Source organism: Phyllobates terribilis, unplaced genomic scaffold, assembly GCF_046119375.1.
Source record: "Phyllobates terribilis strain yellow unplaced genomic scaffold, ASM4611937v1 Scaffold_11__3_contigs__length_659146591, whole genome shotgun sequence".
Classification (NCBI taxonomy): domain Eukaryota; kingdom Metazoa; phylum Chordata; class Amphibia; order Anura; family Dendrobatidae; genus Phyllobates; species Phyllobates terribilis.
The window spans coordinates 485,816,964-485,950,092 of NW_027362771.1; positions in this window are offsets into that span (position 1 = coordinate 485,816,964).

Here is a 133,129-nt window from a genome sequence, read left to right on the forward strand (position 1 = left end):
AGCCAGGCCCGTTATTTCAGGCACGTTCCCTTTTTATTGACTCTGCAAACCAGGGCTGCCCTTAAAATTGTTTTGTCTGCCGCGGCGCCACCAAATTCACCGATGGCCGTCTTTTAATTCCTTGAAAGGTGGCAACTTTCTGAGGACATCAAAACCCGGTCATTAGACCCCCCAAGAAGGGCACTCAGCAGACCCACCACCAACTACAGTGGCACCATCACGGCAGCCACCTCCAGTGCCAGTATCTTGGCAGCCACCTCCATTACCAGCATCACGGCAGCCAACAAACCCCTCACCAGCATGTCTCTTGCCCCAATCACCCTTGTCTTGTTGGCATGATGGCCAAAACACAGAAGACAAGGCCAGACAAAGATCTGAGATACAGGATTTGTGTGCTGAGATGCCGCCACAGTCACTGAAAGGTGTTACATAGATGCGTATTATATGGACGCTATATAGATGGCATAAGCATGGTCCTTTTGCTGTGAGGTTTTTTTCTCGCACACATTGACTTGCATTGGCAAGCCTCGTCTGATATATGCAGCCACTTGCAGCATGCTGTGATTTTTTTTTCTCAGTTCGATCCGAGCTGGGGAAAAAAAAATCACAGATGAACACATGATCATTCAATAACAAGAGTCAGAGTGCAATCCAATTTTTTTTTATCAGATTGCACTCGTGTGATTTAAACGCAGATGAGTATGAGCCCTTAGACTCAGCCAAAAGATTGTAGACATAGAGTATATCTTATTGCTCTAATAGGCATCTAGTCATTCAACAGAGGCCATTAACTATATATTCTACATGCAGGGCTTGTGAATTGTCCATTATTAAAATAAACAGTATATAAAAAGCTGTGCAGGAGACGGCAGTGAAGGACATGACAAATATTAATAACAATATGTAAAATAATCACAGGCTGCAATTACCCTCCATGTTTTTTCTTAAACAATGAAATCAACTTTTTCTTGCAGTTGTAAATTTGAAATGACAGTGATAGCTATGATGACATCACAAGGCACGTGACATCATAGACATCACAATTGGAATAGAATGTATAACGTTCTACACTGCTGCCATCTTGTGTCACTATAACCTGACAGCTGGAAGAGGACGAGTCCAGGTAAGTAGCTCTTTACTTTTAAGCTTTGGTATACTTATAGTGTATCCACCGGATTTATCATGGATTGCCGGGAACACTCTGTAATAAGACATTTTCAGGACAACCTCTTGTCTAAATGAGAAATTGCTGACGATCAGTTGATATTAGCTGGGTGGCGGAGGTCAAGTTGGGACATCTTTATGGGGCTCCATTTTTGGGTAGTTTTGCCATTTATGTGGACAAGTTATTTTATTATCATTCTCTGTTCTCAGATCTTTGGTTACTATTGAATTAGGGGCTGACATTGGAGTTGTAGTTTAACCCCTTTAAAGCTCAAGACGTACTAATACGTATCTGCGCCCTGGGACTTAAGAGCCTGATACGTATTATTACGTCTTTGCGATCGCGCCCGCACACAGGCTGTGCAGGCGCGATCGCCGCCGGGTGTCAGCCGATTGTCGCAGCTGAGTCGATCGCAGCATTGCGGGGGCAAGGGGAGGTGATCGGGATACTCACCTCTCCTGCTGGCGTCCAGCGATGTCTGCCGCGGCTTCTCGGATGTTACCATGACGACCCGATGACGTCATGACAACATCTGGGTCACCAGACAGCTGGAAGATATTTTGGCAAGCGCAGTGCATGACCAAAGTATCTTCTGCATTTGCAGCGCTGACAGCCTGTATAGCACAGGGCTGGTGCTCCATCCCTATGCTATACAGGCGATCAGAATAAAAAAGTGAATGTCTCATAGTGGGACAAAGAATAAAAGTAAAAAAAGTGTCAGAAAGTGAAGAAAATAAAAAAAAAATTAAAAAAATAATCCACCAAAAATAAAAATATAATGTACCCATCAATAAATATTATTATGAAAAAAAAAACAATAAAAGTACACATATTTGGTATCGCCGCGTCCAGAATGACCTGACCTATAAAACTGTCCCACTAGTTAGCCCCTTCAGTGAACATGATAAAAAAAAAAAATGATGCAAAAAACAATGCTTTATCATCATACCGCCAAACAAAAAATGGAATAACACGCGATCAAAATGACGAATATAAATAATAATGATACCACTGAAAACGTCATCTTGTCCCGCAAAAAACAAGCCGCCATACAGCTCCATCAGGCGAAAAATAAAAAATTTATAGCTCTCAGAATAAAGCGATGCAAAAAATTTTTTTCTCTATAAAATAGCTTTTATTGTGTAAAAGCGTCAAAACATAGAAAAACAATATAAATGTGGTACCACTGTAAATGTACTGACCCGAAGAATAAAGCTACCTTATCAATTTTACCACACGCGTAACAGCATAAAAAAATAAAATAAAAAATTCCTGAATTGTTGTTTTTTGTTTATTCTGCCTCTCACAAATCGGAATAGAGAGCGATCAAAAAATGTCACGTGCCTGAAAATGGCACCAATAAAAACGTCAACTCATCCCGCAAAAAACAAGACATCACATGACTCTGTCGGCCAAAATATGGAAAAATTATAGCTCTCAAAATATGACGATGCAAAAACTAGATTTTACAAAAAAATGCGTCTTTTAGTGTGTGACAGCTGTCAATCATAAAAACCCGATATGATTCTGGTATCGCTGTAATCTCACTGACCCAAAGAATAAAGTCGTCTAAGCGCTTATATCGCACGAGGAATGGCGTAAAATATAAACTCTAGGGTTAGGGTTAGGGTTGGGGTTAGGGTTAGGGCTAGGGTTAGGGTTGGGCTAGGGTTAGGGTTAGGGTTAGGCTTAAGGTTGGGCTAGGGTTGGGGTTAGGGTTGGGCTAGGGTTAGGGTTGGGCTAGAGTTGGGGTTAGGGTTGGGCTAGGGTTGGGGTTAGGGTTAGGGTTGGGCTAGGGTTGGGGTTACGGTTGGGCTAGGGTAGGGTTAGGGTTGGGATATTTTTCAAAAGAAAAAAAAAAAGATGATATGGCGACTAGTGTTGAGCGCAAGTGCTCGCTACTTGAGTTTGCATCGGGTATGCACTGAGTATCACGAGTGATCGAGTGACATGCTCGAGTCTCCGCCCCATATGCTTCGCGGCCAAAAAAAACTTGCGGGGATTGCCTGCCATGCATGAGCGATCCCCGCATGATTTTTTTTGGGTGTCTAATAGCCGTGAAACATGTGGGCGGGGACTCGAGCATGTCTGTCGAGCACTCGCGATACATGGTGCATACCTGAGTACCCGATGCAAACTCAAGTAGCGAGCACTTGCGCTCAAGACTAATGACAACTTATTCAATATGATGACCTAATGTTATCAAATTCTGTGTCGTACCTCTGGGTTCAAAATATTCACTATACCCCTTGATAAAATCCTTGAGGGGTGTAGTTTCCAAAGTGGGGTCACTTGTGGGGGATTTCCACTATTTAGTCACATCAGGGGCTCTCCAAACACGACATGACGTCTGCTCTCGATTCCAGCCAATTTTGCATTCAAAAAGTCACACGGTGCTCCTTCCCTTCTGAACTCTGCCGTGCGCCCAAACACTGTATTTTCCCCACATATGGGGTATTGGCGTACTCAGGAGAAATTGCACAAAAGTTTTTGGGATCCATTTTCTCCTCTTACCCTTGTGAAAATAAAACAATTGGGGCTAAAACATCATTCTTGTGGAAAAAGGTCCACTTTTGGGCCACCAAGATACATATATCCACCTATGCTTGGTACTAGGGAGTTCTTATGTGAGCTTCTACGATGCCGGACAGTACGAATAGGGGATTAAGGTTCTGTACCAGAGGTTATCTGGCGGTGATCCTTTGTATGTCTTGGGATGTTTTTGTTTTTTTTCTGTTTATGACTGTATTCGGATGTATTGTCTTTGCCCTTTGATAAATAAAAAATTAAAAAACAAACAAACATCGTATCTACCCTAAAATGGGATCAATAAAAACGTTAGCTTTGCGTGCAAAAAAATAAACTCTCCCCAAACACCAGACGCTACGAGTCTCGGAAAATTGAGCCATTTTTTCTTCACAAACTTTGGATTTTTTTCACCACTTAAATAAAAAATAACCTATCCATATTTGGTATCTAAGAACTCAGAATGACCTGGGAATCATAATGGCAGGTGAGTTTCAGCAATTAATGACTATGGTAAAAAAAACAAAAAAACAATTATGGAATTGCACTTTTTTTTGCAATTTCACCGCATTTGAATTTTTTTTCCTGTTTTCCAGTGCAAAATATGGTAAAAGCAATGGTGTAGTTCAAAAGTACAACTCATCACGCAAAAAACAAGGCCTCACATGGACATATTGATGGAAAAATAAAAAAACTTTTGGCTCTGGGAAGAAGGGGAAAAAAAACAAATGCAAAAATGGAAAAACCCCTAGTCCTTAAAAGGTTAATGCGGTCAGAATGGCAGTAAGGAGTCATGTGTTTTCTTTTAGTACATAGAGCAGTAGGTAATATACATAAAATAAAAGGGCATCTTTAAATGTGTGTATTATAATTATAAAAGGAGGTAGGGTGTTTTGTCTTTTTATTAAATTAATTTCTTGTTGATCTTGAAATATGAATCCATAAAAAACAGTGACAGTAATGCTGACATCTTACGGCACGTGACATCATCGATGTGAAGAAACGGTACCAGGGGGCCCCCGCAGAATTCCGCTGACGCCGCTTCTTCCGGTGGATCCACACCCCGCCACCCGCCTGCACAAACATAGACTGCACATCACAGGGCGGGGGAAGGGCGGAATATTTAAATTAAGTAGCTAGGCAGGGATTTCTTGGCGTCCCCAAAAAAGCATGTCCCAGCTTTTCACAAAATGGATTTTCTAGCTCAGGGGAAGATAGCGAGCGCCAGACTGCATCCTAGCCCACTCTAGCGTGTAGGGACGAGGAGATACACGTCCCAGCCTTTTTAAAGCTTCTACAACTGCTGTGTTTGGTACCCACACGTAGCAGGGGCCTGGCCGGGTCGGTTGACACCAGAACCGGTTCCCTGGGACCATCCAGTAAGGAGGTATGGGCCACGTTAGTTCTGGGAGTCTCTTAGCCAGGAAGGAACAGGGGATGGAGACTTAGGCGTAACAGGGGGCAGGTAGTGGGAGTTCCCAGAGAGTTGTAAGGTCTGTGTAGCAAAAGCCTATTGTCTTTTCCTTGGGGAAGCTCGTGACATGCAGATGTGAGGGACAAGTCCAGCAACCAAGAAGGGCACACATTCTTCCCCATGTGGTCGCCCAACCCCCGAGCCAGGCTAGGGAAGGCCGGAGCCAGAGCGAGAGCAGGCCGGAGCCAGGACGAGGGCGGGCCGGAGCCTGGGCGAGAGCAAGCCGGAGCCAAGGCGAGGATAGGCCAGAGCGAGAGCAAGCCGGAGCCAGAGCGAGGGCAGGCCAGAGCCAGAGCGAGAGCAGGCCGGAGCCAAGGCGAGGGCAGGCCAGAGCGAGAGCAGGCCGGAGCCAAAGCGAGGGCAGGCCAGAGCCATAGCAAGAGCAGGCCAGAGCCAGAGTGAGAGCAGGCCGGAGCCAGGGCAATGGCAGGCCAGAGCCAGAGCGAGAGTAGGCCAGAGCCAAGGCAAGGGCAGGCCAGAGCCAGAGTGAGAGCAGGCCGGAGCCAGGGCAAGAGCAGGCCGGAGCCAAGGCGAGAGCAGGCCGGATCCAGAGAGAGAGCAGACCGGAGCAAGGGCAGGCCAGAGCCAGAGCGAAGGCAGGCCGGAGCCAGGGCGGGGGCAGGCCGGAGCCAGAGCAAGAGCAGGCCTGAGCCAGGGCAAGAGCAGGCCAGAGCCAAAGTGAGAGCAGGCCGGAGCCAGAGCGAGAGCAGGCCTGAGCCAGAGCGAGAGTCGGACGGAGCCTGGGCGAGGGCAGGCCAGAGCGAGAGCAGGCCGGAGCCAAGGCGAGGGCTGGCCAGAGCCAGACCTAGAGCAGGCCAGAGCCAGGGCGAGAGCAGGGGAGCCCGTGCGAGGGCAGGTCGGAGCCATAGCGAGAGCAGGCCGGAGCCAGGGCGAGGGAAGGCCAGAGCGAGAGCAGTAAGGAGCCAAGGCAAGGGCAGGCCAGAGCCAGAGAGAGGAGAGCAGGTCAGAGCCAAGGCAAGGGCAGGCCAGAGCGAGAGGAGTCCAGAGCCAAGGCGAGGGCAGGCCAGAGCCAGTGCGAGAGCAGGCCGAGGCCAGAGCGAGAGCAGGCCGGAGCCAAGGCGAGGGCAGGCCAGAGCAAGAGTAGGCCAGAGCCAAGGCGAGGGCAGGCCAGAGCCAGTGCGAGAGCAGGCCGAGGCCAGAGCGAGAGCAGGCCGGAGCCAAGGCGAGGGCAGGCCAGAGCGAGAGCAGCCCGGAGCCAAGGGTAGGGCAGGTCAGAGCGAGAGCAGGCCGGAGCCAAGGCTTGGGCAGGCCGGAGCCAGAGCGAGAGCAGGCCGGAGCCAAGGCAAGGGCAGGCCAGTGCCAGAGCGAGAGCAGGCCAAAGCCAGGTCGAGAGCAGGCCAGAGCGAGAGCAGGTCGGAGCTAGGGTGAGAGCAGGCCGGAGCCAGGGCGAGTGCAGGCCAGAGCGAGAGCACGCCACCCGCCTGCACAAACATAGACTGCACATCACAGCGCGGGGGAAGGGCGGAATATTTAAATTAAGTAGCTAGGCAGGGATTTCTTGGCGTCCCCTGGACGCCAAGCATAGGAATTTTATAAAAATATATTTCAAAGTAAGCAGACCTCTAATATGGGCCATACAAGTATAGATTTACATTTCTATCACCTTTATGCCCATATTAGAGGTCTGATAAGTCCTTAGGGGGTGACAGATTCCCTTTAAAGCTTGTGTCGTGGTTGGCCTCTAGCCCCGTGTCTCATGTGTTGGGTTTGCCCACTCCGGGTCCTCCTGAAGGAGGAAGTAGGATTTCTCTTTTTATTTTGTGCTTTTGGCTTCTTGCCCAGTGATAGGAGCGGATTTCATACTCTCAGGTGTTTCCAAGGTTTCTGGAAAATCATATTATCAAGTTATTATCATTTTTTTTGCATAAAAGAAAAAAACATTTCCATATTGATGGTAGAAATAGAGACATGGACCAGGCTGAAAATTGGTCTGTCCGATTTTTTCTTGGACGCAAAAAAGCAAACCTGGATGTCTGAATGAGGCCTAAGAGACATTTTCTTAGAAATGTATTTCTGTAAAGGGATCACTCTGCAAAGGCATGTGATGTAATGGAATGTCGATTGTGAAGAATATTCTAGAATAATCACATGTGCCCTGGTTGTCAGGTCTCCAGGCATAGTGTAATCTGACTCTCTTGAATTCCTTTGCAGCCAGCAAAGCGGGGTGAGAAATCCCCCTCCCCTGGCAGCTGTGAGCTGAGCTGATAGGCAGGCTCCCTGCCGAGATCCTCTGTTTGTTCTCAACATGTGCTATGTTGTGTAAGGTACTATACTTCGATATCGAGCTGTGGAAGAACTACATGTCCCAGATTTTCACAAAATGGATTTTCTAGCTCAGGGGAAGATAGCGAGCGCCAGACTGCATCGTAGCCCACTCTAGCGTGTAGGGACGAGGAGATACACGTCCCAGCCTTTTGAAAGCTTCTACAACTGCTGTGTTTGGTACCCACACGTAGCAGGGGCCTGGCCGGGTCGGTTGACACCATAACTGGTTCCCTGGGACCATCCAGTAAGGAGGTATGGGCCACGTTAGTTCTGGGAGTCTCTTAGCCAGGAAGGAACAGGGGATGGAGACTTGGGCGTAACAGGGGGCAGGTAGTGGGAGTTCCCAGAGAGTTGTAAGGTCTGTGTAGCAAAAGCCTATTGTCTTTTCCCTGGGGAAGCTCGTGACATGCAGATGTGAGGGACAAGTCCAGCAACCAAGAAGGGCACACATTCTTCCCCATGTGGTCGCCCAACCCCCGAGCCAGGCTAGGGAAGGCCGGAACCAGAGCGAGAGCAGGCCGGTGCCAGAGCGAGAGCAGGCCGGAGCCAGGATGAGGGCAGGCCGGAGCCTGGGCGAGAGCAGGCCGGAGCCAAGGCGAGGATAGGCCAGAGCGAGAGCAGGCCGGAGCCAAGGCGAGGATAGGCCAGAGCGAGAGCAGGCCGGAGCCAGAGCGAGGGCAGGCCAGAGCGAGAGCAGGCTGGAGCCAAGGCGAGGGCAGGCCAGAGCGAGAGCAGGCCGGAGCCAAAGCGAGGGCAGGCCAGAGCGAGAGCAGGCCAGAGCCAGAGTGAGAGCAGGCCGGAGCCAGGGCAATGGCAGGCCAGAGCCAGAGCGAGAGTAGGCCAGAGCCAAGGCAAGGGCAGGCCAGAGCCAGAGTGAGAGCAGGCCGGAGCCAAGGCAAGGGCAGGCCGGAACCAGGGCGAGAGCAGGCCGGAGCCAGGGCAAGAGCAGGCCGTAGCCAAGGCGTGAGCAGGCCGGATCCAGAGAGAGAGCAGACCGGAGCAAGGGCAGGCCAGAGCGAAGGCAGGCCGGAGCCAGGGCTTGGGCAGGCTGGAGCCAGAGCAAGAGCAGGCCTGAGCCAGGGCAAGAGCAGGCCAGAGCCAAAGTGAGAGGAGGCCGGAGCCAGAGCGAGAGCAGGCCTGAGCCAGAGCGAGAGTCGGACGGAGCCTGGGCGAGGGCAGGCCAGAGCGAGAGCAGGCCGGAGCCAGGGCGAGGGCTGGCCAGAGCCAAACCTAGAGCAGGCCAGAGCCAGGGCGAGAGCAGGGGGAGCCCGTGCGAGGGCAGGTCGGAGCCATAGCGAGAGCAGGCCGGAGCCAGGGCGAGGGAAGGCCAGAGCGAGAGCAGTAAGGAGCCAAGGCAAGGGCAGGCCAGAGCCAGAGAGAGGAGAGCAGGTCAGTGCTAAAGCAAGGGCAGGCCAGAGCGAGAGGAGTCCAGAGCCAGGCTGAGGGCAGGCTGGAACCAGGGCGAGGGCAGGCCCGAACGAGAGCAGGCTGGAGAGAGGGCGAGGGCAGGCCAGAGCAAGAGTAGGCCAGAGCCAGTGCGAGAGCAGGCCGAGGCCAGAGCGAGAGCAGGCCGGAGCCAAGGCGAGGGCAGGCCAGAGCCAGAGCGAGAGCAGGCCGGAGCCAAGGGTAGGGCAGGTCAGAGCGAGAGCAGGCCGGAGCCAAGGCTTGGGCAGGCCGGAGCCAGAGGGAGAGCAGGCCGGAGCCAAGGCAAGGGCAGGCCAGTGCCAGAGCGAGAGCAGGCCAAAGCCAGGTCGAGAGCAGGCCAGAGCCAGAGCGAGAGCAGGTCGGAGCTAGGGTGAGAGCAGGCCGGAGCCAGGGCGAGTGCAGGCCAGAGCGAGAGCACGCTGCTGCCAAGGCGAGAGCAGGCCAGAGCGAGGGCAGGCCGGAGCCAGGGCGATGGCAGGCCGGAGCCAGGGCGAGGGCAGGCCGGAGCTAGAGCGAGAGCAGGCCGGAGCCAGAGCGAGAGCATGCTGGAGCCAGGGAGAGGGCAGGCTGTAGTCAGAGTGAGGGCAGGCCATAGCCAGTACCAGGGCAAGCCGTAGTGAGGGCAAGAGCAGGCCGGAGCCAAGGTGAAGGCAGGCCAGAGTCAGAGCGAGAGCAGGCCGGAGCTCTAGCCTGCTCTCGCTCTGGCCTGCCCTTGCCTTGGCTCCGGCCTGCTCTCGCCCTGGCTCCGGCCTGCTCTCGCTTTGGCTCCGGCCTGCTCTCGCCTTGGCTCTGGCCTGCTCTCGCACTGTCTCTGGCCTGCCCTCGCCCTGGCTACGACCTGCTCTCGCCTTAGCTCCTGCCTGCTCTCGCGCTGGCTCTGGCCTGCTCTCTCTCTCTAGCTGTGGCCTGCCCTGGACTTTGCTCTGGCCTGATTTAGCTCTGGTCTGGCCTGCCTTCGCCTTGGTTCCGGCCTGCCCTAGACTTGGTTCTGGCCTGCCCTTGCCCTGGCACCGGCCTGCTCTCGCCCTTGCTCCGGCCTGCCCTCGCCCTGGCTCCTTCTTGCTCTCGCACTGGTTTTCTGGCCTGCCCTCGCCTTGGCTCCGGCCTGCTCTCGCCTTGGCTCCTGCCTGCTATCGCTCTGGCTCTGGCCTGCTTTCTCTCTGGTCTGGCCTGCCTTTGCCTTGGCTACGGCCTACCCTCGCTCTGGATCTGGCCTGCCTTTGCAGTGGCTCCGGCCTGCTGTCGCTCTGGCTTCGGCTTGCCCTCGCCCTTGCTCCGGCCAGCCCTCGCTCTTGCTCAGGCCTGCCCTCGCCCTGGCTCCGGCTTGCTCTCGCTCTGGTTTTCTGGCCTGCCCTCGCTTTGGCCCCGGCCTGCTCTCGCTCTGGCCTGCTCTCGCCTTGGCTCCTGCCTGCTATCGCTCTGGCCTGCTTTCTCTCTGGTCTGGCCTGCCTTTGCCTTGGCTACGGCCTACACTCGCTCTGGATCTGGCCTGCCTTTGCAGTGGCTCCGGCCTGCTCTCGCTCTGGCTTCGGCTTGCCCTCGCCCTGGCTCCAGCCAGCCCTCGCTCTTGCTCCGGCCTGCCCTCGCCCTGGCTCCGGCCTGCTCTCGCTTTGGCCTGCCCTCGCCCTGGATCCGGCCTTCTCTCGCTCTGGCTCTGGCCTGCCCTCGCCCTGGCACCGGCCTGCTCTCGCCCTGGCTCCGGCCTGCTCTCGGTCTGGTTTTCTGGCCTGCCCTCGCCTTGGCTCCGGCCTGCTCTAGCTCTGGCCTGCCCTCGCCTTGGCTCCCGCCTGCCCTTGCCCTGGCTCCGGTCTGCCCTCGCCCTGGCTCCGGCCTGCTCTCACCCTGGCTCCGGCCTGCTCTCGCTCTGGCTCTGGCCTGCCCTCGCCTTGTCTCCTGCCTAGTCTTGCCCGGCCTGCCCTCGTCCTGGCTCCGGCCTGCTCTCGCTCTGGCTCTGGTCTGCTCTCACTCTGGATCCAGCCTCCCCTCGCCTTGGCTCTGGCCTGCTCTCGCTCTGGCTTTCGCCTGCCCTCGCCCTTGCGCTGGCCTGCTCTAGCCCTGGCTCTGGCCTGCCCTCGCCCTGGCTCCGGACTGCTCTCGCCTTGGCTCCGGCTCCCTCTCGCTCTGGCCTGTTCTCTTTCTGGCTGTGGCCTGCCCTCGCCTTGGCTCCGGCCTTTCTTCAGCTCTGGTCTGGCCTGCCTCTGCCTTGGCTCTGGCCTGCACTCGCTCTGGTTCTGGCCTGCCTTCACTGTGGCTCAGGCCTGCTCTCGCCCTCGCTACAGCTTGCCCTCGCCCTGGCTCTGGCCTGCCCTCGCCTTGTCTCCAGCCTAGTCTTGCCCGGCCTGCCCTCGTCCTGGCTCCGGCCTGCTCTCGCTCTGACTCTGGCTTGCTCTCACTCTGGATCCAGCCTCCCCTCGCCTTGGCTCTGGCCTGCTCTCGCTCTGGCTCTCGCCTGCCCTCGCCCTTGCGCTGGTCTGCTCTAACCCTGGCTCTGGCCTGCCCTCGCCCTGGCTCCGGACTGCTCTCGCCTTGGCTCCAGCTTCCTCTCGCTCTGGCTCTGGCCTGTTCTCTTTCTGGCTCTGGCCTGCCCTCGCCTTAGCTCCGGCCTTTCTTCAGCTCTGGTCTGGCCTGCCTCTGCCTTGGCTCTAGCCTGCACTTGCTCTGGTTCTGGCCTGCCTTCACTGTGGCTCAGGCCTGCTCTCGCCCTGGCTACAGCTTGCCCTCGCCCTGGCTCCGGCCTGCCCTCGCTTTGGCTCCGGCCTGCCTTCGCGCTGGCTCCGGCCTGCTCTTGCTCAGGCCTGTCCTCGCCCTGGCTCCGGCCTGCTCTCTCTCTGGCTCCGGCCTGCTCTCGCCCTGGCACCGGCCTGCTCTCGCCCTGGCTCCGGCCTGCCCTCGCCCTGGCTCCGGCCTGCTCTCGCTATGGCCTGCCCTCACCCTGGCTCCGGCCTGGCCTCGCACTGGCTCCGGCCTGCTCTCGCCCTGGCTCCGGCCTGCTCTCGCCCTGGCTCCGGCCTGCCCTCGCCTTGGCTCCGGCCTGCTCTCGCTCTGGCCTGCCCTCGCCCTGGCTCCGGCCTGCTCTCGCTCTGGCCTGCCCTCGCCTTGGCTCCGGCCTGCCCTCGCCCTGGCTCCGGCCTGCCCTCGCCCGGGCTCCGGCCTGTTCCTGCCCTGGCTCCGTACTGCGCTCGCCCTGGCTCCAGCCTGCTCTCACTCTGGCTCTGGCCTCCCCTCGCCCTGTCTCCGGCCTGCTCTCGCTCTGGCCTGCCCTTGCCCTGGCTCCGGCCTGCTCTGGCTCTTGCCTGCCCTCTCCTTGGCTCCGGCCTGCTCTCGGTCTGGCTCTTGCCTGCCCTCGCCTTGGCTCCGGCTTGCTCTCACCCTGGCTCCAGCCTGCCCTTGACCTCGCTCCGGCCTGCTCTCGCTCCGGCCTGTCCTTGCACTGGCTCCGGCCTGCTCTCGCCCTGGCTCCGGCCTGCTCTAGCCCTGGTTCCGGCCTGCACTTGCCTTGGCTCTGGCCTTCTCTCGCTCTGGCTCTGGCCTGCCCTTGCCTTGGCTCCGGCCTTCTCTCTCTCTGGCTCTTGCCTGCCCTCGTCCTGGCTCCGGCCTGCTCTCGCTCTGGCCTGCTCTCTCTTTGGCTCTTGCCTGCTCTCGCCTTTGCTTCGGCCTGCTATCGTTTTGGCTCCTCTGGCTCTGGCCTGCCCTTGCCCTGGCTCCGGCCTGCTCTCGCTCTGGCTCTGGCCTGCCCTCGCCTTGGCTGTGGCCTGCTCTCGCCCTGGCTCCGGCCTGCCCTCGCCCTGGCTCCGGCCTGCTCTCGCTCTGGCTCTGGCCTGCCCTCGCCTTGGCTCCAGCCTGCTCTCGCCCTGGCTCCGGCCTGCTCTCGCTCTGGCCTGCCCTCGAGGGCCCTGGCTCCTAGCTCCGGCCTTCTCTCTCTCTGGCTCCTGCCTGCTCATGCCTTCGCTCCGGCCTGCTCTCTCTCTCTCTAGTTCTGGTCTGCCCTCGCCTTTGCTCCGCCCTGCTTTCGCTCTGGCCTGTCCTCGCCTTGGCTACCGCCTAATCTTGCTCTGGCTCTGGCCTGTCTTTCCTTGCTCTGGCTTCGGCCTGCTCTAGCTATGGCTCTGGCCTGCCCTCGCCTTTGCTCCGGCCTGCTTTTGCTCTGGCTTTGGCCTGTCCTCGCCTTGGCTACCGCCTAATCTCGCTCTGGCTCTGGCCTGTCTTCCCTCGCTCTGGCTTCTGCCTGCTCTAGCTCTGGCTCTGGCCTGCCCTCACCAAGGCTCCGTCCTGCTCTAGCTTTGGCTCCCTGGCTCCGGCCTGCTCTCGCTCAGGATCCGGACTACCCTCGCCCTTGCTCTGGCCTGCTCTCGCCCTGGCTCTGGCTTGCCTTCGCCCTGGCTCCTGACTGCTCTCGCCTTGGCTCCGGCCTGCTCTCCCTCTGGCTCTGGCTCGCCTTGGCTCCGGCCTGCTTGAGCTCTGGTCTGGCCTGCCTTCTCCTTGGCTCCAGCCTGCTCTCGCTCTGGTTCTGGCCTGCGCCTTGGCTCCGGCCAGGAAGGAACAGGGGATGGAGACTTGGGCGAAACAGGGGGCAGATAGTGGGAGTTCCCAGAGAGTTGTAAGGTCTGTGTAGCAAAAGCCTATTGTCTTTTCCTTGGGGAAGCTAGTGACCAGCAACCAAAAAGGGCACACATTCTTCCCCATGTGGTAGCCCAACCCCCGAGCCAGGCTAGGGCAGGCCAGAGCGAGAGCAGGCCGGAGCCAGGGCGAGGGCAGGTCAGAGCGAGAGTCAGAGCAGGCCGGAGCCATAGCGAGGGCAGGCCAGAGCCAGAGCGATAGTAGGCCGGAGCCAAGGCGAGGGCAGGCCAGAGCCAGAGCGAGAGCAGGCCGGAGCCAAGGCTAGGGCAGGCCAGAGCAGATTAAGAGCAGGCCGGAACCAGGGCAACGGCAGGCCGGAGCCAGAGCGAGAGTAGGCCAGAGCTAATGCAAGGGCAGGCCAGAGTCAGAGCGAGAGAAGGCCGGAGCCAAGTCAAGGGTAGGCCGGACCCCAGGGCGAGAGCAGGCCGGAGCCAGGACAAGAGCAGGCCGGAGCAAAGGCGAGAACTAGGCCGGATCCAGAGCTAGAGCAGTCCGGAGCCAGGGCGAGGGCAGGCCAGAGCGAGGGCAGGCCGGCGCCAGAGCGGGGGCAGGCCGGAGCCAGAGCGAGAGCAGGCCAGAGCCAGGGCAAGAGCAGGCCGGAGCCAAGGTGAGAGCAGGCCGGAGCCAGAGCGACAGCTGGCCTGAGCCAGAGCGAGAGCCGGACAGAGCCTGGGCGAGGGCAGGCCAGAGCGAGAGCAGGCTGGAAGGGCGAAGGCAGGCCGGAGCCAAGGCAAGGGCAGGCCAGAGCCAGACCTAGGGCATGCCAGAGGCCAGGGCGAGGGCAGGCCAGAGCCTGTGCGAGGGCAGGCCGGGGCCATAGCGAGAGCAGGCCGGAGCCAAGGCAAGGGCATGCCAGAGCGAGAGGAGACCGGAGCCAAGGCGAGGGCAGGCCAGAGCGAGAGCAGGCCAGAGCCAGAGCGAGAGCAGGCCATAGCCACCAGAGCGAGAGCAGGCCGGAGCCATTGCGAGGGCAGGCCAGAGCGAGAGTAGGCCAGAGCCAAGCTTGGAAGGGCAGGCCAGAGCCAGTGCGAGAGAAGGGCCGGAGCCAAGGCAAGGGCAGGCCAGAACAAGGACGAGAGCAGGCCGAGGCCAGAGCGAGAGCAGGCCGGAGCCATGGCGAGGGCAGGCCAGAGCCAGAGCAGGCCGGAGCCAAGGGTTGGGTAGACCAGAGCGAGAGCAGGCCGGAGCCAAGGCTTGGGCAGGCCAGAGCGAGAGCTGGCCGGAGCCAAGGCAAGGGCAGGCCAGAGCGAGAGCTGGTCGGGGCCAGGGCGAGGGCAGGCCTGAACCAGGGCATGGCTGGCCGGAGCCAGAACGAGAGCAGGCTGGAGCCAGGGCGAGGGCAGGCCGGTGCCAGAGCGAGAGCAGGCCGGAGTGGTGCCAGAGAGAGAGCAGGCCGGAGCTGCGATGAAGGCAGGCCATAGCCAGAGCGAGAGCAGGCCGGATCCGCTGCGAAGGCAGGCCGGAGCCAGAGCAAGAGCAGGCCGTAGCCGAGGCGAAGGCTGGCTAGAGCCAGTGCGAGAGCAGGCCGGAGCCAAGGCGAGTGCAGGCCAGAGCCAGTGTAAGAGCAGGCCAGAGCCAAGGCGAGGGCAGGCCAGAGCCAGAGCGAGAGCAGGCCGGAGCCAAGGCAAGGGCAGGCCAGAGCCAGAGCGAGAGCAGGCCATAGCCAGAGCGAGAGCAGGCCGAAGCGAAATAAGTCCGGAGCCAACGCAAGGACAGGCAGAGCCAGAGTGCGAGCTGGCCAGAGTCAGAGCGAGAGGAGGCCGGAGCCAGGGCGAAGGCAGGCCAGAACCAGAGCGAGAGCAGGCCGGAACCAAGGCTAGGGCAGGCCAGAGCCAGAGCGAGAGCAGGCTGGAGCCAAGGCAAGGGCAGGCCAGAGCCAGAGAGAGGAGAGCAGGTTAAAGCCTGAGTGAGAAGAGCAGGCTGGAGCCAAGGCGAAGGCTGGCCAGAACCAGAGCGAGAGCAGGCCGGAACCAAGGCTAGGGCAGGCTAGAGCCAGAGCGAGAGCAGGCCGTAACCAGGGCGAGGGCAGGCCAGAGCAAGAGCAGGCTGGAGCCAGGTTGAGGGCAGGCCGGAGCCAAGGCGAGAGCAGGCCGGAGCCGAGGCGAAGGCTGACCGGAGCCAGAGCGAGAGCAGTCCGGAGCCAAGGCAACTTGCAGGCCAAAGCAAGAGCGATAGCAGGCCATAGCCAGAGCGAGAGCAGGCCGGAGCCAAGGCAAGGGCAGGCCAGAGCGAGAACAGGCCATAGCCAGAGCGAGAGCAGGCTGGAGCGAGAGCAGTCCGGAGCCAAGGCAAGGGCAGGCCAGATCCATTGCGAGAGCAGGCCGGAGCCAGGCCGAGGCCAGAGCGAGAGCGGGCCAGAGCCAAGGCTTGGGCAGGCCATAGCCAGAGCGAGAGCAGGACAGAACCAGGGCGAGGGCAGGCCGGAGCCAGAGCGAGAGCAGGCCGGAGCCAGAGCGAGAACAGGCTGGAGTCAAGGCAAGGGTAGGCCAGAGCGAGAGCAGGGCAGAGCGAGAGCAGTCCGGAGCCTAGGCAAGGGCAGGCCAGATCCAGAGTGAGAGCAGGCCAGAGTCAGAGCGAGGGCAAGCCGGAGCCAGTGCGAGGGCTGGCCGGAGCTAGAGCGAGAGCAGGCTGGAGCCAAGGCGAGGGAAGGTCGAAGCCAGAGCGAGAGCAGGACAGAACCAGGGCGAGGGCAGGCCGGAGCCAAGCCGAGGGCAGGCTAGAGCCAGAGCGAGAGCAGGCTGGAGGCAGGGCGAGCGGGCAGGCCGTAGCCAGAGCGAGGAAGGCCGGAGCCAGAGCGAGAGCAGGCCGGAGCCAGGGCGAGGGTAGGCCGGAGCCAGAGCAAGAGCCGGCCGGAGCCAAGGCGAGGGAAGGTCGGAGCCAGAGCGAGAGCATGACAGAACCAGGGCGAGGGCAGGCTGGAGCCAAGCCGAGAGCAGGCTAGAGCCAGAGCGAGAGCAGGCTGGAGGCAGGGCGAGCGGGCAGGGCTAGCGGGCAGGCCGGAGCCACGGTGAGGGCAGGCCGAAGCCAGAGCGAGAGCAGGCCGGAGCCAGGGCGACGGCAGGCCGAAGCCAGAGCGAGAGCAGGCCGGAGCCAAGGCGAGGCCGGCCGGAGCGAGAGCGAGAGCAGGCCGGAGCCAAGGCGAGGCTGGCTAGAGGGAGAGCGAGAGCAGGCCGAAGCCAAGGCGAGAGCAGTCCGAAGCCAAGGCGAGGGCAGGCTAGAGCCTGGGCGAGAGCAGGCGAGCGCCAGGGCGAGGGCAGGCGAGAGCCAGAGCAAGATCAGGCCGGAGCCAAGGCGAAGGCAGGCCAGAACCAGAGCGAGAGGAGGCCGGAACCAAGGCTAGGGCAGGCCAGAGCGAGAGCAGGCCGGAGCCAAGGCAAGGGCAGGCCAGAGCCAGAGAGAGGAGAGCAGGTCTGAGCCAATGCAAGGGCAGGCCAGAGCGAGAGCAGTCCAGAGCCAGGCCCAGGGCAGGCTGGAACCAGGGCGAGGGCAGGCCAGAGCGAGAGCAGGCCGGAGCCAGGGCGAGGGCAGGCTGGAGCCAGAGCGAGAGCAGGCTGGAGCCAGAGCGAGAGCAGGCCGGAGCCGAGGCGAAGGCTGGCCGGAGCCAGAGCGAGAGCAGGCCGGAGCCGAGGCGAAGGCAGGCCAGAGCGAGAGCAGGCCGGAGCCAATGCAAGGGCAGGCCAGAGCCAAAGCGAGAGCAGTCCATAGCCAGAGCAAAAGCAGGCCGAAGCCAGGGCGAGGGCAGGCCAGAGTCAGTGCGAGAGAAGGCCGGAGCCAAGGCAAGGGCAGGCCGGAACCAGGACGAGAGCAGGCCGGAGCTAGGCCGAGGCCAGAGCGAGAGCAGGCCGGAGCCAAGGCTTGCGCAGGCCAGAGCCAGAACGAGAGCAGGCCGGAGCCAAGGCAAGGGCAGGCCAGAGCGAGAGCAGGCCAGAGCCAGGGTGAGGACAGGCCGGAACCAGGGCGAGGGCATGCCGGAGCCAGAGCGAGAGCAGGCCGGTGCCAAGGCGAGGGAGGGCAGGCCAGAGCCAGAGCGAGAGCAGGCCGGAGCCAAGGCAAGGGCAGGCCAGAGCCAGAGTGAGAGCAGGCCGGAGCCAGAGCAAGAGCAGGCCGTAGCCGAGGCGAAGGCTGGCTAGAGCCAGTGCGAGAGCAGGCCGGAGCCAAGGCGAGTGCAGGCCAGAGCCAGTGTAAGAGCAGGCCAGAGCCAAGGCGAGGGCAGGCCAGAGCCAGAGCGAGAGCAGGCCGGAGCCAAGGCAAGGGCAGGCCAGAGCCAGAGCGAGAGCAGGCCATAGCCAGAGCGAGAGCAGGCCGAAGCGAAATAAGTCCGGAGCCAACGCAAGGACAGGCAGAACCAGAGTGAGAGCTGGCCAGAGTCAGAGCGAGAGGAGGCCGGAGCCAGGGCGAAGGCAGGCCAGAACCAGAGCGAGAGCAGGCCGGAACCAAGGCTAGGGCAGGCCAGAGCCAGAGCGAGAGCAGGCTGGAGCCAAGGCAAGGGCAGGCCAGAGCCAGAGAGAGGAGAGCAGGTTAAAGCCTGAGTGAGAAGAGCAGGCCAGAGTCAGAGCGAGAGCAGGCTGGAGCCAAGGCGAAGGCTGGCCAGAACCAGAGCGAGAGCAGGCCGGAACCAAGGCTAGGGCAGGCTAGAGCCAGAGCGAGAGCAGGCCGTAACCAGGGCGAGGGCAGGCCAGAGCAAGAGCAGGCTGGAGCCAGGTTGAGGGCAGGCCGGAGCCAAGGCGAGAGCAGGCCGGAGCCGAGGCGAAGGCTGACCGGAGCCAGAGCGAGAGCAGTCCGGAGCCAAGGCAACTTGCAGGCCAAAGCAAGAGCGATAGCAGGCCATAGCCAGAGCAAGAGCAGGCCGGAGCCAAGGCAAGGGCAGGCCAGAGCGAGAACAGGCCATAGCCAGAGCGAGAGCAGGCTGGAGCGAGAGCAGTCCGGAGCCAAGGCAAGGGCAGGCCAGATCCATTGCGAGAGCAGGCCGGAGCCAGGCCGAGGCCAGAGCGAGAGCGGGCCAGAGCCAAGGCTTGGGCAGGCCATAGCCAGAGCGAGAGCAGGACAGAACCAGGGCGAGGGCAGGCCGGAGCCAGAGCGAGAGCAGGCCGGAGCCAGAGCAAGAACAGGCTGGAGTCAAGGCAAGGGCAGGCCAGAGCGAGAGCAGGGCAGAGCGAGAGCAGTCCGGAGCCTAGGCAAGGGCAGGCCAGATCCAGAGTGAGAGCCGGCCAGAGTCAGAGCGAGGGCAAGCCGGAGCCAGTGCGAGGGCTGGCCGGAGCTAGAGCGAGAGCAGGCTGGAGCCAAGGCGAGGGAAGGTCGAAGCCAGAGCGAGAGCAGGACAGAACCAGGGCGAGGGCAGGCCGGAGCCAAGCCGAGGGCAGGCTAGAGCCAGAGCGAGAGCAGGCTGGAGGCAGGGCGAGCGGGCAGGCCGTAGCCAGAGCGAGGAAGGCCAGAGCGAGAGCAGGCCGGAGCCAGGGCGAGGGTAGGCCGGAGCCAGAGCGAGAGCCGGCCGGAGCCAAGGCGAGGGAAGGTCGGAGCCAGAGCGAGAGCATGACAGAACCAGGGCGAGGGCAGGCTGGAGCCAAGCCGAGAGCAGGCTAGAGCCAGAGCGAGAGCAGGCTAGAGCCAGAGCGAGAGCAGGGCGAGCGGGCAGGGCTAGCGGGCAGGCCGGAGCCACGGTGAGGGCAGGCCGAAGCCAGAGCGAGAGCAGGCCGGAGCCAGGGCGACGGCAGGCCGAAGCCAGAGCGAGAGCAGGCCGGAGCCAAGGCGAGGCCGGCCGGAGCGAGAGCGAGAGCAGGCCGGAGCCAAGGCGAGGCTGGCTAGAGGGAGAGTGAGAGCAGGCCGAAGCCAAGGCGAGAGCAGTCCGAAGCCAAGGCGAGGGCAGGCTAGAGCCTGGGCGAGAGCAGGCGAGCGCCAGGGCGAGGGCAGGCGAGAGCCAGAGCAAGATCAGGCCGGAGCCAAGGCGAAGGCAGGCCAGAACCAGAGCGAGAGGAGGCCGGAACCAAGGCTAGGGCAGGCCAGAGCGAGAGCAGGCCGGAGCCAAGGCAAGGGCAGGCCAGAGCCAGAGAGAGGAGAGCAGGTCTGAGCCAATGCAAGGGCAGGCCAGTGCGAGAGCAGTCCAGAGCCAGGCCCAGGGCAGGCTGGAACCAGGGCGAGGGCAGGCCAGAGCGAGAGCAGGCCGGAGCCAGGGCGAGGGCAGGCTGGAGCCAGAGCGAGAGCAGGCTGGAGCCAGAGCGAGAGCAGGCCGGAGCCGAGGCGAAGGCTGGCCGGAGCCAGAGCGAGAGCAGGCCGGAGCCGAGGCGAAGGCAGGCCAGAGCGAGAGCAGGCCGGAGCCAATGCAAGGGCAGGCCAGAGCCAAAGCGAGAGCAGTCCATAGCCAGAGCAAAAGCAGGCCAAAGCCAGGGCGAGGGCAGGCCAGAGTCAGTGCGAGAGAAGGCCGGAGCCAAGGCAAGGGCAGGCCGGAACCAGGACGAGAGCAGGCCGGAGCTAGGCCGAGGCCAGAGCGAGAGCAGGCCGGAGCCAAGGCTTGCGCAGGCCAGAGCCAGAGCGAGAGCAGGCCGGAGCCAAGGCAAGGGCAGGCCAGAGCGAGAGCAGGCCAGAGCCAGGGTGAGGACAGGCCGGAACCAGGGCGAGGGCATGCCGGAGCCAGAGCGAGAGCAGGCCGGTGCCAAGGCGAGGGAGGGCAGGCCAGAGCCAGAGCGAGAGCAGGCCAGAGCCAAGGCAAGGGCAGGCCAGAGCCAGAGTGAGAGCAGGCCAGAGTCAGAGCGAGAGCCGGCTGGAGCCAAGGCGAAGGCAGGCCAGAACCTGTGCGAGAGCAGGCCAGAACCAAGGCTAGGGCAGGCTAGAGCAAGAGCGAGAGCAGGCCGGAGCCAAGGCAAGGGCAGGCCAGAGTGAGAGCAGGCCGGAGCCAAGGCAAGGCCAGAGCGAGAGCAGGCCGAGGGCAGGCTGTAACCAGGGCGAGGGCAGGCCGGAGCCAGGGCGAGGGCAGGCCGGAGCCAGAGCGAAAGCAGGACGGAGCCGAGGCAAAGGCTGGCCAGAGCCAGAGCGAGAGCAGGCCGGAGCCAATGCAAGGGCAGGCCAGAGCCAAAGCGAGAGCAGTCCATAGCCAGAGCAAAAGCAGACCGAAGCCAGGGCGAGGGCAGGCCAGAGTCAGTGCGAGAGAAGGCCGGAGCCAAGACAAGGGCAGGCCGGAACCAGGACGAGAGCAGGCCGGAGCTAGGCCGAGGCCAGAGCGAGAGCAGGCCGGAGCCAAGGCTTGCGCAGGCCAGAGCCAGAGCGAGAGCAGGCCGGAGCCAAGGCAAGGGCAGGCCAGAGCGAGAGCAGGCCAGAGCCAGGGTGAGGACAGGCCGGAACCAGGGCGAGGGCATGCCGGAGCCAGAGCGAGAGCAGGCCGGTGCCAAGGCGAGGGAGGGCAGGCCAGAGCGAGAGCAGGCCGGAGCCAAGGCAAGGGCAGGCCAGAGCCAGAGTGAGAGCAGGCCAGAGTCAGAGCAAGAGCCGGCTGGAGCCAAGGCGAAGGCAGGCCAGAACCTGTGCGAGAGCAGGCCAGAACCAAGGCTAGGGCAGGCTAGAGCAAGAATGAGAGCAGGCCGGAGCCAAGGCAAGGGCAGGCCAGAGCGAGAGCAGGCCAGAGCCAAGGCAAGGCCAGAGCGAGAGCAGGCCGAGGGCAGGCTGTAACCAGGGCGAGGGCAGGCCGGAGCCAGGGCGAGGGCAGGCCGGAGCCAGAGCGAAAGCAGGACGGAGCCGAGGCAAAGGCTGGCCAGAGCCAGAGCGAGAGCAGGCCGGAGCCGAGGGGCGAAGGCAGGCCAGAGCGAGAGCAGGCCGGAGCCAAGGCAAGGCCAGAGCGAGAGCAGGCCAGAGCCAGACCGATGGCTGGCCGTAACCAGGGCGAGGGCAGGCCAGAGCGAGAGCAGGCTGGAGCCAGGGCGAGGGCAGGCCGGAGCCAGGGCGAGAGCAGGCCGAAGCCGAGGCGAAGGCTGGCCGGAGCCAGAGCGAGAGCAGGCCGGAGCCAAGGCGAAGGCAGGCCATAGCAATAGCGAGAGCAGTCCGGAGCCATGGCAAGGTCAGGCCAGATCCAGAGTGAGAGCAGGCCAGAGTCAGAGCGAGAGCAGGCCGGAGCCAAGCCGAGTGCAGGCTAGAGCCAGATGTTTACATCTGACCTCTGTCAGAGTTTCAAATAACTGAGTAGTGGAGGTGCCACGTGCCGGACCCCCACAAATCTGATATTAATGAGCTAACCAGGGGATAGGCCATCAATATGTTTGTCCTGGAAATTCCCTTTAAGGCCCACCTGCACATACTATGTATGTAATATATATATATGGCAAAGAGTGGGAAGGGGTTAATCACAGGCTCTTAAAACGGACAAACAACACAAATATTGGTTCTATCTTTTACACATTTGGGGTAGCGAGAGCAGGCTGGAGGCTGGACGAGTGGGCAGGCCGGAGCCAGAGCGAGAGCAGGCCGGAGCCAAGGCGAGGTAGGCCGGAGCGATAGCGAGAGCAGGCCGGAGCCAAGGCGAGAGCAGTCCGGAGCCAAAGCGAGGGCAGGCCTGAGCCAGGGCGAGAGCAGGACAGCGCCAGGGCGAGGGCAGGCGAGAGCCAAGCCGAGGGCAGGCTAGAGCAAGAGCAGGCCTGCCCTCGCCCACTCTTTGGCCTGCTCTCGCTTTGGCCTACCCTCGCCCTGGCTCTTGCCTGCTCTCGCTCTGGCTCCGGCCTGCCCTCGCCCTGGCACCGGCCTGCTCTCTCCCTGGCTCCGGCCTGCCCTCGCCCTGGTTCCGGCCTGCTGTCGCTCTGGTTTTCTGGCCTGCCCTCGCCCTGGCTCCTGACTGCTCTCGCCTTGCCTCCGGCCTGCTCTCTCTCTGGCTCTGGCCTGCTCTCTCTCTGGCTCTGGCTCGCCTTGGCTCCGGCCTGCTTTAGCTCTGTTCTGGCCTGCTCTCGCCCTGGCTCCGGCCTGCTCTCTCCCTGGCTCCGGCCTGCCCTCGCCCTGGCACCGGCCTGCTCTCGCCCTGGCTCCGGCCTGCTCTCGCCCTGGCTCCGGCCTGCCCTCGCCCTGGCTCTGGCCTGCTCTCGCCCTGGCTCTGGCCTGCTCTCGCTCTGGCTCTGGCCTGCCCTCGCCCTGGCTCTGGCCTGCTCTTGCTCTGGCTCCGGCCTGCCTCGCCCTGGCTCCGGCCTGCTCTTGCTCTGCCCTGCCCTCGCCCTTCCTCCGGCCTGCTCTCGCTCTGGCTCTGGCCTGCCCTCGCCTTGGCTGCGGCCTGCTCTCGCCTTGGCTCCGGCCTGCTCTCGCTCTGGCTCTGGCCTGCCCTCGCCCTGGCTCCGGCCTGCTCTCGTTCTGGCTCTGGCCTGCCCTCGCCTTGGCTGCGGCCTGCTCTCGCCCCGGCTCCGGCCTTCTCTCTCTCTGGCTCTTGCCTGCCCATGCCTTGCCTCCGGCGTGCTCTCTCTCGCTCTGGCTCTGGCCTGCCCTCGCCTTGGCTCTGGCCTGCTTTCGCTCTGGTTCTGGCCTTGGCTCTGGCCTGCTCTCGCTCTCACTTCTCACCTTTGGCCTGCCCTCGCCCTGGCTCCGTCCTGCTCTCGCTCTGGCTCCGGCCTGCTCTCGTACTGGCTCTGGCCTGCCCTCGTCTTGGCTCCGCCGTGCGCTCGCTCTTGCTCCTGCCTGCCCTTGCCCTGGCTCTGTCCTGCTCTCGCTCTGTCTGGCCTCCCCTCGCCTTGGCTCTGGCCTGCTCTCGCTCTGGCTCTGGCTTACCTCGCCCTGGCTCCTGCCTGCTCTCTCTCTGGCTCTGTCCTGTCCTCGTCTTGGCTCCCACCTAATCTCGCTCTGGCTCTGGCCTGTCTTCCCTTGCTCTGGCTTCGGCCTGCTCTTGCTCTGGCCTGCCCGACTCGCCAAGGCTCCGGCCCGCTCTTGCTCTGGCTCCCTGGCTTCGGCCTGCTCTCGCTCTGGATCCGGCCTCCCCTCGCCTTGGCTCAGGCCTGCTCTCGCTCTGACTGTCGCCTCCCCTCGCCCTGGCTTTGGCCTGCTCTCACCCTTGCTCTGGCCTGCCTTCGCCCTGGCTCCTGACTGCTCTCTCTCGCCTTGGCTCCGGCCTGCTCTCTCTGGCTCTGGCCTGCTCTCTCTCTGGCTCTGGCTCGCTTTGGCTCCAGCCTGCTTTAGCCCTGTTCTGGCCTGCCTTCGCCTTGGCTCCGGTCTGCTCTCGCCCTGGCTACATAGCTTGCCCTCGCCCTGTCTCCAGCCTGCCTCGCTCTGATTCCGGCCTGCCCTCGCCCTGGCTCCAGCCTGCTCTTGCTCTGGCCTGCCCTCGCCCTTGCACCGTCCTGCTCTCGCCCTGTCTCCAGCCTGCCCTCGCCCTGGCTCCGTCGCTCTGGTTTTGGCCTGCCCTCGCCTTGGCTCTGGCCTGCTCTCTCGCTCTGGCCTGCCCTCACCCTGGCTCCGGCCTGCTCTCGCCCTGGCTCTGGCCTGCTCTCGCCCTGGCTCTGGCCTGCTCTAGCTCTGGCCTGCCCTTGCCCTGGCTCTGGCCTGCACTCGCTCAGGCTCCGGCCTGCCTCGCCTTGGCTCTGGCCTACCCTCGCCTTGGTTCCGGCCTGCCCTCACCCTGGCTCCGGTCTGCTCTGGTTCTGGCCTGCCCTCGCTCTGGCTTCGGCCTGCTCTCGCCCTGTCTCCGGCCTGCTCTCGCCCTGGCTCCGGACTGCTATCGCTCCGGCCTGCCCTCGCCCTTGCTCCGGCTTGCTCTCGCTCTAGCTCTTGCCTGCCCTCGCACTGGCTCCGGCCTGCTCTCGCCCTGGTTACGGCCTGCCCTCGCCCTGGCTCCAGCCTGCTCTCGCTCTGGCTCTGGCCTTACCTCGCCTTGGCTCCGACGTGCTCTCGCTCCCGGAGCCTGCCCTCACCCTGGCTCCAGCCTGCCCATGCCTTGGCTACGGCCTGCACTTGCTCTGGTTCCGGCCTGCTCTCGCTCTAGCTCTGGCCTGCCCTCTCCCTGGCTCCGTCCTGCCCTCGCCTTGGCTCCGGCCTGCTCTCGCCCTAGCTCCGGCCTTCTCTCGCTCTGGCTCTGTTCTGCCCTCTCCCTGGCTCAGGCCTGCTCTTGCTCTGCCTCCGGCCTGCCCTCGCCTTGGCTCTGGCCTGCTCTCACTCTGGCTCCGGCTTGCCCTCGCCCTGGCTCCGGCCTGCTCTCGGTCCGGTGTGCCCACGCCTTGGCTCCGGCCTGCCCTCGCTCTGGCTCCGGCCTGCTCTCTCCCTGGGTCTGGCCTGCTCTCGCTCTAGCCTGCCCTCGCCTTGGCTCCGCCGTGCTCTTGCAGAGCGTGCTCTCACCCTGGCTCCGGCCTGCTCTCGCCCTGTCTCCAGCCTGCCTTGGCTCCGACCTGCTCTCGCTCTGGCTCTGGCCTGCCTTCGCCTTGACTCCGGCATGCTCTCGCCTTGTCTCCGGCCTGTCCTCGCCCTGGCTCCTGCCTGCTCTCTCTCTGGCCTGCCCCCGCCCGGGCTCCGGCTTGCTCTTTCTCTGGTCTGGCCTTACCTCGCCTTGGCTCCAGCCTGCCCTCGCCCTGGCTCTGGCCTTCTGTCTCCCTGGCTCCGGCCTGCCCTCGCCCTGGCTCCGGTCTGCTCTCGCTTTGGATCTGGCCTGCCCTCGCCTTGGTTCCGGCATGCTCTCACCCTCGCTACGTCTTGCCCTCGCCCTGGCTCCGGCCTGCCCTCGCTCTGGCTCCGGCCTGCCCACGCCCGGGTTCCAGCCTGATCTGGCTCTGGCCTGCCCTCGCTCTGGCTCCGGCCTGCCCTCGCCCTGGCTCCGGCCTGCTCTCGCCCTGGCTCCGGCCTGCTCTCGCCCTGGCTCCGGCCGGCTCTCTCCCTGGCTCCAGCTTGCCCTCGCCCTGGCTCCGGCCTACTGTCGCTCTGGCTATGGCCTGCCCTCGCTCTGGCCTGCCCTCCCTCGACTTGGCTGCAGCGTGCTCTCGCTCTGGCCTGCCCTCGTCCTGGCTCCGGCCTGCTCTCGCTCTGTCTCTTGCCTTGCCTCGCCTTGGCTCCGGCCTGCTCTCGCTCTGGCTCCGGCCTGCCCTCGCCTTGGCTCCACCCTGCTCTCGCTCTGGCTCCGACCTGCCCTCTCCCTGGCTCCGGCCTGCTCTTGCTGTGGCCTACTCTCACTCTGGCTCTGGCTTTCCCTCGCCCTGGCTACGTCCTGCTCTCGCTCTGCCTCTGGCCTGCCCTCGCCTTGACTCAGGCCTGTTCTCGCTCTGGCTCTTGCCTGCCCTCGCCTTAGCTCTGGCCTACTCTCGCCTTGGCACAGGCCTGTTCTCCCTCTGGCTCTGTCCTGCCCTCGCCCTAGCTCCGGCCTGCTCTGGCTCTGGCTCCGGCCTGCCCTCGCCTTGGCTCTGGCCTGCCCTCGCTCTGGGTCCGGCCTGCTCTGGCTCTTGTCTGCCCTCGCTCTGGCTCCAGCCTGCTCTCTGGCTCTGGCCTGCCCTTGCCTTGGCTCTGGCCTGCTCTTGCTCTGTCTCCGGCCTGCCCTCGCCCTGGCTCCGGCCTGCCCTCGCCCTGGCTCCGGCCTGCCCTCGCCTTGGCTCTGGCCTGCTCTCGCTCTGGCTCCGGCCTGCCCTCACCTTAGCTCCGGCCTCCTCTCGCTCTGGCTCCGGCCTGCCCTCGCCTTGGCTCTGGCCTGCTCTCGCTCTGGCTCCGACCTGCCCTCTCCCTGGCTCCGGCCTGCTCTTGCTGTGGCTTACTCTCACTCTGGCTTTGGCTTTCCCTCGCCCTGGCTACGTCCTACTCTCGCTCTGCCTCTGGCCTGCCCTCGCCTTGACTCAGGCCTGTTCTCGCTCTGGCTCTGGCCTGCCCTTGCCTTAGCTCTGGCCTACCCTCGCCTTGGCTCAGGCCTGTTCTCCCTCTGGCTCTGTCCTGCCCTCGCCCTAGCTCCGGCCTGCCCTCGCTCTGGCTCCGGCCTGCTCTCGCTCTGGCTCTTGTCTGCCCTCGCTCTGGCTCCAGCCTGCTCTCTGGCTCTGGCCTGCCCTTGCCTTGGCTCTGGCCTGCTCTTGCTCTGTCTCCGGCCTGCCCTCGCCCTGGCTCCGGCCTGCCCTCGCCTTGGCTCTGGCCTGCTCTCGCTCTGGCTCCGGCCTGCCCTCACCTTAGCTCCGGCCTGCTCTCGCTCTGGCTCCGGCCTGCCCTTGCCCTGGCTCCGGCCTGCTCTCGCTCTGGTCCGGCCTGCCCTCGCCCTGGCTCTGGCCTCCTCTCGCTCTGGCTCCGGCCTGCCCTCGCTCTGGCTCCGGCCTGCCCTTTCCCTGGCTCCGGCCTGCTCTCGATCTGGTCTGGCCTGCCCTCGCCCTGGCTTCGGCCTCTTCTCGCTCTGGCTCCGGCCTGCCCTCGCCCTGGCTCCGGCCTGCTCTCGCTCTGACTCTGGCCTGCCCTCACTCTGGCTCCGGCTTGCCCTTGCCCTGGCTCCAGCCTGCTCTCGCTCTAGCTCCAGTCTGCTCTGGCTCTGGCCTACCCTCGCCTTGGCTCCGGCATGCTCTCGCTCTGGCCTGCCCTCGCCCTGGCTCCGTCCTACTCTCGCCCTGGCTCCGGCCTGCTCTCGCTCTGGCCTGCCCTCGCCTTGGCTCCGGCCTGCTCTCGCCCTCGCTACGTCTTGCCCTCGCCCTGTCTCCGGCCTACTCTTGCTCTATCTCTGGCCTGACCTTGCCCTGGCTCCTGACTTCTCTCGCTCTGGCCTGACCTCGCCCTGGCTCCGGCCTGCTCTGGCTCTGGCCTGCTCTCGCACTGACTAATGCCGCTCGCCCTTGCTCCGGCCTGCCCTTGCCCTTGCTTCGGCCTGTTCTCGCTCTGGCCTGCCCTAGCCTTCGTTCCGGCATGCTCTCGCCCTGGCTCCGGCCTGCTCTCCCTCTGGCTCCGGCCTGCCCTCGCCCTGGCTCCGTTCTGCTCTCACTCTGGCTCTCGCCTGCCCTCGCCCTGGCTCTGGCCTGCTTTCGCCCTAGCTCTGGCCTGCCCCTTACCCTAGCTTCAGCAAGCTCTCGCCCAGGCTCCGGCCTGCTCTCGCCCTGGTTCCGGCTAGCTCTTGCCTTGGCTCGGGCCTTCTTTCGCTCTGGCTCACGCCTGCTCTCGCCTTGTCTCCGTAGGGCCTGCTCTTGCCTTGGCTTCGGCCTGCTCTCGCTCTGGCTCCGACCTGCCCTCGCCTTGGCTCCGGCCTGCTCTCGCTCTGGCTCCGGCCTGCCCTCTCTCTGGCCTGCCCTTGCCCTGGCTCCGGCCTTCTCTCGCTCTGGATCTGGCCTGCCCTTGCCTTGGCTCTAGCCTGCTCTCGCCCTGGTTCCGGCCTGCCCTCGCCTTGGCTCCGGCCTGCTCTCTCTCTGACTCTGGCCTGTCATCGCCCTCGCTCCTGCCAGCCCTTCCCTTGGCTCCGGCCTTACCTTGCTCTGGCTCAAGCCTACTCTCGCCTTAGCTCCTGCCTGCCCTCGCCTTATCTCCGTCCTGCTCTCTCTCTGGCTCCGACCTTACCTCGCCTTGGCTCCGGCCTGCTCTAACCTTGGCTCCGGCCTGCCCTCGCCCTGGCTCCGGCCTTCCCTCGCTTTGGCTCCGGCCTGCTTTCGCCCTGGCTCCGGCCTGCTCTCACACTGGCTCCGTACTGCCCTCGCCCTGGCTCCGGTCTGCTCTCGCTCTGGCTCCAGCATGCCCTCGCCCTGGCTCCGGCCTGCTCTCGCTCTGGCCTGCCCTCGCCTTGACTCCGGCCTGCTCTCACACTGGCTCCGGCCTGCCCTTGCCCTGGCTCCGGCCTACCCTCGCCTTAGCTCCGGCCTGCTCTTGCTCTTGCTCCAGCCTGCTCTCGCCCTGGCTCTGGCCTGCCCTCGCCTTGGCTCCGGCCTGCTCTCGCCCTGACTCCGGCCTGCTCTCGCTCTGGCTCCGGCCTGACCTCGCACTGGCTCTGGCCTGCCCTCGTCCTGGCTTCGGCATGCTCTCGCTCTAGCTCCGGCCTGCCCTTGCCCTAGCTCCGGCCTGCTCTCTCCCTGGCTCCTGCCTGCCCTCGCCCGGGTTTCCGGTCTGCTCTGGCTCTGGCCTGCCCTCGCTCTGGCTCCGGCCTGCTCTCGCTCTGGCTCCGGCCTGCTCTCGCTCTGGCTCCGGCCTGCCCTCGCTTTGGCTCCACCCTGCTCTCGCTCTGCCTCCGACCTGCCCTCTCCCTGGCTCCGGCCTGCTCTTGCTGTGGCCTACTCTCACTCTAGCTCTGGCTTTCCCTCGCCCTGGCTACGTCCTGCTCTCACTCTGGCTCTGGCCTGCCCTCGCCTTGGCTCAGGCCTGTTCTCGCTCTGACTCTGGCCTGCCCTCGCCTTAGCTCTGGCCTACCCTCGCCTTGGCTCAGGCCTGTTCTCCCTCTGGCTCTGTCCTGCCCTCGCCCTAGCTCCGGCCTGCTCTCGTTCTGTCTCCAGCCTGCCCTCGCCTTGGCTCTGGCCTGCCCTCGCCCTGGCTCCGGCCTGCCCTCGCTCTGGCTCCGGCCTGCTCTCGTCTTGGCTCCGGCCTGCTCTCGTTCTGGCTCTAGTCTGCCCTCGCCCTAGCACCGGCCTACTCTCGCTCTGGCTATGGCCTGCCATCGCTCTGGCCTGCCCTCCCTCGCCTTGGCTGCGGCGTGCTCTCGCTCTGTCTCTTGCCTTGCCTTGCCTTGGCTCCGACCTGCTCTCGCTCTGGCTCCGGCCTGCCCTCGCTTTGGCTCCACCCTGCTCTCGCTCTGGCTCCGACCTGCCCTCTCCCTGGCTCCGGCCTGCTCTTGCTGTGGCCTACTCTCACACTCTAGCTCTGGCTTTCCCTCGCCCTGGCTACGTCCTGCTCTCGCTCTGGCTCTGGCCTGCCCTCGCCTTGGCTCAGGCCTGTTCTCGCTCTGACTCTGGCCTGCCCTCGCCTTAGCTCTGGCCTACCCTCGCCTTGGCTCCGGCCTGCTCTCGTTCTGTCTCCGGCCTGCCCTCGCCTTGGCTCTGGCCTGCCCTCGCCCTGGCTCCGGCCTGCTCTAGCTCTGGCTCCGGCCTGCCCTCGCTCTGGCTCCGGCCTGCTCTCTCCTTGGCTCCGTTCTGCCCTCGCCCTAGTTCTGGTCTGCTCTCCCTCTGGCTCTGGCCTGCCCTCGCTTTGGCTCCTTCCTGCTCTCGCCCTGGCACTGGCCTGCTCTCGCTGTGTCTCGGGCTGCCCTCGCCCTAGCTCCGGTGTGCCCTCGCCTTGGCTCCGGCCTGCCCTCGCCCTGGCTCTGTCCTGCTCTCCCTCTGGCTCTGGCCTGCCCTTGCCTTGACTCCGGCCTGCTCTCGCCCTGGCTCCGGCCAGCTCTAGCTCTGGCTCCGGCCTGCCCTCGCCCTGTCTCCGGCCTGCTCTCTCCGTGGCTCCAGTCTGCTCTCACCCTTGTTCCGGTCTGCTCTCGCTCTGGCTCTGGCCTGCCCTCACTCTGGCTCCGGCCTGCTCTCGCTCTGGCTCTGTTCTGCCCTCGCCCTGGCTCCGGTGTGCCCTCGCCTTGGCTCTGGCCTTCCCTCGCCCTGGCTCCGGCTTGCTCTAGCTCGGGCTCCTGCCTGCCCACGCCTTGGCTCCGTACTGCTCTCGCCCTCGCTCCAGCCTGCTCTCGCTCTGGCTCCGGCCTGCCCTCGCCTTGGCTCCGGCCTCCTCTCGCTTTGGCCTGCCCTCGCCCTGGCTCCGGCCTGCTCTTGCTCTAGCTCCGGTGTGCCCTCGCCTTGGCTCCGGCCTGCCCTCGCTCTGGCTCCGGACTGTTCTTGCCCTGGCTCCGTTCTGCTCTCACTCTGGCCTGCCCTCGCCTTGGCTACGGCGTGCTCTCGCTCTGGCGTGCTCTCGCCCTGGCTCCAGCCTGCTCTCGCTCTGGCTCCGGCCTACCCTCGCCTTGGCTGCATGTGCTCTCGCTCTCGCTCCAACCTGCCCTCGCCTTGGCTCTAGCCTGCTCTCGCTCTGGCTCCGGCCTGCTCTCGCTCTGGCTCTGGCCTGCCCTTGCCCTGGCTCCGGCCTGTTGTCGCCTTGGCTCCAGCCTGCTCTCGCCCTAGCTCCTGTCTGCTCTCTCTCTGGCCTGCCCCCGCCCGGGCTCCGGCGTGCTCTCTCTCTGGCTCTGGCCTTACCTCGCCTTGGCTCCAGCCTGCCCTCGCCCTGGCTCCGGCCTGCCCTCGTCCTGGCTCTGGCCTGCTCTCTCCCTGGCTCCGGCCTGCCCTCGCCCTGGCTCCGGTCTGCTCTTGCTTTGGCTCTGGCCTGCCCTCGCCTTGGTTCCGGCATGATCTCGCCCTCGCTACGTCTTGCCCTCGCCCTGGCTCTGGCCTGCCCTCGCTCTGGCTTCGGCCTGCCCTCGCCTGCCCTCATCCTGGCTTCGGCCTGCTCTCGCTCTAGCTCCGGCCTGCCCTTGCCCTAGGTCCGGCCTGCTCTCTCCCTGGCTCCGGCCTGCCCTCGCCCTGGTTCCGGCCTGCTCTCGCTCTGGCTCTGGCCTGCCCTCGCTTTGGCTCCGGCCTGCTCTTGCTGTGGCCTACTCTCACTCTAGCTCTGGCTTTCCCTCGCCCTGGCTACGTCCTGCTCTCGCTCTGGCTCTGGCCTGCCCTCGCCTTGGCTCAGGCCTGTTCTCGCTCTGACTCTGGCCTGCCCTCGCCTTAGCTCTGGCCTACCCTCGCCTTGGCTCAGGCCTGTTCTCCCTCTGGCTCTGTCCTGCCCTCGCCCTAGCTCCGGCCTGCTCTCGTTCTGTCTCCGGCCTGCCCTCGCCTTGGCTCTGGCCTGCCCTCGCCCTGGCTCCGGCCTGCCCTCGCTCTGGCTCCGGCCTGCTCTCGTCTTGGCTCCGGCCTGCTCTCGTTCTGGCTCTAGTCTGCCCTCGCCCTAGCACCGGCCTACTCTCGCTCTGGCTATGGCCTGCCATCGCTCTGGGCTGCCCTCCCTCGCCTTGGCTGCGGCGTGCTCTCGCTCTGTCTCTTGCCTTGCCTCGCCTTGGCTCCAACCTGCTCTCGCTCTGGCTCCGGCCTGCCCTCGCTTTGGCTCCACCCTGCTCTCGCTCTGGCTCCGACCTGCCCTCTCCCTGGCTCCGGCCTGCTCTTGCTGTGGCCTACTCTCACTCTAGCTCTGGCTTTCCCTCGCCCTGGCTACGTCCTGCTCTCGCTCTGGCTCTGGCCTGCCCTCGCCTTGGCTCAGGCCTGTTCTCGCTCTGACTCTAGCCTGCCCTCTCCTTAGCTCTGGCCTACCCTCGCCTTGGCTCAGGCCTGTTCTCCCTCTGGCTCTGTCCTGCCCTCGCCCTAGCTCCGGCCTGCTCTCGTTCCGTCTCCGGCCTGCCCTCGCCTTGGCTCTGGCCTGCCCTCGCCCTGGCTCCGGCCTGCTCTAGCTCTGGCTCCGGCCTGCCCTCGCTCTGGCTCCGGCCTGCTCTCTCCTTGGCTCCGTTCTGCCCTCGCCCTAGTTCTGGTCTGCTCTCGCTCTCGCTCTGGCCTGCCCTCGCTTTGGCTCCTTCCTGCTCTCGCCCTGGCACTGGCCTGCTCTCGCTGTGGCTCGGGCTGCCCTCGCCCTAGCTCCGGTGTGCCCTCGCCTTGGCTCCGGCCTGCCCTCGCCCTGGCTCTGTCCTGCTCTCCCTCTGGCTCTGGCCTGCCCTTGCCTTGACTCCGGCCTGCTCTCGCCCTGGCTCCGGCCAGCTCTAGCTCTGGCTCCGGCCTGCCCTCGCCCTGTCTCCGGCCTGCTCTCTCCGTGGCTCCAGTCTGCTCTCGCCCTTGTTCCGGTCTGCTCTCGCTCTGGCTCTGGCCTGCCCTCACTCTGGCTCTGGCCTGCTCTCCCTCTGGCTCTGTTCTGCCCTCGCCCTGGCTCCGGTGTGCCCTCGCCTTGGCTCTGGCCTTCCCTCGCCCTGGCTCCGGCTTGCTCTAGCTCGGGCTCCTGCCTGCCCACGCCTTGGCTCCGTACTGCTCTCGCCCTCGCTCCAGCCTGCTCTCGCTCTGGCTCCGGCCTGCCCTCGCCTTGGCTCCGGTCTCCTCTCGCTTTGGCCTGCCCTCGCCCTGGCTCCGGCCTGCTCTTGCTCTAGCTCCCGTGTGCCCTCGCCTTGGCTCCGGCCTGCCCTCGCTCTGGCTCCGGACTGTTCTTGCCCTGGCTCCGTTCTGCTCTCACTCTGGCCTGCCCTCGCCTTGGCTCCGGCTTGCTCTCGCTCTGGCGTGCTCTCGCCCTGGCTCCGGCCTGCTCTCGCTCTGGCTCTGGCCTACCCTCGCCTTGGCTGCACGTGGTCTCGCTCTCGCTCCAACCTGCCCTTGCCTTGGCTCTAGCCTGCTCTCGCTCTGGCTCCGGCCTGCTCTCGCTCTGGCTCTGGCCTGCCCTTGCCCTGGCTCCGGCCTGTTGTCGCCTTGGCTCCAGCCTGCTCTCGCCCTGGCTCCTGTCTGCTCTCTCTCTGGCCTGCCCCCGCCCGGGCTCCGGCGTGCTCTCTCTCTGGCTCTGGCCTTACCTCGCCTTGGCTCCAGCCTGCCCTCGCCCTGGCTCCGGCCTGCCCTCGTCCTGGCTCTGGCCTGCTCTCTCCCTGGCTCCGGCCTGCCCTCGCCCTGGCTCCGGTCTGCTCTTGCTTTGGCTCTGGCCTGCCCTCGCCTTGGTTCCGGCATGATCTCGTCCTCGCTACGTCTTGCCCTCGCCCTGGCTCTGGCCTGCCCTCGCTCTGGCTTCGGCCTGCCCTCGCCTGCCCTCATCCTGGCTTCGGCCTGCTCTCGCTCTAGCTCCGGCCTGCCCTTGCCCTAGGTCCGGCCTGCTCTCTCCCTGGCTCCGGCCTGCCCTCACCCTGGTTCCGGCCTACTCTCGCTCTGGCTCTGGCCTGCCCTCGCTCTGGCTCCGGCCTGCTCTCGTCCTGGCTCCGGCCTGCTCTCGCTGTTGCTCTGGCCTGCCTTCGCCTTGGCTCCAGCCTGCTCTCACTCTGGGTCTGGCCTGTCCTCTCTCTGGCTCCGGTCTGCCCTCGCCTTAGCTTTGGCCTGCCCTCGCTCTGTCTCCGGCCTGCCCTCGCCTTGGCTCCGGCCTGCTCTCGCTCTAGCTCCGGCCTTCCCTCGCCCTGACTCCGGCCGGCTCTCTCCATGGCTCCAGCTTGCCCTCGTCCTAGCTCCGGCCTACTCTCGCTCTGTTTATGGCCTGCCCTCGCTCTGGCTCTTGCCTGCCCTCCCTCTCCTTGGCTGCGGCGTGCTCTCGCTCTGGCCTGCCCTCGCACTGGCTCGGGCTTGCTCTCGCCCTGATTCCGGCCTGCCCTTGCCCTGGCTCCGGCCTGCTCTCGCTCTGTCTCTTCCCTTGCCTCGCCTTGGCTCCGGCCTGCTCTCTCTCTGGCTCCGGCCTGCCCTCGCCTTGGCTCCAGCCTGCTCTCGCCTTGGCTCCAGCCTGCTCTCGCCTTGTCTCCGGCCTGTCCTCGCCCTGGCTTCTGCCTCCTCTCGCTCTGGCCTGCCCCCGCCCTGGTCCGGCCTGCTCTCGCTCTGGCTCTTGCCTTCCCTCGACTTGCCTCCAGCCTGCTCTCGCTCTGGCCTGCCTTCACCATGGATCTGGCCTGCTCTCTCCCTGGCTCCGGCCTCCTCTCGCTCCGGCCTGCCCTCGCCTTGGCTCCGGCCTGCTCTCACCCTTGCTACGTCTTGCCCTCGCCCTGGCTCCGGCCTGCCCTCGCTCTAGCTTCGGGTTGCCCTCGCCCTGGCTCCGGCCTGCTCTCGCTCTGGCCTGACCTCGTCCTGGCTCCGACCTGCTCTTGCTCTAGCTCCGACTTACCTTGCTCTAGCTCCGGCCTGCTCTCTCCCTCGCTCCGGCCTGCCCTCTCTGGCTCCGGCCTGCTCTCGCTCTGGCCTGTCCTCGCTCTGGCTCCGGCCTGCTCTCGATCTGGCTCCGGCCTGCCCTCGCCCTGGCTCCGGCCTCCTCTCGCTCCGGCCTGCCCTCGCCTTGGCTCCGGCCTGCTCTCGCCCTTGCTACGTCTTGCCCTCGCCCTGGCTCCGGCCTGCCCTGGCTCTGGCTTCGGCTTGCCCTCGCCCTGGCTCCGGCCTGCTCTCGCTCTGGCCTGACCTCGTTCTGGCTCCGGCCTGCTCTTGCTCTAGCTCCGGCCTTCCCTTGCTCTAGCTCCGGCCTGCTCTCTCCCTCGCTCCGGCCTGCCCTCGCCTTGGCTCCGGCCTGCTCTCGCCCTTGCTACGTCTTGCCCTCGCCCTGGCTCCGGCCTGCCCTCGCTCTGGCTTCGGGTTGCCCTCGCCCTGGCTCAGGCCTGCTCTCGCTCTGGCCTGACCTCGTCCTGGCTCCGACCTGCTCTTGCTCTAGCTCCGGCCTTACCTTGCTCTAGCTCCGGCCTGCTCTCTCCCTCGCTCCGGCCTGCCCTCCCTGGCTCCGGCCTGCTCTGGCTCTGGCTCTGTCCTGCCCTCGCTCTGGCTCCGGCCTGCTCTCGATCTGGCTCCGGCCTGCCCTCGCCCTGGCTCCGGCCTCCTCTCGCTCCGGCCTGCCCTCGCCTTGGCTTCAGCCTGCTCTCGCCCTTGCTACGTCTTGCCCTCGCCCTGGCTCCGGCCTGCCCTCGCTCTGGCTTCGGTTTGCCCTCGCCCTGGCTCCGGCCTGCTCTCGCTCTGGCCTGACCTCGTCCTGGCTCCGGCCTGCTCTTGCTCTAGCTCCGGCCTTCCCTTGCTCTAGCTCCGGCCTGCTCTCTCCCTCGCTCCGTCCGGCCTGCCCTCCCTGGCTCCGGCCTGCTCTCGCTCTGGCCTGCCCTCCCTCTGGCTCCGGCCTGCTCTTGATCTGGCTCTGGCCTGCCCTCGCCTTGGCTCCGGCCTGCTCTCACTCTGGCTCCGGCCTGCCCTCGCCTTAGCTCCGGTCTGCTCTCGCTCTGGTTCCGGTCTGCCCTTACCCTGGCTCCGGCCTGCTGTCGCTCTGGCTCCGACCTGCCCTCTCCCTGGCTCCGGCCTGCTCTTTCTGTGGCCTACTCTCACTCTGGCTCTGGCTTTCCCTCGCCCTGGCTACGCCCTGCCCTTGCCCTAGCTCCGGCCTGCTCTTGCTCTGGCTCCGGCCTGCCCTCACCTTGGCTCTGGCCTGCCCTCGCTCTGTCTCCGGCCTGATCTCGCTCTGGCACTTGTCTGACCTAGCTCTGCCTCCATCCTGCTGTCTGGCTCTGGGCTGCCCTTGGCTTGGCTCTGGCCTGCTCTTGCTCTGTATCCGGCCTGCCTTTGCCTTGGCTCCGGCCTGCCCTCGCCCTGGCTCCGCCCTGCCCTCGCCTTGACTCTGGCCTGCTCTTGCTCTGGCTGCGGCCTGCCCTGACCTTAACTCCGGCCTGCTCTCGCTCTGGCTCCGGCCTGCCCTTGCCCTGGCTCCGGCCTGCTCTCGCTCTGGTCCGGCCTGCCCTCGCCCTGGCTCCGGCCTGCTCTCGCTCTGGCCTGACCTCGTCCTGGCTCCGGCCTGCTCTTGCTCTAGCTCCGGCCTTCCCTTGCTCTAGCTCCAGCCTGCTCTCTCCCTCGCTCCGTCCGGCCTGCCCTCCCTGGCTCCGGCCTGCTCTGGCTCTGGCTCTGTCCTGCCCTCGCTCTGGCTCCGGCCTGCTCTCGATCTGGCTCCGGCCTGCCCTCGCCCTGGCTCCGGCCTCCTCTCGCTCCGGCCTGCCCTCGCCTTGGCTTCAGCCTGCTCTCGCCCTTGCTACGTCTTGCCCTCGCCCTGGCTCCGGCCTGCCCTCGCTCTGGCTTCGGTTTGCCCTCGCCCTGGCTCCGGCCTGCTCTCGCTCTGGCCTGACCTCGTCCTGGCTCCGGCCTGCTCTTGCTCTGGCTCCGGCCTGCCCTCACCTTGGCTCTGGCCTGCCCTCGCTCTGTCTCCGGCCTGATCTCGCTCTGGCACTTGTCTGACCTAGCTCTGCCTCCATCCTGCTGTCTGGCTCTGGGCTGCCCTTGCCTTGGCTCTGGCCTGCTCTTGCTCTGTATCCGGCCTGCCTTTGCCTTGGCTCCGGCCTGCCCTCGCCCTGGCTCCGCCCTGCCCTCGCCTTGACTCTGGCCTGCTCTCGCTCTGGCTGCGGCCTGCCCTGACCTTAACTCCGGCCTGCTCTCGCTCTGGCTCCGGCCTGCTCTCGCTCTGGTCCGGCCTGCCCTCGCCCTTGCTCCGGCCTCCTCTCGTTCTGGCTCCGGCGTGCCCTCGCCCTGGCTCCGGCCTGCTCTCGCTCTGGCTCTGGCCTGACCTCGCTCTGGCTCCGGCATTCCCTCGCCCTCGCTCCGGCCTGCTCTCACTCTGGCCTGCCCTCGCCCTCTCTCCAGCCTGCTCTGGCTCTGGCCTGCCCTCGCCTTGGCTCCGGCGTGCTCTCGCTCTGGCCTGCCCTCGCCCTGGCTCCATCCTGCTCTCGCCCTGGCTCCGGCCTGCTCTCGCTTTGGCTCTGGCCTGCCCTCGCCTTGGCTCCGGCCTGCTCTCGCCGTCGCTACGTCTTGCCCTCGCCCTGTCTCCGGCCTGCTCTCGCTCTATCTCTGGCCTGACCTCTCCCTGGCTCCGGACTTCTCTCTCTCTGGCCTGCCCTCGCCTTGGCTCCGGTCTGCTTTAGCTCTGGTCCGGTCTGCTCTCGCTCTGCCCTACCCTCGCCTTGGCTCCTGTATGCTTTAATTCTGGTCCATCCTGCCCTCGCCCTGGCTCCAGCCTGCCCTCGCCTTGGCTCCGGCCTGCTCTTGCTCTGGCTCCGGCCTGCTCTCGTTCTATCTCCGGCCTGCCCTCGCACTGGCTCCGGCCTGCCCTCGCCTTCTCTCCGGCCTGCTCTCGCCCTAGCTCCGGCCTGCTCTCTCTCTAGCTTTGGCCTGTCGTCTCTCTGGCTCTGGCCTGCCCTCACCTTGGCTCCGGCCTGCTCTCGCTCTGGCTCTATTCTGCCCTCGCCTTGGGTCTGGCCTGCTCTCGCCCTGGCTCCGGCCTACTCTTGCTCTGGCTCCAGCCTGTCCTCGCCCTGGCTCCGTCCTGCTCTCCCTCTGGCTCTGTCCGGCCTGCCTTTGCCCTGGCTCCGGCCTACTCTCTCCTTGTCTCCGGTCTGCCTTCGCCCTAGTTCCGGTCTGCTCTCGCTCTGGCTCTGGCCTGCCCTCGCTTTGACTCCTTCCTGCTCTCGCCCTGGCAACGGCCTGCTCTCGCTGTGGCTCGGGCTGCCCTCGCCCTAGCTCCGGTGTGCCCTCGCCTTGGCTCCGGCCTGCCCTCGCCCTGGCTCCGTCCTGCTCTCCCTCTGGCTCTGGCCTGCCCTCGCCCTGGCTCCGGCCTGCTCTCTCTCTAGCTCCGGTGTGCTCTCGCCTTGGCTCCGGCCTGCCCTCGCTCTGGCTCCGGACTGCTCTCGCCCTGGTTCCGGCCTGCTCTCACTCTGGCCTGCCCTCGCCTTCGCTCCGGCGTGCTCTCGCTCTGGCGTGCTCTCGCCCTGGCTCCGGCCTGCTCTCGCTCTGGCTCCGGCCTACCCTCGACTTGGCTCCACCTGGTCTCGCTCTCGCTCCGACCTGCCCTCGCCTTGGCTCTGGCCTGCTCTCGCTCTGGCTCTGGCCTGCCCTCGCCCTGGCTCCGGCCTGCCGTCGCCTTGGCTCCGGCCTGCTCTCACCCTGGCTCCTGCCTGCTCTCTCTCTGGCCTGCCCCCGCCCGGGCTCCGGCGTGCTCTCTCTGGCTCTGGCCTTACCTCGCCTTGGCTCCAGCCTGCCCTCGCCCTGGCTCTGGCCTGCTCTCTCCCTGGCTCCGGCCTGCCCTCTCCCTGGCTCCGGTCTGCTCTCGCTTTGGCTCTGGCCTGCCCTCGCCTTGGTTCCGGCATGCTCTCGCCCTCGCTACGTCTTGCCATCGCCCTGGCTCCGGCCTGCCCTCGCTCTGGCTCCGGACTGCCCTCGCCCTGGCTCCGGTTTGCCCTCGTCCTGGCTTCAGTCTGCTCTCACTCTAGCTCCGGCCTGCCCTTGCCCTAGGTCCGGCCTGCTCTCTCCCTGGCTCCGGCCTGCCCTCGCCCTGGTTCCGGCCTGCTCTCGCTCTGGCTCTGGCCTGCCCTCGCTCTGGCTCCGGCCTGCTCTCGTCCTGGCTCCGGCCTGCTCTTGATCTGGCTCTGGCCTGCCCTCACCTTGGCTCCAGCCTGCTCTCACTCTGGCGCTGGCCTGTCCTCTCTCTGGCTCCGGTCTGCCCTCGCCTTAGCTCTGGCCTGCCCTGGCTCTGTCTCCTGCCTGCCCTCGCCTTGGCTCCGGCCTGCCCTCGCTCTGGCTCCGGCCTGCTCTCGCTCTGGCCTGACCTCGTCCTGGCTCCGGCCAGCTCTTGCTCTAGCTCCGGTCTTCCCTTGCTCTAGCTCCGGCCTGCTCTCTCCCTTGCTCCGGCCTGCCATCCCTGGCTCTGGCCTGCCCTCGCTCTGGCTCTGGCCTGCCCTTGCTCTAGCTCCGGCCTGCTCTCTCCCTTGCTCCGGCCTGCCATCCCTGGCTCTGGCCTGCTCTCACTCTGGCTCCAGCCTGCTCTCACTCTGGCTCCAGCCTGCCCTCGCCTTAGCTCCGGTCTGCTCTCGCTCTGGTTCCGGCCTGCCCTTACCCTGGCTCCGGCCTGCTCTCGCTCTGGCTCCAACCTGCCCTCTCCCTGGCTCCAGCCTGCTCTTGCTGTGGCCTACTCTCACTCTGGCTCTGGCTTTCCCTCACCCTGGCTACGTCCTGCTCTCGCTCTGGTTCTGGACTGCCCTCGCCTTGGCTCAGACCTGTTCTCGCTCTGGCTCTGGCCTGCCCTCGCCCTAGCTCTGGCCTACCCTCGCCTTGGCTCAGGCCTGTTCTCGCTCTGGCTCCGGCCTGCTCTCGCTCTTTCTCCGGCCTGCTCTCGCTCTTTCTCCGGCCTGCCCTCGCCTTGGCTCTGGCCTGCCCTCGCTCTGTCTCAGGCCTGCTCTCGCTCTGGCACTTGTCTGACCTCGCTCTGCCTCCAGCCTGCTGTCTGGCTCTGGGCTGCCCTTGACTTGGCTCTGGCCTGCTCTTGCTCTGTCTCTGGCCTGCCTTCGCCTTGGCTCCGGCCTGCCCTCGCTGTGGCCTGCTCTCGCTTTGGCTCCGGCCTGCTCTCGCTCTGGTTCCGGCCTGCCCTCACCTTAACTCCGGCCTGCCCTCACCTTAACTCCGGCCTGCCCTTGCCCCGGCTCTGGCCTGCTCTCGCTCTGGTATGGTCTGCCGGAGCCAGGGCTCCGGCCTCCTCTCGTTCTGGCTCCGGCGTGCCCTCGCCCTGGCTCCGGCCTGCTCTCGCTCTGGCTCTGACCTGACCTCGCTCTGGCTCTGGCCTGACCTCGCTCTGGCTCCGGCCTTCCCTCGCACTCGCTCCAGCCTGCTCTCACTCTGGCCTGCCCTCGTCCTGGCTCCGGCCTGCGCTCGCTCTAGCTCCAGCCTGCTCTGGCTCTGGCCTGCCCTCGCCTTGGCTCCGGCGTGCTCTCTCTCTGGCCTGCCCTCGCCCTGCCTCCATCCTGCTCTCGCCCTGGCTCCGGCCTGCTCTCTCTCTGGCTCTGGCCTGACCTCGCCTTGGCTCCGGCCTGCTCTCGCCGTTGCTAAGACTTGCCCTCGCCCTGTCTCCGGCCTGCTCTCGCTCTATCTCTGGCTTGACCTCGCCCTGGCTCCGGACTTCTCTCGCTCTGGCCTGACCTCTCCTTGGCTCCGGTCTGCTTTAGCTCTGGTCCGGTCTGCTCTCGCTCTGCCCTACCCTCGCCTTGGCTCCTGTATGCTTTAACTCTGGTCCGTCCTGCCCTCGCCCTGGCTCCGGCCTGCCCTCACCTTGGCTCCGGCCTGCTCTTGCTCTGGCTCCGGCCTGCTCTCGCTCTATCTCCGGCCTGCCCTTGCACTGGCTCCGGCCTGCACTGTCCTTGGCTCCGGCCTGCTCTCGCCCTGGCTCCTTCCTGCTCTCTCTCTGGCTATGGCCTGCCATCGCTCTGGCTCTGGCCTGCCCTCGCCTTGGCTCCGGCCTGCTCTCGCTCTGGCTCTATTCTGCCCTCGCCTTGGGTCCGGACTGCTCTCGCCCTGGCTACGTCTTGCCCTCGCCCTGGCTCCGGCCTGCCCTCGCTCTGGCTTCGGCCTGCCCTCGCCCTGGCTCCGGCCTGCTCTCGCTCTGGCCTGACCTCGTCCTGGCTCCGGCCTGCTCTTGCTCTAGCTCCGGCCTTCCCTTGCTCTAGCTCCGGCCTGCTCTCTCCCTCGCTCCGGCCTGCCCTCCCTGGCTCCGGCCTGCTCTCGCTCTGGCTCTGGCCTGCCCTCGCTCTGGCTCTGGCCTGCCCTCGCTCTGGCTCCGGCCTGCTCTCGCTCTGGCCTGCCCTCGCTCTGGCTCTGGCCTGCCCTCGCTCTGGCTCCGGCCTGCTCTCGATCTGGCTCCGGCCTGCCTTCGCCTTGGCTCCGGCCTGCACTGTCTCCGGCCTGCCCTCGCCTTGGCTCTGGCCTGCTCTCGCTCTGGCTCCGGCCTGCTCTCACCTTAACTCCGGCCTGCCCTTGCCCTGGCTCCAGCCTGCTCTCGCTCTGGTCCGGCCTGCCCTCGCCCTGGCTCCGGCCTCCTCTCCTTCTCGCTCCGGCGTGCCCTCGCCCTGGCTCCGGCCTGCTCTCGCTCTGGCCTGACCTCGCTCTGGCTCCGGCCTTCCCTCGCCCTCGCTCCGGCCTGCTCTCACTCTGGCCTGCTCTCGCCCTGGCTCCGGCCTGCTCTCGCTCTAGCTCCAGCCTGCTCTGGCTCTGGCCTGCCCTCGCCTTGGCTTCTTGCGTGCTCTCGCTCTTGCCTGCCCTCGCCCTGGCTCCATCCTGCTCTCGCCCTGGCTCCGGCCTGCTCTCGCTCTGGCTCCGGCCTGACCTCGCCTTGGCTCTGGCCTGCTCTCGCTGTCGCTAAGTCTTGCCCTCGCCCTGTCTCCGGCCTGCTCTCGCTCTATCTCTTGCCTGACCTCGCCCTGGCTCCGGACTTCTCTCGCTCTGGCCTGCCCTCGTCTTGGCTCCGGACTGCTTTAGCTCTGGTCCGGTCTGCTCTCGCTCTGCCCTACCCTCGACTTGGCTCCTGTATGCTTTAACTCTGGTCCGTCCTGCCCTCGCCTTGGCTCCGGCCTGCTCTTGCTCTGGCTCCGGCCTGCTCTCGCTCTATCTCCGGCCTGCCCTTGCACTGGCTCCGGCCTGCACTGTCCTTGGCTCCGGCCTGCTCTCGCCCTGGCTCCTTCCTGCTCTCTCTCTGGCTATGGCCTGCCATCGCTCTGGCTCTGGCCTGCCCTCGCCTTGGCTCCGGCCTGCTCTCGCTCTGGCTCTATTCTGCCCTCGCCTTGGGTCCGGACTGCTCTCGCCCTGGCTACGTCTTGCCCTCGCCCTGGCTCCGGCCTGCCCTCGCTCTGGCTTCGGCCTGCCCTCGCCCTGGCTCCGGCCTGCTCTCGCTCTGGCCTGACCTCGTCCTGGCTCCGGCCTGCTCTTGCTCTAGCTCCGGCCTTCCCTTGCTCTAGCTCCGGCCTGCTCTCTCCCTCGCTCCGGCCTGCCCTCCCTGGCTCCGGCCTGCTCTCGCTCTGGCTCTGGCCTGCCCTCGCTCTGGCTCCGGCCTGCTCTCGCTCTGGCTCCGGCCTGCTCTCGCTCTGGCTCTGGCCTGCCCTCGCTCTGGCTCCGGCCTGCTCTCGATCTGGCTCCGGCCTGCCTTCGCCTTGGCTCCGGCCTGCACTGTCTCCGGCCTGCCCTCGCCTTGGCTCTGGTCTGCTCTCGCTCTGGCTCCGGCCTGCTCTCACCTTAACTCCGGCCTGCCCTTGCCCTGGCTCCAGCCTGCTCTCGCTCTGGTCCGGCCTGCCCTCGCCCTGGCTCCGGCCTCCTCTCCTTCTGGCTCCGGCGTGCCCTCGCCCTGGCTCCGGCCTGCTCTCGCTCTGGCTCTGGCCTGACCTCGCTCTGGCTCCGGCCTTCCCTCGCCCTCGCTCCGGCCTGCTCTCACTCTGGCCTGCTCTCGCCCTGGCTCCGGCCTGCTCTCGCTCTAGCTCCAGCCTGCTCTGGCTCTGGCCTGCCCTCGCCTTGGCTTCTTGCGTGCTCTCGCTCTTGCCTGCCCTCGCCCTGGCTCCATCCTGCTCTCGCCCTGGCTCCGGCCTGCTCTCGCTCTGGCTCCGGCCTGACCTCGCCTTGGCTCTGGCCTGCTCTCGCCGTCGCTAAGTCTTGCCCTCGCCCTGTCTCCGGCCTGCTCTCGCTCTATCTCTTGCCTGACCTCGCCCTGGCTCCGGACTTCTCTCGCTCTGGCCTGCCCTCGCCTTGGCTCCGGACTGCTTTAGCTCTGGTCCGGTCTGCTCTCGCTCTGCCCTACCCTCGCCTTGGCTCCTGTATGCTTTAACTCTGGTCCGTCCTGCCCTCGCCTTGGCTCCGGCCTGCTCTTGCTCTGGCTCCGGCCTGCTCTCGCTCTATCTCCGGCCTGCCCTTGCACTGGCTTCGGCCTGCCCTCGCCTTGGCTCCGGCCTGCTCTCGCCCTGGCTCCGGCCTGCTCTCTCTCTGGCTATGGCCTGCCGTCGCTCTGGCTCTGGCCTGCCCTCGCCTTGGCTCCGGCCTGCTCTCGCTCTGGCTCTATTCTGCCCTCGCCTTGGCTCCGGCCTGCTCTCACCCTGGCTCCGGCCTACTCTTGCTCTGGCTCCAGCCTGTCCTCGCCCTGGCTCCGTCCTGCTCTCCCTCTGGCTCTGGCCTGCCCTTGCCTTAGTTCCGGCCTGCTCTCGCCCTGGCTCCGGCCTGCTCTTGCTCTGGCTCCGGCCTGCCCTCGCCCTGGCTCCAGCCTACTCTCTCCTTGACTCCGGTCTGCCCTCGCCCTAGTTCCGGTCTGCTCTCGCTCTGGCTCTGGCCTGCCCTCGCTTTGGCTCCTTCCTGCTCTCGCCCTGGCAACGGCCAGCTCTCGCTGTGGCTCGGGCTGCCCTCGCCCTAGCTCCGGTGTGCCCTCGCCTTGGCTCCGGCCTGCCCTCGCCCTGGCTCCGTCCTGCTCTCCCTCTGGCTCTGGCCTGCCCTCGCCCTGGCTCCGGCCTGCTCTCTCTCTAGCTCCGGTGTGCTCTCGCCTTGGCTCCGGCCTGCCCTCGCTCTGGCTCCGGACTGCTCTCGCCCTGGTTCGGGCCTGCTCTCACTCTGGCTCTGGCCTGCTCTAGCTCTGGCTCCAGCCTGCTCTCGCCCTGTCTCCAGCCTGCTCTCTCCGTGGCTCCGGTCTGCTGTCGCCCTTGTTCCGGTCTTCTCTCGCTCTGGCTCTGGCCTGCCCTCGCTCTGGCTCCGGACTGCTCTCGCCCTGGCACCGGCCTGCCCTCGCTCTGGCCTGCCCTTGCCTTGGCTCCGGCCTGCTCTGGCTCTGTTCTGCCCTCGCCCTGGCTCCGGTGTTCCTTCGCCTTGGCTCTGGCCTGCCCTCGGCCTGGCTCCCGCCTGCTCTAGCTCGGGCTCCTGCCTGCCCATCCCTTGGCTCCGGACTGCTCTCGCCCTGGCTCCAGCCTGCTCTCGCTCTGGCTCCGGCCTGCCCTCGCCTTGGCTCCGGCCTCCTCTCTCTTTGGCCTGCCCTCGCCCTGGCTCCGGCCTGCTCTTGCTCTAGCTCCCGTGTGCCCTCGCCTTGGCTCCGGCCTGCCCTCTCTCTGGCTCCGGCCTGCCCTCGCCCTGTCTCCGGCCTGCTCTGGCATGCCCTCGTCCTGGCTTCGGCCTGCTCTCGCTCTAGCTCCGGACTGCCCTTGCCCTAGATCCGGCCTGCTCTCTCCCAGGCTCTGGCCTGCCCTCGCTCTGCCTCCAGCCTGCTCTCGTCCTGGTTCCGACCAGCTCTCGCTCTGGCTCTGGCCTGCCCTCGCCTTGGCTCTAGCCTGCTCTCACTCTGGCTCTGGCCTGTCCTCTCTCTGGCTCCGGTCTGCCCTCGCCTTAGCTCTGGCCTGCCCTCCCTCTGTCTCCTGCCTGCCCTCGCCTTGGCTCCGGCCTGCTCTCGCTCTAGCCCTGGCCTTCCCTCGCCCTGACTCCGGCCGACTATCTCCATGGCTCCAGCTTGCCCTCGCCCTGGCTCCGGCCTACTCTCGCTCTGGCTATGGCCTGCCCTCGCTCTGGCTCTTGCCTGCCCTCCCTCTCCTTGGCTGCGGCGTGCTCTCGCTCTGGCCTGCCCTCGCACTGGCTAGGGCTTGCTCTCGCCCTGGTTCCGGCCTGCCCTCGCCCTGGCTCTGGCCTGCTCTCGCTCTGTCTCTTGCCTTGCCTCGCCTTGGCTCCGGCCTGCTCTCTCTCTGGCTCCGGCCTGCCCTCGCCTTGGCTCCAGCCTGCTCTCGCCTTGGCTCCAGCCTGCTCTCACCTTGTCTCCGGCCTGTCCTCGCCCTGGCTTCTGCCTGCTCTCGCTCTGGCCTGCCCCCGCCCTGGTCCGGCTTGCTCTCGCTCTGGCTCTTGCCTTCCCTCGCCTTGGCTCTAGCCTGCTCTCGCTCTGGCCTGCCCTCACCATGGCTCTGGCCTGCTCTCTCCCTAGCTCCGGCCTGCCCTCGCCCTGGTTCCGGCCTGCTCTCGCTCCGACCTGCCCTCGCCTTGGCTCCAGTCTGCTCTCGCCCTTGCTACGTCTTGCCCTCGCCCTGGCTCCGGCCTGCCCTCGCTGTGGATTCGGCTGCCCTCGCCCTGGCTCCGACCTGCTCTCGCTCTGGCCTGACCTCGTCCTGGCTCCGGCCTGCTCTTGCTCTAGCTCCGGCCTTCCCTTGCTCTAGCTCCGGCCTGCTCTCTCCCTCGCTCTGGCCTGCCCTCCCTGGCTCTGGCCTGCTCTCGCCCTGGCTCCGGCCTGCCCTCGTCCTGGCTCCGGCCTGCTCTCTCCCTGGCTCCGGTCTGCCCTCGCCCTAGTTCCGGTCTGCTCTTGCTTTGGCTCTGGCCTGCTCTTCCTCTATCTCAGGCCTGCCCTCGCCCTGGCTCCGGCCTGCTCTCGCCTTGGCTCCGGCCTGCTCTCGCCCTGGGTCCTGCCTGCTCTCGTTCTGGCTATGGCCTGTCGTCGCTCTGGCTCTGGCCTGCTCTCAACTTGGCTCCGGCCTGCTCTTGCTCTGGCTCTGTTCTGCCCTCGCCCTGGCTCCGGCCTGATCTCGCTCTGGCTCTAGCCTACCCTCGCCTTGGCTCCGGCCTGCTCTCGCCCTGGCTCCTGCCTGCTCTCGCTCTGGCTCTGGCCTGCTCTCTCTCTGGCTCTGGCCTCGCCCTGGCTCCGGCCTGCTCTCGCCCTGGTCCTGGCCTGCCCTTGCCTTGTCTCCAGGCTTCTCTCGCTCTGGCTCTGGCCTGCCCCTGCCTTGGCTCCGGCCTACTCTCGCTCTGGCTCTGGCCTGCCCTCGCCCTGGCTCCGGCCTGCTCTCGCTCTGTCTCTGGCCTGCCCTCGCCTTGGCTACGGCCTACTCTCACTTTGACTCTGGCCTGCCCTCGCCCTGGCTCCGGTCTTCTCTCGCTCTGGCTCCGGCCTGCCCTCGCCCTGGCTCCAGCCTGCCCTCGCCCTGGCTTCGGCCTGCCCTTGCCTTGGCTCCGGCCTGCCCTTGCCCTGGCTGCGGTCTGCTGTCACTCTGGCTCTGTCCTGCCCTCGCTCTGGCTCTGGCCTGCCTTCGCCCTGGCTCTGGCTAGATATCACTCTGGTTCTGGCCTGCCTTCGCCCTGGCTCCAGCCTGATATCATTCTGGCTCTGGCCTGCCTTCGCCTTGGCTCCGGCCTGCTGTCACTCTGGCTCTGGCCTGCCCTCGCCCTGGCTCTGGCCTGCTCTCGCTCTGGCTTGAGCCAGGGTGAGAGCAGGCTGGAGCCAGAGCGAGAGGAGGCCGGAGCCAAGGCGAGAGCAGGCCGGAGCCAAGGCGAGGGCAGGCCAGAGCCAGAGCAAAAGTAGGCCGGAGCCAAGGAGAGAACAGGCCGGAGCCAGGGCTACGCAGGCCGGAGCCAGAGCGAGAGCAGGTCGGAGCCAAGGCAAGGGCAGGCCAGAGCCAGAGCGAGAGCATGCCAAAGCCAGAGTGAGAGCAGGCCGGAGCCAAGGCAAGGGCAGGCCAGCGCCAGAGCGAAAGCAGGCGAAAGCCAGAGCGAGAACAGGTTGAAGCCAGGGCGAGGGCAGGCCAGTTCCAAAACGAGAGGAGGCCGGACCAGGGCGAGAGGAGGCCGGAGCTAAGGCGAGAGCAGGCCGGAGCCAGGGCGAGAGCAGGCCGGAGCCAAGGCAAGAGCAGGCCGGAGCCAAGGCGAGGGCAGGCCAGAGCCAGAGCAGGCCGGAGTCAGGGCGAGGGCAAGCCAGATCCAGAGCAAAAGCAGGCCGGAGACAGGGCGAGAGCAGGCCGGAGCCAGAGCAGGCCGGAGCCAGAGCGAGAACAGGCTAGAGCCAAGGCGAGGGCAGACAAGAGCCAGAGCGAGAGCAGGCCGTAGCCAAGGCGAGGGCTGGCAATAGCGAGAGCAGTCCGGAACTAGGGTAAGGGCAGGACAGAGCCAGAGCGAGAGCTGGTCGGAGCCAGGGTAAGGGCAGGCCGGAGCCAGAGCCAGAGCAGGCTGGAGGCTGAATGAGGGCAGGCCGGAGCCAGAGTGAGAGCAGGCCGGAGCCAAGGCGAGGGCAGGTCAGAGCGGAAGCAGGCCGGAGCAAAGGCAAGGGCAGACCAGTTACAGAGCGAGAGCAGGCCAGAGCCAGAGCGAGAGCATTCCATAGCCAAGGCAAGGGCAGGCCAGAGCGAGAGGAGGCCGGAGTCAAGGCGAGGGCATGCCAGAGCGAGAGCAGGCCAGAGCCAGGGCGAGGGCAGGCCAGAGCAAGAGTAGGCCAGAGCCAAGGCAAGGGCAGGCCAGAGCCACAGCGAGAGAAGGCCGGAGACAAGGCAAGGGCAGGCCGGAACCGAGGCCAGAGCGAGAGCAGGCCAGAGCGAGAGTAGGCCGGAGCCAGGGCGAGGGCAGGCCAGAGCCAGAGAGATCAGGCCGGAGCCAGGGCGAGGGCAGGCCAGAGCCAGAGCGAGAGCAGGCCGGAGCCAGGGCGAGGGCAGGTCAGAGCGGAAGCAGGCCGGAGCCAGGGCGAGGGCAGGCCAGTTACAGAGCGAGAGCAGGCCAGAGCCAGAGCGAGAGCATTCCATAGCCACGGCAAGGGCAGGCCAGAGCGAGAGGAGGCCGGAGTCAAGGCGAGGGCATGCCAGAGCGAGAGCAGGCCAGAGCCAGGGCGAGGGCAGGCCAGAGCAAGAGTAGGCCAGAGCCAAGGCAAGGGCAGGCCAGAGCCACAGCGAGAGAAGGCCGGAGACAAGGCAAGGGCAGGCCGGAACCGAGGCCAGAGCGAGAGCAGGCCAGAGCGAGAGTAGGCCGGAGCCAGGGCGAGGGCAGGCCAGAGCCAGAGAGATCAGGCCGGAGCCAGGGCGAGGGCAGGCCAGAGCCAGAGCGAGAGCATTCCAGAGCCAAGGCAAGGGCAGGCCAGAGCGAGAGCAGGCCTGAACCATAGCGAGAGCAGGCAGGAGCCAAGGCGAGGGCAGGCCAGAGCTCGAGAGAGCAGGCCGGAGCCAAGGCAAGGGAAGACCAGAGCCAGAGAGAGCAGGCCGAAGGCAGGGTAAGGTCAGGCCAGAGCCAGAGAGAGAGAGCAGGCCGAAGCCAGGGCGAGGGCAGGCCAGAGCCAAAGCGAAAGCAGGTCGGAGCCAAGGCGAGGGTTGGCCGGAGCCAGGGCGAGAGCATGCCGGAGCCAAGACGAGGGTTGGCCGGAGCCAGAGCAAGGGCAGGCCGGAGCCAGGGCGAGGGCAGGCCGGAGCCAGAGCTATCATAGCATGCTGAAGCCAAGGCGAGAACAGGCCGGATCCAAGGTGAGGGCAGGCCGGAGCCAGCGTGAGAGCAGGTTTAAGCCAAGGCAAGGGCAGGCCAGAGGCAGAGCCAAGGCAGGCCAGAGACAGAGCGAGTGCAGACCGGAGCCAAGGCGAGGCGCAGGCCAGAGCCAGAGCTGGACAGAGCCAAGGCGATGGCAGACCAGAGCCAGAGCGAGAGCAGGCCGGAGCCCAGGCGAGGGCAGTCCTGATCCAGAGCGAGAGCATTCCAGAGCCAAGGCAAGGGCAGGCCAGAGCCAGAGCAAGAGCAAGCCAGAGCGAGAGCAGGCAGGAGCCAAGGCCCTGAGGGCAGGCCAGACTGGCCAGAGAGAGCAGGCCGGAACCAAGGCAAGGGAAGGCCAGAACCAGAGAGAGCAGGCCAAAGGCAGGGCAAGGGCAGGCCAGAGCCAGAGAGAGAGAGCAGGGCGAGGGCAGGCCAGAGCCAAAGCGAGAGCAGGTCGGAGCCAGGGCGAGAGCAGTCGGGAGCCTAGGTGAAAGCAGGCCGGACGGAGCCAGGGCGAGGGTAGGCCAGAGCTAGAGAGAGCAGGCCGGAGCCTAGGCAAGGGCAGGCCAGAGCCAGAGAGAGCAGGCCAGAAAGGCAAGGGTAGGCCAGCGCCAGAGAGAGAGCAGGCCGAAGCCAAGACAAGGGCAGGCCAGAGCCAGAGTGAGAGCAGGCCAGAGCCAGAGCGAGGGCAGGACGGATTCAGAGCAAGAGGAGGCCGTAGGCAAGGCAAGTGCAGGCCAGATCGAGAGCCGGCCGGATCCAAGGCGAGGGAGGGAAGGCCAGAGACAGAGCGAAAGCAGGCCGGACCCAGGGTGAGAGCAGACCAGAGCCAGAGCGAGGGCAGGACGGAGCCAGAGCAAGAGGAGGCCATAGGCAAGGCAAGGGCAGGCCAGATCGAGAGCAGGCCGAAGCCAAGGCGAAGGCAGGCCGGAGCCAGAGCGAGAGCAGGCCGGAGCTAGGACGAGGGCAGACTGGAGCCGGGGCAAGAGCAGGCCGAGGCCAAGGGGAGGCAGGGCAGAGCCAGAGCGAGAGCAGGCCATAGCCATGGCGAGGGCAGGCAAGAGCGAGAGCAACAGCAGGCCGGAGCCAGGGCGAGGGCAGGCCGGAGCCAAAGCGAGAGCAGGCCTGAGCCAGGGCGAAGGCAGGCTGGAGCCAAGGCGAGGGCAGGCTAGAGCGAGAGAAAGCCGGAGCCAAGGCGAGGGCAGGCAAGAGCCAGAGCGAGAGCAGGTCATAGCCAGGGCGAGGGCAGGCCAGAGCCAGAGTGACAGCAGACCGGTGCCCGGTCGAGGGCAGGCCAGAGCCAGGGCGAGAGCAGGCTGGAGCCAAGGCCCTGAGGGCAGGCCAGAGCCAGAGCGAGAGCTGGCCAGAGCCAAGGCGAGGGCTGGCCGGAGCAAGAGTAAGGGCAGGCCGGAGCCAGGGCGAGGGAAGGCCGAAGCCAGAGCGAGAGCCGGTTGGAGCCAGGGCGAGAGCAGGCCGGAGCCAAGGCGAGGGCAAGCCATAGCCACAGCGAGAGCAGGCCGGAGCCAGGACGAGGGCAGTCCGGAGCCAGCACGCGAGCAGGCCAAGGCGAGGGCAGGCCAGAGCTAGAGCAGGCTGGAGCTAGGGCGAGGGCAGGCCAGAGTCAGAGCGAGAGCAGGCAAGAGCCAAGGCGAGGGCAGGCCAGAACAAAGACATAGAGCAGGCCAGAGCCAGAGCGAGAGCAGGCCGGAGCCAAGGCCAGAGCGAGAGTAGGTCAGAGCCCAGGCTAGGGCAGGCCAGAGCGTGAGCAGGCCGGAGCCAAGGCAAGGGCAGGCCAGAGCCAGAGCGAGAGGAGGCTGGAGCCTGGGCGAGAGCAGGCCGGAGCCAAGGCGAGGGCAGGCCAGAGCCAGAGCGACAGCTGGCCTGAGCCAAGGCGAGGGCTGGCCGGCGCCAGAGCAAGGGCAGGACAGAGCCAGGTCGAGGGACTGCCGAAGCCAGAGCGAGAGCAGGCCGGAGCCAGGGTGAGAGCTGGCCGGATCCAAGGCGAGGGCAGACCAGAGCCACAGCGAGAGCAGGCCGGAGCCAGGACGAGGGCAGGTCGGAGCCAGGACGAGGGCAGGCCTGTGTCAGAGGAGGCCGGAGCCAGGGCGAGGGCAGGCCAGAGTCAGAGCGAGATCAGGCCGGAGCCAAGGCGGGCATGCCAGAGCCAAAGAGACAGCAGGCCAGAGCGAGAGCAGGCCGGAGCCAGGGCCAGAGCGAGAGTAGGTCAGAGCCAAGGCTAGGGCATGCCAGAGCCAGAGCGAGAGAAGGCCGGAGCCAAGGCGAGGGCAGGCCAGAGCGTAAGCAGTCCGGAGCCAAGGCAAGGGCATGCCAGATTCAGAGTGAGAGCACGCCAGAGCGAGAGGAGGACGGAGCCAGAGCGAGAGCAGGCAGGAGCCAGGGCGAGCGCAGGCCGGACGGAGCCAGGGCGAGCGCAGGCCGGACGGAGCCAAGGCGAGGGCAGGCAGGAGCCAGAGCGACAGCAGGCCGGAGCAAGTGCGAAGGCAGGCCAGAGCCAGAGCGAAAGCAGGCCGGAGCCAAGGCGAAGGCAGGCGAGAGCCAGAGTGATATTAGGCCGGAGCCAGGGCGAGGGCAGGACAGAGCCAAAGCGAGAGCAGGTCGGAGCCAAGACGAAGGCAGGCCAGAGCCAGAGCGATAGCAGGCCGGAGCCAAGGCAAGGGCAGGCCAGAACGAGAGCAGGCTGGTGCCAAGGCAAGGGCAGGTCGGAGCCAGAGTGAGAACAGGCCGGAGCAAGGACGAAGGCAGGCCAGAGCGAGAGCAGGTCAGAGCCAGAGTGATATTGGGCCTGAGCCAGGGCGAGGGCAGGCCGGAGCCATAGCGAGAGGAGGCCAGAGCGAGAGCAGGCCGGAGCCAAGGCGAAAGCAGGCCAGAGCTAGAGAGAGAGCAGGCCAGAGCGAGAGCAGGCCGGAGCCAAGGCAAAGGCAGGCCAGAGCCAGAGCAAGAGCAGCCCTGAGCCAAGGCAAAGGCAGGCCAGAGCGAGTGCAGGCCGGAGCCAGAGCGAGAGCAGGCCGAAACCAGACCGAGAGAAGCCCGTAGCCAGGGAGAGGGCAGTCCGGAGCCAAAGCGAGAGCAGGCCGGAGCCTGGGTGAGGGCAGGCCGGAGCCAGAGCGAGGGCAGGCCTGAACCAGGGCGAGAGCAGTCCGGAGCCAGGGCGAAAGCAGGCCGGAGCCAAGGCGAGGGCAGGCCAGAGCCAGAGAGAGAGCAGGCCGGAGCCAGGACAAGGGCAGGCCGGAGCCAGGGCGAGAGGAGGCTGAGGCCAAGGCAAGGGCAGGCCAGAGCGAGAGCAGGCCAGAGAGAGAGTAGGTCAGAGCCAAGGCTAGGGCTGGCCAGAGCCAGAGCGAGAGAAGGCCGGAGTCAAGGCGAGGGCAGGCCAGAGCCAGAGCGTGAGCAGGCCAGGGCCAAGGCAAGGGGAAGGCAGATTCAGAGCGACAACAGGCCAGAGCCAGAGCGAGAGCAGTCCGGAGCCAGTACGAGAGCAGGCCGGAGCCAGGGCAAGAGCAGGCCGGAGGCAAGGGGAGGAGAGGCCAGAGCGAGAGCAGGCCGGAGCCAGGGCGAGGGCAGGCTGGAGCCAAACCGAGAGCAGACCGGAGCCAAGGCGAGGGCAGGCCAGAGCCAGGGCGAGGGCAGGCCGAGGCAAGAGCGAGAGCAGGCCGGAGCCAGGGCGAGAGCAGGCCGGAGCCAGGACAAGGGCAGGCCGGAGCCAGGGCGAGAGGAGGCCGAGGCCAAGGCTAGGGCAGGCCAGAGCCAGAGCGAGAGCAGGCCGGAGCCAGGACAAGGGCAGGCCGGAGCCAGGGCGAGAGGAGGCCGAGGCCAAGGCGAGGGCAGGCCAGAGCCAGAGGAAGCCGGAGACAGGGCGAGGGCAGGCCACAGTCTGAGCGAGAGCAGGCCGGAGCCAAGGTGAGGGCAGGCCAGAGCGAGAGCAGGCCAGAGCCACAGAGAGAGCAGGCCAGAGCCTGGGCGAGGGCCAGCCAGAGCCAGAGTAGGTCGGAGCCAAGGCTAGGGCAGGCCAGAGCCAGAGCGAGAGAAGACCAGAGCCAAGGCGAGGGCAGGCCAGAGCCAGAGCGTGAGTAGGCCGGAGCCAAGGCAAGGGCAGGCCAGAGCCAGAGCGAGAGGAGGCCGGAGCCAGAGCGAGTGTAGGAAGGAGCCAGGGCGAGTACAGGCCAGAGCCAAGGCGAGGGAGGGCAGGCCAGAGCGAGAGCAGGCCGGAGGCAGTACGAGAGCAGGCCGGAGCCAGGGCAAGAGCAGGCCGAAGCCAAGGGGAGGACAGGCCAGAGCCAGAGTGAGAGCAAGCCGGAGCCAGGGCAAGGGCAGGCTGGAGCCAAAGCGAGAGTAGGCCGGAGCCAAGGCGAAGGCAGGCCCTAGCCAGAGCGATAGCAGGCCAGAGCCAAGAGCGACGGCAGGCCAGAGCGAGAGCTGGCTGGAGCCAAGGCGAGGGCAAGCTAGAGCAAGAGCAGGCCGGAGCCAGGGCGAGAGCATGCCGGAGCCAAGGCGAGGGCAGGACGGAGCCAGGGCGAGAGCAGGCCGGACCCAAGGCAAGGGCAGGTAAGAGCCAGAGCGAGAGCAGGCCAGAAGCCAGGGCGAGGGCAGGACGGAGCCAGAGCAAGAGGAGGCCGTAGGCAAGGCAAGGGCAGGCCAGATCGAGAGCAGGCCGTAGCCAAGGCGAGGGAGGGCTGGCCAGAGCCAGAGCGAGAGTAGGCTGGAGCCAGGACGAGAGCAGGCCGGAGCCAAGGCGAGGGCAGGCCAGAGCCAGAGCGACAGCTGGCCTGAGCCAGAGCAAGGGCAGGACAGAGCCAGGTCGAGGGACTGCCGAAGCCAGAGCGAGAGCAGGCCGGAGCCAGGGCGAGAGCTGGCCGGAGCCAAGGCGAGGGCAGACCAGAGCGAGAGCAGGCCGGAGCCAGGACGAGGGCAGGCCGGAGCCAGGACGAGGGCAGGCCAGTGTCAGAGGAGGCCGGAGCCAGGGCGAGGGCAGGCCAGAGTCCGAGCGAGAGCAGGCGGCCGGAGCCAAGGCGGGCAGGCCAGAGCCAGAGAGAGAGCAGGCCAGAGCCAGAGCGAGAGCAGGCCGGAGCCAGGGTTAGAGCGAGAGTAGGTCAGAGCCAAGGCTAGGGCAGGCCAGAGCCAGAGCGAGAGAAGGCCGGAGCCAAGGCGAGGGCAGGCCAGAGCGTAAGCAATCCGGAGCCAAGGCAAGGGCATGCCAGATTCAGAGTGAGAGCAGGCCAGAGCCAGAGCGAGAGGAGGCCGGAGCCAGAGCGAGAGCAGGCAGGAGCCAGGGCGAGCGCAGGCCGGACGGAGCCAAGGCGAGGGCAAGCCGGAGCCAGAGCGATAGCAGGCCGGAGCAAGTGCGAAGGCAGGCCAGAGCCAGAGCGAAAGCAGGCCGGAGCCAAGGAGAAGGCAGGCGAGAGCCAGAGTGATATTAGGCCGGAGCCAGGGCGTGGGCAGGACGGAGCCAAAGCGAGCGCAGGCCAGAGCCAGAGCGATAGCAGGCCGGAGCCAAGGCAAGGGCAGGCCAGAACGAGAGCAGTCCGGTGCCAAAGCGAGGGCAGTCCAGAGCTAGAGCGACAGCAAGCCGGAGCCAGGGCGAGGACAGGCCAGAGCCAAAGCGAGAGCAGGCCGGAGCCAAGGCAAGGGCAGGCCGGAACCAGTGGAGGCCAGAGCGAGAGCAGGAAGGAGCCAGGGCAAGCGCAGGCCAGAGCCAAGGCGAGGGAGGGCAGGCCAGAGTGAGAGCAGGCCGGAGGCAGTACGAGAGCAGGCTGGAGCCAGAGCAAGAGCAGGCCGGAGCCAAGGGGAGGACAGGCCAGAGCCAGAGTGAGAGCAAGCCGGAGCCAGGGCAAGGGCAGGCTGGAGCCAAAGCGAGAGTAGGCCGGAGCCAAGGCGAAGGCAGGCCCTAGCCAGAGCGATAGCAGGCCAGAGCCAAGAGCGACGGCAGGCCAGAGCGAGAGTTGGCAGGAGCCAAGGCGAGGGGAGGCTAGAGCAAGAGCAGGCCGGAGCCAGGGTGAGAGCAGGCCGGAGCCAAGGCGAGGGCAGGACGGAGCCAGAGCGAGAGCAGGCCGGACCCAAGGCAAGAGCAGGTAAGAGCCAGAGCGAGAGCAGGCCAGAAGCCAGGGCGAGGGCAGGACGGAGCCAGAGCAAGAGGAGGCCGTAGGCAAGGCAAGGGCAGGCCAGATCGAGAGCAGGCCGTAGCCAAGGCGAGGGAGGGCTGTTCAGAGCCAGAGCGAGAGTAGGCTGGAGCCAGGGCGAGAGCAGGCCGGAGCCAAGGCGAGGGCAGGCCAGAGCCAGAGCGAAAGCTGGCCGGAGCCAAGGCGAGGGCTGGCCGGAGCCAGAGCAAGGGCAGGACAGAGCCAGGTCGAGGGACTGCCGAAGCCAGAGCGATAGCAGGCCGGAGCCAGGGCGAGAGCTGGCCGGAGCGAAGGCGAGGGCAGACCAGAGCCATAGCGAGAGCAGGCCGGAGCCAGGACGAGGGCAGGCCGGAGCCAGGGCGAGGGCAGGCCAGAGTCAGAGCGAGAGCAGGCCGGAGCCAAGGCGGGCAGGCCAGAGCGAGAGCAGGCCAGAGCGAGAGCAGGCCGGAGCCAGGGCCAGAGCGAGAGTAGGTCAGAGCCAAGGCTAGGGCAGGCCAGAGCCAGAGCGAGAGAAGGCCGGAGCCAAGGCGAGGGCAGGCCAGAGCGTAAGCAGTCCGGAGCCAAGGCAAGGGCATGCCAGATTCAGAGTGAGAGCAGGCAGGAGCCAGGGCGAGCGAAGGCCTGACGGAGCCAAGGCGAGGGCAGGCCGGAGCCAGAGCGACAGCAGGCCGGAGCTAGTGCGAAGGCAGACCAGAGCCAGAGCGAAAGCAGGCCGGAGCCAAGGCGAAGGCAGGCGAGAGCCAGAGTGATATTAGGCCGGAGCTAGGGCGAGGGCAGGACGGAGCCAAAGCGAGAGCAGGCCGGAGCCAAGATGAAGGCAGGCCAGAGCCAGAGCGATAGCAGGCCGGAGCCAAGGCAAGGGCAGGCCAGAACGAGAGCAGGCTGGTGCCAAAGCGAGGGCAGGCCAGAGCTAGAGCGACTGCAAGCCGGAGCCAGGGCGAGGGCAGGCCAGAGCCAGAGCGAGAGCAGGCCGGAGCCAAGGCAAGGGCAGGTCGGAGCCAGAGTGAGAACAGGCCGGAGCAAGGACGAAGGCAGGCCAGAGCCAGAGAGAAAGCAGGCCGGAGCCAAGGCGAAAGCAGGTCAGAGCCAGAGTGATATTGGGCCTGAGCCAGGGCGAGGGCAGGCCGGAGCCAAAGCGAGAGCAGGCCGGAGCCAAGGCGAAAGCAGGCCAGAGCCAGAGAGAGAGCAGGCCAGAGAGAGAGCAGGCCGGAGCCAAGGCAAAGGCAGGCCAGATCCAGAGCAAGAGCAGCCCTGAGCCAAGGCAAAGGCAGGCCAGAGCGAGGGCAGGCCGGAGCCAGAGCGAGAGCAGGCCGAAACCAGAGCGAGAGCAGGCCGGAGCCAAGGCGAGGGTAGGCCAGAGCCAGAGAGAGAGCAGGCCGGAGCCAGGACAAGGGCAGGCCGGAGCCAGGGCGAGAGGAAGCCGAAGCCAAGGCAAGGGCAGGCCAGAGCCAGAGCAGGCCAGAGCCAGGGTGAGGGCAGGCCACAGTCAGAGCAAGAGCAGGCCGGAGCCAAGGCGAGGGCAGGCCAGAGCCAGAGCGAGAGCAGGCCAGAGAGAGAGTAGGTCAGAGTCAAGGCTAGGGCAGTCCAGAGCCAGAGCGAGAGAAGGCCGGAGTCAAGGCGAGGGCAGGCCAGAGCGTGAGCAGGCCAGAGCCAGAGCGAGAGCAGTCCGGAGCCAGTACGAAAGCAGGCCGGAGCCAGGGCAAGAGCAGGCCGGAGGCAAGGGGAGGAGAGGCCAGAGCCAGAGCGAGAGCAGGCCGGAGCCAGGGCGAGGGCAGGCTGGAGCCAAACCGAGAGCAGACCGGAGCCAATGCGAGGGCAGGCCAGAGCCAGGGCGAGGGCAGGCCGAAGCCAGAGCGAGAGCTGGCCGGAGCCAGGGCGAGAGCAGGCCGGAGCCAAGGCGAGGGCAGGCTAGAGCCAGAGCGAGAGCAGGCCGGAGCCAGGACAAGGGCTGGCCGGAGCCAGGGCGAGAGGAGGCCGAGGCCAAAGCGAGGGCAGGCCAGAGCCAGAGCAAGCCGGAGACAGGGCGAGGGCAGGCCACAGTCTGAGCGAGAGCAGGTCGGAGCCAAGGCGAGGGCAGGCCAGAGCGAGAGCAGGCCAGAGCCAGAGAGAGAGCAGGCCAGAGCCTGGGCGAGGGCCAGCCAGAGCCAGAGTAGGTCGGAGCCAAGGCTAGGGCAGGCCAGAGCCAGAGCGAGAGAAGACCAGAGCCAAGGCGAGGGCAGGCCAGAGCCAAGGCAAGGGCAGGCCAGAGCCAGAGTAAGAGGAGGCCGGAGCCAGAGCGAGAGCAGGAAGGAGACAGGGCGAGCGCAGGCCAGAGCCAAGGCGAGGGAGGGCAGGCCAGAGCGAGAGCAGGCCGGAGGCAGTACGAGAGCAGGCCGGAGCCAGGGCAAGAGCAGGCTGGAGCCAAGGGGAGGACAGGCCAGAGCCAGAATGAGAGCAAGCCGGAGCCAGGGCAAGGGCAGGCTGGAGCCAAAGCGAGAGTAGGCCGGAGCCAAGGGGAAGGCAGGCCCTAGCCAGAGCGATAGCAGGCCAGAGCCAAGAGCGACGGCAGGCCAGAGCGAGAGCTGGCTGGAGCCAAGGCGAGGGCAGGCTAGAGCAAGAGCAGGCCGGAGCCAGGGCGAGAGCAGGCCGGAGCCAAGGCGAGCGCAGGACGGAGCCAGAGCGAGAGCAGGCCGGACCCAAGGCAAGAGCAGGTAAGAGCCAGAGCAAGAGCAGGCCAGAAGCCAGGGCGAGGGCAGGACGGAGCCAGAGCAAGAGGAGGCCATAGGCAAGGCAAGGGCAGGCCACAGCCAGAGCAGGCAGGAGCCAAGGCGAGGGCAAGCCAGAGCGAGAGCAGGCCGAAGCCATGGCGAGGGCAGGCCAGAGCCAGAGCGAGAGCAGGCTGGATCCAAGGCGAGGGCAGTAAAGAGTCAGAGCGAGAGCAGGCCAGAGCCAGGGTGTGGGCAAGCCAGAGCGATAGCAGGCAGGAGCCAAGGCGAGGGCAGGTCAGAGTGAGAGCATGCCAGAGCGAGAACAGGCCGGAGCCAAGGCGAGGGCTGACCGGAGTCAGAGCGAGAGCAGGCCAGAGCATGGTCGAAGGCAGGCAAGAACCAGAGCGAGAGCAGGCCGGAGCCAAGGCGAAGGCAGGCCAGAGCAAGAGTGATATTAGGCCTGAGCAAGGGCGAGGGCAGGCCGGAGCCAAAGCGAAAGCAGGCCGGAACCAAGACGGAGGCAAGCCATAGCCAGAGCAATAGCAGGCCGGAGCCAAGGCGAGGGCAGGCCAGAGCGAGAGCAGGCCGGAGCGAGGGCGAGGGCAGGCCGGAGCCAGAGCGAGAGCAGACTGGAGCCAAGGCGAGGACAGGCCGGAGCCAGGGCGAGGGCAGTCCGGAGCTAGAGCGAGAGCAATCAGGCGCCAAGGCGAGAGCAGGCCGGAGCCAGGGCGAGGGCAGGCCAGAGCCAGAGTGATATTAGGCCAGAGCCAGGGCGTGGGCAGGCCGGACCCAAAGCGAGAGCAGGCCGGAGCCTAGGCGAAGGCACGCCAGAGCAATAGCAGGCCGGAGCCAAGGCGAGGGCAGGCCAGAGCGAGAGCAGGCCGGATCCAAGGCGAGGGCAGGCTCTCTCTCTGGCTTGCCCTCGCCCTGGCTCTGGCCTGCTCTCGCCTTGGCTCCGGCTTGCTCTCGCTCTAGCTCCGGACTGCTCTCACCCTGGCTCCGGCCTGCTCTCGCCCTGGCTCCGGCCTGCTCTCACCCTGGCTCCGACATGCTCTCGTTCTGGCTCTGGCCTGCCCTTGCCCTGGCTCCGGCCTGCTCTCTCTCTGGCCTGCCCTCGCCCTGGCTCCGGCCTGCTCTCTTTGGCCTGACCTCGCCCTGTCTCCGGCCTGCTCTCGCATTGGCTTCGGCTTGCTCTCGCTCTAGATCTGGACTGCCCTGGCCCTGGATCTGGCCTGCTTCTCGCCCTGGCACCGACCTGCTCTCGCTCTGGCTCTGGCCTGCTCTCGTCCTGGCTCCGTCCTGCTCTCTCTCTGGCCTGCCCTCGCCCTGGCTTCGGCCTGCTCTCGCCATGGCTCCGGCTTGCTCTAGCTCTAGCTCCGGACTGCCCTCGCCCTGGCTCCGGCCTGCCCTCGCCCTAGCTCCGGCCTGCTCTCGCTCTGGCTCTGGCCTGCCCTCGCCTTGGCTCCGGCCTGCTCTCGCTTTGGCTCCGGCCTGCCCTCGCCCTGGCTCCGGCCTGCTGTCGCTCTGGCTCTGTCCTGCCCTGTCCCTGGCTCCGGCCTGCTCTCGCTCTGGCTCTGGCCTGCCGTTGCTTTGAATCCGGCCTGCTCTCGCTCTGGCCTGCCCTTGCCTTGGCTCCGGCCTGCTATTGCTCTGGCTATGGCCTGCCTTCGCCTTGGCTCCGGCCTGCTCTCGTTTTGGCTCCAGCCTGCCCTTGCCCTGGCTCAGGCCTAATATCACTCTGGCTCTGGCCTGCCCTCGCCCTGGCTTCGGCCTGCTCCCGCCTTGGCACGGGCTTGCTCTTGCTCTAGCTCCGGACTGCCTTCGCCCTGGCTCTGGCCTATTGTCGTTCTGGCTCTGTCCTGCCCTCGCCCTGGCTCCAGGCTGCTCTCTCTCTCCCAGGCCAGAGCCAGGGCGTGGGCAGGCCGGACCCAAAGCGAGAGCAGGCCGGAGCCTAGGCGAAGGCACGCCAGAGCAATAGCAGGCCGGAGCCAAGGCGAGGGCAGGCCAGAGCGAGAGCAGGCCAGAGCCAGGGCGAGGGCAGGCCAGAGAGAGAGCAAGCCGGAGCCAGGGCGAGGGCAGGCCAGAGCCAGAGCAGGTTGGAGCCAGGGCGAGAGCAGGTCGGAGCCAAGGCGAGGACAGGCTGGAGCTAGAGAGATTGCAAACCGGAACCAGGGTGAGGGCAGTCCGGAGCTAGAGCGAGAGCAGGCCAGAGCCAAGTCGAGAGCCAGAGGAAGCCGGAGACAGAGCGAGGGCAGGCCACAGTCTGAGCGAGAGCAGGCCGGAGCCAAGGCGAGGGCAGGCCAGAGCGAGAGCAGGCCAGAGCCACAGAGAGAGCAGGCCAGAGCCTGGGCGAGGGCCAGCCAGAGCCAGAGTAGGTCGGAGCCAAGGCTAGGGCAGGCCAGAGCCAGAGCGAGAGAAGACCAGAGCCAAGGCGAGGGCAGGCCAGAGCCAGAGCGTGAGCAGGCCGGAGCCAAGGCAAGGGCAGGCCAGAGCCAGAGCGAGAGGAGGCCGGAACCAGAGCGAGGGCAGGAAGGAGCCAGGGCGAGCGCAGGCCAGAGCCAAGGCGAGGGAGGGCAGGCCAGAGCGAGAGCAGGCCGGAGGCAGTACGAGAGCAGGCCGGAGCCAGGGCAAGAGCAGGCCGAAGCCAAGGGGAGGACAGGCCAGAGCCAGAGTGAGAGCAAGCCGGAGCCAGGGCAAGGGCAGGCTGGAGCCAAAGCGAGAGTAGGCCGGAGCCAAGGCGAAGGCAGGCCCTAGCCAGAGCGATAGCAGGCCAGAGCCAAGAGCGACGGCAGGCCAGAGCGAGAGCTGGCTGGAGCCAAGGCGAGGGCAAGCTAGAGCAAGAGCAGGCCGGAGCCAGGGCGAGAGCATGCCGGAGCCAAGGCGAGGGCAGGACGGAGCCAGGGCGAGAGCAGGCCGGACCCAAGGCAAGGGCAGGTAAGAGCCAGAGCGAGAGCAGGCCAGAAGCCAGGGCGAGGGCAGGACGGAGCCAGAGCAAGAGGAGGCCGTAGGCAAGGCAAGGGCAGGCCAGATCGAGAGCAGGCCGTAGCCAAGGCGAGGGAGGGCTGGCCAGAGCCAGAGCGAGAGTAGGCTGGAGCCAGGGCGAGAGCAGGCCGGAGCCAAGGCGAGGGCAGGCCAGAGCGACAGCTGGCCTGAGCCAGAGCAAGGGCAGGACAGAGCCAGGTCGAGGGACTGCCGAAGCCAGAGCGAGAGCAGGCCGGAGCCAGGGCGAGAGCTGGCCGGAGCCAAGGCGAGGGCAGACCAGAGCCAGAGCGAGAGCAGGCCGGAGCCAGGACGAGGGCAGGCCGGAGCCAGGACGAGGGCAGGCCAGTGTCAGAGGAGGCCTGAGCCAGGGCGAGGGCAGGCCAGAGTCCGAGCGAGAGCAGGCGGCCGGAGCCAAGGCGGGCAGGCCAGAGCCAGAGAGAGAGCAGGCCAGAGCCAGAGCGAGAGCAGGCCGGAGCCAGGGTTAGAGCGAGAGTAGGTCAGAGCCAAGGCTAGGGCAGGCCAGAGCCAGAGCGAGAGAAGGCCGGAGCCAAGGCGAGGGCAGGCCAGAGCGTAAGCAATCCGGAGCCAAGGCAAGGGCATGCCAGATTCAGAGTGAGAGCAGGCCAGAGCCAGAGCGAGAGGAGGCCGGAGCCAGAGCGAGAGCAGGCAGGAGCCAGGGCGAGCGCAGGCCGGACGGAGCCAAGGCGAGGGCAAGCCGGAGCCAGAGCGATAGCAGGCCGGAGCAAGTGCGAAGGCAGGCAAGAGCCAGAGCGAAAGCAGGCCGGAGCCAAGGAGAAGGCAGGCGAGAGCCAGAGTGATATTAGGCCGGAGCCAGGGCGTGGGCAGGACGGAGCCAAAGCGAGCGCAGGCCAGAGCCAGAGCGATAGCAGGCCGGAGCCAAGGCAAGGGCAGGCCAGAACGAGAGCAGTCCGGTGCCAAAGCGAGGCCAGTCCAGAGCTAGAGCGACAGCAAGCCGGAGCCAGGGCGAGGACAGGCCAGAGCCAAAGCGAGAGCAGGCCGGAGCCAAGGCAAGGGCAGGCCGGAACCAGAGGAGGCCAGAGCGAGAGCAGGAAGGAGCCAGGGCAAGCGCAGGCCAGAGCCAAGGCGAGGGAGGGCAGGCCAGAGTGAGAGCAGGCCGGAGGCAGTACGAGAGCAGGCTGGAGCCAGAGCAAGAGCAGGCCGGAGCCAAGGGGAGGACAGGCCAGAGCCAGAGTGAGAGCAAGCCGGAGCCAGGGCAAGGGCAGGCTGGAGCCAAAGCGAGAGTAGGCCGGAGCCAAGGCGAAGGCAGGCCCTAGCCAGAGCGATAGCAGGCCAGAGCCAAGAGCGACGGCAGGCCAGAGCGAGAGTTGGCAGGAGCCAAGGCGAGGGGAGGCTAGAGCAAGAGCAGGCCGGAGCCAGGGTGAGAGCAGGCCGGAGCCAAGGCGAGGGCAGGACGGAGCCAGAGCGAGAGCAGGCCGGACCCAAGGCAAGAGCAGGTAAGAGCCAGAGCGAGAGCAGGCCAGAAGCCAGGGCGAGGGCAGGACGGAGCCAGAGCAAGAGGAGGCCGTAGGCAAGGCAAGGGCAGGCCAGATCGAGAGCAGGCCGTAGCCAAGGCGAGGGAGGGCTGTTCAGAGCCAGAGCGAGAGTAGGCTGGAGCCAGGGCGAGAGCAGGCCGGAGCCAAGGCGAGGGCAGGCCAGAGCCAGAGCGAAAGCTGGCCGGAGCCAAGGCGAGGGCTGGCCGGAGCCAGAGCAAGGGCAGGACAGAGCCAGGTCGAGGGACTGCCGAAGCCAGAGCGATAGCAGGCCGGAGCCAGGGCGAGAGCTGGCCGGAGCGAAGGCGAGGGCAGACCAGAGCCAGAGCGAGAGCAGGCCGGAGCCAGGACGAGGGCAGGCCGGAGCCAGGGCGAGGGCAGGCCAGAGTCAGAGCGAGAGCAGGCCGGAGCCAAGGCGGGCAGGCCAGAGCGAGAGCAGGCCAGAGCGAGAGCAGGCCGGAGCCAGGGCCAGAGCGAGAGTAGGTCAGAGCCAAGGCTAGGGCAGGCCAGAGCCAGAGCGAGAGAAGGCCGGAGCCAAGGCGAGGGCAGGCCAGAGCGTAAGCAGTCCGGAGCCAAGGCAAGGGCATGCCAGATTCAGAGTGAGAGCAGGCAGGAGCCAGGGCGAGCGAAGGCCTGACGGAGCCAAGGCGAGGGCAGGCCGGAGCCAGAGCGACAGCAGGCCGGAGCTAGTGCGAAGGCAGACCAGAGCCAGAGCGAAAGCAGGCCGGAGCCAAGGCGAAGGCAGGCGAGAGCCAGAGTGATATTAGGCCGGAGCTAGGGCGAGGGCAGGACGGAGCCAAAGCGAGAGCAGGCCGGAGCCAAGATGAAGGCAGGCCAGAGCCAGAGCGATAGCAGGCCGGAGCCAAGGCAAGGGCAGGCCAGAACGAGAGCAGGCTGGTGCCAAAGCGAGGGCAGGCCAGAGCTAGAGCGACTGCAAGCCGGAGCCAGGGCGAGGGCAGGCCAGAGCCAGAGCGAGAGCAGGCCGGAGCCAAGGCAAGGGCAGGTCGGAGCCAGAGTGAGAACAGGCCGGAGCAAGGACGAAGGCAGGCCAGAGCCAGAGAGAAAGCAGGCCGGAGCCAAGGCGAAAGCAGGTCAGAGCCAGAGTGATATTGGGCCTGAGCCAGGGCGAGGGCAGGCCGGAGCCAAAGCGAGAGCAGGCCGGAGCCAAGGCGAAAGCAGGCCAGAGCCAGAGAGAGAGCAGGCCAGAGAGAGAGCAGGCTGGAGCCAAGGCAAAGGCAGGCCAGATCCAGAGCAAGAGCAGCCCTGAGCCAAGGCAAAGGCAGGCCAGAGCGAGGGCAGGCCGGAGCCAGAGCGAGAGCAGGCCGAAACCAGAGCGAGAGCAGGCCGGAGCCAAGGCGAGGGTAGGCCAGAGCCAGAGAGAGAGCAGGCCGGAGCCAGGACAAGGGCAGGCCGGAGCCAGGGCGAGAGGAAGCCGAAGCCAAGGCAAGGGCAGGCCAGAGCCAGAGCAGGCCAGAGCCAGGGTGAGGGCAGGCCACAGTCAGAGCAAGAGCAGGCCGGAGCCAAGGCGAGGGCAGGCCAGAGCCAGAGCGAGAGCAGGCCAGAGAGAGAGTAGGTCAGAGTCAAGGCTAGGGCAGTCCAGAGCCAGAGCGAGAGAAGGCCGGAGTCAAGGCGAGGGCAGGCCAGAGCGTGAGCAGGCCAGAGCCAGAGCGAGAGCAGTCCGGAGCCAGTACGAAAGCAGGCCGGAGCCAGGGCAAGAGCAGGCCGGAGGCAAGGGGAGGAGAGGCCAGAGCCAGAGCGAGAGCAGGCCGGAGCCAGGGCGAGGGCAGGCTGGAGCCAAACCGAGAGCAGACCGGAGCCAATGCGAGGGCAGGCCAGAGCCAGGGCGAGGGCAGGCCGAAGCCAGAGCGAGAGCTGGCCGGAGCCAGGGCGAGAGCAGGCCGGAGCCAAGGCGAGGGCAGGCTAGAGCCAGAGCGAGAGCAGGCCGGAGCCAGGACAAGGGCTGGCCGGAGCCAGGGCGAGAGGAGGCCAGAGAGAGAGCAGGACGGAGCCAGGGCGAGAGCAGGCCGGATCAAGAGCGAGAGCAGGCCGGAGCCAAGGCGAGGGCAGGACGAAGCCAGAGCGAGATCAGGTCGGAGCCAAGGCGAGGGCAGGCAAGAGCCAGAGCGAGAGCAGGCCAGAGCCAGAACGAGGGCAGGACGGAGCCAGAGCAAGAGGAGGCCGTAGGCAAGGCAAGGGCAGGCCAGAACGAGAGCAGGCCGTAGCCAAGGCGAGGGAGGGCTGGCCAGAGCCAGAGCGAAAGCAGGCCGGAGCCAAGGCGAGGGCAGGCAAGAGCCAGAGTGAGAGCAGGCCGGAGCCAGGGCGAGGGCAGGACGGAGCCAGAGTGAGAGCACACCAGAGCCAGAGCGAGGGCAGGACGGAGCCAGAGCAAGTGGAGGCCATAGGCAAGGCAAGGGCAGGCCAGATCGAGAGCAGGCCGAAGCCAAGGCGAAGGCAGGCCGGCGCCAGAGCGATGGCAGGCCAGAGCCAAGGCGAGGGCAGGACGGAGCCAGAGCGAGATCAGGCCGGAGCCAAGTCGAGGGCAGGCAAGAGCCAGAGCGAGAGCAGGCCAGAGCCACAGCGAGGGCAGGACGGAGCCAGAGCAAGAGGAGGCCGTAGGCAAGGCAAGGGCAGGTCAGATCGAGAGCAGGCCGGAGCCAAGGCGAGGTAGGGCAGGCCAGAGCCACAGCGAAAGCAGGCCGGAGCCAGGGCGAGGGCAGGCCGGAGCAAGAGCGAGAGCAGGTCGGAGCAAGAGCGAGAGCAGGCCGGAGCCAAGGCGAGGGCAGGACGAAGCCAGAGCGAGATCAGGCCAGAGCCAAGGCGAGGGCAGGCCAGGGCCAGAGCGAGAGCAGGCCGGAGCCAGGACGAGGGCAGTCCGGAGCCAGGGCGAGAGGAGGCCAAGGCGAGGCAGGGCAGAGCCAGAGTGAGAGAAGGCCAGAGCCATGGCGAGGGCTGGCCGGAGCCAAGGCGACGGCAGGCCAGAGCCAGAGCGAGAGCAAGCCGGAGCCAAGGCGAGGGTAGGCCAGAGCGAGAGCAGGCCAGAGCCAAGGCGAGGGCAGGCCAGAGCGACAGCAGACCGGAGTCAGGGCGAGGGCAGGCCGGAACCAGGGCGAGAGCAGGCCAAAGCCAAGGCCCTGAGGGCAGACCAGAGCCAGAGCTGGCCAGTGCCAAGGCGAGGGCTGGCCGGAGCAAGAGTAAGGGCAGGCCGGAGCCAGAGCGAGGGAAGGCCGAAGCCAGAGCGAGAGCAGGCCGGAGCCAAGGCGAGGGCAGGCCAGAGCCAGAGCGAGAGCAGGCCGGAGCCAGGACGAGGGCAGGTCGGAGCCAGGGCGAGAGCAGGCCGAGGCTAAGGTGAGGGCAGGCCAGAGCCACAGCAGGCTGGAGCCAGGGCGAGGGCAGGCCAGAGTCAGAGCGAGAGCAGGCCAGAGCCAAGGCGAGGGCAGGCCAGAACAAAGAGAGAGAGCAGGTCAGAGCCAGAGCGAGAGCAGGCCGGAGCCATGGCCAGAGCGAGAGTAGGTCAGAACAAAGGCTAGGGCAGGCCAGAGCCAGAGCGAGAGAAGGCCGGAGCCAAGTCGAGGGCAGGCCAGAGCCAGAGCGTGAGCAGGCCGGAGCTAGAGCGAGAGGAGGCCAGAGCCAGAGCGAAAGCAGGCAGGAGCCAGGGCGAGCGCAGGCCGGAGCCAAGGCGAGGAGGGCAGGCCGGAGCCAGAGTGAAAGCAGTTCGGAGCAAGGGCGAAGGCAGGCCGGAGCCTGGGCGAGAGCAGGCCGGAGCCAAGGCGAGGGCAGGCCAGAGCCAGAGCGAGAGCAGACCGGAGCCAGGACGAGGGCAGGCCGGAGCCAGGGCAAGAGCAGGCCGAGGCCAAGGGGAGGCAGGGCAGAGCCAGAACGAGAGCAGGCCAGAGCCATGGCAAGGGCAGGCCAGAGCGAGAGCGACAGCAGGCCGGAGCCAGGGCGAGGGCAGGCCGGAGCCAAAGCGAGAGCAGGCTGGAGCCAGGGCGAAGGCAGGCTGGAGCCAAGGCGAGGGCAGGCCAGAGCGAGAGCAAGCCGGAGCCAAGGCGAGGGCAGACAAGAGCCAGAGCGAGAGCAGGCCACAGCCAGGGCGAGGGCAGGCCAGAGCCAGAGTGACAGCAGACCGGTGCTCGGGCGAGGGCAGGCCGGAGCCAGGGCGAGAGCAGGCTGGAGCCAAGGCCCTGAGGGCAGGCCAGAGCCAGAGCGAGAGCTGGCCAGAGCCAAGGCGAGGGCTGGCCGGAGCAAGAGTAAGGGCAGGCCGGAGCCAGGGCGAGGGAAGGCCGAAGCCAGAGCGAGAGCCGGTTGGAGCCAGGGCGAGAGCAGGCGAGAGCCAAGGCGAGGGCAAGCCATAGCCAGAGCGAGAGCCGGTTGGAGCCAGGGCGAGAGCAGGTCGGAGCCAAGGCGAGAGCAGGCCGGAGCCAAGGCGAGGGCAAGCCATAGCCAGAGCGAGAGCCGGTTGGAGCCAGGGCGAGAGCAGGCCGGAGCCAGGGCGAAGGCAGGCTGGAGCCAAGGCGAGGGCAGGCCAGAGCGAGAGCAAGCCGGAGCCAAGGCGAGGGCAGACAAGAGCCAGAGCGAGAGCAGGCCACAGCCAGGGCGAGGGCAGGCCAGAGCCAGAGTGACAGCAGACCGGTGCCCGGGCGAGGGCAGGCCGGAGCCAGGGCGAGAGCAGGCTGGAGCCAAGGCCCTGAGGGCAGGCCAGAGCCAGAGCGAGAGCTGGCCAGAGCCAAGGCGAGTGCTGGCCGGAGCAAGAGTAAGGGCAGGCCGGAGTCAGGGCGAGGGAAGGCCAAAGCCAGAACGAGAGCTGGTTGGAGCCAGGGCGAGAGCAGGCCGGAGCCAAGGCGAGGGCAAGCCATAGCCAGAGCGAGAGCCGGTTGGAGCCAGGGCGAGAGCAGGTCGGAGCCAAGGCGAGGGCAGGCCGGAGCCAGCGCATGCCGGAGCCAGGGTGAGGGCAGCCCAGAGTCAGAGGGAGAGCAGGCCAGAGCCAGACCGAGAGCAGGCCGGTGCCAAGGCGAGGGCAGGCCGGTGCCAGGGTGAGGGAAGGCCGGTGCCAGGGCGAGGGCAGGCCGGAGCCAGAGCGTGGGCAGGCCAGAGAGAGAGAAGGCCGGAGCCATTGCGAGGGCAGGCCAGAGCCAGAGCTAAAGCAGGTCGGAGCCAAGGCAAGGGCAGGCCGGGGCCAGAGCGAGAGCAGTCCGGAGCTAGAGCGAGAGCAAGCTGGAGCCAAGGTGAGAGCATGCCGGAGCCAGGGCGAGGACAGGCCAGAGAGAGAGCAGGGCGGAGCCAGGGCGAGAGCAGGCCAGTGCTAGAGCAGTTCGGAGCCAGGGCGAGAGCAGGCCGGAGCCATGGCGATGGCAGTCCGGAGCTAGAGCGAGAGCAAGCCGGAGCCAAGGCGAGAGCAGGCCGGAGACAGGGCGAGGGCAGGCCAGAGAGAGAGCAGGCCGGAGCCAGGGCGAGGGCAGGCCAGAGCCAAAGTGAGAGCAGGTCGGAGTCAAGGCAAGGGCAGGCCGGAGCCAGGGTGAGGGCAGTCCGGAGCTAGAGGGAGAGCAAGCCGGAGCCAAGGCGAGAGCAGGCTGGAGCCAGGGCTAGGGCAGGCCAGAGAGAGAGCAGGCCGGAGCCAGGGCGAGGGCAGGCCAGAGCTAGAGCGAGAGCAGGTCGGAGCCAGGGCGAGAGCAGGCCGGAGCCAGGGCGAGAGCAGTCCGGAGCTAGAGCGAGAGCAAGCCGGAGCCAAGGCGAGAGCAGGCCAGAGCCAGGGCGAGGGCAGGCCAGAGAGAGAGCAGGCCGGAGCCAGGGCGAGGGCAGGCCAGAGCCAGAGCGAGAGCAGGTCGGAGCCAGGGCGAGAGCTGGCCGGAGCCAAGGCGAGGGCCAGCCGGAGCCAGAAAGATTGCACACCGCAACCAGGGCAAGTATAGTCCGGAGCTAGAGCGAGACCAGGCCAGAGCCAAGGTGAGAGCAGGCCGGAGCCAAGGTGAGGGCAGGCCAGAGGCAGTGCGATGTCAGGCCGTAGCCAGAGCAAGAGAAGATCAGAGTCAAGACAATGGCAGGCCAGAGCCAGAGCCAGAGCAGGTCGGAGCAAAGGCGAGGGCAGGCCAGAGCCAGAGAGAGAGCAGTCCGGAGCCAGGACGAGGGCAGGCCAGAGCCAGGTCGAGAGCAGGTCGGAGCCAAGGCGAGGGCAGGCCAGAGCCAGAGCATGCCGGAGCCAGGGCGAGGGCAGCCCAGAGTCAGAGGGAGAGCAGGCCAGAGCCAGAGCGAGGGCAGGCCGGTGCCAGGGCGAGGGCAGGCCAGAGCCAGAGTGAGAGTATGCCAGAGCCAAGGCAAGGGCAGGCCAGAGCCAGAGAGAGAGAAAGCCAGAGACAAGGCAAGGGCAGGCTGGAACCAGGTCGAGAGCAGGCCAGAGCCAGAGCAGGTCGGAGCAAAGGCGAGGGCAGGCTGGAGCCAGAGCGAGAGCAGTCCGGAGCCAGGACGAGGGCAGGCCAGAGCCAGGTCGAGAGCAGGTCGGAGCCAAGGCAAGGGCAGGCCAGAGCCAGAGCATGCCGGAGCCAGGGCGAGGGCAGCCCAGAGTCAGAGGGAGAGCAGGCCAGAGCGAGGGCAGGCCGTTGCCAGGGCAAGGGCAGGCCAGAGCCAGAGAGAGAGAAAGCCAGAGACAAGGCAAGGGCAGGCTGGAACCAGGTCGAGAGCAGGCCTGAGCCAGGGCGAGGCCAGAGCCAGAGCGAGAGCAGGCCAGAGCTAGAGCGAGAGTAAGTCAGAGTCAGGGCGAGGGCAGGCCAGAGCGAGAGCAGGTCGGAGCCAGGGCTCTTGAGAGCAGGCCGAAGCCAAGGCGAGGGCAGGCCGGAGCCAGAGTGAGATCAGTCCGGAGCCAAGGCGGGGGCAGGCAAGAGCCAGTGCGAAAGCAGGCCGGAGCCAGGGCAAGGGCAGGCCAGAGAGAGAGCAGGCCGGAGCCAGGGCGAGGGCAGGCCAGAGCCAGAGCGAGAGTTGGCCAGAGCCAGAGCGAAAGCAGGCCAGAGCGAGGGCAGAACGGAGCCAGAGTGAAAGCAGGCCAGAGCGAGGGCAGGAGGGAGCCAGAGCAAGAGGAGGCCGTAGGCAAGGCAAGGGCAGGCTAGATCGAGAGCAGGCCGGAGCCAAGGCGAGGGAGGGCAGGCCAGAGCTAGAGCAAAAGCAGGCCGGAGCCAGAGTGAGAGCAGGCTGGAGCCAAGGCGAGGGCAGTCCAGAGCGAGAGCAGGTTGGAGCCATGGCGATAGCAGTCCGGAGCCAAGGCGAAGGCAGGCCAGCGACACAGTGATATTAGGCCGGAGCCAGGGCAAGGCAGTGCCAGAGCGAGAGCTGGCCAGAGGCAAGGCGAGGGCTGGCCAGAGCCAGAGCAAGAGCAGGCCGGAGCCAGGGCGAGGGCAGGCCGAAGCCAGAGCCAGAGCAGGCCGGAGCCAGGGCGAGAGCAGGCCGGAGCCAAGACACTGTGGGCAGGTAAGAGCCAGAGTGAGAGCTGGCCGGAGCCAAGGCGAGGGCGGGCCGGAGGAAGAGCAAGGGCAGGCCGGAGCCAGGGCGAGGGCAGGTCGAAGCCAGAGCGAGAGCCGGCCGGAGCCAACGCGAGAGCAGGCCAGAGCGAGATCTGGCGGGAGCCAAGGCGACGGCAGGCCAGAGCGAGAGCTGGCCGGAGCCTGGGCGAGAGCAGGCCAGAGCGAGAGCAGGCCAGAGCCAGAGAGAGAGCAGTCCGGAGCCAGGGCGAGGGCAGGCCAGAGCGAGAGTAGGTCAGAGCCAAGGCTAGGGCAGGCCAGAGCCAGGGCGAGATAAGGCCGGAGCCAAGGCGAGGGCAGGCCAGAGCCACAGCGTGAGCAGGCCGGAGCCAAGGCAAGTGCAGGCCAGATTCAGAGCGACAGCAGTCCAGAGCCAGAGCAAGAGGAGGCAGGAGCCAGAGCAAGAGCAGGCAGGAGCCAGGGCGAGCGTATGCAGGAGCCAAGGTGAGGGCAGGCCGGAGTCAGAGTGAGTGCAGGCCAGATTCAGAGCGACAGCAGTCCAGAGCCAGAGCAAGAGGAGGCAGGAGCCAGAGCGAGAGCAGGCAGGAGCCAGGGCGAGCGTAGGCAGGAGCCAAGGTGAGGGCAGGCCGGAGTCAGAGTGAGTGCAGGCCGGAGCAAGGTCGAAGGCAGGACAGAGCCAGAGCGAGAGAAGGCTGGAGCCAAGGCGAAGGCAGGCCAGAGCCAAAGTGATATTAGGCCGGAGTCAGGGCGAGGGCAGGCTGGAGCCAAAGCAAGAGCCGGCCGGAGCCAAGGCGAAGGCAGGCCAGAGCCAGAGCGATAGAAGGCCGGAGCCAAGGCGAGGCCAGACCAGAGCGAGGGCAGGCCGGAGCCATAGCGAGAGCAGGCCAGAGACAGGGCGAGGGCAGGCCAGAGCGACAGAAAGCCGGAGCCAGGGCGAGTGCAGGCCGCAGCCAGAGCGAGAACAGGCTGGAGCAAGGGCGAAGACTGGCCGGAGCCAGAGCGAGAGCAGGCCGGAGCCAAGGCGAGGGGAGATTGGAGACAGAGCGAGAGCAGGCCGAGGCCAAGGCGAGGGCAGGCCAGAGCAGGCCGGAGACAGGGCGAGAGCAGTCCACAGTCAGAGCGAGAGCAGGCCGGAGCCAAGGCGAGGGCAGGCCAGAGCCAGAGCAGGCCAGAGCCAGAGAGAGAGCAGTCCGGAGCCAGGGCGAGGGCAGGCCAGAGCCAGAGTGCCAGTAGGTCAGAGCCAAGGCTAGGGCAGGCCAGAGCCAGAGTGAGAGAAGGCAGGAGACAAGGCGAGGGCAGGCCAGAGCCAGAGCGTGAGCATGCTGAAGCCAAGGCAAGGGCAGGCCAGATTCAGAGCTACAACAGGCCAGAGCCAGAGCGAGAGGAGGCAGGAGCCAGGGCGAGCACAGGCCGGAGCCAAGGCGAGGGCAGGCCGGAGCCAGAGTGAGAGCTGGCTGGAGCAAGGGAGAAGGCAGGCCAGAGCCAGAGCGAGAGCAGGCCGGAGCCAAGGCAAGAGCAGGCCGGAGCCAGAGCGAGAGCAGGCCGGAGCAAGGGAGAAGGCAGGCCAGAGCGAGAGCAGGCCGGAGCCAAGGCGAGGGCAGGCCGGAGCCAAAGCGAGAGCAGGCTGGAGCCAGAGCGATAGCAGGCCGGAGCAAAGGCGAAGGCAGGCCAGAGCCAGAGTGATATTAGGCCGGAGTCAGGGCAAGGGCAGGCCGGAGCCAAAGGGAGAGCAGGCCAAAGCCAAGACATAGGCAGGCCAGAGCCAGAGTGATATTAGGCCGGAGCCAGGGCGAGGGCAGGCCTGTGCCAAAGAGAGAGCAGGCCGGAGCCAGGGCGAGAGCACACCGGAGCCAGGGCGAGAGCAGGCCGGAGCCAAGGCAGGCCAGATTCAGAGCGACAACAGGGCAGAGCCAGAGCGAGAGGAGGCCGGAGCCAGAGCAAGAGCATGCAGGAGCCAGGGCGAGCACAGGCCGGAGCCAAGGCGAGGGCAGGCCGGAGCCAGAGGGAGAGCAGGCCGGAGCAAGGGAGAAGGCAGGCCAGAGCCAGAGCGAGAGCAGGCCGGAGCCAAGGCGAAGGCAGGCCAGAGCCAGAGTGATATTAGGCCGGAGCAAGGGCGAGGGCAGGCCGGAGCCAAAGATAGAGCAGGCCGGAGCCAAGACGGAGGCAGGCCAGAGCCAGAGTGATAGCAGGCCGGAGCAAAGGCGAGGCCAGGCCAGAGCGAGAGCAGGCCGGAGCCAAGGCGAGGGCAGCCAGGAGCCAGAGAGAGAACAGGCCAGAGCCAGAGCGAGAGCAGGCCGGAGCTAGGGCGAGGGCAGGCCGGAGCCAGAGCGATAGCAGGCCAGAGCAAAGGCGAAGGCAGGCCAGAGCCAGAGTGATATTAGGCTGGAGCCAGGACGAGGGCAGGCCGGAGCCAAAGGGAGAGCAGGCCAGAGCCAATACGAAGGCAGGCCAGAGCCAGAGTGATATTAGGCCGGAGCCAGGGCGAGGGCAGGCCGGTGCCAAAGAGAGAGCAGGCCGGAACCAGGTCGAGAGCAGACCGGAGCCAAGGCAGGCCAGATTCAGAGAGACAACAGGGCAGAGCCAGAGCGAGAGGAGGCCGGAGCCAGAGCGAGAGCATGCAGGAGCCAGGGTGAGGGCAGGCCGGAGCCAAGGCGAGGGCAGGCCGGAGCCAGAGGGAGAGCAGGCCGGAGCAAGGGAGAAGGCAGGCCAGAGCGAGAGCAGGCTAGAGCGAGAGCAGGCCAGAACCAGAGAGAGAGCAGGCCAGAGCCAGGGCGAGGACAGGCCAGAGCGAGAGTAGGTCAGAGCCAAGGCTAGGGCAGGCCAGAGCCAGAGCGAGAGAAGGCCGGAGCCAAGGCGAGGGCAGGCCAGAGCCAGAGTGTGAGCAGGCCGGAGCCAAGGCAAGTGCAGGCCAGATTCAGAGCGACAGCAGTCCAGAGCAAGAGGAGGCAGGAGCCAGGGCGAGCGCAGGCAGGAGCCAAGGGGAGCGCAGACAGGAGCCAAGGCGAGGGCAGGCCGGAGCCAGAGTGAGTGCAGGCCGGAGCAAGGTCGAAGGCAGGACAGAGCCAGAGCGAGAGAAGGCTGGAGCCAAGGCGAAGGCAGGCTAGAGCCAGAGTGATATTAGGCCGGAGTCAGGGCGAGGGCAGGCTGGAGCCAAAGCAAGAGCAGGCCGGAGCCAAGGCGAAGCCAGACCAGAGCAAGGGCATGCCGGAGCCAAGGCGAGGGCAGGCCGGAGCCATAGCGACAGAAGGCCGGAGCCAGGGCGAGTGCAGGCCGCAGCCAGAGCGAGAACAGGCTGAAGCAAGGGCGAAGGCAGGCCGGAGCCAGAGCGAGAGCAGGCCGGAGCCAAGGCGAGGGCAGGCTGGAGACAGAGCGAGAGCAGACCGAGGCCAAGGCGAGGGCAGGCCAGAGCCAGAGCAGGCCGGAGACAGGGCGAGAGCAGTCCACAGTCAGAGCGAGAGCAGGCTGGAGCCAAGGCGAGGGCAGGCCAGAGCCAGAGCGAAAGCAGGCCAGAGCCAGAGAGAGAGCAGGCCAGAGCCAGAGCGCGAGTAGGTCAGAGCCAAGGCTAGGGCAGGCCAGAGCCAGAGTGAGAGAAGGCAGGAGACAAGGCGAGGGCAGGCCAGAGCCAGAGCGTGAGCAGTCTGAAGCCAAGGCAAGGGCAGGCCAGATTCAGAGCTACAACAGGCCAGAGCCAGAGCGACAGGAGGCAGGAGCCAGAGCGAGAGCATGCAGGAGCCAGGGTGAGCACAGGCCGGAGCCAAGGCAAGGGCAGGCCGGAGCCAGAGCGAGAGCTGGCTGGAGCAAGGGAGAAGGCAGGCCAGAGCCAGAGTGAGAGCAGGCCGGAGCCAAGGCAAGAGCAGGCCGGAGCCAGAGCGAGAGCAGGCCGGAGTAAGGGCGAAGGCAGGCCGGAGCCAGAGCGAGAGCAGGCCGGAGCCAAGGCGAGGGCAGGCCGGAGCCAGAGCGAGAGCTGGCTGGAGCAAGGGAGAAGGCAGGCCAGAGCCAGAGCGAGAGCAGGCCGGAGCCAAGGCAAGAGCAGGCCGGAGCCAGAGCGAGAGCAGGCCGGAGTAAGGGCGAAAGCAGGCCGGTGCCAGAGCGAGTTCAGGCCGGAGCCAAGGCGAGGGCAGGCCGGAGCCAAAGCGAGAGCAGGCCGGAGCCAAGACGGAGGCAGGCCAGAGCCAGAGCGATAGCAGGCCGGAGCAAAGGCGATGGCAGGCCAGAGCCAGAGTGATATTAGGCCGGAGCCAGGGCGAGGGCAGGCCGGAGCCAAAGGGAGAGCAGACCAGAGCCAAGACGAAGGTAGGCCAGAGCCAGAGTGATATTAGGCCGGAGCCAGGGCGAGGGCAGGCCGGTGCCAAAGAGAGAGCAGGCCGGAGCCAGGGCGAGGGCAGGCCGGGGCCAAGGCAGGCCAGATTCAGAGCGACAACAGGGCAGAGCCAGAGCGAGAGGAAGCCGGAGCCAGAGCGAGGGCATGCAGGAGCCAGGGCGAGCGCAGGCCGGAGCCAAGGCGAGGGCAGGCCGGAGCCAGAGGTAGAGCAGGCCGGAGTAAGGGAGAAGGTAGGCCAGAGCGAGAGCAGGCCGGAGCCAATGCGAAGGCAGGCCAGAGCCAGAGTGATATTAGGCCGGAGCAAGGGCGAGGGCAGGCCGGAGCCAAAGCTAGAGCAGGCCGGAGCCAAGACGGAGGCAGGCCAGAGCCAGAGCGATAGCAGGCCGGAGCAAAGGCGAGGCCAGGCCAGAGCGAGAGCAGGCCGGAGCCAAGGCAGGCCAGATTCAGAGCGACAACAGGGCAGAGCCAAAGCGAGAGGAGGCCGGAGCCAGAGCGAGAGCATGCAGGAGCCAGGGCGAGCGCAGGCCGGAGCCAAGGCGAGTGCAGGACGGAGCCAGAGGGAGAGCAGGCCGGAGCAAGGGAGAAGGCAGGCCATAGCCAGAGCGAGAGCAGGCCGGAGCCAAGGCGAAGGCAGGCCAGAGCCAGAGTGATATTAGGCCGGAGCAAGGGCGAGGGCAGACCAGAGCCAAAGCTAGAGCAGGCCGGAGCCAAGACGGAGGCAGGCCGGAGCCAGAGCGATAGCAGGCCGGAGCAAAGGCGAGGCCAGGCCAGAGCGAGAGCAGGCCGGAGCCAAGGTGAGGGCAGCCCAGAGCCAGAGAGAGAGCAGGCCAGAGCCAGTGCGACAGCAGGCCGGAGCTAGGGCGAGGGCAGGCCGGAGCCAGAGCGATAGCAGGCCGGACCAAAGGCGAAGGCAGGCCAGAGTGATATTAGGCCGGAGCCAGGGCGAGGGCAGGCCAGAGCCAAAGGGAGAGCAGGCCAGAGCCAAGACGAAGGCAGGCCAGAGCCAGAGTGATATTAGGCCGGAGCCAGAGCGATGGCAGGCCGGAGCCAAAGAGAGAGCAGGCCGGAGCCAGGGCGAGAGCAGGCCGGAGCCAAGGCAGGCCAGATTCAGAGCGACAACAGGGCAGAGCCAAAGCGAGAGGAGGCCGGAGCCAGAGCGAGAGCATGCAGGAGCCAGGGCGAGCGCAGGCCGGAGCCAAGGCGAGTGCAGGACGGAGCCAGAGGGAGAGCAGGCCGGAGCCAAGGCGAAGGCAGGCCAGAGCCAGAGTGATATTAGGCCGGAGCAAGGGCGAGGGCAGGCCGGAGCCAAAGCTAGAGCAGGCCGGAGCCAAGACGGAGGCAGGCCAGAGCGATAGCAGGCCGGAGCAAAGGCAGGCCAGAGCCAGAGCGAGAGCAGGCCGGAGCCAAGGCGAAGGCAGGCCAGAGCCAGAGTGATATTAGGCCGGAGCAAGGGCGAGGGCAGGCCGGAGCCAAAGCTAGAGCAGGCCGGAGCCAAGACGGAGGCAGGCCAGAGCGATAGCAGGCCGGAGCAAAGGCGAGGCCAGGCTAGAGCGAGAGCAGGCCGGAGCCAAGGCGAGGGCAGCCCAGAGCCAGAGAGAGAGCAGGCCAGAGCCAGAGCGACAGCAGGCCGGAGGTAGGGCGAGAGCAGGCCGGAGCCAGAGCGAGAGCAGGCCGGAGCCAAGGCGAGGGCAGGCCGGAGCCAGAGCGAGATCAGGCTGGAGCCAATTCAAAGGCAGGCCAGAGCCAGAGTGATTAGGCCGGAGCCAAAGCGACAGCAGGCCGGAGCCAGGGCGAGCGCAAGCCGAGGCCAAGGCGAGGCCTGGCCAGAGCCAGTGCAGGCCGGAGCCAGAGCAAGAGCAGGCGGGAGCCAAGGCGAGGGCAGGCTGGAGCGAGAGCCGGCCGTAGCCAGGGTGAGCGCCGGAGCCAAGGTGAGGGCAAGCTAGAGCCAGAGCGAGAGCAGGCCGGAGACAAGGCAAGGGCAGACCAGATTCAGAGCGAGAGCAGGCCTGAGCCAGAGCGAGGGCAGGCCTGAGCCAGAGCCAGAGCAGGCAGGAGCCAGGGAGAGCGCAGGCCGGAGCCAAGACGAGGGCAGGCCGGAGCCAGAGTGAGTGCAGGCCGGAGCAAGGGCTAAGGCAGGACAGAGCCAGAGCGAGAGAAGGCTGGAGCCATGGCGAAGGCAGGCCAGAGCCAGAGCGTGAGCAGTCTGAAGCCAAGGCAAGGGCAGGCCAGATTCAGAGCTACAACAGGCCAGAGCCAGAGCGACAGGAGGCAGGAGCCAGAGCGAGAGCATGCAGGAGCCAGGGCGAGCACAGGCCGGAGCCAAGGCAAGGGCAGGCCGGAGCCAGAGCGAGAGCTGGCTGGAGCAAGGGAGAAGGCAGGCCAGAGCCAGAGTGAGAGCAGGCCGGAGCCAAGGCAAGAGCAGGCCGGAGCCAGAGCGAGAGCAGGCCGGAGTAAGGGCGAAGGCAGGCCGGAGCCAGAGCGAGAGCAGGCCGGAGCCAAGGCGAGGGCAGGCCGGAGCCAGAGCGAGAGCTGGCTGGAGCAAGGGAGAAGGCAGGCCAGAGCCAGAGCGAGAGCAGGCCGGAGCCAAGGCAAGAGCAGGCCGGAGCCAGAGCGAGAGCAGGCCGGAGTAAGGGCGAAAGCAGGCCGGTGCCAGAGCGAGTTCAGGCCGGAGCCAAGGCGAGGGCAGGCCGGAGCCAAATCGAGAGCAGGCCGGAGCCAAGACGGAGGCAGGCCAGAGCCAGAGCGATAGCAGGCCGGAGCAAAGGCGATGGCAGGCCAGAGCCAGAGTGATATTAGGCCGGCGCCAGGGCGAGGGCAGGCCGGAGCCAAAGGGAGAGCAGACCAGAGCCAAGACGAAGGTAGGCCAGAGCCAGAGTGATATTAGGCCGGAGCCAGGGCGAGGGCAGGCCGGTGCCAAAGAGAGAGCAGGCCGGAGCCAGGGCGAGAGCAGGCCGGGGCCAAGGCAGGCCAGATTCAGAGCGACAACAGGGCAGAGCCAGAGCGAGAGGAAGCCGGAGCCAGAGCGAGGGCATGCAGGAGCCAGGGCGAGCGCAGGCCGGAGCCAAGGCGAGGGCAGGCCGGAGCCAGAGGTAGAGCAGGCCGGAGTAAGGGAGAAGGTAGGCCAGAGCGAGAGCAGGCCGGAGCCAATGCGAAGGCAGGCCAGAGCCAGAGTGATATTAGGCCGGAGCAAGGGCGAGGGCAGGCCGGAGCCAAAGCTAGAGCAGGCCGGAGCCAAGACGGAGGCAGGCCAGAGCCAGAGCGATAGCAGGCCGGAGCAAAGGCGAGGCCAGGCCAGAGCGAGAGCAGGCCGGAGCCAAGGCAGGCCAGATTCAGAGCGACAACAGGGCAGAGCCAAAGCGAGAGGAGGCCGGAGCCAGAGCGAGAGCATGCAGGAGCCAGGGCGAGCGCAGGCCGGAGCCAAGGCGAGTGCAGGACGGAGCCAGAGGGAGAGCAGGCCGGAGCAAGGGAGAAGGCAGGCCATAGCCAGAGCGAGAGCAGGCCGGAGCCAAGGCGAAGGCAGGCCAGAGCCAGAGTGATATTAGGCCGGAGCAAGGGCGAGGGCAGACCAGAGCCAAAGCTAGAGCAGGCCGGAGCCAAGACGGAGGCAGGCCGGAGCCAGAGCGATAGCAGGCCGGAGCAAAGGCGAGGCCAGGCCAGAGCGAGAGCAGGCCGGAGCCAAGGTGAGGGCAGCCCAGAGCCAGAGAGAGAGCAGGCCAGAGCCAGTGCGACAGCAGGCCGGAGCTAGGGCGAGGGCAGGCCGGAGCCAGAGCGATAGCAGGCCGGACCAAAGGCGAAGGCAGGCCAGAGTGATATTAGGCCGGAGCCAGGGCGAGGGCAGGCCAGAGCCAAAGGGAGAGCAGGCCAGAGCCAAGACGAAGGCAGGCCAGAGCCAGAGTGATATTAGGCCGGAGCCAGAGCGATGGCAGGCCGGAGCCAAAGAGAGAGCAGGCCGGAGCCAGGGCGAGAGCAGGCCGGAGCCAAGGCAGGCCAGATTCAGAGCGACAACAGGGCAGAGCCAAAGCGAGAGGAGGCCGGAGCCAGAGCGAGAGCATGCAGGAGCCAGGGCGAGCGCAGGCCGGAGCCAAGGCGAGTGCAGGACGGAGCCAGAGGGAGAGCAGGCCGGAGCCAAGGCGAAGGCAGGCCAGAGCCAGAGTGATATTAGGCCGGAGCAAGGGCGAGGGCAGGCCGGAGCCAAAGCTAGAGCAGGCCGGAGCCAAGACGGAGGCAGGCCAGAGCGATAGCAGGCCGGAGCAAAGGCAGGCCAGAGCCAGAGCGAGAGCAGGCCGGAGCCAAGGCGAAGGCAGGCCAGAGCCAGAGTGATATTAGGCCGGAGCAAGGGCGAGGGCAGGCCGGAGCCAAAGCTAGAGCAGGCCGGAGCCAAGACGGAGGCAGGCCAGAGCGATAGCAGGCCGGAGCAAAGGCGAGGCCAGGCTAGAGCGAGAGCAGGCCGGAGCCAAGGCGAGGGCAGCCCAGAGCCAGAGAGAGAGCAGGCCAGAGCCAGAGCGACAGCAGGCCGGAGGTAGGGCGAGAGCAGGCCGGAGCCAGAGCGAGAGCAGGCCGGAGCCAAGGCGAGGGCAGGCCGGAGCCAGAGCGAGATCAGGCTGGAGCCAATTCAAAGGCAGGCCAGAGCCAGAGTGATTAGGCCGGAGCCAAAGCGACAGCAGGCCGGAGCCAGGGCGAGCGCAAGCCGAGGCCAAGGCGAGGCCTGGCCAGAGCCAGTGCAGGCCGGAGCCAGAGCAAGAGCAGGCGGGAGCCAAGGCGAGGGCAGGCTGGAGCGAGAGCCGGCCGTAGCCAGGGTGAGGGCCGGAGCCAAGGTGAGGGCAAGCTAGAGCCAGAGCAAGAGCAGGCCGGAGACAAGGCAAGGGCAGACCAGATTCAGAGCGAGAGCAGGCCTGAGCCAGAGCGAGGGCAGGCCTGAGCCAGAGCCAGAGCAGGCAGGAGCCAGGGAGAGCGCAGGCCGGAGCCAAGACGAGGGCAGGCCGGAGCCAGAGTGAGTGCAGGCCGGAGCAAGGGCTAAGGCAGGACAGAGCCAGAGCGAGAGAAGGCTGGAGCCATGGCGAAGGCAGGCCAGAGCCAGAGTGATATTAGGCCGGAGTCAGGGCGAGGGCAGGCTGGAGCCAAAGCAAGAGCAGGCCGGAGCCAAGGCGAAGGCAGGCCAGAGCCAGAGCGATAGCAGGCCGGAGCCAAGGCGAGGCCAGACCAGAGCAAGAGCATGCCGGAGCCAAGGCGAGGGCAGGCCGGAGCCATAGCGAGAGCAGGCCAGAGACAGGGCGAGGGCAGGCCAGAGCCTGAGCGACAGAAGGCCAGAGCCAGGGCGAGTGCAGGCCGCAGCCAGAGCGAGAACAGGCTGGAGCAAGGGCGAAGGCAGGCCGGAGCCAGAGCGAGAGCAGGCCGGAGCCAAGGCGAGGGCAGGCTGGAGACAGAGCGAGAGCAGACCGAAGCCAAGGCGAGGGCAGGCCAGAGCCAGAGCAGGCCGGAGCCAGGGCGAGAGCAGTCCACAGTCAGAGCGAGAGCAGGCCGGAGCCAAGGCGAGGGCAGGCCAGAGCCAGAGCGAGAGCAGGCCAGAACCAGAGAGAGAGCAGTCCGGAGCCAGGGCGAGGGCAGGCTAGAGCCAGAGCGTGAGTAGGTCAGAGCCAAGGCTAGGGCAGGCCAGAGCGAGAGCAGGCCGGAGCCAAGGCGAAGGCAGGCCAGAGCCAGAGTGATATTAGACCGGAACAAGGGCGAGGGCAGGCCGGAGCCAAAGCTAGAGCAGGCCGGAGCCAAGACGGAGGCAGGCCAGAGCCAGAGCGATAGCAGGCCGGAGCAAAGGCGAGGCCAGGCTAGAGCGAGAGCAGGCCGGAGCCAAGGCGAGGGCAGCCCAGAGCCAGAGGGAGAGCAGGCCAGAGCCAGAGCGACAGCAGGCCGGAGGTAGGGTGAGGGCAGGCCGGAGCCAGAGGGAGAGCAGGCCGGAGCCAAGGCGAGGGCAGGCCGGAGCCAGAGCGAGATCAGGCTGGAGCCAATTCAAAGGCAGGCCAGAGCCAGAGTGATTAGGCCGGAGCCAGGGCGAGGGCAAGCCGAGGTCAAGGCGAGGCCAGAGCAAGTGCAGGCCGGAGCCAGAGCAAGAGCAGGCCGGAGCCAAGGCGAGGGCAGGCTGGAGCGAGAGCAGGCCGTAGCCAGGGCGAGGGCCGGAGCCAAGGTGAGGGCAAGCTAGAGCCAGAGCGAGAGCAGGCCGGAGACAAGGCAAGGGCAGACCAGATTCAGAGCGAGAGCAGGCCTGAGACAGAGCGAGGGCAGGCCTGAGCCAGAGCAGGCAGGAGCCAGGGAGAGCGCAGGCCGGAGCCAAGACGAGGGCAGGCCGGAGCCAGAGTGAGTGCAGGCCGGAGCAAGGTCTAAGGCAGGACAGAGCCAGAGCGAGAGAAGGCTGGAGCCATGGCGAAGGCAGGCCAGAGCCAGAGTGATATTAGGCCGGAGTCAGGGCGAGGGCAGGCTGGAGCCAAAGCAAGAGCAGGCCGGAGCCAAGCCAAAGGCAGGCCAGAGCCAGAGCGATAGCAGGCCGGAGCCAAGGCGAGGCCAGACCAGAGCAAGAGCATGCCGGAGCCAAGGCGAGGGCAGGCCGGAGCCATAGCGAGAGCAGGCCAGAGACAGGGCGAGGGCAGGCCAGAGCCTGAGCGACAGAAGGCCGGAGCCAGGGCGAGTGCAGGCCGGAGCCAGAGCGAGAGCAGGCCGGAGCCAAGGCGAGGGCAGGCTGGAGACAGAGCGAGAGCAGACCGAGGCCAAGGCGAGGGCAGGCCAGAGCAGGCCGGAGACAGGGCGAGAGCAGTCCACAGTCAGAGCGAGAGCAGGCCGGAGCCAAGGCGAGGGCAGGCCAGAGCCAGAGCGAGAGCAGGCCAGAACCAGAGAGAGAGCAGTCCGGAGCCAGGGCGAGGGCAGGCCAGAGCCAGAGCGTGAGTAGGTCAGAGCCAAGGCTAGGGCAGGCCAGAGCCAGAGCGAGAGCAGGCCGGAGCCAAGGCGAAGGCAGGCCAGAGCCAGAGTGATATTAGACCGGAACAAGGGCGAGGGCAGGCCGGAGCCAAAGCTAGAGCAGGCCGGAGCCAAGACGGAGGCAGGCCAGAGCCAGAGCGATAGCAGGCCGGAGCAAAGGCGAGGCCAGGCTAGAGCGAGAGCAGGCCGGAGCCAAGGCGAGGGCAGCCCAGAGCCAGAGGGAGAGCAGGCCAGAGCCAGAGCGACAGCAGGCCGGAGGTAGGGCGAGGGCAGGCCGGAGCCAGAGGGAGAGCAGGCCGGAGCCAAGGCGAGGGCAGGCCGGAGCCAGAGCGAGATCAGGCTGGAGCCAATTCAAAGGCAGGCCAGAGCCAGAGTGATTAGGCCGGAGCCAGGGCGAGGTCAGGCCGGAGCCAAAGCGACAGCAGGCCGGAGCCAGGGCGAGGGCAAGCCGAGGCCAAGGCGAGGCCAGGCCAGAGCAAGTGCAGGCCGGAGCCAGAGCAAGAGCAGGCCGGAGCCAAGGCGAGGGCAGGCTGGAGCGAGAGCAGGCCGTAGCCAGGGCGAGGGCCGGAGCCAAGGTGAGGGCAAGCTAGAGCCAGAGCGAGAGCAGGCCGGAGACAAAGCAAGGGCAGACCAGATTCAGAGCGAGAGCAGGCCGGAGCCAGAGCCAGAGCAGGCAGGAGCCAGGGAGAGCGCAGGCCGGAGCCAAGACGGAGCCAGGCCGGAGTCAGAGCGAGAGAAGGCCGGAGCAAGGGCGAAGGCAGGTCAGAGCAAGAGCGATAGCAGGCGAGGGCAGGCCAGAGCGAAAGCAGGCCGGAGCCAAGGCGAGGGCAGGCCAGAGCGAGAGCAGGCTAGAGCCATGGTGAGGGCAGGCCAGAGCCTGAGCGACAGCAGGCCGGAGCCAGGACGAGGGCAGGCCGGAGGCAGAGTGAGAGCAGGCCGGAGCCAAGGAGAGGGCAGGCCGAAGCCACAGCGAGAAAAGGCTGGAGCATGGGCGAAGTCAGGCCAGAGCCAGAGAGAGAGCAGGCCGGAGCCAAGGCGAAAGCAGGCCAGAGCCAGAGTGATATTAGGCCATAGCCAGGGCGAGGGCAGGCCGGAGACAAAGCGAGAGCAGGCCGGAGCCAGGGCGAGGGCAGGCTGGAGTCAAGGCGAGTGCAAGCCAGAGCCAGCGCGAGAGCTGGCCGTAGCCAAGGCGATGGCAGGGCAGAGCCAGAGCGAGAAGAGGCCAGAGCCAGGGAGAGGGCAGGCCAGAGCCAGGGCGAGGGCAGGCAGGTGCCAAAGAGAGAGCAGGCCGGAGCCAGGGCGAGAGCAGGCCGGAGCCAAGGCAGGCCAGATTCAGAGCAAAACAACAGGCCAGAGCCAGAGCGAGAGGAGGCCGGAGCCAGAGCGAGAGCATGCAGGAGCCAGGGCGAGCGCAGGCTGGAGCCAAGGCGAGGGCAGGCCGGAGCCAGAGCGAGAGCATACTGGAGAAGGCAGGCCAGAGCCAGAGCGAGAGCAGGCCGGAGCCAAGGCGAGGGCAGGCCGGAGCCAAAGCGAGAGCAGGCCGGAGCCAAGACGGAGGCAGGCCAGAGCCAGAGTGATATTAGGCCTTAGCCAGGGCGAGGGCAGGCCGGTGCCAAAGAGAGAGCAGGCCGGAACCAGGGCGAGAGCAGGCCGGAGCTAAGGCAGGCCAGATTCAGAGCGACAACATGCCAGAGCCAGAGCGAGAGGAGGCCGGAGCCAGAGCGAGAGCATGTAAAACAAGGGCGAGCGCAGGCAGGAGCCAAGGCGAGGGCAGGCCGGAGCCAGAGGGAGAGCAGGCCGGAGCAAGGGAGAAGGCAGGCCAGAGCCAGAGCGAGAGCAGGCTGGAGCCAAGGCGAAGGCAGGCCAGAGCCTGAGTGACAGCAGGCCGGAGCCAGGACGAGGGCAGGCCGGAGGCAGAGCGAGAGCAGGCCAAAGCCAAGGAGAGAAAAGGCCGGAGCATGGGCGAAGTCAGGCCAGAGTCAGAGAGAGAGCAGGCCGGAGCCAAGGTGAAGGCAGGCCAGAGCCAGAGTGATATTAGGCCGTAGCCAGGGCGAGGGCAGGCCGGAGACAAAACGAGAGCAGGCTGGAGCCAGGGCGAGGGCAGGCTGGAGTCAAGGCGTGGGCAAGCCAGAGCCAGCGCGAGAGCCGGTGCCAAAGAGAGAGCAGGCCGGAGCCAGGGCGAGAGCAGGCCGGAGCCAAGGCAGGCCAGATTCAGAGCGACAACCGGCCAGAGCCAGAGCGAGAGGAGGCCGGAGCCAGAGCGAGAGCATGCAAGAGCCAGGACGAGCGCAGGCAGGAGCCAAGGCGAGGGCAGGCTGGAGACAGAGGGAGAGCAGCCTGGAGCAAGGGAGAAGGCAGGCCAGAGCGAGAGCAGGCTGGAGCCAAGGCGAAGGCAGGCCAGAGCCTGAGCGACAGCTGGCCGGAGCCAGGACGAGGGCAGGCCAGAGGCAGAGCGAGAGCAGGCCGGAGCCAAGGAGAGGGCATGCCGAAGCCACAGCGAGAAAAGGCCGGAGCATGGGCGAAGTCAATCCAGAGCCAGAGAGAGAGCAGTCCGGAGCCAAGGCGAAGGCAGGCCAGAGCCAGAGAGATATTAGGCCGTAGTCAGGACGAGGGCAGGCCGGAGACAAAGCGAGAGCACGCCGGAGCCAGGGCGAGGGCAGGATGGAGTCAAGGCGAGTGCAAGCCAGAGCCAGCGCGAGAGCTGGCCGTAGCCAAAGCGATGGCAGGGCAGAGCCAGAGCGAGAAGAGGCCAGAGCCAGGTAGAGGGAAGGCCAGAGCCAGGGCGAGGGCAGGCCGGTGCCAAAGAGAGAGCAGGCAGGAGCCAGGGCGAGAGCAGGCCGGAGCCAAGGCAGGCCAGATTCAGAGCAAAACAACAGGCCAGAGCCAGAGCGAGAGGAGGCTGGAGCCAAAGCGAGAGCATGCAGGAGCCAGGGCGAGCGCAGGCCGGAGCCAAGGCGAGGACAGGCCGGAGCCAGAGCGAGAGCATGCTGGAGCAAGGGAGAAGGCAGCCAGAGCCAGAGCGAGAGCAGGCCGGAGCCAAGGCGAGGGCAGGCCGGAGCCAAAGCGAGAGCAGGCCGGAGCCAAGACGGAGGCAGGCCAGAGCCAGAGTGATATTAGGCCGGAGCCAGGGCGAGGGCAGGCCGGTGCCAAAGAGAGAGCAGGCCGGAGCCAGGGCGAGAGCAGGCCGGAGCCAAGGCAGGCCAGATTCAGAGCGACAACAGGCCAGAGCCAGAGCGAGAGGAGGCCGGAGCCAGAGCGAGAGCATGTAAAACAAGGGCGAGCGCAGGCAGGAGCCAAGGCGAGGGCAGGCCGGAGCAAGGGAGAAGGCAGGCCAGAGCCAGAGCGAGAGCAGGCTGGAGCCAAGGTGAAGGCAGGCCAGAGCCTGAGCGACAGCAGGCCGGAGCCATGACGAAGGCAGGCCGGAGGCAGAGCGAGAGCAGGCCAGAGCCAAGGAGAGAAAAGGCCGGAGCATGGGCGATGACAGGCCAGAGCCAGAGAGAGAGCAGGCCGGAGCCAAGGTGAAGGCAGGCCAGAGCCAGAGTGATATTAGGCCGTAGCCAGGGCGAGGGCAGGCCGGAGACAAAACGAGAGCAGGCTGGAGCCAGTGCGAGGGCAGGCTGGAGTCAAGGCGTGGGCAAGCCAGCGCGAGAGCCGGTGCCAAAGAGAGAGCAGGCCGGAGCCAGGGCGAGAGCAGGCCGGAGCCAAGGCAGGCCAGATTCAGAGCGACAACAGGCCAGAGCCAGAGCGAGAGGAGGTCGGAGCCAGAGCGAGAGCATGCAGGAGCCAGGGCGAGCGCAGGCAGGAGCCAAGGCGAGGGCAGGCTGGAGACAGAGGGAGAGCATTCCGGAGCAAGGGAGAAGGCAGGCCAGAGCGAGAGCAGGCTGGAGCCAAGGCGAAGGCAGGCCAGAGCCTGAGCGACAGCAGGCCGGAGCCAGGACGAGGGCAGGCCGGAGGCAGAGAGAGAGCAGGCCGGAGCCAAGGAGAGGGCATGCCGAAGCCACAGCGAGAAAAGGCCGGAGCATGTGCGAAGTCAAGCTAGAGCCAGAGAGAGAGCAGTCCGGAGCCAAGGCGAAAGCAGGCCAGAGCCAGAGTGATATTAGGCCGTAGCCAAGACGAGGGCAGGCCGGAGACAAAGCGAGAGCACGCCGTAGCCAAGGCGATGGCAGGGCAGAGCCAGAGCGAGAAGAGGCCAGAACCAGGGAGAGGGCAGGTCATAGCCAGAGCGACATCAGGCCAGAGCTAGGGCGAGGGCAGGCCGGTGCCAAAGAGAGAGCAGGCCGGAGCCAGGGCGAGCGCAGGCCGGAGCCAAGGCGAGGGCAGGCCGGAGCCAGAGCGAGAGCAGGCCGGAGCAAGGGAGAAGGCAGGCCAGAGCCAGAGCGAGAGCAGGCCGGAGCCAAGGCGAGGGCAGGCCGGAGCCAAAGCGAGAGCAGGCCGGAGCCAAGATGGAGGCAGGCCAGAGCCAGAGCGATAGCAGGCCGGAGCAAAGGCGAAGGCAGGCCAGAGCCAGAGTGATATTAGGCCGAAGCCAGGGCGAGGGCAGGCCGGAGTCAAAGGGAGAGCAGGCCGGAGCCAAGACGAAGGCAGGCCAGAGCCAGAGTGATATTAGGCCCGGAGCCAGGGCGAGGGCAGGCCGGTGCCAAAGAGAGAGCAGGCCGGAGCCAGGGCGAGAGCAGGCCGGAGCCAAGGCAGGCCAGATTCAGAGCGACAACAGGCCAGAGCCAGAGCGAGAGGAGGCCGGAGCCAGAGGGAGTGCAGGCCGGAGCAAGGGAGAAGGCAGGCCGGAGCCAGTGCGAGATCAGGCCGGAGCCCAGGCGAAGGCAGGCCAGAGCCAGAGTGATATTAGGCCGGAGCCAGGGCGAGGGCAGGCCGGAGCCAAAGCGAGAGCAGGTCGGAGCTAAGACGGAGGCAGGCCAGAGCCAGAGCAATAGCAGGCCGGAGCAAAGGCGAGGCCAGGCCAGAGCGAGAGCAGGCCGGAGCCAAGGCGAGGGCAGGCCAGAGCGAGAGCAGGCCAGAGCCAGAGCGAAAGCAGGCCGGAGGTAGGGCGAGGTCAGGGCGGAGCCAGAGCGAGAGCAGGCCGGAGTCAAGGCGAGGGCAGGCCGGAGCCAGAGCGAGAACATGCCGGAGCAAGTACGAAGGCAGGCCAATGCCAGAGTTAGATCAGGCTGGAGCCAAGGCAAAGGCAGGCCAGAGCCAGAGTGATTAGGCCGGATCCAGGGCGAGGGCAGGCCGGAGCCATAGTAACAGCAGGCCGGAGGCAGGGCGAGGGCAGGCCAAGGCGAGGCCCAGCCAGAGCCAGAGCAGGCCGGAGCCAGAGCGAGAGCAGGCCGGAGCCAAGGCGAGGGCAGGCCGGAGCGAGAGAAGGCCGGAGCCAGGGCGAGGGCCGGAGCCAAGGTGAGGGCAAGCTAGAGCCAGAGCTAGAGCAGGCCGGCAGGGCAAGGGCAGACCCGATTCAGAGCGAGAGCAGGCCAGAGCCAGAGCGAGGGCAGGTCGGAGCAAGATCCAGAGCTGGCAGGAGCCAGGGAGAGCGCAGCCCGGAGCCAAGATGAGGCCAGGTCAGAGCCAGAGCGAGAGCAGGTCGGAGCAAGGGCGAAGGCAGGCCAGAGCCAGAGCGATAGCAGGCCGGAGCCAAGGCGAGGGCAGGCCAGAGCGAGAGCAGGTTGGAGCCAAGGCGAGTGGAGGCCAGAGCGAGAGCAGGCTAGAGCCATGGCGAGGGCAGGCCAGAGCCTGAGCGACAGCAGGCCGGAGCCAGGACGAGGGCAGGCCGGAGGCAGAGCGAGAGCAGGCCGGAGCCACAGCGAGAAAAGGCCGCAGCATGGGCGAAGGCAGGCCAGAGCCTGAGAGAGAGCAGGCCAGAGCCAAGGCGAAGGCAGGCCAGAGCTAGAGTGATATTAGGCCGGAGCCAGGGCGAGGGCAGGCCGGAGCCAAAGCGAGAGCAGGCCGGAGCCAGGGCTGAGGGCAGGCTGGAGCCAAGGTGAGTGCAAGCCAGAGCCAGCGTGAGAGCAGTCCGTAGCCAAGGCGATGGAAGGGCAGAGCCAGAGCGAGAAGAGGCCGAAGCCAGAGCGACAGCAGGCCAAAGCCATGGCGAGGGCAGGCCGGTGCCAAAGAGACAGCAGGTCGGAGCCAGGGTGAGAGCAGGCCGGAGCCAAGGCGAGGGCAGGCCAGAGCCAGAGCGAGAGCAGGCCGAAGCCAAGGCGAGGGCAGGCCAGAGCCAGAGCGAGAGCAGGCCAGAGCTAGGGCGAGGGCAGGCCAGAACCAGAGCGACAGCAGACCGGAGCCAGGGCGAGGGCAGGCCGGAGCCAGAGTGAGAGCAGGCCGGAGCCAAAGCGATGGCAGGCCGGAGCCAAGGCGAGGGCAGGCCAGAGCCAGAGCGAGAGCAGGCAAGAGCCAGGGCGAGGGCAGGCCACAGCCAGAGTGACAGCAGACCGGAGCCAGGGCGAGGGCAGGCCAGAGCCAGAGCGAGAGCAGGCTGGAGCCAGAGCGAGAGCAGGATGGAGCCAAGGCGAGGGCAGGCTGGAGCCAAGGCGAGGGCTCGCCGGAGCCAGAGAAAGGGCAGGCCGGAGTCAGGGTGAAGGCAGGCCGAAGCCAGAGCAAGAGCAGGCCGGAGCCAGGGCGACAGCAGGCCGGAGCCAAGGCGAGGGCAGGCCAGAGGCAGAGCGAGAGCAGGCCGGAGCCAGTACAAGCGAAAAGAAAAGAAAGGGCGCATGTGTAGACTCACAGGGCTATTTAAATAATTTAAAAAGTGCCAGTGCACTCACCTGTGTTGGTTGTGTACGTCTACACAACCAAGATTAAGCGTGTGATTAATGAGGCTCCGGGTCGCCTCTATTTGTAGTACCATCCTGTCGGTGTTTGCCTCGCAACTCCGTGCTCCTCAAGTGGTCACACGATCCTGCTGGACCAGATACCACGTCACCGCAGGTCCTCAGTAGTTTAACCCGGTGGCTGGATAACCGCAGGTCCTCACACATCCAAATAGACCAGGCTGCTCCTGCCGCTTTGACTCCGTATGGAGATATATCACAAGTAAACAATGGTGCAGCAGTCTCAGGGAGCGCCAAAGGAATACTGGACAATTTAATAGATGTCAACCGACTTTTATTCTTCCTCCAATACCACTGCCACAACGCGTTTCAACGGTCTAAGCCGTCTTCACCCCACCTGATGAAGACGGCTTAGACCGTTGAAACGCATTGTGGCAGTGGTATTGGAGGAAGAATAAAAGTCGGTTGACATCTATTAAATTGTCCAGTATTCCTTTGGCGCTCCCTGAGACTGCTGCACCATTGTTTACTTTTGGAGCCAGTACAAGGGCAGGCCGGAGCCAGGGCGAGAGCAGGCCACAGTCCGAGCGAGAGCAGGCCGGAGCCAAGGCGAGGGCAGGCCAGAGCCAGAGCGAGAGCAGGCCAGAGCCAGAGCGAGAGAAGGCCAGAGCCAAGGCTAGGGCAGGCCAGAGCCAGAGCGAGAGAAGGCCAGAGCCAAGGCGAGGGCAGGCCAGAGCCAGAGCGACAGCAGACCAGAGCCAGGTCGAGGGCAGGCTGGAGCCAGAGCGAGAGCAGGCCGGAGCCAAGGCAAGGGCTGGCCGGAGCCAGAGCGAGAACAAGCTGGAGCAAGGGCGAAGGCAGGTCAGAGCCAGAGCGAGAGCAGGCCGGACCCAAGGCAAAGGCAGGCCAGAGCCAGAGTGATATTGGGCCAGAGCCAGGGCGAGGGCAGGCCGGAGCCAGAGCGAGAGCAAGCCGGAGCCAGGGCAAGGGCAGGCCGGAGCCACAGCGAGAGCAGGCCGCAGCCAGGGCGAAGGCAGGCCGTAGCCAGAGCGAGAGCAGTCCGGAGCCAAGAGGCAGGCCTTAGCCAGAGCGATAGCAGGCCGGAGCCAAGGTGAGGGCAGGCCAGAGCGAGAGAAGACCGGAGCCAAGGTGAAGGCAGGCCAGAGTCAGAGCGAGAGCAGGCCAGAGCGAGAGCAGGCCGGAGCCAAGGCAAAGACAGGCCAGAGCCAGAGCGAGAGCAGGCCTGAGCCAATGCAAAAGCAGGCCAGAGCGAGGGCAGGCCGGAGCCAGAGCTAGAGCAGGCCGGAGCCAGTACAAGGGCAGGCCGGAGCCAGGGTGAGAGCAGGCCGAGGCTAAGGCGAGGGGAGGCTAGAGCCAGAGATAGAGCAGGCCGGAGCCAGGGCGAGAGCAGGCCACAGTCAGAGGGAGAGTAGGCCCGATCCAAGGTGAGTGCAGGCCAGAACCAGAGCGAGAGCAGGCCAGAGTGAGAGAAGCCCAGAGCCAAGGCTAGGGCAGGCCAGAGCCAGAGCGAGAGAAGGCCGGAGCCAAGGCTAGGGCAGGCCGGAGCCAGAGTGAGAGCAGGCCGGAGTCAAGGAGAGGGTAGGCCGGAGGCAGAGCGAGAAAAGGCCACAGCAAGGGCGAAGGCAGGCTGTAGCCAGAGCGAGAGCAGGACGGAGCCAAGTTGAGGGTAGGCCGGAGCCAGAGCGAGAACAGGCCGCAGCAAGGGCAAGGGCAGGCCGGAGTCAGAGCGAGAGCAGGCTCGAGCCAGGGCGAAGGCAGGCCGTAGCCAGAGCGAGAGCAGGCTGGAGCCAAGGGGCAGGCCTTAGCCAGAGCGATAGCAGGCCGGAGCCAAGGTGAGGGCAGGCCAGAGCAAGAGAAGGCCGGAGCCAAGGTGAAGGCAGGCCAGAGCGAGAGCAGGCCAGAGCGAGAGCAGGCCGGAGCCAAGGCAAAGGCAGGCCAAAGCCAGAGCGAGAGCAGGCCTGAGCCAATGCAAAGGCAGGCCAGAGCGAGGGCAGGCCGGAGCCAGAGCGAGAGCAGGCCGGAGCCAAGGCGAAGGCAGGCCTTATCCAGAGCGATAGCAGGCTGGAGCCAAGACGAGGGCAGGCCAAAACGAGAGAAGGCCGGAGCCAAGGCAAGAGCAGGCCAGAACCAGAACGAAAGCATGCCAGAGCGAGAGCAGGCCGGAGCCAAGGCAAAGGCAGGCCAGAGCCAGAGCAAGAGCAGGCCAAAGCCAGAGCGAGAGCAGGCCGGAGCCAAGGCAAAGGCAGGCCAGAGCCAGATCGATATCATGCCTGAGCCAAGGCAAAGGCAGGCCAGAGCGAGGGCAGGCCGGAGTCAGAGCGAGAGCAGGCTGAAACCAGAGAAAGCGAAGGCCGGAGCCTGGGCGAGGGCAGTCCGGAGCCAGGGCGAGTGCAGGCCGGAGACAGAGCTAGAGCAGGCCGGAGCCAGTTAGAGGGCAGGCCGGATCCAGGGTGAGGGCAGGCCGGAGCCAGAGCGAGAGCAGGCTTAAGCCAAGGCGAGGGCAAGCCGGAGCGAGGGCAGACAGAAGTCAGAGCGAGACCAAGCTGGAGCCAGGGCGAGAGCAGGCCGGAGCCAAGGCGAGGGCAGGCCAGAGTGAGAGCAGGCCGGAGCCAGGACAAGGGCAGGCTGGAGCCTGGGAGAGAGCAGGCCGAGGCCAAGGCGAGAGCATGCCAGAGACAGAGCAGGCCGGAGCCAGGACAAGGGCAGACCACAGTCAGAGCGAGAGCAAGCCGGAGCCAAGGCGAGGGCTGGCCAGTTCCAGAGCGAGAGCAGGCCAGAGCCAGAGAGAGAGCATGCCGGAGCCAGGGCGAGGGCAGGCCAGAGCGAGAGTATGTCAGAGTCAAGGCTGGGGCAGGCCAGAGCCAGAGCGAGAGAAGGCGGGAGCCAAGGCGAGGGCAAGCCAGAGCCAGAGCGTGAGCAGGCTGGAGCCAAGGCAAGTGCAGTCCAGATTCAGAGAGACAGCAGGCCAGAGCCAGAGCGAGAGGAGGCCGGAGCCAGAGCAAGAGCATGCAGGGGCCAGGGCGAGCGCAGGCTGGAGCCAAGGCGAGGGCAGGCCGGATCCAGAGCGAGAGCGGGCCGGAGCAAGGGCGAAGGCAGGCCAGAGCCAGAGCGAGAGCAGGCTCCGCCAAGGCTAAGTCAGGCTAGAGCCAGAGCGATAGCAGGCCGGAGCCAGGGCGAGGGCAGGCCAGAGCCAAAGCGAGAGCAGGCCGGATCCAGGGCGAGAGCAGGCCAGAGCCAAGGCAAGGGCGGGCCGGAGCCAGAGTGATATTAGGCCGGAGCCAGGGCGAGAGCAGGCCGGAGCGAGGGCGAGGGCAGGCCGGAGCCAGAGCAAGAGCAGGCCGGAGCCAGGGCAAAGGCAGGCCGGAGCCAGAGCGAGAGCAGGCCGGAGCCAAAGCGAAAGCGGGCCTTAGCCAGAGCAATAGCAGGCCGGAGCCAAGGTGAGGGCAGGCCAGAGCCAGAGCAGCCCGGAGCCAAGGCAAGAGCAGGCCAGAACCAGAGCGAGAGCAGGCCAGAGCGAGAGCAGGTCAGAGACAGCGCAAGGGCAGGCCAGAGCCAGAGTGAGAGTAGGTCAGAGTCAAGGCTACGGCAGGCCAGAGCCAGGACGAGGGCAGGCCAGAGCCAGAGCAACAGCAAGATGGAGCCTGAGCGAGGGCAGGCCGGAGACAAAGTGAGAGCAGGCCGGAGCCAGAGCTATAGGAGACCGGAGCCAAGGCGAGGGCAGGCCATAGCGAGAGCAGGCGGGAGCCAAGGCGAGGGCAAGCCAGAGCGAGAGCGAGTGTACGCCAGAGCCAGGACGAGGGCATGACAGAGCCTGAGCAGGCCAGAGCCAAGGCGAGGGCAGGCCAGAGCCAGAGCGACAGGAGGCCGGAGCCGGGGCGAGGGCAGGCCGGAGCCAGAGCAAGAGCAGGCCGTAGCCAGGGCGAGGGCAGGCCTGAGCCAGAACGAGAGCAGGCCGGAGCCAAGGCGAGGGCAAGCCGGAGCCAGAGCGAGAACAGGCCGGAGCAAGGGCGAAGGCTGGCCAGAGCCAGAGCGATAGGCCGGAGCCAAGGCGAGCGCAGGCCATATCGAGAGCAGGCCGGAGCCAAGTCGAGGGCAGGATTGAACCAGAGCGAGAGAAGGCCAGAGCCAGGATGAGGGCATGCCAGAGCCTGAGCGACAGCAGGCCGGAGCCAGGGCGTGGGCAGGCCGGAGCCAGAGAGAGAGCAGGCCGGAGCCAGGGCGAGGGCAGGCCGGAGCCAGAGCGAGAGCAGGCCGGAGCCAAGGCGAAGGCGGGACTTAGCCAGAGCGATAGCAGGCCGGAGCCAAGGCGAGGGCAGGCCAGAGCGAGAGCAGGCCGGAGCCAAGGCAAGAGCAGGCCAGAACCAGAGCGAGAGCAGGCCAGAGCCAGAGCGAGAGCAGGTCGGTGCCAGCGCGAGGGCAGGCCAGAGTCAGAGCGAGAGTAGGTCAGAGCCAAGGCTACGGCAGGCCAGAGCCAGGGCGAGGGCAGGCCAGAGCAACAACAAGATGGAGCCTGAGCGAGGGCAGGCCGGAGCCAAAGTGAGAGCAGACCGGAGCCAGGGCGAGAGCAGGCCAGTGCCAGAGCTATAGCAGACCGGAGCCAAGGCGAGGGCAGGCCATAGCAAGAGCAGGCGGGAGCCAAGTCGAGGGCAAGCCAGAGCGAGAGCGAGTGTATGCCAGAGCCAGGACGAGGGCATGCCAGAGCCTGAGCAGTCCAGAGCCAAGGCGAGGGCACGCCAGAGCGACAGGAGGCCGGAGCCGGGGCGAGGGCAGGCCGGAGCCAGAGCGAGAGGAGGCCGGAGCCAGGGCGAGGGCAGGCCTGAGCCAGAGCGAGAGCAGGCCGGTGCCAAGGCGAGGGCAGGCCGGAGCCAGAGCGAGAACAGGCCGGAGCAAGGGCGATGGCAGGCCAGAGCCAGAGCGATAGCAGGCCGGAGCCAAGGCGAGGGCAGGCCATAGCGAGGGCAGGATAGAGCCAGAGCGAGAGAAGGCCAGAGCCAGGATGACGGCATGCCAGAGCCTGAGCCACAGCAGGCCGGAGCCAGGGAGAGGGCAGGCCGGAGCCAGAGCGAGAGCCGGCCGGAGCTAGGGCGAGGGCAGGCCGGAGCCAGAGCGAGAGCAGGCCGGAGCCAAGGCGAGGGCAGGCGGGAGCCAGAGCAAGAACAGGCCACAGCAAGGGCGAAGGCTGACCAAAGCCAGAGCGAGAGCAGGCCGGAGCCAAGGTGAAGGCAGGCCAGAGCCAGAGTGATATTAGCCGGAGTCAGGGCGAGGGCAGGCCGGAGCCAAAGCGAGAGCAGGCCGGAGCCAGGGCGAGGGCAGGCCGGAGCCAAATCGAGAGCAGGCCGGAGCCAGGGCGAGGGCAGGCTGGAGCCAAGGCGAGGGCAGGACAGAGCCAGAGCGATAGCAGGCCAGAGCGAGGGCGAGGGCAGGCCAGAGCCAGAACGACAGCAGGCCGGAGCCAAAGCGAGAGCAGGCCAGAGCCAGGGCGAGAGCAGGCCGGAGCCAAGGGAAGGGCAGGCCAGAGTCAGAGTGAGAGCAGACCGGAGCCAAGGCGAGGGCAGGCCAGAACCAGAGCGAGAGCAGGCCAGAGCAAGGGCGAGGGCAGGCCGGAGCCAGAGCGACAGCAGGACGGAGCCATGGCGAGGGCAGGCCAGAGCCAGAGAAAGAGCAGGCCGGAGCCAAGGCCAGGGGAGGCTGGAGCCAGAGCGAGAACAGGCCGGAGCAAGGGCGAAGGCAGGCTGGAGCCAGGGCTAGGGCAGACCAGAGTGAGAGCAGGCCGGTGCCAAGGTGAGGGCAGGCCAGTGCCAGAGCGAGAGCAGGCCAGTGCCAGAGCGAGTGCAGGCCAGTGCCAGAGCAAGAGCAGTCCGGAGCCAAGGCAAGGGCAGGCCAGAGCCATAGAGAGAGTAGGCCTGAGCCAAAGCGAGAGCAGGCTGGAGCCAAGACGAAAGCAGGCCAGAAGCAGAGCGAGAGCAGGCCGGAGTCAAGACGAGGGCAGGCCAGAGCAAGAGCAGGCTGAAGCCAAGGCGAGGGCAAGCCAGAGCGAGAGCGAGTGTACTGCCAGAGCCTGAGCAGGCCAGAGCCAAGGCGAGGGCAGGCCAGAGCCAAAGCGATAGGAGGCCGGAGCCGGGGTGAGGGCAGGCCGGAGCCAGAGCCAGAGCAGGCAGGAGCCAAGGCGAGGGCAGGCCTGAGCCAGAGCGAGAGCAGGCCGGAGCCAAGGCGAGGGCAGGCCGGAGCCAGAGCGAGAACAGGCTGGAGCAAGGGCGAAGGCAGGCCAGAGCCAGAGCGATAGCAGGCCTGAGCCAAGGCGAGGGCAGGCCATAGCGAGAGCAGGCCGGAGCCAAGGCGAGGGCAGGATAGAGCCAGAGCGAGAGAAGGCCAGAGCAAGGATGAGGGCATGACAGAGCTTGAGCGACAGCAGGCCGGAGCCAGGGCAAGGGCAGGCCGGAGCCACAGCGAGAGCAGGCCGGAGCCAGGGCGAGGGCAGGCCGGAGCCAGAGCGAGAGCAGGCCGGAGCCAAGGCGAGGGCAGGTGGGAGCCAGAGCAAGAACAGGCCGGAGCAAGGGCGTAGGCAGACCAAAGCCAGAGCCAGAGCAGGCCGGAGCCAAGGCGAAGGCAGGCCAGAGCCAGAGTGATATTAGCCGGAGTCAGAGCGAGGGCAGGCCGGAGCCAAAGCGAGAGCAGGCCGGAGCCAGGGCGAGGGCAGGCCGGAGCCAAATCGAGAGCAGGCCGGAGCCAGGGCGAGGGCAGGCAGGAGGCAAGGCGAGGGCAGGACAGAGCCAGAGCGATAGCAGGCCAGAGCCAGGGTGAGGGCAGGCCAGAGCCAGAACGACAGCAGGCCGGAGCCAAAGCGAGAGCAGGCCGGAGCCAGGGCGAGAGCAGGCCGGAGCCAAGGCAAGGGCAGGCCAGTGTCAGAGTGAGAGCAGACCAGAGCCAAGGCGAGGGCAGGCCAGAGCCAGAGCAGGCCAGAGCAAGGGCGAGAGCAGGCCGGAGCCAGAGCGACAGCAGGCCGGAGCCATGGCGAGGGCAGGCCGGTGCCAGAGAAAGAGCAGGCTGGAGCCAGAGCGAGAACAGGCCGGAGCAAGGGCGAAGGCAGGCCGGAGCCAGGGCTAGGGCAGACCAGAGTGAGAGCAGGCCGGTGCCAAGGTGAGGGCAGGCCAGTGCCAGAGCGAGAGCAGGGCAGTGGCAGAGCGAGTGCAGGCCAGTGCCAGAGCGAGAGCAGTCCGGAGCCAAGGCAAGGGCAGGCCAGAGCCAGAGAGAGAGTAGGCCTGAGCCAAAGCGAGAGCAGGCCGGAGCCAAGGCGAAAGCAGGCCTGAACCAGAGTGAGAGCAGCCCGGAGTCAAGACGAGGGCAGGCCAGAGCAAGAGCAGGCTGGAGTCAAGGCGAGGGCAAGCCAGAGCGAGAGCGAGTGTACGCCATAGCCAGGTCAAAAGCATGCCAGAGCCTGAGCAGGCCAGAGCCAAGGCGAGGGCAGGCCAGAGCCAAAGCGACAGGAGGCCGGAGCCGGGGTGAGGGCAGGCCGGAGCCAGAGCGAGAGCAGGCCGGAGCCAGGGCGAGGGCAGGCCTGATCCAGAGCGAGAGCAGGCCGGAGCCAAGGCGAGGGCAGGCCGGAGCCAGAGCGAGAACAGGCCGGAGCAAGGGCGAAGGCAGGCCAGAGCGATAGCAGGCCTGAGCCAAGGCGAGGGCAGGCCATAGCGAGAGCAGGCCGGAGCCAAGTCGAGGGCAGGATAGAGCCAGAGCGAGAGCATGCCATAGCCAGGATGAGAGCATGCCAGAGCCTGAGCGACAGCAGGCTGGAGCCAGGGCAAGGGCAGGCCGGAGCCACAGCGAGAGCAGGCCGGAACCAGGGCGAGGACAGGCCGGAGCCAGAGCGAGAGCAGGCTGGAGCCAAGGCGAGGGCAGGCGGGAGCCAGAGCAAGAACAGGCCGGAGCAAGGGCGAAGGCAGACCAAAGCCAGAGTGAGAGCAGACCAGAGCCAAGGCGAGGGCAGGCCAGAGCAAGAGCGACAGGAGGCCGGAGCCGGGGCGAGGGCAGGCCGGAGCCAGAGCGAGAGCAGACCGGAGCCACGGCGAGGGCAGGCCTGAGCCAGAGCGAGAGCAGGCTGGAGCCAATGCGAGGGCAGGCCGGAGCCAGAGCGAGAACAGGCCGGAGCAAGGGCGAAGACAGGCCAGAGCGATAGCAGGCCGGAGCCAAGGCGAGGGCAGGCCATAGCGAGGGCACGATAGAGCCAGAGCGAGAGAAGGCCAGAGCCAGGATGAGGGCATGCCAGAGCCTGAGCAACAGCAGGCCGGAGCCAGGGAGAGGGCAGACCAAAGCCAGAGCGAGAGCAGGCCGGAGCCAAGGCGAAGGCAGGCCAGAGCCAGAGTGATATTAGCCAGAGTCAGGGCGAGGGCAGGCCGGAGCCAAAGCGAGAGCAGGCCGGAGCCAGGGCGAGGGCAGGCCGGAGCCAAATCGAGATCAGGCCGGAGCCAGGGCGAGGGCAGGCCGGAGCCAAGGCGAGGGCAGGACAGAGCCAGAGCGATAGCAGGCCAGAGCCAGGGCGAGGGCAGGCCAGAGCCAGAACGACAGCAGGCCGGAGCCAAAGCGAGAGCAGGCCGGAGCCAGGGCGAGAGCAGGCCGGAGCCAGGGCAAGGGCAGGCCAGAGTCAGAGTGAGAGCAGACCGGAGCCAAGGCGAGGGCAGGCCAGAGCGAGAGCAGGCCAGAGCAAGGGCGAAGGCTGGCCAAAGCCAGAGTGAGAGCAGGCCGGAGCCAAGGCGAAGGCAGGCCAGAGCCAGAGTGATATTATGCCAGTGCCAGGGCGAGGGCAGGCCGGAGCCAAAGCGAGAGCAGGCCGGAGCCAAAGCGAGAGCAGGCCGGAGCCAGGGCGAGGGCAGGCCGGAGCCAGGGCAAGAGCAGGCCGGGGCCAGGGCAAAGGCAGGCCGTAGCCAGAGCGAGAGCAGGCCGGAGCCAAGGCGAAGGCGGGACTTAGACAGAGCGATAGCAGGCCCGGAGCCAAGCCGAGGGCAGGCCAGAGCGAGAGCAGGCCGGAGCCAAGGCAAGAGCAGGCCAGAACCAGAGCGAGAGCAGGCCAGAGCCAGAGCGAGAGCAGGCCAGAGCAAGGGCGAAGGCTGGCCAAAGCCAGAGTGAGAGCAGGCGGAAGCCAAGGCGAAGGCAGGCCAGAGCCAGAGTGATATTATGCCAGTGCCAGGGCGAGGGCAGGCCGGAGCCAGAGCGAGAGCAGGCCGGAGCCAAGGCGAAGGCAGACCAAAGCCAGAGCGAGAGCAGGCCGGAGCCAAGGCGAAGGCAGGCCAGAGCCAGAGTGATATTAGCCGGAGTCAGGGCGAGGGCAGGCCGGAGCCAAAGCGAGAGCAGGCCGGAGCCAGGGCGAGGGCAGGCCGGAGCCATATCGAGAGCAGGCCGGAACCAGGGCGAAGGCAGACCAAAGCCAGAGCCAGAGCAGGCCGGAGCCAAGGCGAAGGCAGGCCAGAGCCAGAGTGATATTAGCCGGAGTCAGAGCGAGGGCAGGCCGGAGCCAAAGCGAGAGCAGGCCGGAGCCAGGGCGAGGGCAGGCCGGAGCCAAATCGAGAGCAGGCCGGAGCCAGGGCGAGGGCAGGCAGGAGGCAAGGCGAGGGCAGGACAGAGCCAGAGCGATAGCAGGCCAGAGCCAGGGCGAGGGCAGGCCAGAGCCAGAACGACAGCAGGCCGGAGCCAAAGCGAGAGCAGGCCGGAGCCAGGGCGAGAGCAGGCCGGAGCCAAGGCAAGGGCAGGCCAGTGTCAGAGTGAGAGCAGACCAGAGCCAAGGCGAGGGCAGGCCAGAGCCAGAGCAGGCCAGAGCAAGGGCGAGAGCAGGCCGGAGCCAGAGCGACAGCAGGCCGGAGCCATGGCGAGGGCAGGCCGGTGCCAGAGAAAGAGCAGGCTGGAGCCAGAGCGAGAACAGGCCGGAGCAAGGGCGAAGGCAGGCCGGAGCCAGGGCTAGGGCAGACCAGAGTGAGAGCAGGCCGGTGCCAAGGTGAGGGCAGGCCAGTGCCAGAGCGAGAGCAGGGCAGTGGCAGAGCGAGTGCAGGCCAGTGCCAGAGCGAGAGCAGTCCGGAGCCAAGGCAAGGGCAGGCCAGAGCCAGAGAGAGAGTAGGCCTGAGCCAAAGCGAGAGCAGGCCGTTGCCAAGGCGAAAGCAGGCCTGAACCAGAGTGAGAGCAGCCCGGAGTCAAGACGAGGGCAGGCCAGAGCAAGAGCAGGCTGGAGTCAAGGCGAGGGCAAGCCAGAGCGAGAGCGAGTGTACGCCATAGCCAGGTCAAAAGCATGCCAGAGCCTGAGCAGGCCAGAGCCAAGGCGAGGGCAGGCCAGAGCCAAAGTGACAGGAGGCCGGAGCCGGGGTGAGGGCAGGCCGGAGCCAGAGTGAGAGCAGGCCGGAGCCAGGGCGAGGGCAGGCCTGATCCAGAGCGAGAGCAGGCCGGAGCCAAGGCGAGGGCAGGCCGGAGCCAGAGCGAGAACAGGCCGGAGCAAGGGCGAAGGCAGGCCAGAGCCAGAGCGATAGCAGGCCTGAGCCAAGGCGAGGGCAGGCCATAGCGAGAGCAGGCCGGAGCCAAGTCGAGGGCAGGATAGAGCCAGAGCGAGAGCATGCCATAGCCAGGATGAGGGCATGCCAGAGCCTGAGCGACAGCAGGCTGGAGCCAGGGCAAGGGCAGGCCGGAGCCACAGCGAGAGCAGGCCGGAACCAGGGCGAGGACAGGCCGGAGCCAGAGCGAGAGCAGGCTGGAGCCAAGGCGAGGGCAGGCGGGAGCCAGAGCAAGAACAGGCCGGAGCAAGGGCGAAGGCAGACCAAAGCCAGAGCGAGAGCAGGCCGGAGCCAAGGCGAAGGCAGGCCAGAGCCAGAGTGATATTAGCCAGAGTCAGGGCGAGGGCAGGCCGGAGCCAAAGCGAGAGCAGGCCGGAGCCAGGGCGAGGGCAGGCCGGAGCCAAATCGAGAGCAGGCCAGAGCCAGGGTGAGGGCAGGCCGGAGTCAAGGCGAGGGCAGAACAGAGCCAGAGCGATAGCAGGCCAGAGCCAGGGCGAGGGCAGGCCAGAGCCAGAACGACAGCAGGCCGGAGCCAAAGCGAGAGCAGGCCGGAGCCAGGGCGAGAGCAGGCCAGAGCCAGGGCGAGAGCAGGCCAGAGTCAGAGTGAGAGCAGACCGGAGCCAAGGCGAGGGCAGGCCAGAGCAAGAGCGACAGGAGGCCGGAGCCGGGGCGAGGGCAGGCCGGAGCCAGAGCGAGAGCAGGCCGGAGCCACGGCGAGGGCAGGCCTGAGCCAGAGCGAGAGCAGGCTGGAGCCAATGCGAGGGCAGGCCGGAGCCAGAGCGAGAACAGGCCGGAGCAAGGGCGAAGACAGGCCAGAGCGATAGCAGGCCGGAGCCAAGGCGAGGGCAGGCCATAGCGAGGGCACGATAGAGCCAGAGCGAGAGAAGGCCAGAGCCAGGATGAGGGCATGCCAGAGCCTGAGCAACAGCAGGCCGGAGCCAGGGAGAGGGCAGACCAAAGCCAGAGTGAGAGCAGGCCGGAGCCAAGGCGAAGGCAGGCCAGAGCCAGAGTGATATTAGCCGGAGTCAGGGCGAGGGCAGGCCGGAGCCAAAGCGAGAGCAGGCCGGAGCCAGGGCGAGGGCAGGCCGGAGCCAAATCGAGATCAGGCCGGAGCCAGGGCGAGGGCAGGCCGGAGCCAAGGCGAGGGCAGGACAGAGCCAGAGCGATAGCAGGCCAGAGCCAGGGCGAGGGCAGGCCAGAGCCAGAACGACAGCAGGCCGGAGCCAAAGCGAGAGCAGGCCGGAGCCAGGGCGAGAGCAGGCCGGAGCCAAGGCAAGGGCAGGCCAGAGTCAGAGTGAGAGCAGACCGGAGCCAAGGCGAGAGCAGGCCAGAGCCAGAGCGAGAGCAGGCCAGAGCAAGGGCGAAGGCTGGCCAAAGCCAGAGTGAGAGCAGGCCGGAGCCAAGGCGAAGGCAGGCCAGAGCCAGAGTGATATTATGCCAGTGCCAGGGCGAGGGCAGGCCGGAGCCAAAGCGAGAGCAGGCCGGAGCCAGGGCGAGGGCAGGCCGGAGCTAGAGCAAGAGCAGGCCGGGGCCAGGGCAAAGGCAGGCCGTAGCCAGAGCGAGAGCAGGCCGGAGCCAAGGCGAAGGCGGGACTTAGACAGAGCGATAGCAGGCCCGGAGCCAAGCCGAGGGCAGGCCAGAGCGAGAGCAGGCCGGAGCCAAGGCAAGGGCAGGCCAGAACCAGAGCGAGAGCAGGCCAGAGCCAGAGCGAGAGCAGGCCAGAGCCAGAGCGAGAGCAGGTCGGAGCCAGCGCGAGAGCAGGCCAGAGCCAGAGCGAGAGCAGGCCAGAGCAAGGGCGAAGGCTGGCCAAAGCCAGAGTGAGAGCAGGCGGAAGCCAAGGCGAAGGCAGGCCAGAGCCAGAGTGATATTATGCCAGTGCCAGGGCGAGGGCAGGCCGGAGCCAGAGCGAGAGCAGGCCGGAGCCAAGGCGAGGGCAGGCGGGAGCCAGAGCAAGAACAGGCCGGAGCAAGGGCGAAGGCAGACCAAAGCCAGAGCGAGAGCAGGCCGGAGCCAAGGCGAAGGCAGGCCAGAGCCAGAGTGATATTAGCCGGAGTCAGGGCGAGGGCAGGCCGGAGCCAAAGCGAGAGCAGGCCGGAGCCAGGGCGAGGGCAGGCCGGAGCCATATCGAGAGCAGGCCGGAACCAGGGCGAGGGCAGGCCGGAGCCAAGGCGAGGGCAGGCCGGAGCCAGGGCGAGAGCAGGCCGGAGCCAAGGCCAGGGGAGGCTGGAGCCAGAGCGAGAACAGGCCGGAGCAAAGGCAAGGGCAGGCCAGAGCCAGAGCGAGAGCAGGCCAGAGCAAGGGCGAGGGCAGGCCGGATCCAGAGCGACAGCAGGCCGGAGCCATGGCGAGGGCAGGCCGGAGCCAGAGACAGAGCAGGCCGGAGCCAAGGCCAGGGGAGGCTGGAGCCAGAGCGAGAACAGGCCGGAGCAAGGGCGAAGGCAGGCCGGAACCAGGGCTAGGGCAGACCAGAGTGAGAGCAGGCCGGTGCCAAGGTGAGGGCAGGCCAGTGCCAGAGCGAGAGCAGGCCAGTGCCAGAGCGAGTGCAGGCCAGTGCCAGAGCGAGAGCAGTCCGGAGCCAAGGCAAGGGCAGGCCAGAGCCAGAGAGAGAGTAGGCCTGAGCCAAAGCGAGAGCAGGCCGGAGCCAAGGCGAAAGCAGGCCAGAACCAGAGCGAGAGCATGCCGGAGTCAAGCGAGGGCAGGCCAGAGCAAGAGCAGGCTGGAGCCAAGGCGAGGGCTGGCCATACCCAGAACAAGTATATTAAATTATATCATCGCACACTCATGAGTTCTAATGCAGTGTTCATTTATTAACATTGGCATAACATCAAACCGATCAAACGTGATTGCGACAGTGATTGGCGACAGAAGACGTTTCGGCCTTATCCAGGCCTTATTCATTGAGTCGCACTACTAAAAGAGAGGAAATACGGTGTTAAGAGTAGGAATATAGGAAATCACATTGGTTAAACAGAAAGTCCATATTATACACTATTGAAGGACGAGAGGGGGAAAGGGGAGGGGGGGGGAGGGAGAAAAAGGAATGAGGGGGAGAGGGGAGAGAGAGATAGAAGCAAAGGGAGGCAGAATAAAATCACAATTATACATATGTACATTATATACAGTGGAATCATCAAGTAACATAAAGTATGCTATAGGGTTACCTTAAGTGGGTTCAGATGAAGGTATATGCCATAAGAGATAGAATAGAAATCTTTAAATGGTGCTGTAATGGTAAGAAATGCATGTTAAGCGCCTAGAAAATCATGCAGGGTTTTTTTTAGAGAAGACGGACCACTACCTTGAATGTCTCTTGGTTCACAGCCTATAGGAGACTTTCTTACTGGTATGACGTGAAGTCTCTACGTCTTGATACAGTGCTGGGGTCCCTGTTGTGGCTGTTTCATGTAGTAGAGAGGAGCGGTGTGGCCTTTTCCCTGTATTGCTATTCATATAGTGTGGGGGACTGGAGTAGGGAGAATGTCCCAATTAGTAGGTGAGGTGGGGGAAGAGGGAAAGGGGAGGGCTCCTGGGAGCTGGGTACCTTGTTCCTGTTAGCTTCCACTTCTGGCTATGGTGCAGGAGTCCCAAATATGGCTCGTTGTTGCAGGGGAGGAGGAGGGCGGCGTGACCGTCTCCCAGCGCTGTGGAATGTGCACTGGGAGTCCTCATTTAAGTATGTGCGCGCTGAGCGCTGGGGCGGAAGTGCGTCACAAAAGGGGGCGGGGAACCGGAAGTGACGTCGCGCTAGTGGAAAACACTTGTATGTGTGTTTTGGTTGCTATGGTGCACTGTAATCACTGATGGCTGGCTGGCTAACGCACGCGCAGAGCGTGTACACATCACAGCATATCGTGTCATACCAGTAAAGGAGCATTCAGCGCTGCTAGGGGTGAGAGCTCCATAGGGAAAGAAAAGAGGGTACTCCAGTAAATCTTCCATGAGGAATATATACTCCACAGGAATTGTGGTATTGGAACAGGATTAAGATGACTAAACCTCATTTTTAGAGAAAGGAAATCTATGTGCACCAATCGTTCACTATGTGTCCTGGGCCCCTTAATACAGTGTATGTAGTCATTGGTAGTACAGATAGTAGTGTACTTGTAGTAGTGTTGCCTATTAAGAGGGGGGCAAATGATAAGAGGGATATCATGGCATATACATGGGCACATCAAAAAGTCAGAAAGGATAACTTTTAGTGGTGTAATCTTTAAGGGGAGGCAAATGATAAGAGGGATATCATGGCATATATATGGGCACATCAATAAGTCAGAAAGGGTAACTCACCTAAGAGTGTGTTCAATGGGTCTGTAGGAGCAAAAAGGTCAGTGATTAGGGGTGAGAGAAATAAACTCAGTAGTTTAAATGGCAATTTGTAGAATCAATGGATCCAGTCAATTTCTCGGTTCAAGCCTTTAGGGGATAGTGTCTGGAGTGTGTGGATCCAGTAGGACTCCCGCTGTTTCAGTAATTTAATATGGTTGCCACCCCTCCTTGGTCTTGCCACATGTTCAATTACTTGAAAGCGGAGTTGGGCCACTGTGTGTCTAGCTCTGGTAAAGTGATCGGGTAGTGGGAGCCCATTTTTGCCGCAGCGGATGGTAGACTTGAGGTTCGCTATGCGATCTTTAATATGTTGTGTGGTTTCCCCTACGTATAGAAGACCACACGGGCATTTGATGATGTAGACCACAAAATTTGAATCACATGTGAAAAAGCCTCTGATGGGTTAGCTTTTCCCTGTCCTCGGGTGCGTGATGGTATCAGATTTAATGATGTTGGAACATGCTGCACAATTGAGGCAGGGGAAAGTACCGTGACGACGGGTACTGAGTAGGCGTTGGGAGGCAGTTGTGCGGGAAGATCCTATGTCAGCCCTAATAATCCTATCTCTGATGTTAGGGGCCCGCTTGACGCACATAAGTGCAGGATTGGTAAATGCGGGGATTTCTGGATAGGCTCTAGATAGGAGAGGCCAGTGCTTCCTAATGATGGCTTGGACTTTAGGTATTAGCGGATGGAAGGTATGTACAAATGGTATTCTCTCAGGGCTAGTAGTAATCAGCTGGGGTGGTTTGGGTTCTAATGCTTGGTCTGCCTCTTGTCGTAGGAGTTGGGTGGGGTAGTCACGTTCTTTGAATTTAGTCGCCTTTTCCTGCAGACGTCGAGAGAGTGTGTCCGGGTTGGATACGATTCGAGTCACCCTGTGGAATTGGGAACGTGGAAGGCTGTTTTTCGTGGATTTGGTGTGGCAGCTTGAGTAATGTAGGAGGCTATTACAGTCGGTGGGTTTCGAAAAGATGTCGGTTATTAGTTTATTGTTGCCATCACGGATGACTAAGGTGTCAAGGAAAGAAATTTGGTTGTAATCATGGGTAATTGTGAACTGTAGTTCAGGTCTGATTGAATTGATATGTGTGAAAAAGGAATCAAGTGTTTCTGGTGGGCCCTGCCATATGAGAAAGATGTCATCTATATATCGATGGTAAGTGGTGCAGTACTGTTTGAATAGCTCGTTGGGGTATATGAAATCTTTCTCAAACTTGTGCATATAGGTGTTGGCATAAGCTGGAGCTACATTAGAGTCCATTGCGGTGCCCGGTCTTTGTATATAGAAGTCATCGCCGAACAGGAAGTGGTTTTGATGTAGGACTAGGGACAGTATTTCCAAGCAGAATTGGATAGAGAGGGGGGAAAGATCAGATTCTGAAAGAAGATGTGCTGTAGCTTCAAGGACTAGTTCATGGGTTATGGAAGTATACAGACTGTTGACATCCAGTGTAACCAGTTGACTGGTCGAGGAAAGGCATGGGATTTTCCTGATGATTTCCAGAAAGGCGTTAGTGTCAAGTAAGAAGGCTCTAGTTTTCTTCACAAGTGGTGTTAGAATTTTCTCAAGATAAATCGCTAGAGGGGAAAGGATGGAGTCGGTAGAGGCTACTATCAGTCGCCCCGGAGGATTGGTCAGTGATTTGTGTATCTTGGGGAGTATATAGAACACTGGGGTTATTGGGTGGGAGTTGGTTAGGAATGTAGCGTTTTTTTGGTCAATTGTCTTACAATCAAGATATCTGGTAAGAATTGCTTGAATTTTAGAGTGAATGTTATGGGTGGGGTCATGGGTGATACGATCGTAGGTTGTAGTGTCCGCCAGTTGGCGATTAACCTCGTCTATGTAATTCGTCCAGTCCATGATGACCGTCGCACCCCCCTTGTCTGCTGGTTTAATCACAATGTTTTTGTTATCACTCAGACTCTTGAGGGCCCTTTTCTCCTCATTTGATAGGTTTTGATGTGTGGGAAAGAAACCTAACTGTTGCTCATGTAGCAGGCTTCTAATGTCCCTTGTGATGAGGGCAATAGTTGTCTCGGTTGCGTGGTTGGTGTGTGGGGGATGGAATGTACTGTGCGTGCGTAACCCCAGATTAACTATGGAAAGCTCCTTTACAGTATCACCCCCAGGTGGAGGTGCTCTGCATATGGAGGTCTCTTTTGACAGTCCAAAGTGAGTCTTCAATCGTAGAGATCGATAGAAGCATTGCAAGTCCTTCTCCAACTGGAATGAGTCCCAGTTTGGTGTTGGACAGAAGGATAAACCTTTCTGTAGGACTGCCAGTTCAGTGGGGGAAAGGGTGTAGCTGGAGATGTTCTTTACCAGGTTCGATGTCTTACCTGGGAGCGGGTTGTCATCCTTTCGTTTCCGCGATCTCCTTGTGGGTCTGGATGTTGGCGTCCTTTTTTGTTTTTCCATAAAAAGCTCGACTCTTGTCGACCGGTGGAGGAATCGCTTCCTGAGCTGAAGGAATTGTAGTTGCGATGGCCAGCTTGGTAGCGGCGGGTGGGGGGACCGGAGGAGGCGTTCCATCTGTAGATCCGATTACTGCTGTAGTCCTCTTGGTCTCTCTGGAATTTCTGGCGTTTACGTTCCTGTAGAGTTTTTTGGTAGTCCGAAAGGATCTTATCAGTCCTGTTTTTCAACGTCGTCCACTCGGTTGAGGACAAGTTGGCGGTGAGTTGGGTCTCGATGGCGGTGATAGTTTTCTGACTTTCTTTGATGGCTCTCTGTAAGAAATCCACTGTGAGTATAATAATATCAAGAGAACACTTATTTAATATCTTTTTAAATTTTTCACAGTATTGTTCATTGTCTGAAAAAAGAGTGGGTCGGAGATTACTCCTGAGACCCCTAGGGATCTTTCCCTGTTTGTGATATTCGGCTAGAGTTACAGCATGTAGGTCATAGGAGACGAAACGTCGTCTCTCTTTCTCGTAATCCTTGCTTCTTATCTCCTCTGAGGGAGTCTTAAGGAATTCACATGAGGTAGTTACTGATGACAGTATATTATGGCTGGTGGTCTCGTCGTAGGCAAAAGTATCGCTTGACATCTGGAAGACCGGTGCAACGCTGAAGACCAGGTAATTTATAGAGTAAATAATTAGCGTGTACTCTTGTCATAAGAAGAGAGGTGCTGATGAAGAGACACATGGTGCCCAATACGTATATTAAATTATATCATCGCACACGCATGAGTTCTAATGCAGTGTTCATTTTTTAACATTGGCATAACATCAAACCGATCAAACGTGATTGCGACAGTGATTGGCGACAGAAGACGTTTCGGCCTTATCCAGGCCTTATTCATTGAGTCGCACTACTAAAAGAGAAGAAATACGGTGTTAAGAGTAGGAATATAGGAAATCGCAATGGTTAAACAGAAAGTCCATATTATACACTATTGAAGGACGAGAGGGGGAAAGGGGGGGGGGAAGGGAGAAAAAGGAATGAGGGGGAGAGAGGAGAGAGAGATAGAAGCAAAGGGAGGCAGAATAAAATCACAATTATACATATGTACATTATATACAGTGGAATTGTAGCGCCCCGAGGGTTCGGCCGCTACAGGGGTATTGCACCTCAGACCAGAGGTGTGATATTCCACTCCCAGGTAAGGATGGAGTATGGACCAGGGCTCAGTTAGCTGCATACAGCACACACACCCCATTTCCGAGGGACAGCTCAACGGTGCTCCCACTAGACATAAGTGCAGGCACGACCGACCATGTCCCTGCTGGAGTGGGGAGGGAGGGGTGGAACACACAGTGCTGTAGGGGCAGATAGGGGGCGGTTCCTGAGCGTAGGAAGGAGCCCATTGGTTGCTGGTCACCTGGGCTCATGACTAGAGGGAGGTATAAAAGGTGGGCACCATCTTAGATCTAGGTTCTGTGGAGAGGAGAAGACAGGGAGCAGCAGCTCAGGCTGAGTGCTGCTCCAGAGGCAGGCCTAGGGAAGAGGCCGGGGCCTGAGAGGAGAAGGAGAAGTGGGCCTGGAGAAGAGGCCGAGGAGGAGGTGAAGGGGAGCTGAGATTCTGGTTCATCTCAGCTCCAAGAGAAAGGAACAGAAACAGAAAGGAACTGCAAAGAAGGAGAGACAGAGAAACAGAAGGGCTCAGGAACAAGAAGGTGGAAGGGACCCTAAGAACCCACGAGAATACAGGGTGAAGGGACAGGCAGATTAAGGGTACCGGATCCCAAGTTGGTGGAGGAGAAACAACCCTCAGCCAAAGACCGGTCGTCGTGATCATATATTGGTGCGACACCTCATCAAACCTGCTAGGAAGGCACCATATAGGACAGCGGAGGACGGGGCCCACGTTTAACCGCACAGGTCCGCGGCAGCTGGACAAAAGTGGGTCACTGGTGAGGCAGGCCAGAGAAAGGATAAAAGGGGGTCCTGTGCCATGCTCCTGAACTGCCTGGGAGTTGACCGAGCCCCTCACCTGGTGGACGCAGCACGGCTCAGGCGGTCACTGCTGGCCAAAGTGACCTGGAACAAACGAACTGTGAGTAAAGACCCTGGACTGTAACTGGTTGTCTGTGTGCTCCTTCGCGCCTCCAGCACTATCAGCACCGGGACCCGCACTACCATCACTCCCAACATCCACTACACTGCCCTGGGGCTGCACTCTTCCCGTGGGGAGTCACATCACCTCAGCTGCACCCATCATCAGCCCCAGCGGACTGCCTTGCAGCGGCGGTTCCTAATAACCGCAATCCACGGGTGGCGTAGTCGGACATTATTTGGAGCGCATAGCAGACTACCATTGGCCTGACCACCCTGAGCCGCGGGACCGGGCCGCCACTACTACTACCCCCATCGTTCCCCTATCGCCCGGATCCGCGTGCCCCACGGCCCAGGGGGCGAGTCAGAATCATCAAGTAACATAAAGTATGCTATAGGGTTACCTTAAGTGGGTTCAGATGAAGGTATATGCCATAAGAGATAGAATAGAAATCTTTAAATGGTGCTGTAATAGTAAGAAATGCATGTTAAGCGCCTAGAAAATCATGCAGGGTTTTTTTTAGAGAAGACGGACCACTACCTTGAATGTCTCTTGGTTCACAGCCTATAGGAGACTTTCTTACTGGTATGACGTGAAGTCTCTACGTCTTGATACAGTGCTGGGGTCCCTGTTGTGGCTGTTTCATGTAGTAGAGAGGAGCGGTGTGGCCTTTTCCCTGTATTGCTATTCATATAGTGTGGGGGACTGGAGTAGGGAGAATGTCCCAATTAGTAGGTGAGGTGGGGGAAGAGGGAAAGGGGAGGGCTCCTGGGAGCTGGGTACCTTGTTCATGTTAGCTTCCGCTTCTGGCTATGGTGCAGGAGTCCCAGATATGGCTCGTTGTTGCAGGGGAGGAGGAGGGCGGCGTGATCGTCTCCCAGCGCTGTGGAATGTGCACTGGGAGTCCTCATTTAAGTATGTGCGCGCTGAGCGCTGGGGCGGAAGTGCGTCACAAAAGGGGGCGGGGAACCGGAAGTGACGTCGCGCTAGTGGAAAACACATGTATGTGTGTTTTGGTTGCTATGCTGCGCTGTAATCACTGATGGCTGGCTGGCTAACGCCAATCACTGTCGCAATCACGTTTGATCGGTTTGATGTTATGCCAATGTTAATAAATGAACACAGCATTAGAACTCATGAGTGTGCGATGATATAATTTAATATACGTATTGGGCACCACGTGTCTCTTCATCAGCACCTCTCTTCTTATGACAAGAGTGCACGCTAATTATTTACTCTATAAAATAACCAGAACAAGGGCCGGCAGTATCCAGAGTGAGAGGAGGCCGGAGCCAGGGCGAGAGCAGGGCGGAGCCACGGAGAGGGCAAGCCGGAGTCAGAGCGATAGCAGGCTGGAGCCAGGGCGAGGGCAGGCCGGAACCAGAGTGAGGACAGGCCGTAGCCAGTTAGAGGGCAGGCCGGAGCCAGAACGAGGGCAGGCCAAAGCCAGTGCGAGGGCAGGCCAGAGCCAGAGCGAGAGCAGGCCAGAGCCAGAGTGAGGTCAGGCCGGAGCAAAGGCAAGGGTAGGCCGGATCCAGGGCGAGAGCAGGCCGGAGCCTGTGCAGTGGCAGGCCAGAGCCAGAGAGAGAGCAAGCCAGAGCCAGGGCGAGAGCAAGCCGGAGCCAAGGCAAGGGCAGGCCAGAGCGAGAGCAGGCCAGAGCCCGGGCGAGGGCAGGCCGGAGCCAAGGCGAGAGCAGGCCGGATCCAGAGCGAGAGCATGCCGGAGCCAGGGCTAGGGCTGGCCAGAGCGAGGGCAGGCTGGAGCCAGGGCGAGGGCAGGCCGGAGCCAGAGCGAGAGCAGGCCAGAGCCAGAGCGAGAGCAGGCCGGAGCCAAGGCGACAGCAGGCCGGAGCCAAGACGAGAGTAGGCAGGATCCAGGGCGAGAGGAGACAGAGCCAAAGTGAGAGTAGTCCGGAGCCAATACGAGGGCAGGCCAGAGCCAGAGCGAGAGCAGACCGGAGCAAAGGCAAGGGTAGGCCAGAGCCAGAGCGAGAGCAGGCCAGAGCGAGAGCAGGCAACAGCCAGGGCAAGGGCAGGCCGGAGCCCGAGCGAGAGTTGGCCAGAGCCAAGGCAAGGGAAGGCCAGAGCCAGAGAAGGCCGGAGGCAAGGCAAGAGCAGGCCGAAACCAGGGCGAGAGCAGAACGGAGCCAAGGCGAGAGCAGGCCGGATCCAGAGCGAGAGCATGCCGGAGCCCAGGCTAGGGCAGGCCAGAGCGGGGGCAGGCTGGAGCCAGAGCGAGAGCATGCCGGAGCCCGGGCTAGGGCAGGCCGGAGCCAGAGCGAGGGCAGACTGGAGCCAGGGAGAGTGCAGGCCGGAGCCAGAGCGAGAGCAGGCCAGAGCCAAGGCTAGAGCAGGCAGGATCCAGGGCGAGAGCAGGCCAGAGCCAAGGCGAGGTTGGCCAGAACCAGCGCGAGAGCAGGCCGGAGCAAAGGCGAGGACAGGCAAGAGCCAGAGCGAGAGCAGGCCGGAACCAGAGCGAGGGCTGGACAGAGCCAGAGTCAGAGCAGGCCGGAGCCAAGGCGAGGGCAGGCAAGAGCCAGAGCGAGGGCAGGCCAGAGCGAGGGCAGTCTAGAGCCAGAGCGATACCAGGCCGGAGCCAAGGCGAGGGCAGGCCAGAGCCAGAGTGAGAGCAGGCCGGAGCAAAGGCAAGTGCAGGCCAGAGCGAGAGCAGGCCAGAGCCAGAGCGAGAGCAGGCTGGAGCCAGGGCAAGGGCAGGCCGGAGGAGCCAGAGTGAGAGTAGGCCAGAGCCAAGGCAAAGGCAGGCCAGAGCCAAGGCGAGAGCAGGCCGGAGCCAGTGCGAGAGCAGGCCAGAGCGAGAGCAGGCCGGAGCCAGGACGAGGGCAGTCCGAAGCCAGTGCGAGAGCAGGCCGGAGCCAAGGAGAGGACAGGCCAGAGCCAGAGCGAGAGCTAGCAAAAGCCAGGGCGAGAGCTGGCCGGAGCCAAGGCAAGGGCAGGCCAGAGCGAGAGCAGGCCGGCGCCAGGGCGAGAGGAGGCCGGAGCCAATGCGGAGCAGGCCAGAGCCAGAGTGAAGGCAGGCCGGAGCAAGGGCAAGGGTAGGCCAGAGCCAGAGCGAGAGCAGGCCAGAGCCAGGGCGAGGGCAGGCTGGAGCCAGAGAGAGAGCAGTCCGGAGCCATGGCGAGGGCAGGCCGGACACAGAACGAGGGCAGGCCGGATCCAGGGCGAGAGCAGGCCGGAGCCCGTGCGATGGCAGGCCGGAACCATAGCGAGGGCAGGCCGGAGCCAAGGCGAGATCAGGCCGGAGCCAAGGAGAGGTCAGGCCAGAGCCACAGAGAGAGCAAGCCAGAGCCAGGGCGAGAGCAGGCCGGAGCCAAGGCAAGAGCAGGCCAGAGCGAGAGCAGGCCAGAGCCCGGGCGAGCACAGGCCGTAGCCAAGGCAAGGGCAGGTTGGAGCCAGAGCGAGGGCAGGACGGAGCCAAGGCAAGGGCAGGCAGGAGCCAGAGCGAAGGCAGCCCGGAGCCAGAACGAGAGCAAACCGGAGCCAAGTCGAGAGCAGGCAAGATCCAGCACAAGAACAGGCAGGAGTCAAGGTGAGGGCAGGCCGGAGCCTGAGAGATAGCAGGCCGGAGCCAGGACAAGAGCGGGCCGGAGCCAAGGCGAGAGAAGGCCAGAACCAGTGCGAGAGCAGGCCAGAGACAGAGCGAGAGCAGGCTGGAGCCAGGACGAGGGCAGGTCGGAGTCAGTGCAAGAGCAGGCTGGAGCCAAGTAGAGGACAGGCCAGAGCCAGAGCGAGAGAAGGCCGGAGCCAGGGCGAGGGCAGGCCAGATCCAGAGCGAGGGCAGGCCAGAGCCAAGGCGAGGGCAGGCCGTGGCCAGAACGAGAGCAGGCCGGAGTCAGAGCGAGAGCAGGCCGGAGCCAAGGCGAGAGAAGGCCGTATCAAGGGCGAGAACAGGCTGGAGCGAAGGCGAGGGCAGGCCGGAGCCAGGGTGAGGGCAGGCCGGTGCCAGGGCGATGGCAGGCCGGAGCCATAGCGAGGGCAGACCGGAGCGAAGGTGAGAGCAGGCCGGAGCCAAGGCGAGGGCAAGCCGGAACCAAAGCGAAAGCAGGCCGGAGCCAAGGCGAGGGCAGGCCAGAGAGAGAGCAATCTGGAGTCAGGGCGAGAGCAGGCCGGAGACAAGGCAAGGGCAGACCACAGCGCGAGCAGGCTGGATCCAGGGCGAGAGCAGGCCGGAGCCAAGGCGAGGACAGGCCAGAGCGAGGGCAGGCCGCAGCCAGTGCGAGGGCAGGCCAGAGCGAGAGCAGGCCGGAGCCAAGATGAGAGCTGGCCGGATCCAGGGCGAGAACAGGCAGGAGCCAAGGTGAGGGCAGGCCGGAGCCAGAGTAATAGCAGGCCGGAGCCAGGGCGAGAACAGGCCAGAGCCAAGGAGAGAGCAGGCCGAAGCCAGTGCGAGAGCAGGCCAGAGACAGAGCAAGAGCAGGCCGGAGCCAGGACGAGGGCAGTCCGAAGCCAGTGCGAGAGCAGGCCAGAGCCAGAGCGAGAGCAAGCAAGAGCCAGGGCGAGAGCAGGCTGGAGCCAAGGCAAGGGCAGGCCAGAGCCAGAGCGAGGGCAGGCCGGAGCAAGGGCGAGGGTAGGCCAGAGCAAGAGCGAGAGCAGGCCGGAGCCAGGGCGAGGGCAGGCTGGAGCCAGATCGAGAGCAGACCGGAGCCATGGCGAGGGCAGGCCCGACCCAGAACGAGGGCAGGCCGGATCCAGAGCGAGAGCAGGCTGGAGCCAAGGCGAGGACAGGCCAGAGCGAGAGCAGGCATGAGCCAAGGCAAGGGCAGGCCTGAGCCAAGGCGAGAGCCGGTCGGATACAGGGCGAGAACAGGCAGGAGCTATGGCGAGGGCAGGCAGGAGCCAGAGAGAGAGCAGGCCGGAGCCAGGGCGAGAGCAGGCCGGAGCCAAGGTGAGAGCAGGCTGGAGCCAGTGCGAGAGCAGGCCAGAGCCGGAGCGAGAGCATGCCGGAGCAAGGACGAGGGCAGGCATGAGCCAGTGCGAGAGCAGGCCGGAGCCAAGGAGAGGACAGGCCAGAGCCAGAGCGAGAGCAGGCCGGAGCCAGGGAGAAGGCAGGCCAGAGCCAAGGCGAGGGCAGAACAGAGCCAGAGTCAGAGCATGCCGGAGCCAAGGCGAGGGCAGGCCGAAGCCAGAGCGAGGACAGGCCATAGCCAGAGCGAAAGCTGGCCGGAGCCAGGGCAGGCCGGAGCCAAGGCGAGGGCAGGCCGGAGCCAAAGCCAGTGCAGGCCGGAGCAATGGCGAGGTTAGGTCAGAGCCAGAGCGAGAGCAGGCCAGAGGCAGAGCAGGCCGGCGCCAGGCCAAGGCAGGCCGGAGCCAGAGCGAGAGTAGGCCAGAGCCAAGACAAGGGCAGGCCAGAGCCAGAGCGAGGGAAGGCCGCAGCCAAGGTAAGGGCAGGCCGGAACCAAGGCAAAAGCAAGCCGGAGCCAGGGCGAGAGCAGGCCGGAGCATAGACGAGAGCAGGCCGGAGCCAAGGCAAGGTCAGGCCTGAGCCAGAGCGAGAGCAGGTCAGATCCAGGGCGAGATCAGGCCGGAGCCAAGGCGTCGGCAGGCCAGAGCCAGAGAGAGCGAGGGCAGGCTGGAGCCAGGTCGATGGCAGGCCAGAGCCAGAGCGAGAGCAGGCCGGAGCCAGGGCGAGGGCAGGGTGGAGCCAGAGCGAGAGGAGGCCGGAGTCAGAGCGAGAGGAGGCCGGAGCCAAGGCGAGGGCAGGCCGGAGGCAGAGCAAGGGCAGGCCGGAGCCAGAGCAAGGGCAGGCCGGAGCCAAGGCGAGTGCTGGTCAGAGCGAGAGCAAGCATGAGCCAAGGCAAGGGCAGGCCGGAACCAGGGCGAGAGCAGGCCGGAGCCATGGCGAGAGAAGGCCGGAGGCAAGGCGAGAGCAGGCTGAAGCCAAGGCGAGAGCAGGCCAGAGCCAGAGAGATAGCAGGCCTTAGCCAGGGCGAGATCAGGCCGGAGACAAGGCGAGGGCATGCCGGAACCAGTGCGAGATCAGGCCAGAGCCAGAGCGAGAGCAGGCCGGAGCTAATACGAGGGCAGTCCGGAGCCAGTGCAAGAGCAGGCCGGAGCCAAGATGAGAGCTGGCTGGATCCAGGGCGAGAACAGGCAGGAGCCAAGGTGAGGGCAGGCCGGAGCCAGAGTAATAGCAGGCCGGAGCCAGGGCGAGAACAGGCCAGAGCCAAGGAGAGAGCAGGCCGAAGCCAGTGCGAGAGCAGGCCAGAGACAGAGCAAGAGCAGGCCGGAGCCAGGACGAGGGCAGTCCGAAGCCAGTGCGAGAGCAGGCCGGAGCCAGAGCGAGAGCAAGCAAGAGCCAGGGCGAGAGCAGGCTGGAGCCAAGGCAAGGGCAGGCCAGAGCCAGAGCGAGGGCAGGCCGGAGCAAGGGCGAGGGTAGGCCAGAGCAAGAGCGAGAGCAGGCCGGAGCCAGGGCGAGGGCAGGCTGGAGCCAGATCGAGAGCAGACCGGAGCCATGGCGAGGGCAGGCCCGACCCAGAACGAGGGCAGGCCGGATCCAGAGCGAGAGCAGGCTGGAGCCAAGGCGAGGACAGGCCAGAGCGAGAGCAGGCATGAGCCAAGGCAAGGGCAGGCCTGAGCCAAGGCGAGAGCCGGTCGGATACAGGGCGAGAACAGGCAGGAGCTATGGCGAGGGCAGGCAGGAGCCAGAGAGAGAGCAGGCCGGAGCCAGGGCGAGAGCAGGCCGGAGCCAAGGTGAGAGCAGGCTGGAGCCAGTGCGAGAGCAGGCCAGAGCCGGAGCGAGAGCATGCCGGAGCAAGGACGAGGGCAGGCATGAGCCAGTGCGAGAGCAGGCCGGAGCCAAGGAGAGGACAGGCCAGAGCCAGAGCGAGAGCAGGCCGGAGCCAGGGAGAAGGCAGGCCAGAGCCAAGGCGAGGGCAGAACAGAGCCAGAGTCAGAGCATGCCGGAGCCAAGGCGAGGGCAGGCCGAAGCCAGAGCGAGGACAGGCCATAGCCAGAGCGAAAGCTGGCCGGAGCCAGGGCAGGCCGGAGCCAAGGCGAGGGCAGGCCGGAGCCAAAGCCAGTGCAGGCCGGAGCAATGGCGAGGTTAGGTCAGAGCCAGAGCGAGAGCAGGCCAGAGGCAGAGCAGGCCGGCGCCAGGCCAAGGGCAGGCCGGAGCCAGAGCGAGAGTAGGCCAGAGCCAAGACAAGGGCAGGCCAGAGCCAGAGCGAGGGAAGGCCGCAGCCAAGGTAAGGGCAGGCCGGAACCAAGGCAAAAGCAAGCCGGAGCCAGGGCGAGAGCAGGCCGGAGCATAGACGAGAGCAGGCCGGAGCCAAGGCAAGGTCAGGCCTGAGCCAGAGCGAGAGCAGGTCAGATCCAGGGCGAGATCAGGCCGGAGCCAAGGCGTCGGCAGGCCAGAGCCAGAGAGAGCGAGGGCAGGCTGGAGCCAGGTCGATGGCAGGCCAGAGCCAGAGCGAGAGCAGGCCGGAGCCAGGGCGAGGGCAGGGTGGAGCCAGAGCGAGAGGAGGCCGGAGTCAGAGCGAGAGGAGGCCGGAGCCAAGGCGAGGGCAGGCCGGAGGCAGAGCAAGGGCAGGCCGGAGCCAGAGCAAGGGCAGGCCGGAGCCAAGGCGAGTGCTGGTCAGAGCGAGAGCAAGCATGAGCCAAGGCAAGGGCAGGCCGGAACCAGGGCGAGAGGAGGCCTGAGCCATGGCGAGAGAAGGCCGGAGGCAAGGCGAGAGCAGGCTGAAGCCAAGGCGAGAGCAGGCCAGAGCCAGAGAGATAGCAGGCCTTAGCCAGGGCGAGATCAGGCCGGAGACAAGGCGAGGGCATGCCGGAACCAGTGCGAGATCAGGCCAGAGCGAGAGCAGGCCGGAGCTAATACGAGGGCAGTCCGGAGCCAGTGCAAGAGCAGGCCGGAGCCACGGCGAGAGCAGGCCAGATCCAGGGCGAGAACAGACAGGAGCCAAGGCGAGGGCAGGCCGGAGTCAGAGAGATAGCAGGATGGAGCCAGGGCGAGAGCAGGCCGGAGCCAAGGCGAGAGCAGGCCGGAACCAGTGCGAGAGCAGGCCAGAGCAAGAGCGAGAGCAGTCCGGAGCCAGGACGAGGGCAGGCCGGAGCCAGAGCGAGAGTAGGCCAGAGCCAAGGCAAGGGCAGGCCAGAGCCAGAGCGAGAGAAGGCCGGAGCAAAGGCAAGGGCAGGCCGGAACCAGAGTCAGAGCGAGGGAGGGCAGGCGAGAGCCAGGGCGAGGGCAGGCTGGAGCCAGAGCGAGAGCAGGCCGGAGCCAGAGCGAGAGCAGGCCACATCCAGAGCGAGAGGAGGCCGGAGCCAAGGAGAGGACATGCCAGAGCCAGAGCTAGAGCATGCCGGAGCCAGGGCGAGGGCAGGCCAGTTCCAGAGCTAGGGCAGGCCGGAACCAGGGCTAGGGCAGGCCGGAGCCAGAGCGAGAGCAGGCCGGAGCCAAGGCGAGAGCAGGCCGGAACAAAGGCGAGAACAGGCAGGATCCAGGGCGAGAACAGGCCGGAGTCAAGGCAAGGGCAGGCCGGAACCAGTGCGCGAGCAGGCCAGAGCCAGAGAGAGAGCAGGCCGGAGCCAGGATGAGTGCAGGCCGGAGCCAGGTCGAGAGCAAGCCAGAGCCAAGGCGAGTACAGGCCAGAGCCAGACCGAGAGCAGGCCGGAGCCAGGGCGAGGGCAAGCCAGAGCCAGAGTCGCAGCAGGCTGGAGCCAAGGCTAGGGCAGGCCAGAGCCAGAGCGAGGGCATGCCAGAGCCAGAGCGAGGGCAGGCTAGAGCCAGAGCAGGCCGGAGCAATTGCGAGGTCAGGCCAGAGGCAGAGCAGGCCGGAGCCAGGGCGAGGGCAGGCTGGAGCTAGAGCTAGAGGAGGCCAGAGCCAAGGCAAGGGCAGGCCGGAGCCAGAGAGAGAGCAGGTCGGAGCCAAGGCAAGTGCTGGCCAGAGCGAGAGCAAGCATGAGCCAAGGCAAGGGCACTCCGGAACCAGGGCGAGAGCAGGCCGGAGCCATGGCGAGAGAAGGCCGGAGCCAAGGCGAGAGCAGGCCGGAGCCAAGGCGAGAGCAGGCCAGAGCCAGAGAGATAGCAGGCCTTAGCCAGGGCGAGAGCAGGCTGGAGCCAAGGCGAGGGCAGGTCGGAACCAGTGCGAGAGCAGGCCAGAGCCAGAGAGAGAATAGGCCGGAGCCACTACGAGGGCAGTCCGGAGCCAGTGCAAGAGCAGGCCGGATTCAGGGCGAGAACAGGCAGGCTCCAAGGCGAGGGCAGGCCAGAGCCAGAGCGAGAGCAGGCCGCAGCCAGGACGAAGGCAGGCCGGAGCCAGGGCGAGAGCAGGCTAGAGCTAGAGCGAGAGAAGGCCGGAACCAAGGCGAGGGCAGGCCAGAGCCAAAGCGAGAGTAGGCCAGAGCCAAGGCAAGCGCAGGCCAGAGCCAGAACGAGAGAAGGCTGGAGCCAAGGCGAGGGCAGGCCAAAGCCAGAGCGAGAGCAGGCCGGAGCCAAGGCGAGTGCAGGCCAGAGCCAAAGCGAGAGTAGGCCAGAGCCAAGGCAAGGGCAGGCCAGAGCCAAAGCGAGAGTAGGCCAGAGCCAAGGCGAGGGCAGGCCAGAGCCAGAGCGAGAGAAGGCCGGAGCCAAGGCGAGGGCAGGCCAGAGCCAGATCGAGAGCAGGCCGGAGCCAAGGCGAGAGCAGGCCAGAGCCAGAGAGATAGCAGGCCTTAGCCAGGGCGAGAGCAGGCCGGAGCCAAGGCGAGGGCAGGTTGGAACCCGTGCGAGAGCAGGCCAGAGCCAGAGCGAGAACAGGCCGGAGCTAGTACTAGGGCAGTCCGGAGCCAGTGCAAGAGCAGGCCGGAGCCAAGGCGAGAGCAGGCCGGATTCAGGGCGAGAACAGGCAGGATCCAAGGCGAGGGTAGGCCGGAGTCAGAGAGATAGCAGGACGGAGCCAGGGCGAGAGCAGGCCGGAGCCAAGGCGAGAGTAGGCCGGATCCAGTGCGAGAGCAGGCCAGAGCCAGAGCGAGAGCAGGCCAGAGCCAAGGCAAGGGCAAGCCAGAGCCAGAGCGAGAGAAGACCGGAGCAAAGGCAAGGGCAGGCCAGAACCATGGCGAGATCAGGCCGGAGTCAGAGCGAGGGAGGGCGGACGAGAACCAGGGCGAGGGCAGGCTGGAGCCAGAGCGAGAGCAGGCCGGAGCCAAGGCGAGAGCAGGCCGGAACAAAGGCGAGAGCAGGCAGGATCCAGGGCGAGAACAGGCCGGAGCCAAGGCGAGGGCAGGCCGGAACCAGTGCGAGAGCAGGCCAGAGCCAGAGAGAGAGCAGGCCGGAGCCAGGACGAGGGCAGGCCGGAGCCAGGTCGAGAGCAAGCCAGAGCCAAGACGAGTACAGGCCAGAGCCAGACCGAGAGCAGGCCGGAGCCAGGGCGAAGGCAAGCCAGAGCCAGAGTCGCAGCAGGCTGGAGCCAAGGCTAGGGGAGGCCAGTGCCAGAGCGAGGGCATGCCAGAGCCAGAGCGAGGGCAGGCTAGAGCCAGAGCGCGGGCCGGCCAGAGCCAAGGCGAGGGCAGGCCGGAGCCAGAGCAGGCCGGAGCAATTGCGAGGTCAGGCCAGAGGCAGAGCAGGCCGGAGCCTGGGCGAGGGCAGGCTGGAGCCAGAGCTAGAGGAGGCCGGAGCCAAGGCAAGGGCAGGCCGGAGCCAGAATGAGAGCAGGCAGGAGCCAAGGCAAGTGCTGGCCAGAGCGAGAGCAAGCATGAGCCAAGGCAAGGGCAGGCCTGAACCAGGGCGAGAGCAGGCCGGAGCCATGGCGAGAGCAGGCCGGAGCAAAGGCTAGAGCAGGCCAGAGCCAGAGAGATAGCAGGCCTTAGCCAGGGCGAGAGCAGGCTGGAGCCAAGGCGAGGGCAGGTCGGAACCAGTGCGAGAGCAGGCCAGAGCCAGAGAGAGAATAGGCCGGAGCCAGTACGAGGGCAGTCCGGAGCCAGTGCAAGAGCAGGCCGGAGCCAAGGCGAGAGCAGGCCAAAGCGAGAGCAGGCCAGAGCCAGGGCAAGGGCAGGCCGCAGCCAGAGCGAGAGCAGGCCGGAGCCAGGGCGAGGGCAGCCCAGAGCCTGAGCGAGAGCAGGCCGGAGCCATGGCGAGGGCAGGACGGGGCCAGAGCGAGAGCAGGCCGGAGCCAAAGCGAGGGCAGGCCAGAGCCAGAAAGAGAGCAGGCCAGAACCAGGGCGAGGGCAGGACGGAGCCAGAGCGAGAGCAGGCCAGAGCAAAGGCGTGAGTAGGCCAGAGCCAAGGCAAGGTCTGCCCAGAGCCAAAGCGAGAGTAGGCCAGAGCCAAGGCAAGGGCAGGCCAGAGCCAGAGCGAGAGAAGTCTGGAGCCAAGGCGAGGGCAGGCCAGAGCCAGAGCGAGAGCAGACCGGAGCCAAAGCGAGGGCAGGCCAGAGCCAGAGCAGGCCGGAGGAAAGGCAAGTGCAGCCCAGAGCCAAAGCGAGAGCAGGCCAGAGCGAGAGCAAGCCAGAGCTAAAGCGAGAGTAGGCCAGAGCCAGGGCAAGGGCAGGCCGGAGCCAGGGAGAGAGCAGGCCGGAGCCAGGGCGAGGGCAGCCCAGAGCCTGAGCGAGAGTAGGCCAGAGCCAGGGCAAGGGCAGGCCGGAGCCAGGGAGAGAGCAGGCCGGAGCCAGGGCGAGGGCAGCCCAGAGCCTGAGCGAGAGCAGGCCGAAGCCAAGGCGAGGGCAGGCCGGAGCCAGAGCAAGGGCAGGCTGGAAACAGGCCGAAGCCAAGGCGAGGCCAGGCCAGAGCTAGATCGAGAGCAGGCCGGAGCCAGGGCGAGAGCAGGCCAGAGCCAGAACAAGAACAGGCCGGAGCCAAGGCAAGGCCAGGCCAGAGCCAGGCGAGGGCAGGCCAGAGCCAAAGCGAGAGTAGGCCAGAGCCAGAGCGAGAGAAGGCCGGAGCTAGGGCAGGCCAGAGCCAGAGCGAGAGCCGGACGGAGCATAGGCAAGGGCAGGCCAGAGCCAAAGCGAGAGCAGGCCAAAGCGAGAGCGAGAGCATGCCAGAGCCAGGGCAAGGGCAGGCCGCAGCCAGAGCGAGAGCAGGCCGGAGCCATGGCAAGGGCAGAACGGGGCCAGAGCGAGAGCAGGCCGGAGCCAAAGCGAGGGCAGGCCAGAGCCAGAACGAGAGCAGGCCAGGACCAGGGCGAGGGCAGGACGGAGCCAGAGCGAGAGCAGGCCAGAGCAAAGGCGTGAGTAGGCCAGAGCCAAGGCAAGGGCTGGCCAGAGCCAAAGCGAGTGTAGGCCAGAGCCAAGGCGAGGGCAGGCCAGAGCCAGAGCGAGAGAAGTCCGGAGCCAAGGCGAGGGCAGGCCAGAGCCAGAGCGAGAGCAGACCGGAGCCAAGGCGAGGGCAGGCCAGAGCCAGAGCAGGCCGGAGGAAAGGCAAGGGCAGCCCAGAGCCAAAGCGAGAGCAGGCCAGAGCGAGAGCAAGCCAGAGCTAAAGCGAGAGTAGGCCAGAGCCAGGGCAAGGGCAGGCCGGAGCCAGGGAGAGAGCAGGACGGAGCCAGGGCGAGGGCAGCCCAGAGCCTGAGCGAGAGCAGGCTGGAGCCATGGCGAGGGCAGGACGGGGCCAGAGCGAGAGCAGGCCGGAGCCAAAGCGAGGGCAGGCCAGAGACAGAACGAGAGCAGGCCAGAACCAGGGCGTGGGCAGGACGGAGCCAGAGCGAGAGCAGGCCAGAGCAAAGGCGTGAGTAGGCCAGAGCCAAGGGAAGGGCTGGCCAGAGCCAAAGCGAGAGTAGGCCAGAGCCAAGGCGAGGGCAGGCCAGAGCCAGAGCGAGAGAAGTCCGGAGCCAAGGCGAGGGCAGGCCAGAGCCAGAGCGAGAGCAGACCGGAGCCAAGGCGAGGGCAGGCCAGAGCCAGAGCAGGCCGGAGGAAAGGCAAGGGCAGCCCAGAGCCAAAGCGAGAGCAGGCCAGAGCGAGAGCAAGCCAGAGCTAAAGCGAGAGTAGGCCAGAGCCAGGGCAAGGCCAGGCCAGAGCCAGGCGAGGGCAGGCCACAGCCAAAGCGAGAGTAGGCCAGAGCCAGAGCGAGAGAAGGCCGGAGCTAGGGCAGGCCAGAGCCAGAGCGAGAGCCGGACGGAGCATAGGCAAGGGCAGGCCAGAGCCAAAGCGAGAGCAGGCCAAAGCGAGAGCGAGAGCAGGCCAGAGCCAGGGCAAGGGCAGGCCGCAGCCAGAGCGAGAGCAGGCCGGAGCCATGGCGAGGGCAGGACGGGGCCAGAGCGAGAGCAGGCCGGAGCCAAAGCGAGGGCAGGCCAGAGCCAGAACAAGAGCAGGCCAGAACCAGGGCGAGGGCAGGACGGAGCCAGAGCGAGAGCAGGCCAGAGCAAAGGCGTGAGTAGGCCAGAGCCAAGGCAAGGGCTGGCCAGAGCCAAAGCGAGAGTAGGCCAGAGCCAAGGCGAGGGCAGGCCAGAGCCAGAGCGAGAGAAGTCCGGAGCCAAGGCGAGGGCAGGCCAGAGCCAGAGCGAGAGCAGACCGGAGCCAAGGCGAGGGCAGGCCAGAGCCAGAGCAGGCCGGAGGAAAGGCAAGGGCAGCCCAGAGCCAAAGCGAGAGCAGGCCAGAGCGAGAGTAGGCCAGAGCCAGGGCAAGGGCAGGCCGGAGCCAGGGAGAGAGCAGGCCGGAGCCAGGGCGAGGGCAGCCCAGAGCCTGAGCGAGAGCAGGCTGGAGCCAAGGCGAGGGCAGGACCGAGCCAAAGCGAGAGTAGGCCAGAGCCAAGGCAAGGGCAGGCCAGAGCCAAAGAGAGAGTAGGCCGGAGCCAAGGCGAGGGCAGGCCAGAGCCAGGGCGAGAGCAGGCAAGAGCCAGAGCGAGAGAAGGCCGGAGCCAAGGCGAGGGCAAGCCACAGCCAAAGCGAAAGTAGGCCAGAGCCAAGGCGAGGGCAGGCCAGAGCCAGAACGAGAGAAGGCCGGAGCCAAGGTGAGGGCAGGCCAAAGCCAGAGCGAGAGCAGGCCGGAGCCAAGGCGAGTGCAGGCAAGAGCCAAAGCGAGAGTAGGCCAGAGCCAAGGGAAGGGCTGGCCAGAGCCAAAGCAAGAGTAGGCCAGAGCCAAGGCGAGGGCAGGCCAGAGCCAGAGCGAGAGAAGTCCGGAGCCAAGGCGATGGCAGGCCAGAGCCAGAGCAGGCCGGAGGAAAGGCAAGTGCAGCCCAGAGCCAAAGCGAGAGCAGGCCAGAGCGAGAGCAAGCCAGAGCTAAAGCGAGAGTAGGCCAGAGCCAGGGCAAGGGCAGGCCGGAGCCAGGGAGAGAGCAGGCCGGAGCCAGGGCGAGGGCAGCCCAGAGCCTGAGCGAGAGCAGGCCGAAGCCAAGGCGAGGGCAGGCCGGAGCCAGAGCAAGGGCAGGCCGGAAACAGGCCGGAGCCAAGGCGAGGCCAGGCCAGAGCTAGATCGAGAGCAGGCCGGAGCCAGGGCGAGAGCAGGCCAGAGCCAGAACAAGGGCAGGCCGGAAACAGGCCGGAGCCAAGGCAAGGCCAGGCCAGAGCCAGGCGAGGGCAGGCCAGAGCCAAAGCGAGAGTAGGCCAGAGCCAAAGCGAGAGAAGGCCGGAGCTAGGGCAGGCCAGAGCCAGAGCGAGAGCCGGACGGAGCATAGGCAAGGGCAGGCCAGAGCCAAAGCGAGAGCAGGCCAAAGCGAGAGCGAGAGCAGGCCAGAGCCAGGACAAGGGCAGGCCGCAGCCAGAGCGAGAGCAGGCCGGAGCCATGGCGAGGGCAGGACGGGGCCAGAGCGAGAGCAGGCTGGAGCCAAAGCGAGGGCAGGCCAGAGCCAGAACGAGAGCAGGCCAGAACCAGGGCGAGGGCAGGACGGAGCCAGAGCGAGAGCAGGCCAGAGCAAAGGCGTGAGTAGGCCAGAGCCAAGGCAAGGGCTGGCCAGAGCCAAAGCGAGAGTAGGCCAGAGCCAAGGCGAGGGCAGGCCAGAGCCAGAGCGAGAGAAGTCCGGAGCCAAGGCGAGGGCAGGCCAGAACCAGAGCGAGAGCAGACCGGAGCCAAGGCGAGGGCAGGCCAGAGCCAGAGCAGGCCGGAGGAAAGGCAAGGGCAGCCCAGAGCCAAAGCGAGAGCAGGCCAGAGCGAGAGTAGGCCAGAGCCAGGGAGAGAGCAGGCCGGAGCCAGGGCGAGGGCAGCCCAGAGCCTGAGCGAGAGCAGGCTTTAGCCAAGGCAAGGGCAGGACCGAGCCAGAGCGAGAGCAGGCTGGAGCCAAAGCGAGGGCAGGCCAGAGCATGAGCAGGCCGGAGCCAGGAAGAGGGCAGGCCTGAGCCAGGGCGAGAGCAGGACAGAGCCAGAGCGAGAGCAGGCTGGAGCCAGGGCGAGGGCAGGCCAGAGCCATAGCGAGAGAAGGCCGGAGCCAGGGCGACGGCAGCCCAGAGCCTGAGCGAGAGCAGGCCGGAGTCAGGGCGAGGGCAGGAGGGAGCCAGAGCGAGAGCAGGCCGGAGCCAAGGCGAGGGCAGGCCAGAGCCAGAGCGAGAGCAGGCCGGAGCCAGGACGTAGGCAGGCCGGAGCCAGGGCGAGAGCAGGCAAGAGCCAGAGCGAGAGAAGGCCGGAGCCAACGCGAGGGCAGGCCACAGCCAAAGCGAGAGTAGGCCAGAGCCAAGGCGAGTGCAGGCCAGAGCCAAAGCGAGAGTAGGCCAGAGCCAAGGCAAGGGCAGGCCAGAGCCAAAGAGAGAGTAGGCCGGAGCCAAGGCGAGGGCAGGCCAGAGCCAGGGCGAGAGCAGGCAAGAACCAGAGCGAGAGAAGGCCGGAGCCAAGGCGAGGGCAAGCCACAGCCAAAGCGAGAGTAGGCCAGAGCCAAGGCGAGGGCAGGCCAGAGCCAGAACGAGAGAAGGCCGGAGCCAAGGTGAGGGCAGGCCAAAGCCAGAGCGAGAGCAGGCCGGAGCCAAGGCGAGTGCAGGCAAGAGCCAAAGCGAGAGTAGGCCAGAGCCAAGGCAAGGGCAGGCCAGAGCCAAAGCGAGAGTAGGCCAGAGCCAAGGCGAGGGCAGGCCAGAGCCAAAGCGAGAGAAGGCCGGATCCAAGACGGGGCAGGCCAGAGCCAGAGCGAGAGCAGGCGGGAGGAAAGGCAAGGGCAGCCCAGAGCCAAAGCGAGAGCAGGCCAGAGCGAGAGCAAGCCAGAGCTAAAGCGAGAGTAGGCCAGAGCCAGGGCAAGGGCAGGCCGGAGCCAGGGAGAGAGCAGGCCGGAGCCAGGGCGAGGGCAGCCCAGAGCCTGAGCGAGAGTAGGCTGGAGCCATGGCGAGGGCAGGACGGGGCCAGAGCGAGAGCAGGCCGGAGCCAAAGCGAGGGCAGGCCAGAGACAGAACGAGAGCAGGCCAGAACCAGGGCGAGGGCAGGACGGAGCCAGAGCGAGAGCAGGCCAGAGCAAAGGCGTGAGTAGGCCAGAGCCAAGGGAAGGGCTGGCCAGAGCCAAAGCAAGAGTAGGCCAGAGCCAAGGCGAGGGCAGGCCAGAGCCAGAGCGAGAGAAGTCCGGAGCCAAGGCGATGGCAGGCCAGAGCCAGAGCAGGCCGGAGGAAAGGCAAGTGCAGCCCAGAGCCAAAGCGAGAGCAGGCCAGAGCGAGAGCAAGCCAGTGCTAAAGCGAGAGTAGGCCAGAGCCAGGGCAAGGGCAGGCCGGAGCCAGGGAGAGAGCAGGCCGGAGCCAGGGCGAGGGCAGCCCAGAGCCTGAGCGAGAGCAGGCCGAAGCCAAGGCGAGGGCAGGCCGGAGCCAGAGCAAGGGCAGGCCGGAAACAGGCCGGAGCCAAGGCGAGGCCAGGCCAGAGCTAGATCGAGAGCAGGCCGGAGCCAGGGCGAGAGCAGGCCAGAGCCAGAACAAGGGCAGGCCGGAAACAGGCCGGAGCCAAGGCAAGGCCAGGCCAGAGCCAGGCGAGGGCAGGCCAGAGCCAAAGCGAGAGTAGGCCAGAGCCAGAGCGAGAGAAGGCCGGAGCTAGGGCAGGCCAGAGCCAGAGCGAGAGCCGGACGGAGCATAGGCAAGGGCAGGCCAGAGCCAAAGCGAGAGCAGGCCAAAGCGAGAGCGAGAGCAGGCCAGAGCCAGGGCAAGGGCAGGCCAGAGCCAAAGCGAGAGTAGGCCAGAGCCAAGGCGAGGGCAGGCCAGAGCCAAAGCGAGAGAAGGCCGGATCCAAGACGGGGCAGGCCAGAGCCAGAGCGAGAGCAGGCGGGAGGAAAGGCAAGGGCAGCCCAGAGCCAAAGCGAGAGCAGGCCAGAGCGAGAGCAAGCCAGAGCTAAAGCGAGAGTAGGCCAGAGCCAGGGCAAGGGCAGGCCGGAGCCAGGGAGAGAGCAGGCCGGAGCCAGGGCGAGGGCAGCCCAGAGCCTGAGCGAGAGTAGGCTGGAGCCATGGCGAGGGCAGGACGGGGCCAGAGCGAGAGCAGGCCGGAGCCAAAGCGAGGGCAGGCCAGAGACAGAACGAGAGCAGGCCAGAACCAGGGCGAGGGCAGGACGGAGCCAGAGCGAGAGCAGGCCAGAGCAAAGGCGTGAGTAGGCCAGAGCCAAGGGAAGGGCTGGCCAGAGCCAAAGCAAGAGTAGGCCAGAGCCAAGGCGAGGGCAGGCCAGAGCCAGAGCGAGAGAAGTCCGGAGCCAAGGCGATGGCAGGCCAGAGCCAGAGCAGGCCGGAGGAAAGGCAAGTGCAGTCCAGAGCCAAAGCGAGAGCAGGCCAGAGCGAGAGCAAGCCAGTGCTAAAGCGAGAGTAGGCCAGAGCCAGGGCAAGGGCAGGCCGGAGCCAGGGAGAGAGCAGGCCGGAGCCAGGGCGAGGGCAGCCCAGAGCCTGAGCGAGAGCAGGCCGAAGCCAAGGCGAGGGCAGGCCGGAGCCAGAGCAAGGGCAGGCCGGAAACAGGCCGGAGCCAAGGCGAGGCCAGGCCAGAGCTAGATCGAGAGCAGGCCGGAGCCAGGGCGAGAGCAGGCCAGAGCCAGAACAAGGGCAGGCCGGAAACAGGCCGGAGCCAAGGCAAGGCCAGGCCAGAGCCAGGCGAGGGCAGGCCAGAGCCAAAGCGAGAGTAGGCCAGAGCCAGAGCGAGAGAAGGCCGGAGCTAGGGCAGGCCAGAGCCAGAGCGAGAGCCGGACGGAGCATAGGCAAGGGCAGGCCAGAGCCAAAGCGAGAGCAGGCCAAAGCGAGAGCGAGAGCAGGCCAGAGCCAGGGCAAGGGCAGGCCGCAGCCAGAGCGAGAGCAGGCCGGAGCCATGGCGAGGGCAGGACGGGGCCAGAGCGAGAGCAGGCCGGAGCCAAAGCGAGGGCAGGCCAGAGCCAGAACGAGAGCAGGCCAGAACCAGGGCGAGGGCAGGACGGAGCCAGAGCGAGAGCAGGCCAGAGCAAAGGCGTGAGTAGGCCAGAGCCAAGGCAAGGGCTGGCCAGAGCCAAAGCGAGAGTAGGCCAGAGCCAAGGCGAGGGCAGGCCAGAGCCAGAGCGAGAGAAGTCCGGAGCCAAGGCGAGGGCAGGCCAGAGCCAGAGCGAGAGCAGACCGGAGCCAAGGCGAGGGCAGGCCAGAGCCAGAGCAGGCCGGACGAAAGGCAAGGGCAGCCCAGAGCCAAAGCGAGAGCAGGCCAGAGCGAGAGCAAGCCAGAGCTAAAGCGAGAGTAGGCCAGAACCAGGGCAAGGGCAGACCGGAGCCAGGGAGAGAGCAGGCCGGAGCCAGGGCGAGGGCAGCCCAGAGCCTGAGCGAGAGCAGGCTGGAGCCAAGGCGAGGGCAGGACCGAGCCAGAGCGAGAGCAGGCTGGAGCCAAAGCGAGGGCAGGCCAGAGCATGAGCAGGCCGGAGCCAGGAAGAGGGCAGGCCTGAGCCAGGGCCAGAGCAGGCCAGAGCGAGAGCAGGCTGGAGCCAGGGCGAGGGCAGGCCAGAGCCATAGCGAGAGAAGGCCGGAGCCAGGGCGACGGCAGCCCAGAGCCTGAGCGAGAGCAGGCCGGAGCCAGGGCGAGGGCAGGAGGGAGCCAGAGCGAGAGCAGGCCTTAGCCAGGACATAGGCAGGCCGGAGCCAGGGCGAGAGCAGGCAAGAGCCAGAGCGAGAGAAGACCGGAGTCAACGCGAGGGCAGGCCACAGCCAAAGCGAGAGTAGGCCAGAGCCAAGGCAAGGGCAGGCCAGAGCCAGAACGAGAGAAGGCCGGAGCCAAGGTGAGGGCAGGCCAAAGCCAGAGCGAGAGCAGGCCGGAGCCAAGGCGAGTGCAGGCCAGAGCCAAAGCAAGAGTAGGCCAAAGCCAAGGCAAGGGCAGGCCAGAGCCAAAGAGAGAGTAGGCCAGAGCCAAGGCGAGGGCAGGCCAGAGCCAGGGCGAGAGCAGGCAAGAGCCAGAGCGAGAGAAGGCCGGAGCCAATGCGAGGGCAAGCCACAGCCAAAGCGAGAGTAGGCCAGAGCCAAGGCGAGGGCAGGCCAGAGCCAGAACGAGAGAAGGCCGGAGCCAAGGTGAGGGCAGGCCAAAGCCAGAGCGAGAGCAGGCCGGAGCCAAGGCGAGTGCAGGCAAGAGCCAAAGCGAGAGTAGGCCAGAGCCAAGGCAAGGGCAGGCCAGAGCCAAAGCGAGAGTAGGCCAGAGCCAAGGCGAGGGCAGGCCAGAGCCAAAGCGAGAGAAGGCCGGATCCAAGACGGGGCAGGCCAGAGCCAGAGCGAGAGCAGGCCGGAGCCAAGGCGAGGGCAGGCCAGTGCCAGAGCGAGAGCAGGCCGGAGCAAAGGCAAGGGCAGGCCAGAGCCAAAGCGAGAGCAGGCCAGAGCAAGAGCAGGCCAGAGCCAGGGCAAGGGCAGGCCGGTGCCAGAGAGAGAGCAGGCCGGAGCCAGGGCGAGGTCAGCCCAGAGCCTGAGCGAGAGCAGGCCGGAGCCAGGGCGAGGGCAGGACCGATCCCGAGCGAGAGCAGGCCGGAGCCAAAGCGAGGTCAGGCCAGAGCAAGAGCAGGCCGGAGCCAGGACGAGGGAATGCGGAGCCAGGGCGAGAGCAGTCCAGAGCCAGAGCAAGAGCAGGCTGGAGCCAGGGCGAGGGCAGGCCAGAGCCATAGCGAGAGAAGGCCGGAGCCAGGGCTATGGCAGCCTAGAGCCTGAGCGAGAGCAGGCCGGAGCCAAGGCGATGGCAGGACGGAGCCAGAGCAAGAGCAGGCCGGAGCCAAGGCGAGGGCAGGCCAGAGCCAGAGCGAGAGCAGGCTGGAGCCAGGACGAGGCAGGCCGGAGCTAAGGCGAGAGCAGGCAAGAGCCAGAGCGAGAGAAGGCCGGAACCAAGGCGAGGGCAGGCCTGAGCCAAAGTGAGAGTAGGCCAGAGCCAAGACAAGGGCAGGCCAGAGCCAGGACTAGAGAAGGCCGGAGCCAAGGCGAGGGCAGGCCAGAGACAGAACGACAGCAGGCCGGAGCCGGGGCTATAGCAAACCAGAGCCAAGGCGAGGGCAGGCCAGAGCCAGGGCGATAGCAGGCCGGAGCCAAGGCGAGGGCAGGCCGGAGCCAGAGCGAGGGCAGTCCAGAGCCAGGGCTAGGGCAGACCAGAGCCAGAGCGAGAGCCGGCCGGAGCCAGGATGGGGGCACGCCGGAGCCTGGGCGAGAGCAGGCTGGAGCCAAGGGGAGGACAGGCCAGAGCAAGAGCGAGAGCAGGCCAGATCCAGGGCGAGGGCAGGCCAGAGCCAGAGTCATAGCAGGCTGAGCAAAGGCGAGGGCAGGCCAGAGCCAGGGCTATGGCAGGCCAGACCCAGAGAGAGAGCAAGCCGGAGGCAAGGCGAGGGCAGGCCAGAGCCAGAGCGAGAGCAGGCCAGAGCCAAGTCGAGGGCAGACCAGAGCCAGAGCGAGAGCAGGCCGGAGCAAAGGCAAGAGCAGGCCAGAGTGAGAGCATGCCAGAGCGAGAGCAGGCTGGAGCCAGGGCAAGGGCAGGCCAGAGCCAGAGCGAGAGTAGGCCAGAGCCAAGGCAAGGGCAAGCCAGAGCGAGAGAAGGCTGGAGCCAAGGCAAGGGCAGCCCGGAACCAGGGCGAGAGCAGGCCGGAGCCAGAGCTATAGCAGGCCAGAGCCAGAGCGAGAGTAGGCCACAGACAGAGCGAGAGCAGGCCAGAGCCTCAGCGAGGGCATGCCAGAGCCAAGACGAGGGCTGGCCAGAGCCAGAGCTAGTGCAGGCCAGAGCCAGGGCGAGAGCAGGCCGGAGCCTGTACCAGGGCAGGCCGGACCATAGCAAGAGGAGGCCGGAGCCAGGGCGAGGGCAGGCCATAGCCAGAGAGAGAGCAAGCCGGAGCCAGGGCGAGGACAGGCCAGAGCAAGAGAGAGAGCAAGCCGGAGGGAGAGCAGGCCGGAGCCAGGGCGAGGGCAGGACAGAGCCAGAGCGAGATAAGGCAAGAGCCAGGGCAAGGGCAGGCCAGAGCGCGATCAAAACGGAGCAAAGGCGAGAGCAGGCCAGAGCTAGAGCGAGAGCAGGCCGGAGCCAAGGCGAGGGCAGGTCAGAGCCAGAGCGAGAGCAGGCCGGAGGCAGGGCGAGGACAGGCCAGGGCCAGAGCGAGAGTAGGCTGGAGCCAGGGCAAGGGTAGTCCGGAGCCAGGACAAGGGCAGGACAGAGCCAGGGCGAGAGGAGGCCAGTGCCAGAGCGAGAGCGAGAGCAGGTCAGAGCCAGGATTAGTGCAGGCCAAAGTCAGAGCAAGAGCAGGCCGTAGCCAAGACGAGGGCAGGCCAAAGCCAGAGTGAGAGCAGGCCAGAGCGAGAGTCGGCCGCAGCCAAGGCAAGGGCAGGCCAGAGCGAGAGAAAGCCGGAGCCAATGCAATGGCACCCTGGAACCAGGGCGAGAGCAGGCCGGAGCCAGGGCGAGGCCAGAGCCAGAGCGAGAGCAAGCCAGAGCCAGAGCGATGGCAGGCCAGAGCCAGAGAGAGCAGGCCAGAGCAAGAGCGACAGCAGGCCGGAGCCAGGGCGAGGGCAGGCCATAGCCAGAGAGAGAGCAGGCCGGAGCCATGGTGAGGGCAGGCCAGAGCCAGAGAAACAGCAGGCCGGAGCCAGGGCGAGGGCAGGCCGGAACCAGGGCCAGAGCAGGCTGGAGCCAAGGGGAGGACAGGCCAGAGCAAGAGCGAGAGCAGGCCGGAGCCAGGGCGAGGGCAGGCCAGAGCCAGAGTCATAGCAGGCGGAGCAAAGGCGAGGGCAGGCCAGACCCAGGGCTATGGCAGGCCAGACCCAGAGAGAGAGCAAGCCGGAGGCAAGGCGAGGGCAGGGCAGAGCCAGAGCGAGAGCAGGCCAGAGCCAAGTCGAGGGCAGGCCAGAGCCAGAGCGAGAGCAGGCCAGAGCAAAGGCAAGAGCAGGCCAGAGCCAGAGCGAGAGCATGCCAGAGCGAGAGCAGGCTGGAGCCAGGGCAAGGGCAGGCCGGAGCCAGAGCGAGAGTAGGCCAGAGCCAAGGCAAGGGCAAGCAAGAGCGAGAGAAGGCTGGAGCCAAGGCAAGGGCAGCCCGGAACCAGGGCGAGAGCAGGCCGGAGCCAGAGCTATAGCAGGCCAGAGCCAGAGCGAGAGTAGGCCACAGACAGAGCGAGAGCAGGCCAGAGCCTCAGCGAGGGCATGCCAGAGCCAAGACGAGGGCTGTCCAGAGCCAGAGCTAGTGCAGGCCAGAGCCAGGGTGAGAGCAGGCCGGAGCCTGTACCAGGGCAGGCCGGACCATAGCAAGAGGAGGCCGGAGCCAGGGCGAGGGCAGGCCATAGCCAGAGAGAGAGCAAGCCGGAGCCAGGGCGAGGACAGGCCAGAGCAAGAGAGAGAGCAAGCCGGAGGGAGAGCAGGCCGGAGCCAGGGCGAGGGCAGGACAGAGCCAGAGCGAGATAAGGCCAGAGCCAGGGCAAGGGCAGGCCAGAGCGCGATCAAAACGGAGAGAAGGCGAGGGCAGGCCAGAGCTAGAGCGAGAGCAGGCCGGAGCCAAGGCGAGAGCAGGTCAGAGCCAGAGCGAGAGCAGGCCAGAGGCAGGGCGAGGACAGGCCAGGGCCAGAGCGAGAGTAGGCTGGAGCCAGGGCAAGGGTAGTCCGGAGCCAGAACGAGGGCAGGACAGAGCCAGGGCGAGAGGAGGCCAGTGCCAGAGCGAGAGCAGGTCAGAGCCAGGATTAGTGCAGGCCAAAGTCAGAGCAAGAGCAGGCCGTAGCCAAGACGAGGGCAGGCCAAAGCCAGAGTGAGAGCAGGCCAGAGCGAGAGTCGGCCGCAGCCAAGGCAAGGGCAGGCCAGAGCGAGAGAAAGCCGGAGCCAATACAATGGCACCCTGGAACCAGGGCGAGAGCAGGCCGGAGCCAGGGCGAGGCCAGAGCCAGAGCGAGAGCAAGCCAGAGCCAGAGCGATGGCAGGCCAGAGCCAGAGAGAGCAGGCCAGAGCAAGAGCGACAGCAGGCCGGAGCCAGGGCGAGGTCAGGCCATAGCCAGAGAGAGAGCAGGCTGGAGCCATTGTGAGGGCAGGCCAGAGCCAAAGAAACAGCAGGCCGGAGCCAGGGCGAGGGCAGGCCGGAACCAGGGCCAGGGCAGACCTGAGCCAGAGCAAGAGCATGTCGGAGCCAGGGCGAGAGCAGGCCGGAGCCAAGGCGAGGGCAGACCAGAGCGAGAGCAGGCCGGAGCCAGGGCGAGGGCAAGCCAGAGCCAGAGCGAGATAAGGCCGGATCGAGGGCGAGGGCAGGACGGCACCAGAGTGAGAGCAGGCTCCGGAGCCAAGGCGAGGGCAGGCCAGAGCGCGATCAAAACGGAGCAAAGGCGAGGGCAGGCCAGAGCTAGAGCGAGAGCATTCCGGAGGCAGGGCGACTACAGGCCAGAGCCAGAGCGAGAGTAGGCTGGAGCCAGGTCAAGGGTAGTCCGGAGCCAGGACGAGGGCAGGCCAGAGCCAGGGCGAGAGGAGGCCAGTGCCAGAGCGAGAGCAGGTCAGAGCCAGGATTAGTGCAGGCCAAAGTCAGAGCAAGAGCAGGCCGTAGCCAAGACGAGGGCAGGCCAAAGCCAGAGGGAGAGCAGGCCAGAGCCAGAGCGAGAGTCAGCCGCAGCCAAGGCAAGGGCAGGCCAGAGCGAGAGAAAGCCGGAGCCAAGGCAATGGCACGCTGGAACCAGGGCGAGAGCAGGCCGGAGCCAGGGCGAGGCCAGAGCCAGAGTGAGAGCAAGCCAGAGCCAGAGCGACAGCAGGCCGGAGCCAGGGCAAGGGCAGGCCAGAGCCAGAGAGAGCAGGCCAGAGCCAGAGCGACAGCAGGCCGGAGCCAGGGCGAGGGCAGGCCATAGCCAGAGAGAGAGCAGGCCGGAGCCAGGGCGAGGGCAGGCCGGAGCCAGGGCAGGCCAGAGCCAGAGCAAGAGCAGGTCGGAGCCAGGGCGATAGCAGGCCGGAGCCTAATGCGAGGGCAGGCGCCAGGGCGATAGCAGGCCGGAGCCAAGGCGAGGGCAGGCCGGAGCCAGGGCGAGGGCAGGCCGGAGCCAGGGCGAGGGCATGCCGGAGCCAGAGCGAGAGCAGGCCGGAGCCAGGACGAGGGCAGGCTGAAGCCAGAGCGAGAGCAGGCCGGATCCAAGGCGAGGACAGGCCAGAGCCAGAGCGAGAGCAGGCCAGAGCCAGGACAAAGGGAGGCTGGAGCCAGGGCGAGAGCAGGCCGGAGCCAAGGAGAGGACAGGCCAGAGCCAGAGCAGGCCGGAGCCAATGCGATGCCAGGCCAGAGCCAGAGCGAGGGCAGTCCAGAGCCAGAGCAGGCCGGATCCACCGCGAAGGCAGGCTGAGCCAGGGCGAGGGCAGGCCAGAGCCAGAGCGAGAGCAGGCCAGAGGCAGGGAGAAGGCAGGCCGGAGCCAGGGCGATGGCAGGCCGAAGCCAGGTAGATGTCAGGCCAGAGCCAGGGCGAGGTCAGGCGGGAGACAGGGCGAGGGCAGGCCAGAGCCAGAGCAAGGGCAGGCCAGAGCCAGGTAGAGGGCAGTCCGGAGCCAGAGCGAGAGCAGGCCGAAGCCAGGGCGAGGGCAGGCCAGTGCCAGAGCGACAGCAGGCCGGAGCCAAGGCGAGGGCAGGCCGGAGCAAGAGCGAGAGCAGGCCGGAGCCAGGGTTAAGGCAGGCCAGAGGCAGAGCAAGAGCAGGCCGGAGCCAAGGCGAAGACAGGCCAGAGCGGGAGCAGGCCGGAGCCAAGGAGAGGGCAGGCCGGAGCCAAGGAGAGGGCAGGCCAGAGCGAGAGCAGGCCGGAGCCTTGGCTAGGGCAGGCCAGAGCCAGAGCGAGAGCAGGCCAGAGCCAAGTCGAGGGCAGACCAGAGCCAGAGCGAGAGCAGGCCGGAGCAAAGGCGAGAGCATGCCAGAGCGAGAGCAGGCTGGAGCCAGGGCAAGGGCAGGCCAGAGCCAGAGCGAGAGTAGGCCAGAGCCAAGGCAAGGGCAAGCCAGAGCGAGAGAAGGCTGGAGCCAAGGCAATTGCAGCCCGGAACCAGGGCGAGAGCAGGCCGTAGCCAGAGCTATAGCAGGCCAGAGCCAGAGCGAGAGTAGGCCACAGACAGAGCGAGAGCAGGCCAGAGCCTCAGCGAGGGCATGCCAGAGCCAAGACGAGGGCTGGCCAGAGCCAGAGCTAGTGCAGGCCAGAGCCAGGGCGAGAGCAGGCCGGAGCCTGTACCAGGGCAGGCCGGACCATAGCAAGAGGAGGCCGGAGCCAGGGCGAGGGCAGGCCATAGCCAGAGAGAGAGCAAGCCGGAGCCAGGGCGAGGACAGGCCAGAGCAAGAGAGAGAGCAAGCCGGAGGGAGAGCAGGCCGGAGCCAGGGCGAGGGCAGGACAGAGCCAGAGCGAGATAAGGCCAGAGCCAGGGCAAGGGCAGGCCAGAGCGCGATCAAAACGGAGCAAAGGCGAGGGCAGGCCAGAGGTAGAGCGAGAGCAGGCCGGAGCCAAGGCGAGGGCAGGTCAGAGCCAGAGCGAGAGCAGGCCGGAGGCAGGGCGAGGACAGGCCAGGGCCAGAGCGAGAGTAGGCTGGAGCCAGGGCAAGGGTAGTCCGGAGCCAGGACGAGGGCAGGACAGAGCCAGGGCGAGAGGCCAGTGCCAGAGCGAGAGCGAGAGCAGGTCAGAGCCAGGATTAGTGCAGGCCAAAGTCAGAGCAAGAGCAGGCCGTAGCCAAGACGAGGGCAGGCCAAAGCCAGAGTGAGAGCAGGCCAGAGCGAGAGTCGGCCGCAGCCAAGGCAAGGGCAGGCCAGAGCGAGAGAAAGCCGGAGCCAATGCAATGGCACCCTGGAACCAGGGCGAGAGCAGGCCGGAGCCAGGGCGAGGCCAGAGCGAGAGCAAGCCAGAGCCAGAGCGATGGCAGGCCAGAGCCAGAGAGAGCAGGCCAGAGCAAGAGCGACAGCAGGCCGGAGCCAGGGCGAGGGCAGGCCATAGCCAGAGAGAGAGCAGGCCGGAGCCATGGTGAGGGCAGGCCAGAGCCAGAGAAACAGCAGGCCGGAGCCAGGGCGAGGGCAGGCCGGAACCAGGGCCAGAGCAGGCTGGAGCCAAGGGGAGGACAGGCCAGAGCAAGAGCGAGAGCAGGCCGGAGCCAGGGCGAGGGCAGGCCAGAGCCAGAGTCATAGCAGGCAGAGCAAAGGCGAGGGCAGGCCAGAGCCAGGGCTATGGCAGGCCAGACCCAGAGAGAGAGCAAGCCGGAGGCAAGGCGAGGGCAGGGCAGAGCCAGAGCGAGAGCAGGCCAGAGCCAAGTCGAGGGCAGGCCAGAGCCAGAGCGAGAGCAGGCCAGAGCAAAGGCAAGAGCAGGCCAGAGCCAGAGCGAGAGCATGCCAGAGCGAGAGCAGGCTGGAGCCAGGGCAAGGGCAGGCCGGAGCCAGAGCGAGAGTAGGCCAGAGCCAAGGCAAGGGCAAGCCAGAGCGAGAGAAGGCTGGAGCCAAGGTAAGGGCAGCCCGGAACCAGGGCGAGAGCAGGCCGGAGCCAGAGCTATAGCAGGCCAGAGCCAGAGCGAGAGTAGGCCACAGACAGAGCGAGAGCAGGCCAGAGCCTCAGCGAGGGCATGCCAGAGCCAAGACGAGGGCTGGCCAGAGCCAGAGCTAGTGCAGGCCAGAGCCAGGGCGAGAGCAGGCCGGAGCCTGTACCAGGGCAGGCCGGACCATAGCAAGAGGAGGCCGGAGCCAGGGCGAGGGCAGGCCATAGCCAGAGAGAGAGCAAGCCGGAGCCAGGGCGAGGACAGGC